The 101,965-nt window shown below is 38.6% G+C and overlaps 2 protein-coding genes and 1 non-coding gene across 8 annotated transcripts; 1 reads left to right on the forward strand and 2 right to left on the reverse strand.

Moving 5' to 3' along the window:
- Positions 1–7,523: 7,523 nt before the first annotated feature.
- On the reverse strand, positions 7,524–7,597 carry TRNAN-GUU (transfer RNA asparagine (anticodon GUU)). The gene has a single exon. It is a non-coding gene; the product is annotated as a tRNA-Asn (tRNA).
- Positions 7,598–16,923: 9,326 nt separating this feature from the next.
- Positions 16,924–47,532, forward strand: CASD1 (CAS1 domain sialic acid O acetyltransferase 1). Of its 3 annotated transcripts, none has more exons than XM_086742354.1 (18): positions 16,924–17,169; positions 23,987–24,083; positions 24,786–24,906; positions 26,290–26,334; positions 28,206–28,268; positions 29,699–29,743; positions 32,451–32,574; positions 34,283–34,497; positions 35,510–35,935; positions 36,354–36,443; positions 37,040–37,159; positions 38,115–38,271; positions 39,803–39,882; positions 40,734–40,835; positions 42,087–42,227; positions 42,852–42,929; positions 43,903–43,995; positions 45,068–47,532. In XM_086742354.1, exons 1-18 carry the CDS (start codon positions 17,037–17,039, stop codon positions 45,332–45,334), a joined length of 2,397 nt encoding a protein of 798 aa, XP_086598480.1. In that variant the 5' UTR covers positions 16,924–17,036; the 3' UTR covers positions 45,335–47,532. The 3 variants fall into 3 exon arrangements, with proteins under 3 accessions (XP_086598480.1, XP_086598482.1, XP_086598483.1); XM_086742356.1 differs by lacking the exon at positions 16,924–17,169 and adding an exon at positions 20,082–20,171; XM_086742357.1 differs by lacking the exon at positions 16,924–17,169 and adding an exon at positions 22,338–22,356.
- A 2,163-nt stretch (positions 47,533–49,695) lies between these two features.
- SGCE (sarcoglycan epsilon) lies at positions 49,696–82,513 on the reverse strand. Of its 4 annotated transcripts, XM_086742343.1 has the most exons (13): positions 82,361–82,513; positions 73,266–73,370; positions 69,873–69,995; positions 67,281–67,438; positions 64,026–64,098; positions 62,948–63,146; positions 60,928–61,090; positions 57,383–57,594; positions 56,602–56,628; positions 55,717–55,905; positions 54,070–54,113; positions 53,267–53,301; positions 49,696–51,557 (listed from the first exon to the last, which is right to left on the reverse strand). In XM_086742343.1, exons 1-13 carry the CDS (start codon positions 82,491–82,493, stop codon positions 51,507–51,509), a joined length of 1,512 nt encoding a protein of 503 aa, XP_086598469.1. In that variant the 5' UTR covers positions 82,494–82,513; the 3' UTR covers positions 49,696–51,506. The 4 variants fall into 4 exon arrangements, with proteins under 4 accessions (XP_086598469.1, XP_086598470.1, XP_086598471.1 ...); XM_086742344.1 differs by lacking the exon at positions 56,602–56,628; XM_086742345.1 differs by lacking the exon at positions 73,266–73,370 and having other exon boundaries at positions 82,361–82,512.
- Between the last annotated feature and the right edge of the window lie 19,452 nt (positions 82,514–101,965).

Consider the following 101,965-nt stretch of genomic DNA (forward strand, 5'->3'; position numbering starts at 1 on the left):
TCTTTTTTCCAAATGCTAAGCAGGATTAATGAGTGAAAGAAGGAAAATGAGGCTTCTGTCTTGCACTTGAAGACAGAAAGCTCCTTGATGATGGAGAGCGCTGTGCTGGCTGATGCTGTGCTGTAATCAGCAGAACTGTGCTGTGTGCTTTTGAAATGTGTGCAGAAGTCCATGCAAGGAATCCCTAAATTTAGTTGTCTTGTCAGGAAGATCACGGTTTGTTAGGCCCTTACAGTTCATTCAGTTCTATATGAGACAGAACTATCGGCTGTCACTAACCTCAATAATTTACTATCACAAAAAAATGCCATGAGAAGCAAAGGCTGTTCTTATCTGAGGCCTTTTAAGAGACTGCTGTCATAAAGTACTTTTCTGAAAACCCTAAAGAACTGCAATTCCAATAGCCATGTTTTTGGAATTGGGAAGGAGCTTGGGAGAACTCACAAAGGACCATGAGGACAAGAGCAAAAGCAGGTAAGGAGAAAGGTGAGACAGGCTTAGTCAGCAGGAACCCCCAAAAGGAAGCATGAAGAAAATACCAAGAAGAAGATTCCTGTAACCTGAAGAAAGCACCACTCCAAAGGTGAGTGGCTGAGAGTCTGATGGCAACTCCAAATGCTGCAAGAAGGAATAAGCACTAAAAACTGTTTCCAAAGAAAGTTTTTCATTCTCACTTGCAATGAATTGATTATGGAAAAAGGAATTAATTTAATTAAGGAAAGGCCCAAAGTGCAGCTGGTATGTGCTGAGGGCTGTGTGCTGAATTAACAGAAGGAAAATTGCCATGATAAAATATAGCCCATTGTTCGTTAAGTGAGTAAAACATACTGCAGGTAGATATCTGCATTTATTAATTGGACCATAATAATTCTTAAAAGTGCTAGTGTTTTAATCATTGTCTAAGTATTTCAAAATAAAATTTTTGTTGTCATTGTAAAAAGAAAATACTGAAATGCTTTAAAATGGTAAGAGTTTATTTTCTCACATTAGATTATCCACAAGTCAGGAAATTTCTACAAGGACTGAAAAGACAGAATTACATCTCTGTCTATGTAATCCACTAGAATGTATGCAAAGGTTACTGCTAGGACTGGGGGGTGGACTATTGCTGCTTGGGAAGGAAAAAGACCCACAATTAAAGTAACATTTATGGTTTAGAAAGGAAACTACAAAGGGTAAATGCTGTCTCTTTTATCATCTTCTGGTTTCTCCTTTGCTTTCTGTGCTCTATTCCACGGCTTGTCCTGCTAGGCAGAGAATGCTTCCTTTCTACCAGCCTACTGGTAACATCCAAATTCTGTTTTCACATCTTCGCTACAAAAGTAGACTAATTTGGAAATTAAACCAGAAAAAAACATATAGGACCCAGCTTACAACTTCTAGCCTCATTAGCACCGAGAAGACACTCAGTTTGGCCTGCAGGTTTTGAGCTCATCACAACTTACTGTGCAATCAAGTATTTTGCTTATGCTATGTACAATACTGAAAAAACTCTCTCTCCTCTCAAGAATTGTAGCTGAAAATAAGTAAGATGAACTGCAGACAGGGCAGGAAGCCTTCATATTGTCTAATTTCAGGAACATAAAATGTTGAGTAAACTTCTGGTGAAGTGAGCTTAATCGTCTTTGGGAATGATGTGCCTCCCTGTAAGGATTATCTCTGGAGAATTTAATTATAAGCAGGTATGCATCAGCAGTAATGCAACTACACTATTAGCATAAATTAGCTAAAACAATAGAGTTAAAATAGCTTAAAGTTTGCATTCAGCACAATAAAGAAACCTAGAAGGAAAGGAAAACAGCTGGAGTAACTACATGAAATAAAGTTTGCATCAAGCCCTGGCTGTACTGCATAGGAACAGAATTGCTGGAGAAGCTGTGTAAGGCTGGGGAGAGAGACTAAGGCGCCACTGACATGCACAGTGCTCAGTTCTGACACAACTGTGTGAATGAAAGTACTGCAGAACACGGATCATTTTCCTCCCTGGAATCTGTGGGACTGATCACCCACTTGTGTGGTCAATAAATGTGTCCTGTTCATCAGCTCCTCTTATGCATCTCCCCAGGAGATGAACAGAGATTAAAAGTCTCCTGTCAGTAGCTGCTTCAAATTGCATCTCAGCGGCAGCCTGAAGTCTCCAGTGGGAATATTCCTTACTGTATGCAGAAACCTTACTAGAAAGTCCTCCGAATTGTTTAAAGGCCCTCTGTGTGTACAAACGGGGCTTGCTGCTAGTCCTCTTGACACTTTAATTTTACTAGTTGCAACAGGCCTCTGCTCTTGGGGCTGGTTTTCACTTTTAAAAGCATGTATTTCCATGAGCACAACTCCCTCTCAGTCAGCCTGTGACCCAGTATGCAGGGAAATCATTAGGATAAATGGGAATCAAGCAAAACAGCAGTTGCTAGGGAGTGACGAATTCAGTCGCCCCTTTCCTTCCTCTTCCTGAGCGTAACTTGCTCTCCTCGGGCTGATGTGTGCTGTTTCCCATTTCAGCAGGCTCAGCTGGCAGCATCTTGGGCTCCCTGCAGCATGGGCTTTTGCATTAACATGGCCTAAGTAGGTAAAAAATAGGGGTGTTGAGAACATGGTGAATTCAACCAACATAGAGTGAAAAGAAACTCAAAATCTGGACAGCTGTTGGAGAATGGATGGTTGTAACTGTGCAGGCTGCTTCATTGGGAAGAGAATCATGAGCCACTGACAGGTATCTTAAGGATCTGTCTTTATCAGTTTAAAATATGAATACTGTGCTAAAGACTGCAAAGAAACAAATTCCCGTTAATACAAGTGACAAAACAACATTTCTGTTAACAGATCTACACTTCCGCCACACAGGTTTAAGCTGCAGTTTTTGACGTGACTTTTGGTGAGTTTTTCTGTTGTGCTTAATGATTTCAGACAGGATCTCCTAGAAGCTGTTTTCCCACCACTCACTCGATGCAGTGTTTCACAGTATTAGAATCATATACGCCAATTTCAAACAATGAGATAACAGCAAGTTCAAATAAAGCAATTCTTAGACATGCTACCAGAAGTAATCTCTAATTCCTCTAGCTTCACTCTAAGCTCATTAGAAAACTACTGATTTTCTGTATTGCTCCCCCATAAAGCTCAGATGCAAAGTGAATGCAATCTATGGTGCATCAGTGAAGATCTTCTGCAGAAATGACTGTATTTCCACATTCTTAGGCTGGAGTAAATTTGCCCTTTCCTAGAAAATAGGTCGTTGAATGAACATGAATGTTACATGAACAAAATTTCCTAAACATGAATCCATGCTTAAGTATACTCTCCAACTACTCATGAAATGATGGTTCTCATTTAACCAAATATAAGTATCAAAACAAATAAAACATTTGAATGCAATTTTGAACACAAGCAATTGAAATATATATAATTCATTCCAATAATTATTGTCAACATCATCTTAAAAAAATATATATTTTATTTTCTTACTCCTTTCGAGCTCCTGAAATTGGTTCTTTGGGTGAAATAAAACAAATTTTCCCAAATGTCAATTCTTAAGACCCTTAGTGAAGCAGCAAGAGCAGTTCTCTGCCATTTCCACACGCACAGCACACCACCTATTGACTTATACGGTAATTACCAGGCCCCGAGGAATATTTTTCTAAGGTGTTTTTTTTCCCTGAATTCACTGTCATGGTTACTATCCAAATCTTCTGAGCTGCCTGTGGCCAAGAATATCCCAAAGGCTATTTCTGCAAAATATCAGTATCACAACTCATCCTAAAAATATATTTATCAGAAGAACACCCATCCAAGCCAGGAAAGCTCCTCACAGCAAACTGCATTCTCACTCAGGGTAGAAAAGACTCAAGGCAATAATAATTCAGTCTTTTTGTTGTCGCGTTCTATGGATCCAAAACAGCAGATGCAAATTCATTTGACTAACAGCTCCCCAGTGAAGCAAATGGTTGTTAACATGCTGTGCGTAATTCACATATCAGTCTCCCACAACCAGTTCTGCGCAGATACGGCTGCTAAACGGCCGCCTGTCATGTTAGGTATGCAGTCCGTTTGGTAGTGATCTGGAACAGCTCAGAGCAAAAAGAATTTCATTTACAGAGGAACTGCAGAACTGGGTTCCCTCTGTTCCACAATGCTGCTATGAGGTTGCTAAGGACACAGGTGGCAGAAAGGGAATTCAAGATGGCATCTCACAGGCATCTCTTTCCTCCTCTCTGTCTTGCTAACAAACTGCTAAGTGCTTACTCATCTCCCACAGCCAGGGTCTCAGCCTTTGAGCATATCCTGTGTTTTCAGGCGAGAAAATTGATTGGGGAAGTAGATGATTTATGCCATCTCTCTTTCTAAGCAATCCATTTACACTGGAATCACTCTGGACTGTTTAATTTTATCTTAATCCAGGCCAGCGTTTCAACTTTTTCCTCCTGTTGTCTGCCTGCATTTCTGGAAAGGTTAAAAGTTATTTTTGCAAAATAGGCAAAGACAGCCTTGTCCTGAGGTGTAAGTGGAAGCCATCAACAACTGCTCCCATGCTTGAGTAAACTATTCACAGTCTGATAAATTACCCTCCAGATCTCACAGTGGGACTTGAGCATCAACAGTTATGCTTTACGTAAGCAGATATACAGGGTTAATATGAGGTTCATAATCGGGGAAAATGGTAGCAGACCAGTTGGAGGTAAGAATGGGTGTGGATGCCCTCTCATCACAGATGGACAGCACAAATTTCCTCCACAAATTGAAACAGTAGAAGTCAACTATCAGGATTATTTCAGAAATTCCAGTATTCCAAGACTTTTACCATGACAACACAACAGCTGTAGCTGTACTGGGTGTTTGATATGAACAACCTCTGCACCCAGTTCCTGAAGTATGAACTCCACAGCAGCAGTGTACCACGTCTTTCCCCCAGATTACAGAGTCGGAGTAGTGGAGAATCAGGCCCTGACTTACCATTTGCAAAGGCAGGCAATGGCACAGACCTCATATTTCTATCATCACGCATCTTTTTTTTTTCAAACAGAAGGTAGTTTTCACTTCAGAAAGCAAGAAAGGGATCTTTGATCCTGTATACTGAGGTTTAACTATTTTGTTAAAATTCAAACTATCCAGGAGAGCAGCATTTCCTCAGCCTACTCACAGTCTTTCTGAAAAAAAATCTAGATTACCTAAAAACTGACACATACAATAGAACGTCTGAGTAATTAAAGAATGTAGTAGTAATAACTGGATGTTATAATTATTGTAAATATTAATTATATTAATCAATTAACCATTTAACTACCCTTAATTAGAACATTATTTATTAATGCTGCTATTATACTACTAAATAGCAATAATTAAATAATTATTTAATGTGATAATCAGAAATTTCCCATTAAAAACCATCATTTGCTTTTGGTTTTCTGTTCCAGTGGTTCTACAATGCTCATGACTATTGGAGGAATATCTGTCCCTTTCTTCTTTCCACACCTTCATTCATCCTTAATGCCAGTATGGCAAACTGTCTCACCCTGGCAGCTCTACTTCTACACTTAGATTTTTTTTTAAGTGGATCCTTCCATTACCCCACCACTATTCCCAAATGCTTTTTGTACTCTTCCCACAAGCAATAAATATGGTCAGGTTCTCAGGCCTGGGAAAAATCATGCAACAGCCTAATTGCTGAAATGATCGTCGCTACTTAGTGGTCTAAAGGACAGCATTTTGTCTTCATGAAATCCTCCCTCCATAATGATCATAGATTTTTCCGGGCAATTTTGTCCGAAGGGGTTTACCACTTTTGGTTAAGGTATTTAGCATCTCAAGCTGTTAGCCTCTCCTCCTGACTCCCAGTAAATTCTCTACACTAGAATACGTGTCAAAAAGAGCCACCCACACAGAGCCTTCCTTAATTTAGGCAAAATGCTTTTCATGCATACAATTGTTTCTGGTTGATAGTCTTTCTTACCTTCTCCTTAATTTCTCAGTTCAAAAGAACACCCACGGCTATTATTGCTGTACCTATCTTTACACCACGTTTGGTTTGCCACAGTCATCTACAGTTTGAGTTCCTACAGAAGCTGCACATACCCGAAATAATTGGTTTCCCAGACTCTGCAATGAGATCCAAAGGATCTCTGTTTATCCTTCTACAAAGGAGCAAAGAGAGAAAACCACATCCATGCAGAGCACCTGTCTCACGGTATACAAAGAGCAGAATTAAAGTGTGTATCATCTTCATCCCTCTCAGCTACTTTCATTTGCAAATAGATACAAGAAGTCCTTCTAAAAAATAACAATTTCAAATTGGTTATCTGATATGATCTGGATCTAGTCTGTTGAACAGCTGGGATTTCTTTTCCATTATCAAGTTGCTTTGCACTCTTCTGCCACCTTGAGGGCACAGAGTCATCTTCTGATACCAGGAAGTCTTTTTAAGACTGGTGCCTTATTCGTAAAGTGGAAACAACTCTGTCAAAAGACAAGACCAAGAAGATCTCTTCTGGTTTTATTAGATGATCTTTTGCATCTAGATTAAGGCCAGCATTTTTTCTCACCTTTTCACCAGCTAATTGTCCACTTCCTGTTCCCAAACCAATAGCATGCTGGAGTTTTTGCCTTCAGCTTTGAAAACAGCATTTTGATTGCCTCTTTCCCAGTACTTAGATCCTCATGGTCCAGCACTATAGAAAGGAAGACATCTCAGAAAGATTAAATTCTTGCACGTAGCATGAACACAGGCGATGGACAGCGGAGAAAGAGTTTCTATCAGTTCTCCCTGTGAGAGAAGGGCTGACTCATAGAATGATAACAAGAAAGAGCTGCTGAAGGATATGGGCTTCAGTGGTTTCACTGTGTATGGATTTGTTCTGGTTTTAGGCTTTAGAGAAAGTCATATTCTGTTAGATAAGCCTCTCAGTAGAAGTGTTTTTAAATCATAAGCAAAAACATCACATCAAAGAATTAGATCCACATGCCTGTCATTACAGCAATTATTAAAGTGTGCCACGCCTAGGAGGTTTAAAGTTAGAAGCAAGCAATAACAGCTGTCCTGCAGATTCCAACTCACCAGGCTTTTACACAAAATTTCTGGAAATGGGACAACCACTCAGCCATCTGTTAATTCCTAAATGACAAATCTTTGCTAAGCCTGAGGTGCATAGTAGGCTATGTTAATATTTTGTACATATGTTTACATTTCAGCATCACAAAATTGCATAGACCCATTAGACCTCACAGCAATCCAACAGAGCACCATACAGACAAACAGAACAATGACAGAACAATGTGAACCCTAAGGAACACTCTATAATATTCTGCTTAAATTAAGCTATTTCTATGCAATTTCATCTTTCAATAATGAGAAATGGAAATACTTTAGTCTGTTAATCTGTTGTTGATGCTTTAGCAAACTTGTTTTAATAAGCCCGAGGCTAACAGCATTTGGTTTCAAAGTTTGATAGAATCATAAAATGGCTTGTGTTGGAAGGCACCTTAAAGGTCACCTGGTTCCAATCCCCCTGCCACCAGCAGAGGAAAGTGGAGAAACCCGTCCCTGGGTGGGCTTGAACCACCAACCTTTCGGTTAACAGCCGAACGCGCTAACCAATTGCGCCACAGAGACTCTTAGTTATTATTATCTCTGTAACAAAAAATAATTTTCCTTCCTAAAATAAAATAACCTTCCTAAAAATACTGATCCCAGGTAGCAGAGATACTCTGCATTAAATCCAACTTTCTCCTAGAATCTTCCAAGCTTAAAAAACCTTACAATGTTTCATTGTAGTAGATTATTTCATATAGGATCTAAACAATTCAGTGTTTAAATGCAAAAAAATACTCAACAGCAGCCTGCAAATTCCAGTAAGAAATTACAATGGACAATAAATAAGATTGCTCTTACTGGAGAAAATATATTGGCTGGCATATTTTCCCTGTTAGTAGTGAGAGAAGAGCTCTCCTCCAAAGGCTTGATCTCTCACTATCAAAACCAACACATAGGGATATTTTCCTCTCTGACCTCAGTCAAGCATGCTCAGCTCCACCAAATTTCAAACTCATTTAAAGAAACATGGGAAATTAGCATAACTCTAAAGATCCAGACTTATACCAAGTTCACTGAGAATTGACCTTTGGGACATACCTTTATAAAAACTGGCTTCTTCCACTTCTAGTACAGCTTGGTTTTCACTCCTAAAATAATATTACAGAATCAAGTGTATAAATATCAGTTGTTTGGAAAAATCAGAGCTGACAAGACATTTAGTAACTTCAAAAAAAGTGTGGTTTTGCACTGGTGTCCATTACAGTCAATCACAATTTTTTATTCACAAATAAAGCTTCTCATACTTTGACTTTTCCATTTTAGCTTTTGTCCCACAAACTAGTCGGGACTTCCCATTTTTATATTTGCTTTTAAGTTATAGATAACTTAGCTCGTTCACAGCTGGTTCCACAGTGAAATACGTGTCACTTTTATAATCACCCAGTTTCACTGCCTGAAATATTGCTGGATAAGCAGTATCAGCTGAGAACGTGAAGGGAAGGCTGCTGAATGAGGACAGTTCAAAGGTTGCTCTGCGGAGCTGCAGTATTGTCAGCAGCCAAACGAAAGATGCTGTGCAGCCTCCCTCCAGCAGCATTAAATAACCTAGTCAAGTATTTGCTGATTAACATAGATGTATTTAATATTTTACTTTCTATTTCAGAGAGGTTCTGAAACACTGAATTGCACAAAAGTAAAGGCAATCATACATGACTGGAAACAAGTCGGTTAGATTTGGGGTCTGAAACCCAGTGGAACATTCTTACAGTTTCTCATAGTCAGTAGGAGATGTCACTTCATTCATCATTAATACTTACATTAATATTTAATTTTTATTTAGTCAAATGTCCTTTGTCACACTGAAGTTTGCCTCTGTCCAGGCTCAAGGATCATAGGATTGAGTTTCCTATCCCCATGTTTTTTTATCCACTGGGATATTTTCCTGCCCCAGTGTTCCAGGCATTATTGCAGGCAATAATAGCTGCTTCACTTCTCACTTTCTTTTCCAGCACAAAAGCTTCAGTTCCTTGTTCCATCTTTTTACGTACCTTCAACTCTCAAAATGTCACTGCTTCTTTATACTGCTTTTAAGCTTGTGAACATTGTTTTGCCAGGAAATCCAGCTTGCATCTTCATCTAAGCCTCTTCATGTTGTTCTTTTGATCATTTTCTACATTTTGACTGTTTTCCTGTCAATCACACTGTTTTCCTTGCTGTGTTTTGCCCTATATTGATTGCTGACCCCATTACAGACTCCAGGCTTTGAAAACTGAACTGATTCTTTAAGAACTAAGGAAATAAAGAGAACTACTTCACAGACATGCTTTACCTTCAACCAGCATTCATATCAAGCGGAGCCTGACCTCTCTCTTACCCTTACCAAATATTTTTTCCTCAATTTGTATTGTTTCCTCAACTTCTGGAAGGTTGTACGCCATCTAACATATCCAACGGTCCTGTAACATGCAAATCTTTTCAGCAGTATCAATAGGCACAAGCCACAAACAAAGCTGTAAGAGCAGGTGCTGTGCAAGCACAGAGCAGAGAGATTCCTCCTAGAGCAGAAAGAGTTCATTTGCTGTATTCTCTAATTAGTATCTTCTGTAAAGTTCCTCCTGGAACTTCCTTGCCTCTCAGCTACACGTCAGGATAATCAATAAATGAAAACCAACTCTCACTCACACAAGTACCTGGTCTTTTTATCAGAGTACATCTACCCAATGTTGGTGACAAAGGTGACCACGTTATAGCCGCACACTATAAGTATACTACAAGTATAACCTGCCTGAGACTTTGATGTAGGATGTTTTGAACTCAAGGCTAAGTACTTTTTAATGGACCAGTATTAGCCAGACTACTAATGTGCTGCGCAGAATGTTTACGATGATTAGTGTTAATGATTTTTACTAGAGATTTTACTGATAGAAGTGGAAATTATGTTCTCTCTCTCTCTGTTTGAAAGAGAACATGGTGGCATCTGTATTGTCAGCAACCAGAAGAGAAGGCTTCTAGCACTCCGTGAACGTGACACAGCTTGGATAGTGGCTGTGTAGACTTCCAAAGACTGCCCCATAAATATAAAGAATTCTGAATTTTGAAGTGACACCTCTGGGAGCATAAAGGGAACTGAGGAAGAGGAACAATGTGAAAATTAAGTGTTGATGAGAAAAGAGTAACTCAGTTTGAGAAGGAACTAACAGTGACTGCCATCTTCTCTCAACCAGGAATCAAGAAAAGAGAGAGGGAAAATAGAAAAAAATAGAAAAAAAAATAGTACCTGCATACCAAGAAACTCATCCAAATTGAAAATCTGTAAAAGCAGCAATTTGTGATAGAATTTCAAAGATTTTACAGGTTTGGTGGCATATTTGTTGCAGTCTTTGGCTGAGACAGTACTCAAGGCACACTGCTTGATTGAACAAGTCCACTGACAAAAAAACTCTGTACTCTCTGTATTCCCTCTTCATTAACGTAGTCAAATATTTGCAATGGATGGCTACCAGGCATGCACACGCCACACGGAAACTTGATGCTTACAGAAAGACATTGCCATTATGAGACTGAAAACTCAACAATTAAAATGTCTGATGCCATCATTTGGCAAGTACACAAGAGCTGCTGAAGCAAAAGCTGCACTACTGAAAATATTACTCTGTCCAGGAGTCTCTTGGAGATACAGATTTATTTCTGGAATTACAATATGACCAGAGCAATCTGACAATGCTGCACAAATTAGATTAAGAATGTGATATGGTTTAGAGTATGGCAGATCCTACTGATTAATTGTTCAACACTTAACCTGTAAGACAATGCAGGGAATATTCCAATTAGCACTGTAGTAGTTCAGCCCTGATCAGGACCAGACTACACCATCACTCTCTCACTCCCCCACCCTCTGAGAGAAAAGGGGGAGATAATATAAGAAAAAAAAACAGCTCGAGGTTTGAGATAAGAATAGGGTGAGATCCTTAAAGTTACCATTACGGGCAAAAACAGACTCGACTTGGGGAAAACTATTCATTTATTACTAAAAACAAAGCAGGATAATGAGAAAGAGAACAAGATAACCTCCCCCCACCTCTTGATTGAACAAGTCCACTGACAAAAAAAACTCCGTACTCTCTGTATTCCCTCTTCATTAACGTAGTCAAATATTTGCAATGGATGGCTACCAGGCATGCACACGCCACTCTTCCCAGGCTTAACATTATCTCTACTACCTTCCCCCCACCCCGAGTGGCACAGGGGGGAAGAGGGAATGGGGGTTATGATCAGTTCATCACACGTCACTTTACGCTGCTGCTTGCTCATCGGGGGAAGAACTCCTCACATTCCTCCCCTGCTCTGTTGTGGGGTCCCACCCACGGGCTACAGTCCTTCGTGAAACTGCTCCGGCGTGGGTCATTTCTTCTATGGGGTCTAGTCCCTCCAGAATGGCTGCCCCAGCGGGCCCTCCACGGGTCACAGCCTCCTTCAGGCATCTGCCTGCCCCGATATGGGGTCTTCCATGGGCTGCAGGTGGATCTCTGCCCCTCCGTCGACCTCCATGGGCTGCAGGGGGACAATCTGCTCCACCATGGTCATCATCACAGGCTGGACGGGAATTCTGGCCAGAAGCCACATTACTCCTCCCCCTCCTTCTTCACTGACCTTGGCATCTGCAGCCGTTCCTCTCACAAGAAATTCTTCACAATAGGCAGGCAGATGCCTCTCAGGTTCTCTTCACACCTCATCTCCTCTCCACTTCGCGCAGCTGGGTCAGGCTGAGTCGGGCCCAGTCGGCTGCCCAGCAGGAGGCCAGAGGGTGAGGCTTGCAAGGCACACAAGGCTCTCGCCTCCCCCTCTCTGCCCCTGCTCAGCTTCTTCATATTTTTTTTCTGTTTTTCCCCTTCTTAAGTACATTATCACAGAGGCGTTATCACGGCACATTCTGCTACCAATTGGCTCGGCCTTGGCCAGCAGCGGGTCCGCCCTAGGCCCGGCCGAGTCCACTGAACAAAGGGGAGCGACTTGTAGCAGTTTCCTACAGAAGCTGCCACCTTAGGCCCCCCCTCACTAAACAAAACCAGAACAAGCACATAACAAGCAGTATGTTCCTGTCATGTTAAGGGCGGGGGGGAGGTTTGCCAACTAACCTTTCATATTTGCCCAATCTGTCAATATCCCAAGAAAGTCGAGACCGTTACACCCAACCAGTCTGTCCAAACCCACTGAAGAGCCCAGCATATCAGAGGGTGGTTTGACTAACCTATTCAGGGATCCACGCTGCCAGAGCCACTGACTCTAACCTCCTTACTTCAATTATTCATGGTCCCAGGAATTTGCATAAAGTGAATTTTATTATACAAAATATAGATTAATGACAGGATAAGGTTCAAAGATTGCTGGTGATAGTGCACTGACTGCAAGAATGATAGTAGTCACTTTATCTGTTCTTACATGCTTACAGTCTTTGGGATTGCCTTGTGCCTTTGACTGAGGACAGCAGCTCTAACTCCAGAAGACAGATGCGGCTGTAATGCTGTAAACAGGATGTGCTGGTCTTGGCTGGGATAGAGTTAATTTTCTTCATAGTATGGGGCTATGTTTTGGATTTGTGTTGAAAACAGTGGCGTTAACACAGGGATGTTTTAGTCACTGCTGAGCAGTGCTTACACAGAATCAAGGCCTCTTCTGCCTGTCACACCACCCCACCAGTGAGTAGGCTGGGGGAGCACAAGAAGTTTTGAGGGGACAGAGCCAGGACAGCTGAACTCAACTGACCAAAGGGATATCCCTCACCGTATGACCATATGAGGGATATCCCTCAGCATATAAAGCTGGGAGGAAGAAGGGAGTGGGGGGACATTCTTTGGCATTTGTCTTCCCAGGTAACTGTTACGCGTGATGGAGCCCTGCTTTCCAGGAGCTGGCTGAACACCTGCCTGCCGATGGGCAGTAATGAATGAATTCCTTGTTTTGCTTTGCTTGCTTGTGTTTTGCTTTACTTATTAAACTGTCTTTCTCAGCCCATGAGTTTTCTCACTTCTGATTCTCTCCTCCATCCCACCGGGGGGGGGGGGTTGTGAGCGAGCAGCTGTGTGGGGCTTTGTTGCTGGCTGGGCTTAAACCACCACACAGGAAAATCAAGAGAAGGTGATCTACTGTGAACTACGCTTATCAGCAAACTCGTATATGCATACCAGGTTTGATCCATAGCATAAAATCCTCCTTCTATTTACACAGAGTCTGCCAAGCAAAGTCAGGAAACAGTAAAGGAAGAATTATCTCACCTAAATTTATCTGAGTAAATTATATCTATCCAATTTAAACTTATTATCTAAATTCAACAGAGTCTCAGCATTCTTAATGATAAGTTATCCATCTTACTCTAACTTACGAGTAACCACCAGTTCTACACAGGGAGGTCAATGATCAGTTTAAAATAGATTGGTTCACTGTAAGTGGGTGGAGTTAGGTGAGATCAACCCCATCTTTCCTGAATGCGTTATTCTATTGACACATAGAGGAAACAGTGCAGCCAAAAGCCACAGTAATATTTTTAAGTTTCTGTCATTAGTGACCATACATAACACTGCAGTCTCTAATGAAAATAATGAATTCAGTTAAGCCAAGGCTACATCTGTAGAAAATAGAAATGTGAAATCCCTCCTTTGGCTTTACACTCTTAATATTCCTAGCCATTATCCCATGCATGTGGTAGTGTCTCATCTCCTCTGCCTCTCAAAGGAACTGCTGCTCTGTTTGCTGAGTCTTCTCTCTGTGGTTGCTCTAGGTGTTCCCCTCCCACTGATGTCCTTTGGTGCTTCTAGAAGAACAAGCAGAAAGTCAACATGAAGTTTTAGCATTGGTACACCAAAAGCTGAGGTTTGACTGATCAGAAGAGCTAGTGGACTTCTGGTTTACTTCTGGCACACATTTACGAGCAGAGAGGAAAATAAAGTTGGTATTAAAGGCTAGCTAATCAGAGTTCTTGTCTGGAGTTCGTTTCATGGGGTATTTAGCAATCCCTAATTAGCCTTTTTATATCAGGTCTTTTATATGTAGTGGTTTTGGTGTGAACTACTTATGTATGTGTAATAATGCCAAATTCAAATAGCTTGTGAAAAAAACTGTAAGAAGCAACACCACATGCATGCAAACCACTTCCTAACTCAAGTCAGCTTCTGACTGAAATGAGGGAGATCTCTCTTGTCGAACAGCTGAACAATGTCTCCAAATGAGCAATGAAGCAAAAGCAGATGTCTTGCTCACATCCACGTACATATTTAATGTACACAGGTGGATTGTCTCAATTAAGATATTTAACCTGCAATGGAATCAGTTTGCATTTGTACAGTTCTAAAGTAACAGAGATGTAATCCACATGTGGAGTGTTCAGGTGTCACTGAAGGCCAGTGTTAGTGTTTCAGGGCAAATGAGAACTGCCCAGGGACTCCCAGTGGCAGGCAGAAGATCTGAAACAGCCCTCCAAAGGCTGTGGGACAGAGTTGCTATTTCTGGATGTTGTAATTTTCTGAGGTATCTATAAACAAAAGTATGGTTGTTTTGATACCTTTTTAATTTCTGCTGTTCTTTCACAGGAAGAAGCTGATTTAACTGAAGATCAGTGAAATTCTCCAGAGAGACTATCTTGCAGTAGAAATCTGACTTCTTTTTTATTTTTGGGATAAAAAAAAAATAAATTTCACTGCTCAAGCATTGCAGCCATCCTAACTGAGAAGCTGAGTCAACACCCCAGGAGTTCCACTTGAATTCTGTGCTTTCTGCATCTACACCACTTAGAGTAGCAGCATTAACCAGGGTAAGTTTTGAGGAGCCACACTCAGACATAAATGCACCTTGTAGATTTGCAGCATAGCCAGAAAACTTAACACAGGTATACTGTAGAATGAGACAGGCTGAAGTAAATATGTTTTGGTTGGATGAAAAGTCTTGCCTGTTCATAAATAAATGTTACAAAAACAAATGAAGACGAGTATCTGTGGTCCTCAGTGACTGCTAGGAAGACACATTTCATAAGACTGTTAAGAATCATTCATGACCAACAATGCAAAAAGCTACAAAAAATATCCTAGTGAATACTTTCAGTTACAGAAGCTGTTAAAAAATGTTTAAGTTGCTTCCTAAAGTGCACAATGCTTGCAGCTGTTACTCGAACATATGTGAAATGAGGACAAAGCAAGCTAAACACTAACAGGAACATTTTAATACATAATAAGATATGTTCACTGTAAGAAGGCTTTGAAAATTCTTGGCTTTCTGAATGTTGCATTACCAAAAAATAATGCATGAATGGGAATTTTTCATTTATAGAGTAAAAGAATCCATGCTATGACCAGGCTTCGGGTATTTTGTTTGTTTTGGGGTTTTTGTTAGGTTGTTAAAGAAAAAAAAATAACCCAAGAACTACAAATCTGTACACTTGGGAGTTTACCTGGTTTACTATTTCTCCCTGAGAGAAAAAAAAACATCAGCAGTTTAAAATAGTAAACGGTTTTGATTATTAAACAAAAATGCTCAGAAACTGAATAAATTAACACTGAATTGAATAGAAAAAAATAGAGATTACAAGTTGGCAGATAGTAAAGACATTGGTTGGGTGGAAATGGCATATACATTGAATATATAGTAACTGCACATCAGAAGAATATTCAGATCTCAGATCTTGTATGTACATTATATTTGCATAATGCTTTAAATTTTTCTGGTTTTCAAATAAGATTAAAAAAAAAAAAACAACTTTGCATGCAGTGTGTAGAGTTCCTCGGTTTGTTTCAAACGTTTCACTTCTATTTTCTGCAATTATTTTTTCACATATTATTAAATGAATAATCAAATTCAATGGTCTGCAGAAGTTCCAGAATAGTGTTGTTTGGATAACAGGGAAATAGAAGGATAGTGAAATGAAAATCAGACTTCTTTTGTGTTCAAAATCCAGGTAATTCATGATTATTAGTTATCTGCTCAGTTAAAAAAAAAAAAGCAACAAACTTTTTCCATTCATTATTTTGTCCAGTCCTAACGAAGAGAGTTCTGCTGGATCTGAGAGAGAATTTCAAAATCTGCCAAGCGCACTAAGTGTGAACCCGAGGCTTGACTGCTCGCTGTTTATTTCCCATATTTATGGGAATGCATACTGAACACTTTTCCTGAGTTTTATGCTTGTTTATATGTGGTTTACATGGTTTATACACGGTCACTTTATTCTGTGGAAATGTGTTTCCTGTGACCGCCTGCACTGCTCGGGCCTGGCGCGTCCGGTGCCTCGGTGAGGGCCAGGTTTCCCCAGCCACAGCTCAAGGAACTGCCTGTGGAGGAGGGGGATTTCCCTTCAGCATTTCACTCGCAACATGCACCGATTTTCAAAATTTTTCTTCTGTAAATCCAGGTAAAGCTGTGAATGCGTTTCAGCTTCCCTGCACAGTGTTATCTGCGTTCAGAGGGAGTTAACCTCTCCCGGCCCAGGGCTGACCACTTCCATGTCCACTGAGGAGTGACTCTTTAAAAACCGCATCGCTTGGACAAAAGGCCAGCACTGCCCGGTGCCAGGTGTCGCGCAGCTGGTCGGGTACAGCACCTCGCCTGGGTGCTCCTTCACGGAGCGCAGCCCCAGCGACCCCCCGGCGAGGAGCAAGTCACCGGGGGCCGGCAGGATCCTCGCCTCGCCGCCGCCGCCGCCCCCTCAGCCGCGGGCCTCGGTGCACGCCAGGGTGGGCCCTGCCGCGGGCCTCGGAGCAAGCCCGGAGAGAACCCATCCACAGCACCCCCAGGCCCGCCGCGGGGCGGGGAGGCGAACGCTGGAGCCGCCCGCTGGCGGCGGAGGGGGAGCGGCGGCACTAGGCGGAGTGGCGGCGGCTCCGCCCCGGTAGCGGGGTGTTGGGCTGCTCTCTGCCGCGGCGGCGGGGACGGTGTCAGGCGGCAGCGCCGGGGTCTGCCTTCGCCGCCAGCGGGGACCCAGTGCTGCCCCGCTGCGCCCGCCCGCTCCATCGCACACTGTTGTCATGGAGGAGCCAAGATGGCGGCCCTGGCCTACACCTTGGGCAAGCGGGAGATCAACTACTACTTCAGCGTGAGGAGCGCCAAGGCGCTAGCGCTGGGCGCCGTCCTGCTCCTCACTGCCTGCCACGCCGCCTCCCGCCGCTACCGAGGTAAGGGGGCGGCCGCGGGCGCTCCGCGGGAGGCCGCGGCTGGCGGGTACTGGGAGGCGGAGCCCCGGCGGAGTCCGGGGACCGCGGCCGTGGGGGGAGAGCGGCGGTCCCCTCCCCCGCCCGGAGCAGTAGCGGCGGGGCCGAGGGGCGGCGGGGGGGACGCTCGTACCCCGGCCCCGGCGGGCTGTGGCGGGGAGGGCGGCGCGGCGGGTCGCTGCGGGAGGCGAGCCGAGCCCGGGGACAGTGGCGGCGGGGACCCGGCCCGCAGGGCCCTGCGGGGCCCGGCCCCGGTGTCGCCGCAGGCTTCCCGCCGGCCGGGCGAGGCCCCGCGGCTCGGGCGTGTGTGAGTCGCTGCGGTGTGCTTACTGTAGGCACAGCCCAGCTCTTGGGGCCTTGCCTGCGGTGTGAGTAGCGGCTGTACGGCTGCAGGTGAAGTGGCAGGGGTAGGGGGTGACTTCTTTCCTGTCACTTGTTCTCGTGCAGGATGGTTAAAAAGACCTTTACTTGGCTGTTAGCGATTAAAATCTTAATCGATGTAAGACTTGGTACACGTTCTTTTACTGTTTGAACAGTTGCCTCAAACATAACAAAATCCAGCCTCTTTGGTGGATGAAGCACCATAAAGGATCGTTTGGTTTCACGTGTTGTTAGCAGCTGTGGACAAGCCAGTAACCAAGATCCAGAACCCGTAGCGGGTGAACGTGATGGGGCTGTGCCCAGCAGTTCTAGAGGTGCCAGGAGCTTTGCTGATTCCTCTTCTTTCGAGTTGTTTTGGCCCTGAAGCTGTAAATCTTGGCATGATCTGTAAATGCTAATGAAACTGCTAAAGGAAATATTTTCTTGTTTCCAATTCACATTAAAAAGTGTAGTATGTTTTTGTAGGTAAATAAAAGTTGATCCAAAGAGAGATCACTGCAGCTCTGTTTATTGTAGGACAACTGGTGTCGTCATATTCTAACACTTGCTGCCAGGGTCTGCGGAAGACAAGGCTGAGGTGGTTTATTGTGGAAAAATGGAAAGGGGGTAGGGAGCCTTTAATATGGATACAGGTCTCTAGATTCATCCTCTGGCTGGCATGTCAGTCTGATAAACTGAATAATACTAAGTTGCAAGATACGGAAGTGTCTACTGAATTCTAGAGGAGCTCATACATGTAGTAATTGAACTTGCCTGTTGTGCTGTGTTCCTTAAGGCCCAAATCAGTCACAAAGCTAGATGGAAGGAGGGTGGGAAGGGTGATGGTTTTTTTAAAGAGGGATTGTGAGACTGGCCTAAGGAAACCAGGATTGCCATATCAAGCAGATTCCTAGGAAACTGGACTGTGCATAAATACAACATGTGATGGGAGAGTTAGTAAGGGAGTTGAGTCACAAATCACAAAACAATAAGAATCTATAGGCCTTTATGTAAGTTGATATGGTGTGTATGGATTTTCATAAAGCTTTCAGCAAGTTCCTTTGCCTAAGGCTTTTAGTTTCTTTAATCTGTTATTGGGTAAGAGAGAGGTTTTCCAGTAACTGTTTAAAAAGATAGGGCATAGAGTGAGAGTGAATACAGAGTTACCAGTTTGGGCTGCTTTGGACAAATAACATTCAAAAGATACAAATAATTTAGAAAAGGAGGGTGAGGCATTTATAGCAAATGCAAAAGTTTTCAGGATAGATAAAAGCAGAGGTGCTTGAAAGATCATTCTGCAGCCCTTCAGTATCTCAATCATCTGAAATTCAGCAAATGTTTAGGGTATTTTTGGCAATTAATGAAAACAAAACAGAAGATTTCACTGTCATATTGCACAACTAAAGCTAACCAGTATCTTACTTATTGTCAGTGGTGCTGGTCACCCCCTTTTAGGAGTGGTATCATAGAGCTTGGAAAATGTGTACGAAAGGGCGACACAAATGGCAGAAGAATTAAACAGCTTCTGCACAAGAAGTGGTGAAATAGATTAAAATTCTGTAGCCTGGACAGGAAGTTAGTAATCTGGTAACGGTCTCAAATATTACTAATTATTCAGGGAAGGTCAATTCATTGGCATAATACAAAAGGTATCAACTGAAAAATGTCCTTAGCAGGCAGTACATTTAAAACGATCAGAAGAAAGCACTTTTTTTTTTCCACACAAGACATTTTGAAGCACGTTGCCAAGATTTTATACCAAAAATACCCTGAAAAAGGTTATTCTGATTTGCAGAGGGTGGATGAGGTGGGCCTGCAAACATGCTGCATTCTTTAGACCCTCTGTCTCAAAGTGCTGGGCCATGAAAGCTGGGCCATGCCAGGGGAGGGATTGCTCTGTGTTTGTGTGCTTTTATACTTTTATCTCTGAGCAATCTGTCATTAGCTGCTGTTGAGAAGAGGAGAGCAGGCAAGACCAGCTCTTTCACGTGTATGTATGTTCTGCCACAGTGGGGGAAACAAGAATTTTACCAATTAATTAATGACCCATGTGGATACTGTTTCTCTTTCATAGATGTTCAGGAATATGGGGGAAATGAAAGAGAGCTGCATATGAGCAAAAAGTGGTGATATCTGTGGAAGGTGTGGCGTTTTTTTTCCTCCTTCCAAAAACTCCATCTTTGATCTCTGAAGAAACTGATAACCTAAAGTTTGCATTAGTTGAAATAGCAACTGCCTGAATAGTGGAGAAAATGAGACTGAAATTAGACATGTCATTCATGGCTTTAGACATGCCTGATGATACAAACAGGATCTTGGTGTGTAGGTATCCTTCAGGGTATATAAAGGATGGCAAAGAGCACAGTTGACTTTGAAGGAAAATTATGTGTTAAGTCAAAATACTTAGTTATTTCGTGTCCTCTGTTATTTACAAAATCAAACTTGTACCACAGGATCACATTGGCAATGTTGATCCCTGTAGCCTGTCCTACTTGGACAATTCAGCCAGAAGGAAAAAGCCACACATAATGTACATAACCAGACAGAGAATGCTACATATGAAGAAGTTTCATCAGTGAATTCTTCTTTCTGTGGGACAAGCATGGGTATAGAAAGACTCCTTGAGAGAGAGTAGTTATTTTTAAAACTTTTTTTTTTTAAGAAGTTGGCATTCTAAAAGAGATAAAGGCACATAAAGGCTGCTTCTTTCATACCTTTTCCTTTTTCTTACTATCCTTAGGTAGGAGTGAAGGTATTAATATATAGATATTCTGTGTTTACAGTGTGTGTGCTTATGAAGATTTCGAATGAGTGGCAATTGGATGCTTTAACTTTTCAGTAGTTAGCCTAGTTTATCTCGTTCAGTTTAGAAACTCATATTGTGCAGATTGCCATCTATTTTTCTTCTCCCATTTCAATATTGAAAAGCTCACAAGGCAGCAATTAAAGTTAAGAATATGCATAGGTTTTATAAAGCAATTGTTTTTGTCTTGGCTTCCTTTGGGAGCTTTTGGATGGTTGAGACTTTAGTTAGAACTCCTTTGTTTTGTCTGATTTTCTTTACATGTAATGGTTTCATCTAATTTTGGCCTCAGTCATGCAAATACTTATTATAGATAGGAGCAACCCACAGCACTTCCCAGTAAAACTTGCCTGTATGAACGTTAAGAAGAACTGAAACTATGGTCATTTTGAAGTCCGTGATTTCTACTAGAAAGATGTCTGTCCAGCAAATCTGAGCTATGCCAACATATTTAATGCCAACATATTTAAAAAATAGGTAAAGATTCAGCATTCCATGTCATCTGCTGTGTTCTGAACTACTTCTGCAGAAGATCTGGCAGCAGGATCAGCAGCTGTCTTGTAAGTAGCAGCAGTTGAAAGAGGAGCAGAAAAGCATTGATACACTGCTTCTGGAGGATCTTTTATTTAATCTGTTCAGAAATGGCACTGTACTGAATAATGAAAACAGGCACAAACTGGAAAAGGAAAAAAAAGAGATGATGTTCTTGACCTGGAGTGACCTGTACTGGTTGAAAAATAAGAGAGTTGCAGAGGCAACCTTTCTGGAAACCTCTTGATTTCAGCCTTCATCTCATAGTCTTAGCATACTTATGTGAGAGCTCCTTTAAATGTTCAGAAGCATGTGGCCCTCTGCGTCTGGCCATTTGCCGCATCCTATTCCTACTGTGCAGTAATTAATCAGTTTGACATGGATGGTGTATGTGCATTATGATTAGGAAGGAAGTGTCGATTTCATTTGTGGTATCTGGAGGATTTGCTTGAGAGATTACTGGTTGGTTTGAGGGAATTACTGAGTTACCCTCAGATGATTAATAGGCTCTTATTTACGATAAAAATAGGAGCTTATCACCATATGTACACATTTTTAAAAAAATTTTTAACACAGTTTTCTTCTGTGAGTCAAAATCTGCCTGACCAAGAGCTCCCAAAACTGAGAGATAGGAAGTAAAGAATGACAGTTTTAATAAAACCAGTTTATCTTGTGTTTTAAGGGTATATCATGGAGGTTGCTTATGAACCAACCCAAATCTAGACTCTGAGATGTTTATCTAGACCTTTTCCAAGACTGTTATAATTCTTAATTTTATTCCAGCTTTTCTAGTAGTCACGATGCAATAGCAGTGGTAAGTAATTGAAGTTCCAGGAGAGGAAAGAAGTCTAGTTGTTAGAGTTGCATCTTGAAATGAGGGAATCAGGAGCCTGAGATCATGGTAAATATTACTACTTGACTGTGTTACTACTGCTGGGTTTGGTTAAATAAATGAGCCAAGGCGTAACATAACACAGTCTGTTCTGCATTGCCTTTTTCAGATTTTCATGAAAACAGATACAAGGAGTTTCAGGGAGGAAGGTAGGGTTAGAAGATGTCTTCAGTTGCCGCTTCCTCTAAGCTAATTTTATGTTCTTTTTCAAGAAGCAGCATACATGAGCTGCATTGTCTGTGCCTCTATGTCTGAAATGTTCTTCATGCATCCTACGTAGGAGCGAGCTAGAGTTTTGAAGTGAGATAGAACTAAGAGTTTTGGGTGTCAACTATACTTTAAAAATATGTTTTGTTTAATGGTTGTTGTAATATTTTCCCAGCTTCAAAAATGAGACCTTACCTTTTGTTTTTCTGGGTGCATTGTGAAGGAGCAGGCAGCTGAGTAGCAGCTCACAAACTAGAGTAGCAACATCATTGCCAATGTCAATGCAAGAGTTATCTGGAAAGATCTGTGATCATGCAGGATTACAAAGGTCCTAGTTCCATATTTGTTGGAAATACAGGTATGTTTCCATCATCCAAGTCATTATTAATGTTTTCTGATGTTTATTACCCATAGATCTAAAATGTTTATAGAAAAATTATTTCAGTTTAGATACTATTGTAATTCTTTCTACTACTGGGAAATTACGTAGATAGTAATTTTCACGATTATCCTATATCCAACTCAAAAAAACCCTAAAACACCCCCCTCCCCCCACCCCCCAAAAAAAAGGGTTGATGAGAATATGAGGATTAGATAGATTTCACTGTGATCTTAGGACCATAACTTAGGATGTTTTCTTATCAGAATGTTACACATAAATTCTTTCTTTATCTGGTGTACATTTTTTTTTAATTGATTGGACTATAGTCTTGTGGAAGCCTTTATTTAAACACAAGGGAAGTGATACCATGGCTCTGTCTCTTTCCTGAAAGCTTTACTGTAGTACTGATGTTTGAGAACTGTGACCTTGGTCTCAGTAAACATCAACGGTACCTTGTAAATTCCCATTCCTACAGACCTCACATTACTTGCATCTCTTTCTGTTCACCTTCCCTAATTTGCAGTTCTAGATAAAGCTTCAGATTTGCTCATAATAATTGAAGCAGAAAGTCTGTCTCATAATGTGTGGCTCCCAGCGGCCTTGAAAAGAAGCAGTAGATAGAAAACGCCCAATCCTTTAGAATTAGTGCACGTTTTGGTGGAGTAAAAGAACAGTTCTCCCTAAGTTTAATGAAGCCAAGGTTTCACAGGAAGTATTGAGTATGGGTTGTAGTACATTGTTTCTTCACAAGCTAGCACAGGTTCCTGCCATTTCATTCACCTCTGTTTCCCTGTTTGTCAGTGCTCTGAAATGACAAGTATGACAAAAATGTTGGAAGGCAACTTCTGTTGCAGTGAACGGTGTTCAGTTGTGTTCAGTTATAAGGCGGCAGAATCTGACATGGAGTTTGCTGTAAGATAACAGTCACTGATTTAATAACTGAGGTATTTTGTTTATATGAACTTAAAGTGACCTGAAACAACACCTCCTATAAAGTGATTAATCTCAATTAGTGTAAAAATTCTTGACTGGAAAAGGTACCTGCAGTTCAGAATGATCATCAAATTCTCGTGTAAATGTTTTCTGTTTTGCATATTAACTCAGCATGCAATTTCACTTGTTCTAAGGTGACCACTGTGTCTTAAGCAAGGAGATATAACAGGCTTTCTTGAAAAATCTCGTGTTGAGATTCATGTTCTGTACAAGACACTGTGTATGGTGATTCTGTGGAGAAGATTATTATATTGAACTGTTGTATTCTTTAATTTCATATTAGTATATTCTGGCTGGTAGATAGCATAGTGGATTGACATCTTTGGGTGGAAACGCCATTCTAGGTTACAGCATCTTTCTGACAGCAGAAATAGAATCACTAACATTTTGTGGATAGAGGAGTGATTTCCAGAGAAGTGTGGTATAATATGTGAGAAGGCAATTTGCAGAAACTTGTGCAAGATGTTTTTACAATAAATTAAATTTGTTTACTGCTGTTGATTGTTTCAATTTGTGTTTTTCAAGTGCTGTCAAATTGTTTGTTTTAATAGCAATGAGGCTATATTTTAACTTTCCTGTGTCTGAATTCTAATGGTAATATAACATTTTAAAGGTGGTGATACATGTGAGTATCTTCTGTCCAGTGGGAGATTCCTTGGAGAAAAAGTATGGCAACCCCACAGTTGTATGATGCATAAGTATAAAAATAGGTAAGGAAACTCATGTCTTCTGTTTATCTGCCTGGAAAGAAGAGTTGTTATTTGACTGCAGCTGTAGTAATTGAAGTGTCTTTTATTTTTCACTTTATAGCTGATTCTCTAGGCTTTAAAAAAAATACGCAGTGTTTATCAGAAGGAAGTCTTCCTTGTACATTATCTGTATGTCTACAGTGCTTACCATAGTTGTATTTTTATATAAAGAATACAAATTAAATGTTTGTGATAATAGTAGGTATTATGGAGAGCTACAAGATACTCCAAGAAAGTGCATAGCTTCATATATCATTGTCAGATTGCTAAAAGGGAAAATGCTGACCTTATGTGTAGAATTGCAAGTAAAAAAAAAAAATCCAAATAAAATTATCAATCACTTTTTTTCACCTCTAGTAAGAGAACTTTATTTTTTAGACTTGTGCTGTGTATTACCATTTTGAAACTACCGTGTTTGTGGCACCACAGAATAGGAAATCCTACTTGATTGTTTGCCTAATCACATTAGCAGGAGAATTCATTTTCATTTCTCTGCAAATGACACTAAACTTTCTATTAAATCAGCATGTAAAAGATTTACCATTCCTTAGAGCTGGATATAATGCTTAGAATGATCTGTATTGCTCTGTAGATTTTTCTAAAGACGTTTTTTCCTAAAATATACATTTCCTGTGACATGAATGTTGCTGTTTTGTTTTACAGTGAAGCAAAAAATTGCCTCATAGACAAACATATTGTCTTTATAGGAGATTCTAGAATTAGACAGCTGTTCTATTCATTTATAAAACTCATAAATCCTCAAGTCAAAGAAGAAGGAAATAAGGTAAGATAGTTTATTTTGATTATGGTTTTGTTTCTTTCTTCCTTCCTAATTTACCTCATAACTCTTCTCTAAACTTCAGAAAAGCAAGAAATTACACCATTTGCTGGCCTAGTCATCAGGATGAAGAACCACAGAAAGATCTTTTGCAGAAGAACAAGATTAGACCAAGATAGTAGTTTGGGTACAGATGAGATGATTGGAAATCTGAAAGTGAACTAAAAGCTTAAGAGAGAGCTTGTGGCAGTCTGGGAATAAATTAATGAAGCTGACTTGTCCCATAGCAATTTGTGCTTCGTATTTGGTTTCTTGATGAGAAAATGATTGCTCCTTTGTGTGTTTTTAAATGGTAGTAATTCATGGCTTATAATTTGTCATTTTAAATGTCAGTTAAATTGCTGATCTAATCTGTTCATAAAAATCCTTGGGGCAATGACAGATTTCCAGGTCTAACTTGAAGCTGCAACTAAAAATAGCTTCTGGTCTTATCTTCCTTTTGATTGCTGCTGAAGAGCTGTCTGAATTTTATAAGGTGAAGAATGTAAACTGCAGTTTGCTGGGTGGAAGCAGTAAGAAAGGATTTAGTTGTATAATTTGTTGAACAGTATATTCATTTATTTTGCTTTATCATGCTTCCTAGGCATATCCCTTTATGGATTTGTGAGGGAAAATACACATTTCACTTTCAACTGTACATGACATTTGTAAATTATTTAGTAATTCTGTCATTTAGAACTGCAAGCTGGTGACTCGTCCAGCAGACAGCATGCAGTCCCTTTCACTTGTTAGAAGAGAAATACACTTATACTTTTGGACCAGGATTGAAACTAATATTGTATTCAGTAGTATTTTAAAGGAGGGTTGTCTATGCAGTATCTGACTGCTTCCTTTCTGATTTCTTAAAGTCTCACTGAGCATATTTAATAATGCATTCCAGACTTTATTTCTGCCTGAGATTATTTTCTTTTATTCTTTAATTATAACTGTGTCAGTTGTTTTGTGCAAAGAAGATGGGCAGATGAACAGGAAGGCTAGGGGAAAGGGAATGTAAGAAAAGAATGAGAAAAAAGTCTTCAGTTTTTCTCATTTTGGGAGGCTAAATTTAGGAAAATATTTTATACCTTTGTAACAGAGTGACCAGAAAGCATTTCGGACCTTGTTGAATAGATTTCTTCCAGGAAAAATAACCATCTATGCGAGTAGCTTGTTTTATCAAGAAAGTAACATCAACATTTTGCATTAGTATACTGACAGGTTTATACAAGAAAAATCCTTTCTACTGAAGATCAGCCTTTGGGTGAGAGCAAATTAACATGTGAACGTAAATATTTATTTTCATTCTGAAAGTTTGTCTTACTTTTTTTTTTATTTTGGGTTTTTTGACAGCATGGAAATATCCCATTTGAAGATAAATCTGCTTCAATTAAAGTGGTAAGTTTTTATCTAGCATTGAATTGCAAGCCATAATCATATTAGTATTTTATACAATGTAATCCAAATTGCAATCAGAGCTAGATTTTTCAAATTTCCGCAAGTGTTGTGAAAGTCAAAAGAAGCTTTAGACCATCAACATTCTTTATAAATTTTCCACAAAATGTATCAGAGTGTATCTTAACATATTATATTTTGAATAAGATTCTTTGAGAGACTTTGGCTTTGAGTACATGTGTTCCCTGTTAGCTTTGGGCATAACTCTGGAAGCATGTGTAATTTTTGTTTTTGTCAGATCTTATAATTTGGCCTTCCCAAGAGTAGCTTCTGCTGGGAAGATTACTCTTCCACTGCTGTAAGAATATGTATCTGGGGCTAAGTTATGTGGAGTGTTAATTGTCATAGTTGCCATTGATCTCTCTATGCTATCCCAACAAGTATTCCTTCCACTGTTTTTGCATGGAGAAATATCTACAATGTTGAATATAATGTGGATATTTAAAAAAAGAAAACAAACAAAGTACTTGAGCGTAGGTTTCATGAAGGACTCTGTTCTCCTCTGCCCTGGCAATGAAGATGGTGTCCTCAATAGCTTTCTTTGTTTCCCGTGACAGCTGTCAGCAGCGGTAGGATGCTGCTAGTCATGTGTTGATTTATGCCCTGGAGTGAACTCATTCTCTGCTCATGAAAACCAAAGCAGCAGTGTATTTGCCAAAGTTGTCTGCAAGTGAGCTTTCAGTACTTGTTTGTGTACGTCGTTAGGATTTAGGGTACAGAATAACATTTCAGGGTGTGAGCCCATGGCAATTTAAGGTGATGCTACCGCACTCTGTTGCCCTTCACAGTATATTCCTCTGTTAGTGCTGTAACTGGCCCTGGTAGAGCTGTGGAGTGGACTGTTTTAGGAGTTGATTCAGCCAGAAACTTACCTTGTAGGATTCCTCTTTGGTCAGGTCTGATGTGGCTTATCTGAGTTCTGGAAAAGAGGGGGCAAAACATAAGGCAGGACAAAGGGCCTGATGCAATGTGATTTATATTGGGGTAGGCTGATACAGAACTACATCTTCAAAACTCCATAAGCCTTGGTAGGTGTCTAACCACCAAGATTTGAGATGGCAGGTTTGGGCTTTTGGGAGATGTCTGGGTAGTTAAGAATATATTTCTAGTCTGCTGCTTCCTTGTGTCCTGGTTTTAACTGGAATGAAGGTAATTTTCTTCCCAGTAGCTGCTGTGTTTTGGATTTAGTATGGGATTTGGTATGTGAAGAATGTTGATAATACACTGATATTGTCAGTTGTTGCTAAAGAGAGCAAGGACTTTTTCCAGCTTCCCAGGTTTCACGAAAGTGCAGGTGCAAGAAGCTGGGAGCAGTACGGTCAGTACAGTTGACCCAAACTGGCCAAAGAGAGTATTCCATGCCATAAACACCGTGCTTAGTGTATAAGTGGGGGTTGGCCGGGCAGCAAGTCTCTCACTCCTTTGTTTGCTGCTTGGGATCGCTTTTTTGTTTTGTTTCCATGATCGCTGCTCAGGATGGGCTCTATTTGTCTTCAGATGGTGAGAAATTGTGCATCATTAGTTTTATATATTTTAGTATCCTATATTTTGTTATTATTGTAATTTTCCTTGACTATTCTAGTAAACTGTCTTCATCTCAACCCACATGTTTCCTTTCTTCCTGATTTTCTCTCCCATCCCGCTGGGGAGGGGGAGGGAGAGTGAGCAGCTATGTGATGCTCAGTTACTGACTGGGCTTAAACCACAACACTTTGTTTTGATGCCATGTTGCTGTTGACAATATTGGTGTCAGTATTTGATTAGTTTACTGCTTGTCTTTAAGCTTACAGGGTAAATACACATTTATTTTACAGGATTTCCTGTGGTATCCAGAAGTTAATGGCTCTATGAGGCAACGTATCAAATCTTGGACTGAGGTTTGTCTTAAAAAATTGTTTATTTTGGGAAAATACAGCAGCTGACTGAGGACTACTACCTTTCTTTTTTAATACACACAACTATAATTACTAAGAGTCCAGCAACTGCAGCATATTAAATATATTCAGTCAGTTATGTACTACAGATCTAAAATTTAACATCAGTATAGTGAAAAGGGGATGTTTACTGGTATATGTGTCTCTACGAATCTCCTGGTCTCTGAAGGATAGCTTCACTTGGGCCAAAAAAAACCCCAAACCAAAGCAGAAAAACCTTACTTCCTAGGAGCAGGTTTATTCATCCTGTTAAGAGCTGAAAGGGTTTTACTCTAATGTGGCGTTTTTCTTCCTTTGTGTCTGCGGTGGCTTTGCTTTTATGTGACCAAACATTTTTGGTTCTTACGGTCCTTTCCAAATTGAGATATTCCATGATTCTATGACTTTATATTTATATTAATTTGAGTGTTCTAAACTGAAGCACAAAGGCAATTTGGAAAGTCAGACATACCTGGATTATTTTTTTTTCAATATTTCCCTCAAATTACATAGTAATCATTTTTACATGTTTCCCTTAAATTACATATTAATTATTTTACATGTTTACATGTATCAGTTATGATACAGGTTGTCATTCAGCATAAAATTAGGTATGCAATTCTGATAACGAGTAATATGTTTACAGATTGGCAACTACATTTTTCTTATTTCTTCCTTTGTTGACCTTTAAGTAGCCTGGAGTTATTTAGTAATGGCCCCCAGTGATTCTTTTGCTATCCTGGTGGTCATTCTTGCACAACACCTTCCATCAAGAGAGCTGAAGTTGTTATTAATTTTTTCTTCTTCTGTGCTTACAGCAAAAAAAATTGAGAGCTGCTAAACCCTTGCTGTGGCAAGGCAAAACTCGTACTGAGGTGATCAGTACTGTTTGTTTCCTTGTACCCTTCTATTCAAGTACATATTCTGTTCCTTGTCCTAAACATTCAGACCTCTGGGGCAACGACTCTCTGTTCTGTTTTTGCAATGGATTTACAGTCACTTCAGTCAGTATAACAGCTCAAACAGGTGTTTGCCAATGCTGAGAGACACTGAGAGAAAAAGTGCTTCCATAGTATGATCTACAGTTTACTTGACCTTAGGAGAAGATGTTTTAGGTAGCTTTTAAAGAGAACTTATGCCACTAAATTGATAATGATTGTAAGTGCTTATTGATAATCCACACTTTTGCAGATTCTGTTGTGTGAAAATTCTGGTATATCGCAAGTTGATGTTTTCTGTAATATATCTGCAATCTGTTGTTTTGTAACCATTAAGTGATGGTCAAGTTGAGTCACAGTTAATTAAGATATGAGCCTTAATTAACCTGCTTAGTATAATAATAAGTATAATTTGTGAGTATTTTAAAACTAATTTCTTTTTATTTTGTGTCTTAGCATTCTGTGGCAAAACCTCATATAATTGTAGCAGGAGCTGCCACGGTAAGTTATACATATGTGGGGCATTTTAGTAAAGAAGGAAGTTCTAGTAGGATAACTTTTATGCTCTCAAGTTGGTAACATGATGAAGTTGTTAAACCCAATCTAATAAAAAATAGACTCTCAGTGACTTTGCCGTTCTAACAAGTAGTTCTAACTAACTAGTAGTTCTATCAGGTATATTTTATTGTAGCTGTGTGATGTACAGTACTTGCTTTTTGACACCAATACTGGTTAATAAGCAATGATTACTTGAACCTAGGTAATAAAGTAGTTTCTTTGTTAAAAACAGATTATTAATTTCAAAAGTTAAATAAAAGTACTTGCATACTAACTGACATGCATTTTTAATAAACTCTTTTCAGTCACAAGATACTGCTTTTGAGCATGGCCCAATCTAGAATGCTCTTTTTGAGTGGACATATTTCTTTTAGACTTTCATGGGAAAAAAAATGAATTTTACATGAATAATTCAACAACCAAAGAGATTGCACTTCCTGAATCTTGTTCCACTGGAAGTTTCCACCACTACTATGGGGTGCAGTGTCACAGAAAACAGGGCTTACAGCCACCTGAAGAGGTCTCCTAACCCATCAGTTTGCCACAAGAAAGGATCATTTATATCCATGTTGTGCTTGACAAGAGTCAGCTAATTCTTTCCAACTTACAAGGATGAAATTCAACAGCACCCCCAAGTGTCTATGCCAGTAATCAGCTGATACTGGGGGTCAAGAGTTGAACAACTGCTCACCTCATTTACTCCACATTTACTGTCCCTTACTTCTAAATATTTTGGAACTGGAACTTGAAAGGAATTAGCCATTATGATTTCATACCAGCTCAAATGTAGAGGGGTAAAAATGTGTTCCATTTTAAACAAGATTATTTGAAAACAGTTTGGTTTAGAGACAGTTCAGGCATACTGCCAGCCTGAAAGCTCGTGGGCATGCCAATTTAGGGTAGATTCCCCCGATTTTAGGGGAAGATCATATGGTATACAGACCTCCACACATTTCCTGAAGGATCAGAAATTCTCTGTTTTCTTACAGGTGAACCTCCTAAATTCTCTTCCTCTGTGGGATCCACATAAATATTTGAGCTTTAGAAACCTTAGTAAGCTTAGAATATCTGTGCTCACTCTGAGAAGCTAGCATGTCTTACTAGCTTGAGTCATTGTATTTCACACAGAAGATGCCATTATATATGGGTAGTGTTCTGCCATGCAGAAGGTCAGGTTGCAAAACTACAGGACTCTTAGCTAAATAATTCTTTTTTTACTCATACATATACATTAGCCATAGTCCGTTGTCCTTTGTGTGTGGCAGGAGATACAAACCAACAATACACGTGATGCTCGATTTTTTTTTTGTAACACCAATATATTTACACATAACATTAATAGTGATATGTAGAGTTGGCCAAAAATAATTATCCTCTATTTTAAGGGACTTGCAGAAACGTGCTTCAAAAATCTGACGCATCAGCAACATTACCATGGCTAGCACTAGTGTGGTAACCTGCTACTAGATTAAACTGGTGTGTGTCCTTGGACTTGTCAGCATTTTGAAACTTACTTGTATCTTTAAGTTAGCTCTCCATTTGGTCGTGCTGCTTTGGTCGGGGCTCCTCTGTCTTAAGATGTCAACTGCATAACACGTCACTTCTATTTATAAACTGTTATGAGCTGGGGAAGCTCCAGCTAGTACAAAACTCAGTTGTGTGCTTATGTTGGGAAAAGGAGATGCTCTGAGAATGTCACTACAGTGCTCTATTTTATACTTCCTGACTTCCTGTTGAATAGAATATGCTTCTTGAACTGCCTGTAGGTATTTCATGAGTAAAGATTTAGCTACTGGGATAAACAGCCTTTTTTTTTTTTTCCAGAGTATGAGTTCTCAGAGCAGTTGCACATTATTTGGTTTCATGAAGTATTCATCTATATTCGATGATATTCTCAGGAAGTGGATTAATTGGTGTACTTGACTTACATAAAAAAATTTTTGTAGATATTTAGAAATAACTGGAGAGTTCACTACATTCAGGCTAATTTTTTTTTTTTCAAATTTTGACTAAATCAGTATAGATACAGTAATAACTTTTTTAAAAAAAGCTAAATCTATTTTTCCTACAGTGTGGAAAATTCTTGGCTGGCTATAGCATTCTCCTAGTCACTGCATATAGAAGATTAAATCAGAAATTAAAATGGTTCTTTTTCTTTTCTTTTTTTTTTTTTTTTTTTTTTTCCTTTTTTCTTTGCGGATATCTGCAAAACAGATGGAGGTACTGGAACTCAATACCAGTGTCAGGTTTTGCTTGTACACATCTCTTGCTGTGTTTAGTTTTCCTAGAGTAAAATTGCCCAAATTGGCCCTGATTTTTATATACTGTCACTGGCTTTACTGCTTCATCGTTGTTCAAAGTCAAGAGGCTTTTATTTGAAACACCTTGCATCATTTAATTTATGAAAAATCAAATTTACATTAAGTTGAATATTATATACTCTGTATTTAAATGGTCTTTTTGAATGTTATTATCTGTCTAGATAGCTGCTTGGTCCAATGGAAATTTTTTATCACTTTAAAAGCAAAGACTAAAGAAATAATCTAGCTTCATAGAAATAATGAAAAATAGCCACTAACAGAACACTGGAATCAGTTAATTAAGTGTCCTTAGACATACAGGTTCTGAATCTCTTTCTTTATTTTTTCAGTGGTCTATCAAGATTCACAATGGCAGCAACGAAGCCCTCACACAATATAAAATCAATATTACTTCAATTGCACCTCTTTTGGAAAAATTAGCAAAAAGTAGTGATGTTTACTGGGTCTTACAAGGTAAAGTAGCGAACACTAGGTAACAATTTGTACTGTCACTGTCTACTGAATCATTATATTGTAGGATATAGAAAACAGTACATACTGCTTACTTACAGAGTAAAGAGGGTGTTGGTTGAATTCCAGTTTGGCCTTTCTTGCAGCCTTAACTAGTTGGTTACTAATTATGGAGATTTTAAAGCTCTTTCAGGAAAATCTTTTGCCTTTTGAACTCTTAATTCTTTGTTAGCTTACTTTCAGACTCAATATGCCAGGTCTATTCTACCTGTGCTGTGCTCCATACGTGCCTCCTGGGAGTCAAGAACACAAGTGCGTAAACAGCTGTGTTCTGTGTTTGTGTTCTGTTAAATTTTCAGATCACATAAATAGTAGGAGAGATTCAACAAATGCATTTTCTGTGTGTGTCTAGAATGAATAGACATGCTCTAGAGGATATAGAGAATTTAAATCTCTAGAGTGAAATTTTATTCTTTATACTGAACACTGATGAGTTAAGATTAGGAGCCAAAAATCACAGTTCATAATGACTCTGTGAGATTTTTATCACGGCACCAAGCTTACATTCTTTTGTTTTTCTTCAGTAAAATTAAAGTGTGTCCCTGACACTGAACACTTAGCTCACAGGTAGAATGTGCTCCTCATTTATCTGCCATAGAACATAGCATTTTAGATTATCACCTCAGTTAGAAACAAAAGCCGATTTTGAGCCCTGATAGGAGTATACCCAGCTGTACCCCTACAGTCACATCCATGTTCCTGTCAAAGATAGTTCTAGAGGTTAACCTGAATCAACAGATTAATCTTCTCACATTCCTTTCAAAATCGTGTTTATCTATAACAAAGGCAATTAGCTGTCAGACATGTCCCACCATTCTGTTGATAAAGATCCAGTCCATTTAAGTCATGTCTGAGCTTTTGATGGAACAAATAAGAGGAGAAGCAGTCCGTACTCATAGAGTTGTCTAGACATTGATTGTGCAAAAGTAGGCATAAGGTAGCTAAAGTAAATCAACTTACAGCTTGTAGAGTGTGTTTCACCAGAGTTATGAGCATCAGTAGCTTTTCATAGCAACTTACTGTTCTCCAGCTGACTTTTTGATCTAGAACTCCATATAGCTTTGTGTTAAGCTCTACGTAATTTCTGAAGCCTGCAGGCAATTAAGTGGTGTTCCATTCTTCTGAAAAACTCAGATTCTGCCATCAATTAAACTGGAATCAACAGAAGCAAGTGGAATGTGGTTATGGACTATGACTTAGAGAATGAGAAGCTGGTTTCTTCTGCAGTAACTGGAGGGTTTGAGATACTTTTTTTCCACATGTCTATTCTGCTGCCTGCCTTCTGTCCTTCTGGCTTTGGAGTCTTTCCGTGGGGAATTCCATTACTGAGAGAAGGCATAAGCAGCTCTGCACTCCAGCATTATATGCTTTTCATGGGGAAATTAAACAGACATTCATATCTGTCCAAAGCTTTCTAATCTATAAGTACATGTGCATGACTAGGGAATGGTGGTAAGAACATTTCATCATAAACAACTCTGGTTACTACTCTAGTTACTGTAACAATCACGCATTCCTCACTGTACATTTTTTCTGTACCATTAAACAGTTGTGGTTACGTAAGTGAAAGTAACCTGTGCAACTTGAGCTAAGCAATTCTGTTTGTCAAGTAGAAGATGAATTTGCTTATTCTTTGTCCTTTCCAATTCAGATCCTGTTTATGAAGATATGCTGAGTGAAAGTCGGAAAATGATCACTAATGAGAAAATAGATGCTTACAATGAAGCAGCTGTTCGCATTCTGAACAGCAGCTCCCGAAATTCCAAAGCTAAAGTTAAAGTGTTCAGTGTGTCAAAATTGATAGCACAAGAAACTATCATGAAGTCTGCAGATGGCCTGCATCTCCCTGAATCAAGCAGAGATACAGTAAGTGTTTTGATCACCGGTCAACATTAAAAAGGAGTAACAGTAAAACAACATTTTAAGTGAATGTTCTGAAGTGGCAGACAGTATGAATGTAATGAGGACCTGTGCAATCTTCAGGAAATTTTGTTCAGATTATCCAAACAGTGGGAGGGCAGACAGTAATTCAAGATGTTTAAAAAACATAATAGCAAACTCATTAGTTCATAGCTATTTTAAAATAGCTGTTAATCTGCTAGATCATTTAGATCCTGCGTTCAAACTTCATGCCTTCATCTGCACGAATGAGTTAGGGTGATAATGATTTGTAAAGCAATGCTAAGAAATAAGTCTTAAATTTTCCCCTGTATGCCCATATAATTTTCTTTAGTAAGAAGCATGAAAAGGATGAGAAACCACACAATATATACCTTCCTGGTTCCATGAGTGCCACTGACTTTATTTCTTATTTTATCTTTAACCTGCCAGTATATATATATATATGCATGCAGTGAGCCCCTCTGAGCTTTGACAGTCTGTCCTTCTTGTGAAAAAGCTCTCCTGCTGTGTCACTTATAGTTCTACTCCTTTGCAGGTTTCAGTTGCTTTTAAATTCTGGGTGAACTAAATATAATCTCACCACATGTTTCAGTCTCATTGTCATGTTTTACAGACTTTCATTACTGTGTCCCTTTAGGACCCAAGTTTGTGAGCTGTTTCTCATTTATAGTCCATTTAATTCTTTATAGATCCTTTTACAGCCAGCAGAGAGAATCCTTCTATTGCAAGGATTAGGATTAGGTTTTTTTGCTTCCCTCAAGAAGCATCTCTTCCTGTTTGGAAGAGATGATGGTTTGACTCTACTGTTGAATGCAACTGGGTATATGGGGGTACTGTGAAATTTTATCTATGTAATAATAAGGGAGAATTGCACATGTTTTATGTCAATGCATGATCTAGAAGAAAATTTCTTACGATGAGAGTGTTACCTGTTTTATTAGAGATTAATTGACAAAATTGCTTATTTCTTTAACAGAATGCAATGATTCTTATGAACGTCTACTGCAATAAGATAATGAAGCCCATTGATGGCTCCTGCTGCCAGCCTCAGCCTCCTCTCACTCTGATACAGAAGTTAGCTTTCTGTTTCTTTACTTTCTCCATTATTGGATATATAATTATCAATTTAATTCATCGGAATAATTACCGGAAAAGCAAATCATGCACTGATTTGGAAAGTGGAGAGGAGAGGAAACCTACCATCAGCACTCCTAATGTTTCTACTTTAGAGATGCTCTTACACTCCTTCTGCAAACTTGGTCTAATCATGACCTATTTTTATCTATGTGACAGAGCAAATCTTTTCATGAAGGAAAATAAATTTTATACGCATTCATCTTTCTTCATACCAATCGTCTATATCTTGGTTTTGGGGGTATTTTATACCGAAAATACCAAAGAGGTAATGATCATGTTGATGTCCAGCTTATAACATTAGAGTGTTAAGCAGTTTGAGTGTAATTAACTAATTGCTAAATATTGAAAGTTAAATTTTCAAAGTCAGTATAACTCTTTTGCAAAAATGCACTCACAATCAGTGTAATATTTGTGTGGAATTAGATGCAAAAGCTTTTTGAAAGTGTATGGGTATGAGCGCTTTTAGCCATTGCCATTCGGTCAAGTTGGAAGTGAGCATAGCTTGGATACAAGAGAGTGTAGATCAAGTTAAATTTGGTAGACTGTCCACTAGACAGAAGGCTTTTACAATTGAGACTTAATTAACCATAAAGTGGTTTATTGTTTTGAACTATTTCTCCTCGTTTTGTAGATGTTCATTATTGTTTTTGGAATAGCAACACTCTTGTTTTGTTTTGAATTAGACTAAAGTGTTAAATAGAGAACAGACTGATGAATGGAAGGGCTGGATGCAACTTGTTATTTTGATTTATCATATCTCTGGAGCAAGCACTGTAAGTGGTTTGAATTTCCTATGTTTTTTTAAGTGGGAATGCAATTTGGGTATGTTACTTCAGAAGAAAGGTGGTGCAACTGTGTATTAGAATTTAATAAAATTAATAACTAATGCTATTGTTCCTGAAGTTTTAAAATTGGTATTAGCAGAATTAGTTTTTCTCTCTATTTAAGTGTAGATTTCATTGATAAGAACATTTTATGCATTACTTAACCAGTGAAAAAAAATATACTTGTTTCCTCCATGCAGAATATTACGTTAGTTTATTTTTAATTGCTAGGAACACTTCTTTTTTATGTTCTGAACTTGAAACTGATGAAGGTAAGCTTTCAAAGAGCCCTTCCTAAGTCTCTCTTAACTGGTAATAGAACATGGAAAGTGTAGAGCAATAATCAGAATAAATTCATTTTGACATCAGAGAGGTTAGGGCATCAAAAGAGCTTATTAAGAAACAGGAAAATGTACATAATGTTTCTTCTCTTAGTTAAGCCTGATTTACCGCAGTGCAGAAGAAGCGTAAAATAGGGGGATAAAAAGAAAAGCCAAAAGTATTTACGTGGTCATTTATAAAAGGTACTTTATTTTTCTCAACAGTTTTTGCCTGTGTACATGCACATTCGAGTTCTGGTTGCTGCATATCTGTTCCAAACAGGTTATGGGCACTTCTCATATTTTTGGATAAAAGGGGACTTTGGTGTATACAGAGTGTGTCAGGTAAGAATGTCTACTTACCGTTTTTATAAATAAATTTGTTCAGCTAACAAAATGTCCATAATATATCTGTATTCCCAGAATAATGTAATACGAGATTACTTCACCAAGATTTGCACATTAAAAATGGCTGTTGTTTCTATGTAATCTGACCTGTTTCATCAGTAGTGTTTATCTAAAGAAACATATAGCATGTAAGTGGTACTTAAAATGTAAAAAAATTTAAGTGTGTAGGCTTTAAAATATTAAAACAAAGATTTTCCAATATATAGCAATGGATTTTTTGTTGCAGTAGCAGTTTATAATTTATAGCAATATATAAGTAATGATCCAGGCAGATTTCCAAAGACAATGTAGCCTACGTTTGTTAATAAAGAAAATGAATTTTTGCACCATAACAATACTGCAGAACATGCCTGGTTTTGTGGTTTCCCTCCCAAACTTTCCACTGTGTGCCGTAGCAGTTTAAAAAAAAATTAAAATGTATCTTTTATTGCTGTTAAGTGTTATATTGTCATGTAACTCATGTGCTTATTAAATGTGTGTCTACAGGCTAATTGCAGAACTGGTAATAACATTACTTTGTCTTTAACTGAGCTAGCCCAGGTAGCTATGGGAGTGAAAGCAGAGAGGCTGTAACAGCATCCCGCAACTGGAATACTTGGTTCCCAGCCTGGGGAACAGGCGGTTCTGGTGTACCTTATTTTCATTGCTGTCTCTACCCACGTAGGCCAGCGTAGGACAGGTCCAGTACTACATAATCAGCCTGCAGTCTTGTATTGCATTGTTGGTGTTCCCTGAGATACTTCTCCGTGTTTCAAGTGAAATAAAATCAGCACGTGAGATGTAGAGTACGTAGATATTTTCGTATAGTGCTAAAGAAACATGTCCCCCATCTCTCTCAGCTTTGCTTCCCTGTTCATATATCCTCTGTCTTCTCTGCTCTGACCCCCTCCAGGTTTTATTTCGTCTCAATTTCTTGGTTGTGGTACTGTGCATAGTGATGGACCGACCTTATCAGTTCTACTACTTTGTGCCGTTAGTCACCGTTTGGTTTATCATCATTTATGCCACCTTAGCTATGTGGCCTCAGATAGTCCAGAAGAAAGCAAATGGTAAGATTTTTTTTTTTCTTTCTAGTATAAAACATTTGCATGTTACTACAATGATAACCGTACAGAAAATGCTATTGTTAGTTGATCTCAGTCTAATTGTAACGTAGTCAAAATGTGTTAAACAGCTGTTCACAGAAATACAGTTTGTCATGCATAAATTTTATATATAATGAAAAATGTAACAGCTGATAACTAAACTCCGTTTCTGGTTACAGTCATATTAGAATAGTTTTTAATAGATTTTAACTATACAAGTGTGTTTTGGGAAGAGTTGTAATATTACTGAATGCAAACTAAAAACTAGGTTGAGTTCAGTGCTGTAGTGTACTAATGGGTACGGCATGAACAGTGAGCACTTAGACCTTCCCATTCTGCATTGCCGATATGTCTCATCCATCTTGAGCCCCCAATTCTGCCATATCCTGCCAAATAAGAACGTGAGGTTTGTTATCTTAGTATCTTAAATTAAGTGAACTATCAGAAATATGTCCTGTGATATGGATGTTTTAAATAAAAATTGAAGTGACATCTCAGTTTATTTTATGCATTGCAGTTCACTGAAAAGCTGTCATAATGTGGTAAATGCTTATTGTTTAAATCACCTTAATTAGAACTAAAACCTTAAGAGTCTTAGATCCTCCTTCCCTATTGATGGAATAATATTCAGATTTTATAGTCTGCAGATATGACAATGAAACACACTAAATGCATGCTAGGAATAGATGCTGCAAAAATATAATTAGTAGTTTTACACGGTATCTTGAAGGCAAATAGCTCCAATATTGCTATTCTTTTTCTACAAAGGCACTTCTGTTCCAGATACAGAGAAATTACTGTTGTATACTTTGGACCAATAGCGTACTGTGAAACTAGATAATCTTTCAGTGACAACTTTCACTTGTTTATGTCCCTGTTCACAGCTGCAAGTTTGTATGGCGAGAGAGGGAAATGATCTCTGTTGAGGCTTAAGTAGAGCTTAATATCAGTCGGCAGTTTTGAGGAGCAGCTTTTCAGGCTTCTCTTTACAAGATACTTGTCCTTAATGACCTGCAGTTGAGCTTTGGAATACAACTGGTACCTCAAAGTTTAGTAATATATGCTCTACTTATTTCACATAACAAAAGCTGTTGGGCATTTTGTTTTATTTATTTCTTTACATTCACCCAGAATAAGGACTGCCTGTGCAGAGTGTTTGGGAAAGCAGAGGCTTTAAAATAGTGTTTCTGTTCGAACACCTAGATTCCTCTTCTTTCTGTGTGTATGTTGTCCCTGTTTAAGGACAAGAGGCTTAATTTAAGATTAATAGGTTGTTAATTGCTGTGAATGTTTATTTTAATTGCGTAGAGTAAAATCTAATATGTAAATCTAGATAGTGATAAAATATTGCTGGTAGTATTTGAACATTAATTTATGAATGTATCTGTTTTAAGCATAGCTACACTAAATAATTGGCAATTATTATTTAATGTGTCCTGGGTTTTGCTATTGAAAAATTGATGACCGTATACTGATTAATTTATTTCTTCCTCAGGGAACTGCTTATGGCACTTTGGTTTACTGCTGAAACTGACTTGCTTACTTGCATGTATATATTTTCTGTCATATTCTCAGGTTTGTAAATTTTGATTATTTTTATCCTTAATGACCTAAGGGTATATTATGTATCTCTACTTTTTAATGTGCTCGTAACTTGTATATTTGCTCCTGTATCATAAATACAGAAGGAAAAAAAATGGAAACTTTCCCTTTCTTTTCATATTTGAATTGGTGTGGATGCTGGAAAAAACAGTTGTTTATCTTATTGATTTGTTTGTAATGCTTGCCATGTTTTCAGTATACTGCTACAAATGTAATAAATACAAAGGTCTATGCTTTGGTTTTGGGGTGGGGTTTTTTGGATGTGCTTAAAGTTACTGTTTTTTGTTAGCATATTGTGATACATATGGTGATACGGTGATATGAAGACCTGTGTCTCTCAGAGACCTGGTGTTGGCTTTGATACCTTATCAAAAGACTGGTTCTCGTGTTAGATTAGCGATTTACTGGATGCTGTTCAGTATAACTGACAGAAATAAGGGCAGAGTTTGTCACTCTAGGATTTTACAGGAGTGTTTGTGGGGTTTCAATCCCTTATTGGTTTTAAGCCTGTTGAACTGTAGTCTTCTGTGGAGTATGCATTCGTTTTCCTAACACATCAGTGGATCTCCTTTTAAGCCTGCGGTACAGAATGAAAGGCATGCCAATACCTTTATGGGAAGCAAAACTGAAACCCTCTCTCATCTGAAGAAGTATTTTTGTTTTGGTTTGGTTTGGTTTTTTAGGGGGGAGTGCCTTCTAAGGAAGCCTGTTATTTTGGAATGCCACGTAGCTAGTGATAATATTAAAGGACAGCATATTGATTTAAATTTAGTAAATCTGGTTGACATCAGTGCTAATGCTTTTGCCATGTTTATTTTTTACAGGGCGCATTTGAGAAGATATTTTCTTTTTGGCCACTGTCAAAGTGTTTTGAACTGAATGGGAATGTCTATGAATGGTGGTTTAGATGGAAGTTGGATCGCTATGTATGTAACATTTGCATAAATTTATACTGGTCTTTTAAATGTATTTTTTAATGTGGGGGGGAGGGAGGGTTATTTTTCTTTCCTCCAGAGAAAGCAGTAGTTTGTCCCAGTGGATTGTTTAATAGAAGACTAAGCTGCATCCACCTTACTTCTGTAAATGTCTGTCAAAGCCTTGCTTAAAAGATGGATGTTGATTTATTTGCTGCTGGATCCTGCTTAGTTTACTTTTAAAAATAAAGCCATAAAGTGATCTAGAATTGTCTTTTCTCAAAAAGTTTACTGCAAAAGTTTTAACACCTGTAGCACTTCAGGCTGTTGAAATACAAGGGAAATTATTGTGATGGCTTTCTTAATAATGTTTTTTGAAAGTTGTATCAATTAAGGATATATTTCTTTTAAGGTAATCTTTAAAACACTTTTAAAATCAAGGTCTTGATGCCCAGACTGAATTATTCTCTCACATATTTTTAAATGGTTTTCCAGTGGGAAAGTGCTTTCTTTCCAGCTATTGACCCTACAAAGGAGGAGAGTAGAACAGGGAAATACTGGTCTTTCTTTTGCCCCCTTGGTAAGGTGAATGGAGTTTTAAGATGGGAGCGTTTATCTGCTAACCTTATCCTTAACGGGATCACTTGCGCACTTCTACTGCGTTGCGACGTTTCAGACTTGGAGCTTTGTTGCTGGTGAACAGTGTGTATTCTGTGATGCCAATGTAGCGGAAGTCCCAAAATAAATACAGAAGGCAAGCACTGCATGGGCCTGAAACAATGTCGTGTTGCTAGCTGATGAGAACTTGGCGTAAGATCATAAAACACTTTGTTGAAGAACTGTGTCTGTGAGAGGGAAGCACTTGTAGTGCTTCTTGGATGTTTTCACCTGCCAACGTGGGAGGTGGCCAGGGACGCATGTTTTTTTTCCCTAGAGAAAGCCCTTTTCAATGCTGGCATAGATTGCAGAGAGGATAGTAGGTACTTGAAAGCTTTTGGAAATTTTCATTGCGATGTGTTTAATGCTCTGTGAAGCATTAGTAAGAGTACTTTATTGGTAGTTCTTCAGTTAAAAATGCAGCTTACGACAACCTAGCATAGAAGGTCTGGTTTTGTTTCTTCAGTAAATCTGGGAAAGGACCTTTTGACACCTAAGCTTTGATATTACAAATAGTTCATCCTGTAGCAATTCTATTAAGAGTTTATACCTGAATTACTTGTAAAAGCCATGAAATATTCATTGCATTCTGTTTATCTTTTACAGGTGGTTTTTCATGGGATGCTGTTTGCTTTTATTTATCTGGCATTGCAGAAACGTCAGATGATATCAGAAGGAAAGGGAGATCCTCTTTTCTCCAACAGAGTTTCAAATGTTTTATTATTTATTTCAATTGTATCTTTCTTGGTACGTACCTAGTATAACTAGTATAATCAGGCTCATAAATCTCTAAAGAATAAGTTTTCTGAAGTTCTTGTTTAGAAAATACGTTGATTTAAAAAATCCAATGTTGATCTGGAGATACTTCAGCTGTGGTTTTGTGGACAGCTTTAGCTACCTACTCACTAAAATATTTTTCCTTTCAGTCAACTGTAGATGAAACATCATCACTCTTTCAGTTCATTGCAAAGGTTACAAGCAAATGGATCATAAAAATAATACGGTAGATAATGCAACTTTTATGGAATCATAGAATGGTTAGGGTTGGAAGGGACCTTTAAAGGCCATATAGTCCAACCTCCCTGCAAGGAGCAGGGACATCTTCAACTAGATGAGGTTGTCTCCACTCTTGATTGTATGTCTATTTCTGATGAAAAAATACCAACAATATCCCTGTATCTTAGGGTGTGAATAAGTGTGGTATTCATCAGTTGCATAGAAGAATTTGAGAGAAACACAGAACTAAAGCACAATGTAGTTTTTTGTATTACTGTCCCACATCTTAGTGAACCAACTGCTGCTGAAGCAGTTCAAAATAGCTCTACCTCTTGTTTAATTTTTAAATGTTACACTGGTTTTTATATCTTTTAGACCTACTCTATTTGGGCTGGTAGTTGTAAAAACAAGACAGAGTGCAATGAACTACATCCTTCTGTTTCTGTGGTGCAGGTAATTATAATCCTTTTCCTTATAGTGATAGAATCTAGTCTGGCTTTGTTTGGGCTTTTTAAAAAACTAGTTTTAAATATATTTTTGCTTTAGCATGGAATGTCAGATGTTGAGCTTCATTCTCATGTCTGAAAGTGAAAAAATGTTTAACTACATGCTCACTGTTTTTCATTGCATTTAAGCACTGACATCGCATACTGTGATTATGCTTTTGATTAACCTTGGTGTCCTTAGTGTAGGTTTCATATGCGCTGTTCAAGTACAAAGCCAACTTTTGGCTAATTGCATAGCAGTGGAAAAGAAGAAAGCCGTAGGGAAGCAGAAGCGTTTGGGAGGTAGTAGTGTAGGAAGCGACTTATTGGGACCCTGTAGTCACTTTTAGGCAGAGAAGGACAGGGCCACAGGGGCATGCATGTGGTTTTCTTAAATTTTTAGTTTCCTCTTACTATGTCCCCTGCCTCACTATACCCCAGCTGTCTGATTCTGTTCCCCCTCTGTTTCCGTTTTTTTTTTTTTTTAATAGTTTGTCCTGCTCTCTTGAGGAGCAGCATGAGTGACTTATTTTTTTAATACTAATTTGTCCATCTTAACACCTTATTTTTAAAAATCGAGGGTTAACTTGGATTTCTGGCCATCTTCATTTTAGGCTGGCATGGTATAACATGTTTTGTGACCATGCCTAGTAAGTGTGTAGTAGTATTTATCAACATCAAGGCCATGATGCTACTGAAGATGTAAATGTGACTTGCTGTGTTGTAATAACGTGTGTAAGAGATTTGCAATTTCAAGACCTACTTTTTAGGTATAAATTGCATGGATTTTTGTTTGGTTTATATATTTATTAGATTTTAAAGAAAATTTAATGCATAATGCACTGTCACTTCAGACAGTGAAAATGAATAAACCTTTTTTGTGTGTGTGTAATCTGCTTGTCATCCACAGACACTTTTTATTTAAACTTTTTTTTTTTAAGATTTTAGCTTTCATCCTCATCAGGAACATTCCTGGGTATATCCGATCTGTGTATAGCTCGTTCTTTGCCTGGTTTGGCAAAATTTCTCTAGAGGTAAGTAGAGTGTTCCGAAGTACAGTGAATTGAAATTTAGAAATGTGCCATATTCGATCCTTTAGTAATATTTGCATTTAAAGATGGTTTTAATAACTAAATTGTAGTGTAAGACACAAATAGTGAAAACAGTTAGTAGTTTATTTAATACCATGCTGTTTGTTTGACCTCTTTTAGCCTTGTAGCTTCCATCTACACTTAAAAATCGTAGCTAAAATAGCAGTCTCACAGTAGCAAACTTACTTCTTATGCTGGTTTTGGAGGGGAGTTTAGGGTTGTGAGAGTGGAGGTTTAATGCTGGAGTAAGCTGTGGTGTGTATGCAGTTGGAAGATAAAAATTTAAGCCAGTTGAAGAATCAGCATGAATTATACTGAGCAGTATAACTATGCTTACAAACAGTGTAGTTTGCCCTAGAAGGCTTTCCTGCATTAATAAACAAATGCAACTTTACAAACAAAACCCTTCTTCATGCAACTGTTATCTTGTTCCATGAGTGTATATTTTGAAACAGTAGGAATTATCTTGCTTTCCATTTTATTTGCTGCTTAGTAATAGTAAATGTTTAATTTTGTTGTATTACTAAAATATATTTTTAAAAGGGAAAAGAACTTAGGGGAGAAACTCATTGTAATACAATGTATCTGTAGTACATTATTTTAAATTTATTTTAAAAGGTCACATTTTTACTGCTCTGATTCCTGGTAAACTTTAAGGTGCTGATTGACTCTAGGGACATTTGCATTCATCAGCAGTTGAAGTATTATCTTTTATTTGCAGTCCCTCACCAGAGACACAGTAGCTGAGCAGAGGTGTATTCCTCCTCCGTTCTGACACAGTGTAAACGATGCTCCCCTGAGCCATATTTGGCAAACCCATTTTACTGTGCACTGTAGCAGACTAATCGTTTTGTCTTACAGCAAAGACATGTGGAAAGCAGCTTATTTTATCATAAATGTCTGACTTAAGCAGAAGTTGATGTCAGTTGATACAATAGTAATAATTTTATGTTTTTATAAAAATAGAAATATTTTTATGTAAGTATTATTAAACACACTCTTTTTTTTCCTTTAGCTTTTCATTTGCCAATACCATATTTGGCTGGCAGCAGACACGAAGGGGATCTTGGTGCTTATTCCTGGATATCCGATGTTTAACGTTCTTGTCAGCACTTTCATATTTGTGTGTGTGGCACATGAAATTTCTCAGATCACTAATGATCTAGCACAGATTGTGGTTCCAAAAGATAACTCAACTCTGCTGAAAAGGTTGCTATGCGTAGCTGGATTTTTTTCTGGACTGCTCCTCTTCTCAGCAGTGCAAGATCAGTCAAGGCATTAACTTGAAAAGATTTGTGGAAACTTTCTTCAGGTTTACTTGGTATCTCCCTGAACAAAAATTCTCAGCTGGAGGTGCAAGAAGACATTTAAATGAAGAGTGTGGAAAATGTATATAGTGCAAATGTACATATTTTGTGTGGAAATAGCCTTCTCAAAGAACCTGAGAAACGAGAATGCACTGTACAGAACTGCATGTGAAAATGAGTCTTTTCTACTGGATATATGTTTCTGTTTACATATCTGTTTAAACGTGACACGAAGAAGTGAAGTTAAATGGCTTAGCAATATCATGTGTGTATCACGGAATTAACGTTACCTTGGGTCAGACGAATGAAGAGTGGATGTTACTCGGTACCGCCTATACAGAACACGTGCTGTAATCATTCTCATCAAGGAAGAGAAAAGAGCAAACTTGTGACCCTTCATTGATGGTCACCTTTAGCTGATGTGAAACATGAAATTACTGGTAAACCAGGGCATTTTTCTGAACAAAATAGTAGTTTTTTTTTTCTTAGAAATCAGTATTTTGAGTTGAGATAATGTATGTTATATGAAACCCTTTATATATGGAAATAAAAGGTCATCACCAATTCAGTGATTTAAGATTATATACAAATTTACATAATATTTTATGTGAGTTTTTTAGAAATTTAAGATGTTTTCAGGAAATATGTGAATTCTGAGGTGAAATTTTTGTTATACAGAAAATTTGATTTTTTTTTCCATAAAATTGTTAACTTTTTCATAAGTTTTCCACTTATTTATTTAACTATGTGCAGTTCTCTGTACAGTCCCAGTGAACAAACAGATTAATAATTTTCAGAGACTCAATTCAAGACGGAGAATTTTTGGAAGGAGTCCAGCCTTTTCCAGTCAGATGAAATCCCACCATATTGACTCCGTCAGATATTAAGGAAACGGGAGAACAGGGGAATGGTGATCTTTGAACCTCTCTCTGAGTTTGTAGGTGACCTTGAACTAGGTCTCATTAGCGAACTGGTGCCATATTCTGTCCTGTAGTAATATTTGCATTTAAAAGGATTTGAGTCAAGGATGCAAGTCAATGTGTTGATGTCACAAAGAGGAGGTCATCTTGTTGCAGGCAGATGGTCAAGTCTCAGAATTAGAAATGAGATTGGAGCTGTTTGGAGGACCCTTTTTTTCCCCATCCTTTTCAGCAGTGCCCAGCTTTCTCATTAACTGTTTCCTTTAGTAAAACTAAAATTTAGTTAAATTTAATACAATTTACTTAATTAAATTCAAATAATATTGAAAGAGCCCTTCAGTGTGGCAATGACAAGCTGTAATTTATGTACCACTTACTCAGTGAAGTTATGGTCATTTCTTTGCTATTTATGGATTTGGTTCAAATGATAGTTTGACCTCTACTTATTCATTTTATTCTTCTACTAATGACTTGTTAGCAGTCAAAACCATGAGCACAATATTGCTTTCCAAGCATATGTGCAATTATGTATGATGATAAACAATGTGAATCATAATTTGTACCATATGTACCGTCACATACATGTTTTTGATCTTATCCCAGTTAAAAAAATTGAATTCAAACTTGCAGCCACCATGAGTGCAAAAAAAAAAAATTGTGAAAAGATTGGCTTAATTTTTTTTTTTGGTGGAGGACGGTTTCTTTTAAAGAATGACCTGTCCTTCATCATAAAAGAGAAAAAAATAAATCATTCACTTTCCCTAAATTCAGCAGTTTTACTAACTGTGCCAGGTATTTTGAAGCTGTTGGAAAGATACCCAGCTCTTTGTTCTTTGTGTGCATTACTTCCAATGATTGACAGCTTTCCTCCTTGATCAGTACATTCAAATGGCTGCAAGAAGTGGTGTAGGTGAGCACTGCAGCGGGGACAGGATGCGTAGCCTTCATCTATGCCAGTATTAGGAGCAATGGGGAACTGTGAGATTGAGCGATAATTTTTGTTTTGTTCTTCACAACTTAAGTATTGTAGATACAATTTTATTTATCTGTTGTACAGACTTGGTTAAAAGATTTATTTTTAATGTTTGAAATAATGCACTTGTTTACTATTACTGTATGTGGGATAAATATATTTTCTTTTCAGGTTATGTAAAAATATGATGTAATTTAAACATTAAATAAATGTGCCGTGGATGCTTATTTTTGTAATGGGAGCAGCATCAATTAAGTAAAAACTTTTTATTGCTTGACTCTAGCTGGGCTACAGTTCACTCTTACGCCTTCTTTAAATTACAGATCAGTACAGTAGTTTCTCCAAAGCAATATTCTGGATACTGTTACTTCAGATGAAGGGCATTTTTGTGGTTCAGCCCTGGTCACCACACAGTTTCTTGCTCTCCCTCCCCAGTGGGCTGGGGGAAAGAATTGGGAAGAAGGGAAAACTCATGGGTTGAGATGAAGACAGTTTACTAGAATAGCACAGGAAAACTACAATAATAACAGAATATAAGGATACTAAAATATCTCACAATTTCTCACCACTCAACGTCCCAGTGACCAATACAGCCCATCCTGAGCAGCGATCATGGAAAGAAAACTGAGCAGCAAGCAAAGGAGCGAGAGATCCATGCCCCAGGGAACCCCCACTTTTATACTGAGTCTATGGCACGGACTACGCTCTTTGGCCAGTTTGGGTCAGCTGTTCTGGCTGTATCCTTCCCAGCTTCCTGCACAGTGGCAAGACCTGGAAAGCCAGACAGTGTCCTTGGTCTCATTGGCAACAACCCATAACATCAGGGTGTTTATCAACATTCTTCACATCCGAAATCCAAAATACACCAGCTACTGACAGGAAGATTAACTCCAGCCCTGCTGCCACCAGCAGAGACAGTCACGTGCATCATAAATGATTTCAAATGCAATGCAGGGAGGAAAGATTCTTCTGCACTGAATTGCACTGGCTCAGGTCTCGTGAAATTACAGCTCCAGCAGCCAAAGCCACCCCTGGAGCTTGGGGGACATCAGCAGGACTCCGCAGCGGAAGTATCAAATGCTTTCTCCCTTGGGTTACAAGCTAGAAACTCGGTGGTAGAGCTCTGCATGAAAGCGGAGGAACTGATTTGGCTTTTCTTTGGTCTGGCAACATCAAGAAACCCATCCTTAAGATTTATTTGGGTTAAGGAATTTAGCTTTTAATTTAGCTACTTAAGTACCACACTAAAGAGAAGAAGGGGCTCCTAAAGCAAAGGATTCAGAGTGTTAGTTCCTATCTCCAAAGCTCCTTGTGTAATCAGGGAGATACTATCTAACGTGGGCACCTGAACTAAGCAGTGCAAATACTCTCCATCGTGTCCAGTTACGCCCCCTATTTGGGCATGGCCCGCAGCTGAACGGGAACCTTGCACAATTGGCTCCACGTCAGTTCTTAGGCGCTTACCACCCAGTATCACTGTCCATAATGTTAACAACGCTAACAAAAAGTTGTTCAGGCATCATTACGTAAAATAACCAGGCAACAACATCGCTACTTCATGTTTTCCTGTTTATTAGATTTTACATTTCATACACTTACAAAGACAACTGTAGTGCTTGCTATTTAATTTGGTTCCAACTGTCCTTGGTACAGTATCAGTTCACACAGTCATCGTACATCGCTAAAAGAGGCTGTGAATTTACTGGTTTAACTATCAGCACTTCTAACTAGTACTAATTCGTCAGCCATTAAGTGTTTTTAGCCAGCTTTGTAAATCTATGCTTCCATAGTGATTGTTTCATAAGTAAAAATAAATAATTTTTTTTTTATTAAACTTACCTCAAATAAATGAAGCTTTCAATCATAAAATAGTTCAGGTGCACTTAATACCCAAGTCACCTACATCACTAGATTCTTTTCAGAATAGGTGGAGCACCCACCATAAAAATTTAAGAAATTTCCTTAAATATATTGGCACTGTTACATATTAATACAAAGAAGATGGGAGCAGCTCTACTGGTAGTTAATTGATTGTCATGTCATCCTCAAGTTGCCAGAAATCGTTATGATCCAAAACCAATACTATTTACAAAGTTTAGCCTTACGTTGCATTAAAAATCATTATTTAAAATCCATTCCATTCATTTCTGTTTCAAAGCACTGAGAGCTCATACAGTTGAGAACAGAAACTAGTAGAAACCAAATGCTGACTGTACTCAAATTTTTCACAGCTTGGATAAATAGGTGAATTTTTAATTTAGTGTAAATGTCAGCGTGCAGTTTTCTAATTCACTTTTCACAAAAAACCATCCAAGCTGTTGGAAAAAAGAAGGGGGTCTCTTAGGAAGTCAATTGACTGATGAAATCTCTTCCCTGGTACCTTTCGGATGAGGTAGGTGTGACGCATGCCACTTTGAAAGCGAGTAGGAATGGCCCTCTATCCCAACTTCTGTGACTACAGCTTGAGCACCCTCTTGTCGTGAAACGACCACCAGCACTATTCCTGTGCCTAGGTGCATTTGTTAATGTATTCTGGGGGTTGTGCGTAGCATTTAGGGCAGCCTTGCAAACTGACGTTTAAGGCTTGACGATATACCAGTACGCACAAGGTACTGAGCACTGATGATACACTGCTGCAATTGTTACCGTACTTGCACAAAATGCGCCTAAAAAGCAGCTCAGGACTTGTTTTAACTATCTGCCCAAGCGTGGCATTAAGGTCAAAGCCTATAAACACTTCATTATGTTCATTTTTAAGCAAACAAAATAAGGTTTTGTGTTTTGAAGGAACAGTGTCATAACTAAAAAAAAAAAAAAAGGCCAGTGACTTCTTTGGTCTTTCTACAAACCCTAATAACCTTGTTTTACAGTTTCTTTTTAGCCTTCAGAGTAATTCCCAAATTACTCCGAATTTCTCTTAGCAGAGACCTCAGAAACTTCAGCTAACGAAACGTAGCCAGCAGTTAGCAATTTTAAAGCAGAGGCAGTTTTCTGCTTACCATGCAATGTCCCAATGAACATACAGCTTCTGAAAGATAAAAAGTATTACAGAAAAAAGGACAAAGCTTAAAACAGCATGATGCTTTGAAGTAAAACCTCAAGAACTGCTGGAGTGAGCTGTTACAGCTGGAGACCCTGAAGTCCTGTGTTATGCTGCATTTGAGGATTTAAAGAAGCATCAGAAATGTCCATTTAAAATATGCAAAACAATGGCAGGAGATGATACATTACAACCACTTACTGAAAAATAAGGAAACCTCAGTTCAGTCCCTTTTAACAAAGTTCTTATTATTAAGCTTTCAGCTGCACAGACAAATGCCTCTCAAAGCAGCCACCTCCCAGGAAAGTATGTATTTAATCAACTTCTTTTTAAGATGCTAAAAAGTAATCCCTGGTTTACCAGATAGCTAGTTCTCCCACAACCCTTTTGCTCCAAATAGAACAAAGAATGTGGAGGATATAAAAAATAAACTGCATCGGGGCATCAGGAATATCACAAAAAAAAATTTAAGGAGTTAAAATTCATGTATACCATAATAAAGTTTTACCCTTGTTTACATGCAGACATTAATTTCTGCCTACAGTAGTTTGTAATCTTCTAACATAACCAGATGAATGAATGGACAGATTTTAAATGTTTTATTGCTTACAAGTTGTCAAATAGGTCAAATACCTGGTAAAGGAACAGAAATTCAGTTTTCAACTGGAATAATTTTAGTTTTTTGTTGTGGGGTTTTTTGGTTTTTTTTTCAAAAATAACTTTGCTCGTTACATTTTGATAATATCTACAAAATTAATGCCTGATAAATCTAGAATACTTTTTCTGAGCCTCGTTATATTGCACGAGTTTTCATGCTGATACACTACTGCTTTTCATGTGCAGATGTAAGGCGATTATATCATCCCGTGGAAAAGAGTCTGAAATCCTTTGAACCTGGTGCTTATTTTGAAGTTTTGATTTCCCTGTTAAAACTTACAGGAGAGATCACAAGACAGAATAAAGTTTGATATTTATTAATACATATATTTAAAAGATTATTTTCTAGATGTAACAAATATAAAAAGTTATCAGTGTTTACAAATTGTCAAAAATGTCCGAAGTACAAAAAGATACAGTACATTAGTTATATGGAAGTGATTGTACTCTGGCACCAAAATCATCTTAATACTGTGGGCATGCACAATATACATCAGAAAAACTCATGCATCAATCAGAACAAATAAGGAAATAAGACAATTTGCTGCTTTCTCTGGTTACAAGTTCATTGCTTCTGTTAGTTTTCTTTCCTCAGGAATACCATTTACCTGCAAAGAGATGAGAATTTGTATAATCCATCAGCGGCAGATGATGCTTCAACAATATTGAACTGTCAACTGGTAGCACAGCACATCAATAGTATTTATTAGTCCTTTATCTACAACCACATTGGAGAAATACAAGCACAACTTGGACCAAAAGACGACATATACGTTAAAAAGCTCCGCTGGCTTTCTTCTAGGAAAGGAGAAATCTGGGAAAAGATTGCTTGACTGGGAATTTCTTTATTTGTGATCTAACAGACCTCACAGGGATACTGTGAAGCTCAAAATGGAAAATGCAGTATACAGTGTACATGTGCTCTTTAGTCTTTTGCATTATAGGAATATCCTATAAACTTTTTTTCATCTAAGCACCTTAAACTAGTCCTCATGAATTCTGTCAATCAACAGAGAAACAATTAAAAAACTTAATATGCCTTTTCATATTGGAGAATATGAATGCAATGTTCAGCAGCGTAACATAAACATTAGATGTGAGTTGTCACCTTTCACACAATTCTTTCCCAATTATGTTTCAACTCCATGAAATACTTGAGCATTATGTCAGCTATTAAGTCTGCATTTTTATATAAGGTTAAAAAAAATATGTTTCTTATTGGGGATTCACAGATAGTTCCTGAAGAGGAGAGTGGTTATTAGACATGGTCCGCTCTTCAAATTACTCGTATGGTCTACTGAAGCGTTACAATAGAAATACCTTCTTAGTCATGGTGGTGACTGACAGTATGTTAATAATCCTGAGTATATTATTGGGAATTCTCTGTAGCAAAGGAAGAAAATTAAACAATGAAAGTCCAATTCTATAGGTTTTTTGGCCTGTAGTATTTTAGTTCTGTAAATTTCTTATTTGAACAGATCAATAAAATTGATTGCTAAGTTTGGACTGATGCTAGTAAAAATCTTAGGAGCGCCTGAATTTTATTTTAAATCATAACATTCTAAAAATCTAACCTTCTGACAACACAAGTGATAGGTATCTTCTGGAAGATAAACTGCAAGAGGCACATGCCATCACGTCATGGAAGTGCTTGCAGTGCCACCCGCACATCTGAGTTACAAAGGAAGCTGTCATTGTAAAGTAAGAGAAGAGGAGGAAACATTGCCCCAAAAATACATTTTCTTTCCTCTCAATTTCTGAGACCTTCTGACAGGCAGTGCCTGTGATGAGCATGAAAGAACAGGTGTATTCTACCAGAGTAACGTACTACTGAAAATACAGTCACAGGAGGCTTTTTAAGATCTATTTTCATGGCAGCTCCTCAGTGCGACTTGCAAGCGACAAACGCGTGCTAGCTTCTCTTTCGTACCTTTCTAAAAATTTCTCACTGCTGTCAACGTAGAGTACTACCAGGTGATTTTCCATCTTTTTTACTGCAAGACAGGCTGGAATTCTTGTAACAAAACAGTCATCACAGAAGAGCTGAACTGTTTGGCATTTTTATTCTGCCATCTAAATGCCTGCAGCGGGGAGTGCTAAGAGCTATGCTAAATGGCAATCCAAAGCGGTGCTGGAGGCTCTGGATGGACACTGCCAGGGTCATCCGCCATTTCCAGCAAATGTACAATAAAGCACACAAACAGCAAAGCTAGCAGAACTGCAGTCAGGTTTGGTTTGTTTTTAATGAATGTTTTTTTAATTTCCAGATAACAAAAAAAAAACCACACATGGGCAAAAGCATCTATTATATACTTGCCTCAAATCTTTGAAATGTTGTCATACGAAATTCTCCTTTAATCCCCGAAAGCAGTAATGAAGAAGAAGGATTTTGAATGCAAAGAAAGAGTTGCTTATGTAACTCCTATGTTAAAACAGATCTTCCTCTTGGAGCTGTCGTTCTCATAATATGTTCAATATATCTATACCTGGAATTCTGCCTAAATACTCTTTGAATATTCATAAATTATGCTCTGGCCTCTACATTTTCCTTGCATGATCCTCACCCCCTTTCCTACAAGGCCATGGCCACAGCTTTTTGTCAGACCTGAAACACTAACTAGAAAGAACAATCAGCCTCAGTCAGTACTCTGATAGGATCATTCACAACCTCAGTCAGTACATTGTGATTTGTGAAAATGATGTAACTAAGCGGTAACTAAGACACAGGAAACCAGCAGCGTGGATATTTGCCTCACTACAGATTCCTCACTATCGATTCTATGTTTAGTAACCGCAATAAAGAGCTCCTTCTTCAGAGCTTAATTAGTATTGGCAGGAATTAGGAATTCTGTAATAGGAAATTATTTATATGACAAGGTTTCCAACTTAGCTGTACCAGACTCCAGTGTCTCACGCTGAGTCCTAATGTAGCATTTCTCCTACTTGTTCAATCAATCTCACTGCAAATTTTTCACTGATGTATCAAAAAAACCGAAATCTGGAATGACACTGCTGTAATAGTTTACTATATTTGAAAATGGTTTGCACTGTCCATAGATGGTATGCATTTTGACCTCTGCACTGTTCACTTAATAGTTACAATATTTGCTCAGTACTGACCTGCAGTCTGCTGCTGTGGAATCTGAGTCTGATGTGGCAGGTTCCTACAAAACACAATTTCATATCCTTAATGCTTACATACAAAGTCTGAAGTATATTATGCCTGAAAGTTCAGTATTTAAACTCCACTTTTTTGCCTATGAAGCAATAATCCATTTTCACTGTGCAAATACAGCTGTCAAAAGATTAGCCAAGTCAATGAAAGAACGAAAATCGGTGTTATGGGGTAGTTCCTACTATTTCACTTGTCAACCAGGTTCCAGGGCCTGTCAGACTTGGTGAAATGCCAGAGGTAACAAGAGTCCCTGCAGGCTTCTGATGTTATACAAAGTGGATACAGAAAAGGTGACAGTACTAACAACTTAATTATTGACTGGAATGAATGAATGGTCAGCTAGTTTTACACATCAGACCAGTTCACTTATCAAGGCAAAGCTGTATTTTTGTGTCCTGCTCAAGTGTGTGTTTTAACAGCTACCGGATATTAAGGCTGTTTTTACAGAAAGGAATTAGGGGTTGGAATGTAGGTGAAGTGGATAAATACTCTACACACAACTCAAGAAAGACTTTGGTACAGGCTTTGGCACCCCAGTCATAAAAAAGTGCTATTCTGAACAGAGAAGAAACTGTCAAAGACAGTGTAGAGGACTTCGCAGCAGTTGTAAAAAGTGGTAATTTATACAGCTGTACTTTCTGGAGAATTTAGCTTTGGGACAGAGAGAATAAACCACTCTTCTAGCACATATCTGCATTATGAAGGCAATTCAGGGCAAGCATATGTAAATTAGGGTCATAACTTGGCACTGGACCAGTATCATGGGGGCCACGCAGGCCTGCTAGCTGAGGAGCTAGCGACTGGAGCCCATGTCAGAGCATGGCACTGAAAACCAACACCAGCCACTTCGGAGACCACTGCCTCAGATCTGCTCAACTCCAGACACCTCAACCAAACCCTTCTAGAAATGCCTTTTTCTATAGCACTACTGACTTCTCTGAACTGGAACATGTGCAAAGCACTAGATAGATCTGTCTTGACAGTTTAATTAAGTTACTGATAAACTAACTTTAAGGACTAGAAATAAATATTTTTCTGGTTTCTGTCTTGGAGAGAGGCTGGCAACAATGGAAACGGCTGAGAGCTCTGCTCTTTTCTTTGGCAAGTCTGTATTTAGTATCTGTGTAAGGAATATGCTCTTCTGTTCAATGTTAACGTTTCAAACACAAACCATGTGTGACAGGCACATGACTAACTACTTACCAAGTTCGGATTTTCTGATATGAAACTACCACCAACCCAGTAGTTTTACACCAGAACTCCAAAGACATGGGTTAAGAGGCAGGGTGTCTAAAATAGAACAGTTTTAATTGATTCCTCTGTCAAAAGTAGTTTTTCTCCAAAATATGCAGAAATGTAACTGTTCCACACAAAGCTTCTTGCCAAGTCTGTAGACTGAAACCCAGCCATTTAATTTTATAACAGAAGGCCTTTCTTTTTGCTTGAAATGCAAACATCAGAGCAATCTTGAACTACAGAGTCATTACTGAAATCTCCGCAATAAACATATTTCAGATTACAAGCATGGAATCCATAGTTAAATCGTGCAACATAGTGAGTATTTAAAAATAAAATAAAATCTAAATACTTACTGCTGTGTTTGCATCAGTGGCATGCTGGTATTATCGTAGCTGTCTGTGTGAAGCGGTGGTACAATCTCACCAGTAACTGGGTGAAACACAGGAAGCGTTGAAAGAGGCCATGCTATCTCTCTATTTTTAGACATGTCACGAAGCTCTTTGGTTGATTTCTGTATAGCACTGTGGTGGACCAACTGGATGCTATGTCAAAAGGAAATAAAATAGTAAATACATATTTTAAGTGCTCTATCAAAATGGACAGACTTTTACAATTATTATTTTTCTTAAAAATACAAGGACTTTGATGCATGCTACAGACTCTATAGTGCAGCAAACCTTTACATAGTTCATTTAATGAATACTGGATTTATTTAATTTTTAAGGCAGTATTTATTCCATTAGATTTTGCAGTCCAGATAAGTATTTTTCATAGGATCCAAGGCTGTGCAATTTATGGCTAATGTTCCATTTATTTGCTGCAGTTAAAATAAAAGTTTTGGTTAACTCCTGATTCTTGTGATACATTCATAAATTAATTTTAACACCCTCCACAGTATAGGCACTGGATACCTTCCAGGACATTTGTTCTCCTGTCCACTGCCTTTAAGATACAGGCTGGGAAGTCCAATAACCAGGAGTATAAATTACGTATTAAGATATTTATTCTAACAGCACTATTTTTTTTTTAAATTAACAGTCATTAATTTCAAACCCTTTTTATTCTAGTCTTCTATCCTTGCCAAGACTCTGATTTAAAAGCAGCTTTCACATTTATGACTTAAACCACGGATTAGAGAGAATGAAAGAAGATTATGACACACATGTATGAAGCATGACAAGCTACTGTGAATGAAAATTAAATGGTAAAAGAAAAATAACAGGAAAGAAGACACTTACTCTGGTGTTTGCATGTTTCTCTTTTCCCTAAAAACAAAACAAAATTTATGAATTAAATAATAGCATTGATAGTTGGAACATTAAATCTATCTGATGATGAAAATAGTACATGATGTAGAAATGCTGACAAGGTTATTGCTAAACGCAACTTGGCAGCATTTGTAACTGGGTTTATGATGGGGCCCTAATGAACGCACGTATAGAGATGTGATACTGATGACAGACACACACACACAGACATACACACAGAGAAATGAAAATGCAAGTTAAAGAACAAGCTTCTGGCTAAAATAAATTCTGTGAGAAAATGAAATTGTAGTTTGTGTAAGAAATGGCAGAAATTACGTTACTTGCTGCTTTCCTTTTTTATATTTTCTTTTATAGTATGTCTAAATTCAGCTCATCTCCTCAACCAGATTTATTTTATAAAAGTTAGCATTTTAGAAATTACTTAATATTGTCCTGAACCAATGATCCTTTATTAGCATTTTATTGGTTTGGGGCATTTTGGTGAGTTGTGTGCATGTGGAGATTTTGTGGAGTTTTGCATGTAAGTTGAGATTTTTAACCCTTTCAACTAGAACAACTAAAGGCCCTACATCCATTCTCTTGGAAATTACCGTATGTGTTTAGATGAGAAATAGTTCAGTATTTCAAGCAGATATCTTTTGGCCTGTTTTAAATGTTTTTAATGAACTGAATGGAATTATTCTAACAAATAGTCCTACGCGATATAATCTTAGAAAAATCTAGTTACTTATTAGCATGTTAAAGTACTCACACTCCTTCCCGTCGGCAGCACATGATATAGGCAAGTATTAGAAAAAGCACCAGTGCTATTGCCGAGGGCACTGCCAGTGTGATTAGGAAATCCGAGTAATAGTCTCTGCTTTTCAGTGTATCAGAAGGTGGCTTGTATTCTCCACCATCAGGTAATATCCCCTCTCCACGAATCACTTCCTGAAAGGTGGAAACTTGTTTTGTATTGTCAACCTGATACCCAGAAAAAAAAAAGAAGAAAAAAAAAAAAGACAATTACATAACAAAGTAACAGAATGTAAAATCAAGCAGTACTTAACCAGCAAAAACATATAAAAGAATTTGTATTACATATTTGACAAATTCTATACAATTTCATCCAATTACTTTTTTAAACAACAAAACCTTACATTCTGTTGAAAGCTTCTGATCAATGTGATAAGTAATATTATAATACTGCTTTATTTTTGTCTACCAGAGATACTACGGTTTTTACAGATTAATTTTAGAGATATCTCACACAAATAGTATTTGAGTAAAAAATCAGCCAACATGTTTATTGCAAACTAATTATTTGATTTCTTTTTGATTAATTAATCTAGTTCTTACTAGTCTTCCTAAATAACAATACTGCCCTCTCTTGTATGAAAGCGGTAGAGATGAAGAGTGGAGTACCTACGATTTTCTTCCTCCTTCTTCCTGTTGAGCTTCACATCCAGTGCTCAGAAAAGCAAAAGGCATGAACTGAGCTGCTGAGGACGGAGCAGCTCTATTGCCTCCCCCACCTATGTGATGCAGGAAGCACCACGATATGAGACGTGCATTTAGTTGATCAGAGCCAGAGCTGCAAGATTTTTTCTACCTCCTAATTCAAGTAACCTCCAGAAGGCTACATTCCTAGTCACAAGTAATTTTTTTTTTAATGTCTGTATCTAATGTTTCTACAACCTTTTTTTGCTACTGACTTTCATACTGCATTTAGTTGATTGCCCTTCCCACATGATTTTTTTATTTTCTGCCTTCATTTTCTTGATATCTTCAGTTATATATTACTTTTAAATTTTACCAGTGTTTGTTTTAAAACTCTCTCCAAATCATTAATGGAAATAAATTATATTTGCCTACGTTGCTGAATTTTTGCCTGACACTGTTCATTGAGAAATCTTGCAACTGATGGTCATTTCTTTATAACTTACATTTAAGTCATAAAATGGTGTAGTAACATTTATGCAATGGATGAACAGGTTTTCGTGGAATGCTAGAAATAATGTCTTGTTGAGCTTCAAATGCATATACATATATAAGTGCAAGACAGTTTGACAAAAATTAATTTACGTCTTCTCATTATTTCCGCAGTACCTTTCATGTTAGGTACACCAAGTTCCACCTGGCTGCTTAGCTGAATCCCAAGCCCTAAGCTACGCGCAAAAAATATTTATGCACTTATTGGTGTGATTGATAGAAGCCCACACACAGTGCGAGAACAAGCTATCAGAAAGCAGTGTTAAGAGCAAGCATGTATTACATTGCCCCTCTTTTCAGAATTTGGGACGCACAAACTGAAATCTGCTCTTTGATTTAGGTGCTAATCGCCAACATCACCTCATAAAAAGTGGAAAGCAGAGGAGACGACAGTGGTATTTTCACTCACTGATCTATGTTGTGGTTATGGGAAACGGAGCTCAAGCCCCTCCTAGCCCATGGATCTTGGGGGACTTCCCGCCCCTTGGCGTGCCTTCTGAAAAGCAGACTGTGATTAGACAGAGGGAAGCTTGGATCCCTTTTCCTGGTGTGATGCACCAGGTTACAGCACGCAGCAGCAATGCTGTTGGCAACAGTAAACACCGTAAGACTGTCTAAATTCAGTTATTGTGGCATGCTGCCAAAACAAGTGCTGAGTTCAAGAAGGCTGTGTTACAGGCTGCTGCAGAAATCTACGCTTCTCTGACAGCCTGTTCCTGTTACACATACCAGGGTGATTTCTGCTTTTCTCCAAACAGCACGACAATGCTGCTTCATGATTAGTTTATGAGTCACTGTTACTATCAGACCTTTTTTTCTGGAAATGTACTCTATCTATAGAAACCAGCTGCTCTTTATTCTGCATGGGTACTCCTCTGCTGCTTCTTTTGAAATTTACCCTGTTTCCAAAGGCTGTTTCTCCAATTTCTCAAAACCTTTCTGAATTCTATCCTGTCCTTCAATGCGCATGCAGTTCCCTTTTGTTTCATGGAGACTGCAAATTTAATTTAATAAGCACATTCCATCATCCAGCTTATTAATGAAGAATGGCACAGAATTATTAATAATTCTGCTATGACTATGGCTATCCAACCAGTTCTCACTAGGTCCTAGCACCATCTCGGCCATGTTCCTGAGCTTGCTTATGAGACGGTATCAAAAAAACCTTACCACAAAGAAACGACATCTGCTGCTGTACCTCTATTCTACTTCTTTCTTGTATAAGGCAATCACAGACCTGACACAGTTTGTTCATGACAAAGGCTGACTGCCTTACACTGTTTTTCAGGTGCTGGTAAGTATTGCTGTGTACACATGTACCTTTTTGCAATTTCTCAACAGAAAGCCAATAAACAGTAAATAATCTGGATATTCCTTTGAAAGCATTTTCTAGCTTTCTAACAGCTTTCCTAATTTATAGTGCATAGAAAGAAAGTGTTGGAAGTTACCTAATCAATTTTGTGTATAAATACCTTTTCTCATACTCAATACATTTTCTACATTGTACAAAAGCCTTGCATCTCTTTCTTTCAGTTTCCTCTTGGGTAACATCTGAAGCAGCTCAACAATCACCTAAGTTTACGTACCTTCACTATCTTTGTTCAAACTTATCTGCAACGTTCTTTTCCAGTACTGTATAATTTCTTGATTTTCCTTACCAGAACTAAACAAAAATAACCTTAAAAAGCCTCTTTGGGAATTATATTCCTTCCGTGGCAAATAGTCTAGTGTTCGGTTATAATTTTTCTTGTATTCGACTGAGAATAATGTTCTCATTTATCTTGATTTCATTAATTAACACTATTTTCTTTTCTTTTTCTATTTCATTTTTAACATGAAATACATTTTAGACAATTTTCAGACAGACTTTTTTAATAGCATAGAAATACTATTTAACTGGTCAGTGCTGCAGACTCACTATTTGAGAAAACATACATACACACACAAACATTTTAGGAAAGCAAATATAACTAGCAACATTAGCATGCTGAATTAATGAACTACATCCACCTAAATAATTCTCTCATTACTTTTAGCTCTGTAAGCCCTAGAGTTCTCTGGCCATTTATGTAAATCACTGCTACTAAAAAGGAAGATGGTGGTTTCACTGGTGCTCAACTCTAGGAGAATTCAACCCACACAGTAAATTCTTTCACAATCTTAAAGAGTGTCTGCTAGATGGAAAACAATGTGCAGCAGTCAGGAAAAAGTGGAATGTGACAGAGCTGTCTGGCAAGGCTGGCAAAACTCTTACCTAAATCATGTCTGGCATAAAGTATTGTACTTCTACAAGCATTGTTTTTATGCAATAATAAAATAACTCACCAGAGAGATTTTACACCAGTCAATATGGAATTGAGTACGAAATTTTTTATCACAGGTTATTACAGGCTCCATTTCTTGACTGCATCTCAGCTGATTTTGTGGGTTTTCCACTTCTCGTAAGCACGAAGAGAATGGAACATCTGCCCCAACCATAACATACACACTGCAGAAAAAGATGAGTGACAGATTGTCAGGATACCTCTCACAAATCCCCAAAGGACAATGACATACTCTTCCAAACATTACTGTTGTTCACAGTAACATTCAGCAGTGTTTTAAAGGCTAAAATCCTTTTTAAATTTTTCTGGATAGTATACTTTACCTAAGCATATTAATAACGACAAATTGAAATCAAAAGGATTTTTCTAGCTACTTATTAAAACTTATTCTGTTTTGCTGCACAATGTAAATGTTTGCTCACCGTTAGAGTTGTAAATTTCTATGAAGTTAGAGAGCTCCAAGTTTAAGTTCCTGATGTAAGTAAATCTATACTGCCTTTGAAAATCACATTAAAAGAGTATAATTTTATCTTAAGGAAATCTTTGGTCTCGCTCAGCATAATATTTTAAATAAGTGCTCCCCACGTTTTTAAATAAAATTCACAAGGACTAGTTATTTTTAAACCTAATACTAATATGAAGCTGCCAAAGTCCCTGGCTTCTCCTAAAAGATTCCATACTGTAGCTATGCACTGCCAACAGAACTTGCAGAATACTGAAAGCTAAATGTTAAACGTAATACTTCATTCAGCATTACAGTACCCAAAATAAGAGCTACTGGGCTAATTGTATTATTCAGTTTCATATTTAAATACATAGAATGCTGCTGGAAAATAGAGTCTGCTGTATCAATGGATCTTGAAATAGAAATTAGGTCCTGGATGCCATTTGGCATTATCTAACTAAATGTTTAAAAATGTAGCTGCTTGTGTTAAGCAGTTCTGCTATTACTCTGGCTAGCAGCAAAGTCGCTTTCTTTCTTTAGAATCATAGAATGGTTTGGGTTGGAAGGGACATTTAAAGGCCATCTAGTCCAACCCCCCTGCAAGGAGCAGGGACATCTCCAACCAGATCAGGTTGCTCAGAACCCCATCCAGCCTGACCTTGAATGTTTCTAGGGATGGGGCATCTGCCACCTCTCTGGGCAACCTGTTCCAGTGTTCCACCACCCTTAGATGTGCTCAGAAAGTCCAGATGCACAAAAAGGCTCTGAAATAACAATCTTTTCTGTACACATATCGGATTTTTAACCCTCAGCCCCTTCCTAGATAATAATTGACACAAAATATCTAAAAATAACTAGGCATCTTTATTTTTGCGAGGGAAAAGCACTACTACAACCATATCTTGAAAAGACTGAATCCTTATAGTTTCTAATTGAAGTATCATATTTCAGAATAGAATTTATGGTTATAAATCACAACTGGAAACAGTGCATTCCTGCAGTTTACACTCAGTTTACACTCAGTAACCTAAATTCTCCAGATACCTCAGGTTATGACTTTCAGATGGAAGTCCACACTGCTCCTAAAGCACATAACTAAATTTCACTAAGTAAAAGTACAGCTACAAATGATATTGTTACATGCTAAATGCTCTTAGGAATCTGTCTTTGTAACCTATGCCCTATCACACCTTGTTTCAAAATTTTCAGTTTTGTGAATTGGAAACTATTGAATACTCGAAAAGTATGCCAAATGACTGCTCAGAAGTAAGACTGGAATTACAGTAAACATATTGAATATCAACTGGTTTATAATTAATGGGATTTATCAGTATTCCTTGGATTGTAAAATCAATATATAGGAACTTTTGACTGTTGAAATGGTATCTAACACGATAAACTCATGGTATAAGAGGGGCTTGGAACATCAGTAAACTTTTCATATCTAATACCAATCTGCATTTCCAAAATATAAAACAGAAACGGCAAAGTTTCTAGAAAACCAGAAAAAATACTAAGCTTTTCAATAAGAAAAAATAGAGCAAAGCAAAAACATTACAGAGACACATGTCCTTACCCCTCTTTCATGTCATTAATAGGAAGTGGAACTCTCCCTCCCCTGTCAAGGGCTGAAGTAATGTTTATAGCATTCAAGCGTTCGGGCTGCCACACGTTTTTCACTGCTCCGAGAAAGTCACCAAGAACTTCACTTGCCAACATTTCTTCTACGTTCATATTCCTTATGAAGAATTCCGCTTGATATGGTAAAGGAAAATCTAGTTGTGGTGAAAAAGGAAGAGTTTTGCTTTAAACAAAGGCTCCATAACAAAGAATTTGAAGCAATTATTTCACATAATGTCACTTTAAGATTGATACATCTTTCCAAAAATCTTGTATTTGAACGAGTTAATTTTGAACCTAACATGATTATTAATGTGATTATTGTGAACCTAATGTGATTACATTTAATTAAATAGTTAGTACTATTAGCTGTTATTTAAGCTGAAAACCCATGGCTATTCATAAAGAAACTGGGAGATGAAGGAGTGGACAAGAGGAAAAGAGTCTCAGCTGGTAAATCTTTATCAAACAGATAAAATTACACTCATGCTAATTTTGGGGTTAAAACTGATCTGCAGTGACAATGCATTCCAACCTGCACTACTCCAGACAATAAATAAAAAAATATGATTAAGAGAACTAATTTTAAGGACAGAAACTAATCAATTCATTTTTTTTTAATTAAAAAATCCATATATGCCATAATATGTTTTCAGAATCTGCCTATGTGATTGTTCTCTGCATAAAGAACGTGCAGAACTAAGCTAACTAAACAACATGCAGAAAGAGAGTAAAATCCTTCATGTAAGGTCCATCTGAAAAGACAGGGAAAAAATTGAAATTAATTATAAAAAAGCAAACACACTTTTTTTAATGAATGAGGAAAAATAGTCTTACCTGACAGAAATAATTTTGATAAAAATAACAAACTGAATCAAAATAGGGAAAACTCTTACTTCCCCTTTGTGCCCCCACATTTGGCTTGAACACCAGACAACTATTTTACATTAATTTTTTAATCTTAAAAGAATAGGAGCTCGTAGATGTTTTTGCTTATTCAGTTCAAAACACAGCAAGCTATTTTCTGTACATACCTTCTGCTGACATTATATTAATGATCAAATTATGTCTTGCTGTCTCAAAGGTACGCCTGTTATACGCAGTGATCTAGAGTAAAACAAAAAAAAAAGATATTGCAAAACAACAATGCAAATATGAAAATCAGGTAAATGGAACATCAATGAAAATTAAATTGATAATTTAGAAATACTTATCACCTTCTAAACGCTTTGCCTCCTTATTTTGAAATGTATGAACATTCATTTATTAATATAAAATTTGAAAGGTTAAGATCAATTTATTTGATGCAGTACTACCTTAAAGTCAGGACACTGGAATTTTCTTAACGAGTCTATAGCCAAATACAATTACCCAAGGGTTATACGTGAACGTAATACATTTCGGTCCAGATAGAAGTATTCTGCCATACATGCGTATTCTTTCTTTCCTGCTATCTTTGATTTAAGAACAAGCAGAAGCAAAGACTTGTTTCTCCATTTCCCTTTCCACCCTCCACTCCCCTTCACCAACACCCCAAGATTTACAATCACTGACAGTTCCCCTAGGCAACTAAATTAGATGGAGATATTTAAATGCAAGAATGTTGGGATCTTTGGGATTGGGACTGGGGTTTAGTTTTAGCTCTAGCCCCACTGAAGTCATAATCCGTGAATGGATTCACAAGCATTGTTCCAACACAACTAGTTTTTAAAAAAAAAAAAATCACAGAATCTGTAACTGTAGGGAAACTGAAAACTTGTAGCTAGATGCAACATTCATGACTCTTAAAAATTTCAGAAGCTTATGCCAGGGTTATCAAGCATTGGAACAGGCTGCCCAAGGAAGAGGTTGAGTCACCATCCCTGGAGGTATTTAAAAGACATGCAGATGTGGTGCGTAGAGACATGCTTTAGCAGTGGACTTGGCAGTGTTAGGTTAAAAGTTGGACTTGAAGATCTTAAAGGTCTTTTCCAACCTAAACAATTCTGTGATTAATGATCAAACTATGTAAGGATAACAATCTTAGAGTTTAAATGTATAGGACGCCTGAAATGCTCACAAGTGGTTACTCTTCAGCGGTGACTGTACTCTGAAGTTGTGCTATGACTAAGTGCTCATCATAAGAAATACAGAATGAGGCTGGATATCCGTATAATTAGGTATTATTTTCTCTATTTTTTTTCCCTGAAAGGTGATAAATCTTTCATGAAACAAATTGAGAAAGACTAACCTTCTTTCTAATTTTAGACTTTAGTTCATTCGTTTCAGGGACAAAGGAGAGGTAGAGGAGTGGTAACAGTGACAGAACTGCTGCTTCTCAGCTAACAGCTACAAAGCATTGTGACGTTGATTATAAAACAAAAGGAATGCATGTTGCACCTCTTTTAAGGGAATTGCTCTGGAATATGTTCTTGCACGTTCATTTAAGCGTAGAAAGAAAAGCTTACCTGATACAATTACATCTTATGTAATGTAACAATTTCATTATAAAATTAATAGAAAATAAAATCCTGAGATTTTTTCAATACTTGATTCTGTAAATTCCTCAAAAGGTTGTTTCAACAGCAGTTTAAACATTAATACTTAGAAAACCTAACTCTCTGGTTGTACAAGCTCTATACAGGAACACTGCAGTACCCATTCTGAGTCTGCGCTCCAGCAGTGAGAGTTGCCAGTGCAGACCATAGTACCGAGCAATAGTGACCATGGCAGAGATTGCCTTTGTACCGAATATTCACTCAAACCCAAATTGTCTTTGCACAGCTTTCAAAGGGGCTTGAGCTAACGAAAGCAGTCCGCTCTACTGCAGTGCTATGTATAATGGTTAACAGTTGATGCTAGTGGTACGCATAGCGGTTGATGCTATGCTCTTCTAATTATGAGGTCTTCTCCAATTAATTGACCTACTCATGACATCACCTCAGGAACTACCACACGATGAAAGTTATATTCAGGCAAGGAATATGCAACCGCTCCTCTCAGATGGCACGAGGAAGTGGGTGCAATGCAATCTGCCTTCCTCAGGTACTACAGAATTAATTCAAAAGCCACATCTGAGAGTGGGACTGCAAGGAATTAATTTGTATGCTAGGCAAGATTTAGGTCAAATACAGGCTTGGGGTCATGCTTAGAATGGAGGTCTTGATATAGATCCTAGAATCTAAAAGCACATGCCATTTAAAAAAAGACAATTTTAAATAATGGTTTCCTCTACAGAAAGCTAAGTGGAGTCCGCACGTAGTTCTGCACGATTAATTTTACAGATGTGATTAGTCCTACTGAAATCAAAACTGAATCATGTATACAAAATTAAGCATGGGTGAAATTATCTGCAGCATAACTTAACATTCAGAGATTACATTCTTGAGGAAGAACAACTATATCAAATGTAATTTAGAAAAAAAAAAATCTCATCAAGGGTTTCAGACGAATGTACTGCTGAAGCAGCAAAATGGCTGGAGCAAGTTAATGAGCTGATTTCTCCTTAACACTATGAATCACACAGTGTCTGATTCAGTCTGCTGTCCATGATACATATGGCAGAAAATATAGTCCTTCTACCTTTTCAATTGCTACTCAATGAATAATTAGTGCTTTTAAACATTTGGATAGCTAATTGTCAAAAATAGTAGTGGATTTTGTCATTGTTACACTTATAAGAATAGAATTAAATATATGTAAGTGCTAATTAAAATAAAATCTATCAATAAACACGAATAACGAACCATGGAATATTTGATGAAAAATAATTTGATTTTTTTTTTTTAAAAAACAGCAAAAACCCAAAAACCTGTTTATTGACTGAACACTGTATTTTCCAGTGGGGAAAAGTCTGGCCCATATTTAGCACTGAAAGTTACAAAGTTCAAAATTCAGTTATTCTTCAAGTACAGTTGTTTACAAAGTTATTTTCCCCCTGTATTTTAAATAAAACTTTAACATATTCATAATTTACCAAAATTAAATGCCTCAGAAAGATGAAGGGCAAGAATCAAAAGGTATTGCACCTAGGAACATTAAGCTTGAGTGATTATTGCTATTAACTGGTTAATATACCTTAAAAGTAAAACATGAACTGCCATTCAACAACTTGCCTTTCTCTCTGAAGAGGATATAATGGTACCCAAAAGAAAATGTTAATATCACAAGCTGCTGTCCCTGCCTTACAATCATAATCTTTCTTTAATTATTGTAATTAACTTTTCAAAAAGAAGACAATACTTGTTGACAGTTCTCAATCTTATACTCTAAATCAAAACACGTATTTTTTAAATTTTCAAAGAAAATACCTCAATGATGGTTGGTTTGCCCACATTTTCTACAGTTGGTGAGCCATACAGCACTCCATCGCTGTACGGTGTCCTTTGTATATAGCGTAGCCATCCAGGTCTGTCAGGGTAACCCATTAAATTGGTATTAAATGTTATAGGATCATTACTTATTTCACCTAGATAAGAAAAATTACATTAGAATATGCACAAGAAAAAGCTATATGCTTTGATCTTGATGTTTCCACTAGAAAGTCTTAGATCTGACTTTCAGTATGTTTTCTAAACCTTTCCAAAAAGAAAAAAAAAAAAAACCAACCTGCTAATCTTTACCACATCAGAAATACATGAACTCCTACTTAGCACTTTTAAGTACTAAGAATCCATATCTGAAAAGTGTAACCAACTGCAGAGATGAATCTACTGGTACTTCCTAGAGTCCTGGCTAACTGAGTATTCATGCTCATTAACTAGCAAGTCTTATTTTCAGAGCTTGGTTCCACCTAGAACTGAAGCATCTAACCTCCTTACCGACAAAAGTACAAAAGGTCTCAGTCCTTTAATTCCCCAAAAAATTATTTTATTTATGTTTTTAGATGGCTCCAGAGACCCAATGTACCTGGTAGGACTTACTGTAAAGAGCAGCTGTGTAATCATCAATGCCTGAAAGCTTCTGTTAGCATCAGGATATACATACAGGTCTTCAGCACCAACATCCTGGCAGCAGTTTTTCTTTAGAGAATAAATTAATTCAAAAAAGGACCAGACATTCCTGAAAAATTGATCCACTGATGGCTACTAAATACAAGGGTCCAGATGGAATCTCTAAAAACCCCTCAAGTCAAACCAGTAAAACAGTTCTTGTGGTTCTTATTGATACTCTTAAAAATGTCTGGTTTGGCTTGTTTTAGCTTTTGTAAGAGAAGTCAGGCATGCCTAAGCACTACCAGATCCCCACTGCTGAGGCATGAGCACCATCCAGCTGAGGCACAGAAATCCTCTAGCTGTGGCAAACCCGCTGTGAGCCTGTGCAGACACCTCTGCACTGTGCTCCTCCAACTCGGCTTTGAAAGGGCAGTGGCAGCCATTGTAGGACAAGTGACAAGAGAAGGTAACAGGAAGACTGGCACAGAAGGCACTGAGCCCAGTGAAGAAAGAACAGCTGTCACGTCCTCCAGAGAGGAACAAAGACTGAGACCTGTTGCCAAAGGGTTACTAGTTTTCAGGTACCCACGTACACATCTGGCTATGGGTTAAAGGGACCAGAACCACACCAAACCAGCACCACGGTGTAACGCAACTTTCCTCACAATTCTCTCAGGACATCCCAGTAATCTAATCGATTGTATTTGTAATAAAATTCCCAACACCATAAATGATTTGGGGAAAATTCTGAAAGCTCCCTGTGATACATTTTGGTTTGCCCTTCATCAAGGTAGACCATGCTAATGATCTAGCACAGCAGACAAATAAAAGGACCATGGTAACATCTGGTCTTACAGTGAATTTCTGATATGACCACAATAGTTTACGCGTACAGCAAACTCAGCAGTATCTGAAATCAGGTTGACACTGCCTCTGAATCACACAAATGACGAGACAGGCTGGGGCTGTAAGGATTAGAAAGGAAATCCATCATCAGTAAAATTTCCAGGTTCCTTCCATCTATGTGCCAAAACTGAGAGAAAACTAGGACAGAGTCAAACTTTACTCTGCCAGTCACTGTTACATGAAATGAAGACTCAGGTACACACGTCAGGAAAAACATCAATTTTTCAAGGAGAGGAAATTTTTAAAACATTTGATTTTATTCATGATAAAATTTAACCAATGCTAACAGAAGCTTATTTTTTTTTCTTTCAAGTTGAGTTTTGAAAATAGTACTTTCAAATCAATTCTAAAGCTTATTAATGAAACAAGTTTTGATTATGTGTGCACTTTACATGTACTATAGGCTTTTCCTATTTTTACAGGAAAATAGGATAGTTATATAAATAGGATATATTTATACATCATACTTAGAAAATCACAGCTCTTTCTCTAAAACAAACCTGCTTACTAACATTATACTGTTCCTAAAAATACGAAGAAGACTGAATCCAAATAAGTATTTGTTTTAAATGAAAGAAAACATCACTACATAGTCTCATATTTTATTTAATCTTCTATTTGGTCTCAAGTTTACTATATGCTTTTGAAGTGCTCCTTCATATAGCCCCATACATACCATGTCTAAAGTAGTGACCAGATTAATAATCTGTTAAAAATACCATTTAACTTCCACAATTTTTGTATTTAATCCAAAAGTGAAGAAAAGGTATACTTCCTGATCTCAGATATATAATGTGTTACTAGGCCTCCCCAAATTATTAAGTACATTTTTCACAATACACAATTATACGCATCTTTTCACAAATGATGCTCACAAAGCAGAACATTATAAACTTGTAGGACCACGTACTTTATTTCATTTGAAGATACTTCAAAAGAAACTAAAAACTGTCCTTTGTATGTTACATGTTGAACCATAAGGTATGCTAAATAGATCTGAATTTTTAAAAACATTTTTTTTCTACATTTGTATATAACATGGAAGATCTTAGCATCTCATACCAGGCTTTGGGTAAGGAGGAAATTCCCCCTTAAAGTACTCTCTCTCCAAAACATGAACAAAAAGAACTCCAGCAGAAGGGTATACATTCCGATCAGAGTGCACCTTAGACAGAATCGTGTACACTGAAAAGCAGAAGGAAAGATAAGAGACAGAAAAAAAGCAAAAATGAGACATGCTCTAGGTAATACAACATGCATTTCAACAGCAATGTGGGCATCTGGGAGAAGGAAAGCAACAAATATTAGATACCTGTTAATACATTTTTTAGAAGGTTGCATAGATTTAAGAATGGAACACAGCGCAAATACTCTCTTTGCCCAACAGGATCCCTTCCAACATTGCCAATAAATAAAACTAGCTACGTTAGGATTTCAGAAGTTGTACGAGCTCTTTATTTTTATTGCAATAAAAGAAACTGAGGAAGGCTACTGTCATTTTACAGTTGGTTTATTTGTAATATTACATGAATAAAACTACATTTAATGAATCACACAATCATGTTTTCTTGATATTTTACATAAAAATAAGGAATGTAAAGAACACAGAGGAACTTTACCAATCAATGGTACTGATTACTCCCTGAATGGAAATGGCAGATTTTTCAGTTCTTGTGCAGAAAAGAACAAAGCAATTCACTTCAGCTGAGGATTTATATGAGTTCTTAGACCAGCAGGTTCAGATAAAACCTCTCTCTCTAACCTAAAAATTAGCTCATTACTGAAGACGTTGTGCTTGTACTGAAGGACAGAACAGAAGGACATGGGTAATTATAGGCCCATCAGGTGTCACTGACTCCAAACAAAAAAAATGAAGCCATATTTTACAGGGTTCAGAATTAAAAACCTAAAGGAAACTTTATTGACAACAAACAGCATATATAAAAACAATATGCTATTTTTTATGTAGTTACAAATTTAGCTGATAAAGGCAAATCTTATTTAAGTATAACACATTTGACGCAGTACTATATACACATTTTAATCAATGAGAAGAATAAAAAATCATTATGATACATTAAATAGGTACGAAACCATTTTACCGACAAGTTTCAAAATTTAAGTCTAAATGGAGAATACTGACCTAATAGATGTTTTTCACAATGTCTTAACAGGACTGATTGTAGTTTATATTACATATTACCATTGAATTTTAAATCAATGCCCTGAAAGAATCAATCATTGCTGATAAATTTTGTCAATGATATGAAGATTACACAAGTGGTAAGTAAAGATAAATCACAGATCAAGAGACAGCTACCTGCCTTGCTTGCTAAACAGAAAGAAACTTTATGTGAAGTCACATCTCCGAAGAAAGATTATAGGTCATACAGGATGGGAGTACTGCCATAGGGAAGAGAGACTCCGGAAGAGACTTCAGAGTCATTGTAATAAACGCATAGGAACAAAGTCATACCTCCTAGAAGACAAAAGGGCTCATTTCAACACTTGGATCAATAAGCAAGATACATTTCAAAAGTGGATCAAGCTCATGTAATTTTTTAATCCTGGTACAATTTCTACAGTCTTATCATTGTACCAATTTTCTTACTTGATATCTACTTAAAAAGCCATTGCTAATTAGGCATTAATCACAGACATTCCATCCCTCGCACCACGTACTTCGTGTGGAATCTATCTCACCTAATTTTAGATGCCTACAGAAACAACATCCACCACTGAGTCAGTCAGGCTCCTTTTATAGCCAGTGGAGAAGAAACAGACGTTTCTAGGGGTTGATTAATTTGATTTCTCCTGTGAAATGAGATGAATCATGTCCTAGATTCCTGACTACAGAGGCTAGATCTCCACTGACTGCAGAGGCAGCTGAGAGGAGATACAGACATCTGTAATGTAGACTTCTACATTTAGTTCCATACTTCCCACTCTTCAAGCCTGGTATTGCAGAATTAATAGTCCCAAGCTCTGGATATACTATTTATCAAATTCCATAGCAGTTGCTTTTTCCCACTTTTGCAAACCACTTTTAACACAATACTAACAGAATATCTTTCTAATAATTTTACCTTAAACAAAAAACTTAAATGGATCCCGAAATTTAAATTTCACCAAATTTAACCACAATTTTGTGTGGTTAATAAACCAGTTACTGTAATTTTAATTATGTAGATTTAAGTAGAGTAACATAGCTATTTGATCATGCAACAAAATTTTGCACTCACTTCTGTGAATAAACTGTAAATAGAGCAAGAAAATGAATTAATTTCCTTTAAAATATTTTCAAGACTGCCTGTGACTGGAGATGAATATGTAATCATCTTAGGTGATCTAGGGATGAAACTGGATATACTTACCAACTTCTAGATTCTAATCTAATGCAGAAGACTGCCAGATGTGAATTGTCTGGGCAAATTCCATGTAGTAGATATAAATCTCGGGGACTGTGAAAGGCTTCTGTAAAACTAACCATGGGAAATTAAAAAATCTTCACTACACAGGATCATAACAGATCCCTATTAGGAAAAAAGACAGTATCAGCTACCTCGACAGCACTGTCCTTTCTTGTTTCCAGATCCCCTGGAGGACTTTCTGTAGACCCCAAGATATATCTGTGCAGAAAGGTTAGAGATTCTGGAGATTGGGAGAGAAGTAGATTAACTAGGAATTGAAGGCTGGAAAACATGCATCACTGTTTTTGAAATATGTGCAGAAATTGTTCCAGTTGTTCTTCTTACAGCCAGGAATTCAGCTAGGATTATAACAGGCTCTGGGCTGGAGGCTGATATCAGATACAGATGACTCATCTCCAGAAATTTCAGAACATTTACCATGTTGGTTGAAGTCTGTATGTTGATGATCTTCAGAAAAAAATCCACCTGGAAATTTTTTTCTGGGAATTTCAATGGGTCCTCTCCCCACTGATCTTCAGCAGATGAAGCACAATCCCAGAAAGAATTTGATTTGGGGGCCAATTCAGATTGCCTGCCTGTATGGGCAATCAGTGCAAGGTCTTTTAGCTAGCGTACACTAGCTACAATATCTATGTGTACTTGCATAAATGACTGTAAAACAGGCTTTTTACATATGTATATGAATTTTTAAAAAAAAAATTGTTACAGACAAGTTATTGTATTAAACAAACTGCAGAGGTATCTCCAAGCAGCCAGCCATGATAAGAAAATGTGCAATATTAGGTATACACACAGCCATTATTTCAAGCAAAGCTACAGGAACAGGAAAAGCTGGGGAAGACTCACAAAGACACGCAAGTCTGTGAATGTTTAAAAGATTGAAGAAATGTAAAATTTTCTAAATTACTTACCTTGAAATAGCACCTTATTCCTAAACAAAGGACATGACTGAAAAAGCAAGAGTAATATTAAAAGCAGACTTGACTGAACCAACATGGGATTTACATTTACAACCTAAACTCACCATTCTTTTCAACAGCCTTTATTCTGCTGATAATATAACTGTGGGCTTGCTTAGTCGTCCAGTTAACTGTTCCATTACTGCCATCAGCAGAGCTTAACAAAAAAGCTTTTCAGAATAAAATAAATGCAAAAAAAAAGTTAGTCAGATAAACAGACTCCCACAAACCAAGTATCAGACCAGACCAGATGCCTTCTAAACCCGGTTTTGTTTTTTTTTAGTCAGAGTTTAGGAACCTCAGGTTAAAGAAAATGGTAGTGTTTGATTTGAATATATAAATAGATAATAATCTTTCGACAGTCACCTTTTCAACACTCATTTTTCCAAATAAACTAAGTTCACACTAAATGCTTAAATCTCTGCAGACACTTCTGCTCATGTAATTATAATAAAGCTAATGAAGAGCATTCTCTGATAAATATATTTGCACTGGCAAAACCTCATATACAGGCAAAGACATATCTAAAGTTACTTTCACTGGCATAGTATATTTTGGCCGAAGTACGGAAAGTAATATATCCAAGAGCTCAGCTTTGCTTATATAAAGATGTTTTGCCTATATAAAGACACATGTGGTACATCACGTTGCCTTGCAGGCATAACCAATAAACAATTTTGAAAAAAGAACCAGTAAAAACTGTTGTCTTCATCCCACACAGCCAGAACACAGCTTGAAAACAGGTGGATCACTGTAGCTGAAGGTGTAAGAAGGTTTAAATGTGGTGAGGACCAAACGATTGCAGGAGACACAAAGCAGCTGTGGAGCTGACAGAAAGACTCCATTTCACCAGTAGCAGAACTGCCTGAGAATGTTCCCTCCTCACCTCCCGCTTTTTGTTCCCTTTCTTCTGTGATGAATAATAGATGTGTCAGCTGTTTGTAAAGTATACATGCCAAGTGAAAGTGCAGAGGGGAAGGAATTGCAGTCAGATGCGAGGAAGGGGAAAGTGGCCATAGTCTCTCTTTTGAAATAGTCCAGGAGTGAAAACTCAGGTTAAAACCCAGTTAAAAAATGTTAATGGATTATCATCTTCCTTGTAAAAATAGCCGTATCAGAAATAAACAGGGAGCAGTACTTGGGTTCAGATACACCGGTTTGCAAGAAGAAAGAACACTTATTGGCAAACACTCAAAGTATACAAATACAATTTACACTGGAAGTTTAAACACCTCTGGAAACTTCTGCTAACGTAGTTACATCGGCCAGCTATTACGTTGGTGATATCGCATTCTCCGAACAGCATTCAGGAGGCTGAATAGATCTGGCTTAAGCAATCATCACCATACACAAATACTAAACCTACGCATGTGAGTGAGGAATTTATAAATGATCATTTACTCAAAATACCTAAAATTGCATAGAGGATAAAATGTAACCAAAAAAAATTATGTGCTTAAATTTCCATACCAACAAAATAACATTTCTAAATTATAAATTTCTAGTACGTTTCTTTACATTTTAAATATACACTAAGGATCTGATGGAACCAAAAGGTACTATTCACATCCACTGTTTTACATCTGTCTTGCAAGATGGACAACTTTCTCCCTACTGAATTGATCTGCATACATTGCAAGTCTTAATAGTCATAGTACCATCCTAGGGATTATCCAACTCAGTACTTCATATGACCTTTAGCGTAAAGTTGATATAATTCTTGGAACATTCAAGAAGTTCCAGAAAAGGCAAAATAAACTTGCTCCAATATTTCAACACGATGAGCTGGGCAATCAGAGGCTTGTCAGCTACAAATCAGCACCAAGCAAAACAATTAATACAAGATTTGACTACTGAATTATTAAACGAAGAAGAGTATTATACTTATCACAGTCAAAAAGGATTTAATGCATTTTTTTCAGATACTTTTGATGAGCCCACAAGTTTTTTTCTGATAAAGACCGCAATAATGACTTGTTACCCTTAGATATACAGTGTATCACCCAGCACTTTGATTGAGAAACTAGATACAAAATAATTCTAGTATATTTAAATGTAATTTAAAAAAAAGATAGACAGATTCCAAGATGCATTTTTTAATATAAATGTCAGTAAGTGCCTTTGATTTGGGTTCACAAGTTGTGCCAAGTTTAGCTGTGGGGATTAAAGAGGTTACCCATCCACCTCTCCACCCTACATTGCCTTTCACAGGGGAACTGGAAAAGCAAACACTGTGCCCATTTTCAGATCCTAGAGCTTACAGTATATATATATATCACCATCTATTCAATTCCAAATGACAGGTGTGAAATGAAACAATTCAGGAGCACACAGCCCATTCAACAGCTTTCATCACAGGAATGGCAGTCTCAAGCAAGAGAATAGGGCTACCAGATAGTTAATGTGTTATACGAGATTTCTAGTGGGCCTCACAAGTTTCTGGCAATTTGCCTTTATATATACACACACAAAAATAAATTATCTGGATGTAAAATATATACTGATAAAATCTGCAGGTAAAACAAAGGCTAGGAGATTGACAAATACTGGAGATGACGTGCTACTAACACTGAACAGTCTATGTTGTTTGGTAAAAAGGTGATCAGTGATCTGCACTTCAGTAGAACAAAATGTAAATGCATACCCAGGAACAAAGGCAGCACGCCATATGCACACTACAGAGCACGCACTTCAGAGATGCTGAACTTTGATAAAAAAAAACTAGGCACATATGCCAGGTAATAACTGATCGAACAGGAGCTTTCAGCAGAAGAGTGGTTAGAACAGCTGATATGTAAACAGCAACATCAAAGCGGAGCGGGGAGATTATATTTTTATACTTGACACAAATATGATCACTGTTCAATGCTGTGTCTAGTACTTACACAGAGCCTTCAAGAGGCACAGTGACAACATGAAGAAAGCTCAGGGAAGATCTGTGAATATGATTAAAGGATGACAAAAGAAGCCTTATACTACAGAATGCAGGGATTCAAACTATGCATTTTATCAAAGAGACAGTTTAGAATTAATTTGATTAGCCTTGTACTCATGCTGAAAAAAATGTTAAGTGTCAGGCTCTTCACTTTGTTACACACATTGCCACAGCTGCTGGAGCACCCACCAGTGCTTCTAACAGCAGGAGCAACTCACAGCTCTGTGCCTGGGACTTGAACATGCCCAGGTGAAGTACATCTACAGTGTTTTATTTTTTCTTTTCTTAATTATATTTCTTTTTAATTAATAATTTAATTTTATTTTCCTTCATATTTTTCTTTTTCTTTTCTATTTTTCTGTAGTTATATTTGTATTATTTGATAAATACAAATTATATTTCTATTATCTCATACTATTTTTCCATTTCTTTAATTATATTTGCAAAGGCTTTACATAAAGGTTTTAAGTATTAATATTTAATAGCAGAATATTTAACAAAGAAGATGCTCACAACAATTTCTGCCCACCTCACAATCAAAAAAGGACCTAATTATCATGGACCAACGTCACCTTCCCCATTCCTTTACTGCACTCTAAAAATCCACACACCATCCTGCATGCTTACCTATGCTCCTTATTGCTTCTTTGAAGTAGGTTCTCAAGCCCATCTCTCTCACTACTAAAGGAGCACACAGCTCCAGCTCTCAAAACCCAGCATTTCCCCTCTCTCCCACACCTCCACCTTCACCTGGGACCCGACCTAAACCATGTGCTTGTTACTTTCATGCCACAGACCAGGACCTTGGGCCGTGCCTCCACTACTCCTTACTCTTACAGCACAACCTTGGTCCAAAAAACTACTCTTGCACTCCTCTACCGCACATCCCATCTGGCTCAGAGTCCCTCCTGCATCTAAGCAGAAAGTACAGGTCCCTAGATGGCACAGATCTCTGACGGGCTGCTAAGAACCACAGAGCAGAACAGTTAGAAACTGATACCACCAAGTTGAAACAAACCATCTATCAAGAGGAAACCATCTGCATCCAGGCCCTTAGCCCAGTTACTGAGGATCCACTGCTGTCCACACAGAGATACATGCCCAATCGGTCACATCATCCACTAGAGGAGGCAGGAGGTGCACCACCACCTACCCTCCCCTCCTCTTCCAGCCTCCACATCCCTTTCCTTTGCAGCACATAAGCAAACATCAATGTAGAAACTGACTATGAATCAAAGCAGATTATCTCAGTGGAAATTCACATTGAGATTGAATATTTTCTAACAGATAAGATCCTCTTCAGTGACAGCTACTACATAAGAAATAAGAATTAATTCACGTTAGTTCTCCATTGTGGATTGCTCAGGTGTCTGCACTCCACTAAAATCAAACCCAGAAATGTTTTAAAGCTCCATGCTTATTCACCTTTGTTCAGGAGGTAATGGTTTTCTACCTGTTTCTGTGCTACCCATTGATTACTGTAACATCTGAGTATTTCTCCAAGATCATTCGGGAAAAGTAACTGAGTAAGACATTTTGTCAAACTCACTGTGATAACTTCAGCATTTGCATTCTTGGGAACACTGCTAATTAAGTAGTGGGAGAATAAAAACCTCATGCTTTATTAATAGTAACATTTACCCACCACCATTCTCTCTCCTACTGCACCCCTGACAAGAAAAACAAGTTAGATTAGCTTTTCCTTGAAGGAAAAAAGGAGGAACACATGCTAGTTCCTGCAGTCCAGCCCCAAGCCCACGGTGCAACCAAGAGGTATAGCCAGGTCACCCTGTCAATCTGCTATTCCAGGATGCCCCTTACATTTCTATAATCTTTTGATGTGAATTATCAAAAGTATCCCTGCAATAGCATTCCAAATTACTGAGGTGTCAATTGATTTAAAAGACTAACGGAATTCAGAAAAATAGATTTCAAGATGCTGAGATTTCTGTCTGATCACTAGATTGTTCTTTCTAACTCCTCATCTTCATGGCTTGGACTGCCACTAAAAATAATCTACATTTAAAAGGCATTTTGGTGGTTTGTGTGGCAATTGTAACAACCTTTAGACACACTATGTTTACATAAACAATTTTTTTATTACATAATGAGCACCATAACTATGCTGTTGACAAAACAATGTATATTTTTGACCTATGTAACATGTTCATGCTAATTCCAACACAGCAATACTTATCAGTGAATGCTGGAATCCGTACCTTCAGCTCTCCACCTATAGCACCCTGTTTTGCATTGAAAAAACTTCAGGAAGATAGTAATGCAAAAACTCTTCTCAGGTTAGAGCTGAGAGTAGAACTTCTTGGCTGTACTGCTTCTTGCTACTACTTGCTTGACAAGCAGTTGAACTGATTAAGAGGGAAATGAATACGTGTACTCTGCTTTCTTGGCTCTTCTACTTCTTTCAAATTCCTGTGGAAGTAATCAAAACTAGCAACTCCCTATTTTCCTCTAGAGCTCTGCCAAAATAACACACTCTACACTGATAGCATCTGCTGTAAATTTATCAATGTCTATTCAAGAAGAGCCCAAAAGCTGTACCAAAATAGATATTCTTGTCTAGGTTTGAAGTTCTTCTTGGTTTGATTGGAAACAATCTTTCCTCTAAAGAAAGGGTTTTACTTTGGTGACTGTAACTCCTGAAGTACTTTAATGAACTTCTAACCAAATTTAAAAACATTAAGGAGCAAAAAAATAAGCCGCTCTTCACCCACTAAAAGTTGTGTACAGATTAATTCCTGCTATAAAGCTGACTTCTTATTGCCTGGCTTTAGGAGCTCTAAGATGTCTCCATGTGAGCTATACTACCTATAAGTAATGTGCTCCTGTAATGAAAAGCATACTAATGGAATGGCTAACTTTTTCCTCCTATAATTACTTATTCAAGCAAGTACTCATTGACAATAGATTTTATTTATTGATCTGGGTCAGATTAGACAAAGACTTAACAGGCAACATCTTCACAGGCACAGATTCAGAGCCATATATGAAGAAAACTTCTTTCTTTGCTCTTATAGTTGCACCCACAAACAAAAAAAAAAAGGGTAGGTATGCTACGGTATTAGTTTGAAAACACTGGATCATCCGTTCTGCCTCCCTCTGCGGGGTGTGGCTGAGCAGCCGAGTGTTGCCAATGCCAGTTCTGCTCTGAACACTGGGATGAGTGCAGGGATTTAGTTCAATCTCCTCAATACCCATCCTAGCCCGTGACTTCACTGTTGTTTTAAACTAGCATTATGTTTGCAGCCCTGCTGAAAGGGGCTCACCACGTTCCTCACCACCTAGCAAATACCAGTGTAAATGATCCTGTACCAGTCCTGGTCAGTAAGTTGATTTCAGTGAACAATTTTTGCTTGTGAGTGGACTAGTTTTCAGCCAGATGACCCAATTCACAGTATCACTGTGCAAGTTATTCAGTGCCCACAAGGGAAGCAGTGAAAAATGCCTAGCTATGGAAGGGCACGAGAATGTTTTCTGGCAGCAGTGCAGCTTTATGACAAATAAATGTGACCACGTAATCACAGCTTCTGAAGTGAGAACTAACGAGCTCCTTCCCTATTTTGAGCCCTTTATAGGGAAGAGGGAGTATGACTGCATTGCTCTACAACTCCCTACTCCTCGGATAAAGCATGGGTTCCAGGGACAACACGGGCACTGACAACTTATTCTTTAAGTCTAAAAATGTAGGACAACAACCATAAAATGGCCACAATCATTCAAATAAAAGCTTGATGATCACTCTCTCTGTGGAAGTAGAACATGGGGGCAATTCATTGCTCTGCCAAACTAGTATTGCAGACACCTCTACTAGTTTAATCCAGTAAACTTCTACCATGTCTGTTACGGTGAAGCTAGAGTCAAAGAACAACTACCTCATTTGTATTAGAAATGCTTAACCCTGAAGGTCACTTCTCAGAACAATGTCCCATTTTTTCTAGCAGTGGAGAAAATGATCATCACTTAGTGTTTAAGAGCCAGTACCTTCAATTTGAGTATTATATTTGCCCTCAAGAAACAAATGTTGGACTTCTGAAATCACTCTTCCACCCTTTAAACTCTTAAATCTCTTGAAATCCCTCGATTTTGAGTTAATGTTTTGACACAGGGAGGGTAGGAAGGAATGGGAGTGGGACAATCTGTACTCCTCACAGCAGGCAGTCCTTTCCAAAAAGCTTTTAAGTATACGTTTCATACATCTTTAAGAAGTGCAAAAAGCATAAATCAAGTTTATTCTGTAGATGAAGTGCTACAACAAAAATGGGAAAAACTAATCTCTATTAGTAGAGGAGAACTCAAAGAAATCTATTTACAGATTTTGTGCTACTTCTCATGTTCCATTTTGTCTATAAGACATCTTTTTGGCTGGTTAAGTAATGCTTCAGTACTGTAGAGTCTACTTAAGAGCAAGATTCAAAAGAAAGGATTTTCATGCAGGGCTATGGCTCATCTGAAAGCCAGCAGACAAGGTTGGAAGTTCTTTCACGTGCTCATAGTTGAGATGTCAAGCTCTCGGAAAGTAGGAAGACGCTACCATTAAAACAATGGGTTTTGGTTTGGGGTGGTTTAGGCGTTTTTACTTTTGCTTAAGGGGGGGCTCAAGTGAGCTCCTGGGACAGTTTGCACCATTCAACTTCTACAAGCTGTCTTGTATCTGAATTCAGACCAGGAACACCTGGTTTTCACCTTGATGAAGAATAAATTTTATTTAGATATCTCTTAAAATAACTTAACTGAACTTAGGTTCATGCTTCCTTTTTTACACTGGTCTCAAACCATGTATTCTGTTGTTTTAACTAATGAAATCCAACTGAACCAAGCTTGAAAAGGTCTGAATTTGAAGTGGAAAAGTTAAGATTAAGAAAATCTTAAGATCTCTTCCCTCACCATGCAGCCTGTAAGAGACTTGTGGATTAAAAGCTCACAACTCACATTCTAGAAGCTCATTTCAGTTGAACTTTTTTAAACTTAATATCTTAGTTGATACTGAAAGCTTACCCTACGACTTTGCTAGTTCTTTCTTGGTTGCTGTCCCACAACTGGTCTTGGGAGAGAGACACAGAAGAGGCAGGAATAATTTCCACATAAGGAGAAAGCAGTATCTTGCATGTAATATGCAAAGTTTTATCCTCACATCGAACAACTTCACATTTAGGTGCTAACTGCATCTTTAATTTAGTCAACATCTCGTAACTTCTGCTGTCAGCATACTATGACAAGTATGGCCATATACTTAAAGAAGTATTAGAACTGTACCTAGGTATTATTTGAGAAGATATTGAGTGGACTGTTAGCTTTCAGGTGACACACTACTGACCTCTCAGACTACAAAATAATCTAAGGAAACAGATTTCTTGCTGTTAACTTGCTCTTGGGGTAGCAACGGTCTCACAAAGGCACTGGGCTGCTGTTAAGTGTTACCTGTTTGAAGTATTTCACTGCAAAGAACCTTTTGGGTGCTGAACCTGCCTACTGCATGACAGCTATTATTTACACGCATTAGGGAGCAGGATTAAGACATTTTCTGTAGTCTTAATTCTGACACAGTTGTATCAAGCAGGGAAATAATTTTTGGGGGAATACGAAAGATATGCCTGTAATTAAAACAGCCCAGCCCTCGGGGACAGGCACCAGCCCTATCGGGTCCAGGGAGCGGAGGCGAGCAACGGGCGCCGCAGCCCGGCCCGGCCCTGTCCCCGGGAGCGGAGCCGCTCCCGCCAGGCCTCGCTCCCGCGCCCTGCGGGCAAACCCGCTCCCACACCGCGAGGCCTCGGTCCCCGCCGCGGCCCGGCCGCCCCCGCCACAACCGGGCTCCCTCATCTCGGAGCCCTGCCGGACCCGGGGCGCTCCCCCCCGAGGCGTCGCGCCGGGAGGGCCGGGCTACGACGGTCCGCTCCGCGGGGGGAGAGGGGAGGGGCAGGCAGGCCGCCATCCCTGCGCCGCGTCCGGAGTGCCCTCCGCCCCGGCGGGAAGCCGCTGGAGCCGCGGCGGCGGTGGGGGGGATGGCGGGGCAGCTCGGACCCCGCGCCGACGAGGGGCATGGAGTGGGGGGAAAAAGGGGCGGATAGCGAGCCGCACCCGGAGAGCAACGCGGGGAGGGAGCAACGCCGCCGGGAGGAGACACGGGAGAGGGGGGCACCGCGGCGCAGGCCGGCGGCTACCGGCGGGGCCCGTGCCCGCTTGCCGCGGTGAAACGCCGCCGTAACCGACCTGTCAGCAGGAGGGTGGTGAGGGCAGCCCCGCTGTGCGGCCAGGGCCCCGCCGCGCAGCACCGCATCGCTCCCCGCTCCTCCGCCTGCTGCTGCTGCTGCTGCTGCTGCCGCCACCACCGCCGCCGCCGCATCCTCCGCGCCGTGCCCCGCCGCCGCCGCCTCGCCCCGCGGCGGCCGCAGCATCCTCCCCGCCCCGCCCCGCCCCGCCGGCGGTCTCCAGGCAGCGCGGCTGCCCCGCGGGGCATGCCGGGAGGAGCCGCCCGCCGCACCCCGGCCGCGGACGGCCATGTTAGGAGAGGAGCGGAGTGGAGGGGGCGTGGGGGCTGGCTGCTGGCGGCTTCTTGCGAAGCGCAGTGTACAGGACTCGTTTCCCCTAAAAGTGGGGGTAGGGTGGCTTGTGGGACCCTGGTAGCGTGGGATGGCTGCCCTGCCCTGCCCTGCCCTGCCCTGCCCTGCCCTGCTCTGCCTTGCCGAGGTTCGGCGCTGCCTCAGCGGAGAGGCGGGCGGAGCCTGCAGCGGGGCTCGGCCGCTCCCGCCTCAGGCCAGCGGGGCAAATGTGGCGGGAGCGCAGCCGTGGTGAGGCGAGGCCCTGTTGCTGCGCCCGGCGGGGAAGGGAAGGCAGCGGTCTGTGGTACCTGGCTGCCTGCCTTTTGCCGCCCCACTCCCTCCGTTGTAGCCAGGACCCAAGCAGCAGGGCAGGACACCTGGGAAGCTTGCCTGGTGCACACCAGTGTGGCGTGCTTTTGGAGGATATCATGGCCAAAGTCCTTGCAACATCAGCTTTCTGAATATTTTGCCCCTTTTTAAGCCTGTATCCCTATTGTACTTGTAAATCCAGGCTCCCGGCTCCTGTGTGTGTGTGGAGACATGTCATTGCTTTTGCATTGTTGTCTTGCAGCTTTGTGGCCTTCACTAAAGGTTGGACTGGATTTCTTAAGTCAGGTCTGATCATTCTGTGCTGTCTCATTTCATGCTGGCTGCATTATGCTTTCTGGACTAATTACTGACTTTTGGCTGCCATTTAATGTCTCTGGCATAGCCCAAAAGCTATGACTGTATTTGCTCTGCTATGGAAGCAAACCTCCCTGTGTAGAAAGGAAGAATATAATCAAATACAGTTCTTGGCAGTGATGATGTATTTTGTCGGTAGGTGTATATATGTGTCATATATAGCCACTTAAGATGGTGCTATGGAAATACAGCATTTTCTTTTAGGGAGCTACACTCTCTCAGCTTTCTGTATGGTATATATAAGAGTAGTCCCGGTGCTAGAACTATGTACAGAACATCTAGAGCCATGCCTGCTTTTATGTATTATTTAATAGGTCTGATTAACTTATTATTTAAACTTGCAATATCTTAGGGCAATTATGCACTGGAGGGTAGATTTTTTGACAAATACTTCATAAATGTTTTGCTGTATAGACTAGTATAGAAGTACATTTAAACAGGGGCAAGACTTGGATGGAGAGTTTCTGTTAAATGCTTGGAATTGCATAGAATGCAGTTGAAGATTTCTTTGTGCCTTCTACAACTAAAGCCTCAGCTCAACAAATAGATCTGTTTCTACTTTTATTTTCTCCTCCTAGTGGATTTTCACATTTGATATTTGCAAATTGCAGTAAGTCTTCCATTATCCATGTAAATAACCTTCCTTCCTTTGTTCTGCATACAGAATTTTGATTTCTCATGAAACTTCATAAGCATTTCCAGTCTTCCGAGCCAAATACATTTGCAAAAAATAATAGTATGCTTTTGAGGTTTGGAAGTAAGAAATATAATCTGGCTTACTCAAATTGTATTGACCCTGTTGAACTCTTCTTAAGCAAGGGAAAAAAAGACAACTGTAGAAGACTTTACCCTATCTGCCTTTAGTCTTCTTACAGCTCTAAATTTCCATTAATCCCTCTCATGAAGGGGAACTTTATATAGTAAGAGGCTCTTCAGTATAGAAGTTCTGCCTGGCATTAAGGTGCAAAATACTGTGGTGTGTTAGTCAGGCAGCTCATTATCCCAGATAAAGGATTTTTATTCTCTTTCCACTGAGACTTTCTTTCAGAATATATTGACATTTTTGATTTGACTACATAGATATTTAAGAGCAGAAAACACACTCCTTCATTTACCTCTCTATATAAGTACTCTTCTATTTGGTGGCACTTTATAATTTTGAGTAGGCCTGCTTCCACTCTGAAGTTATATGTGATTTTTTGATTCATTGCTTTATGGAGCGTACAAAGCTGTGCCACAACAATCTCGGATAGCTAGCTCATCCTGTGATGGTAATGTTTAGACTAACGAGTGAGAATATTGGTAGCGTTCCAACAATAATTTTTATGCTAGCAAAGTGTCTGATTTTTGTAAACATCTATACTGTCATCAGCTTATTAATTACCATTTTCTTTCCAAGTAATATCACGTTGAGATGTTTTTCCTATAGACACTATAAAACTGTCAACGTGAATTTTTTTTTTTTTTTTTAATGTAGTAGCAGCAGTGTAGTAGTGTTCAGTGCTCTGCCACCTCTGGATAGAAAAAAAAGGCTACGTTTATCTAAAACGTGTTTGAGAGAGACACTGCCTGAGATGAAATGGTTATGTGTCGTTGATACATAAAGAAGTGCTGCAAGGGCCTGCCTTGTCCCACTGCTTCCTTCATAGCAGCCCTTGCGTGTGGGTGAGTATCTCTGTCTTTTTCTTGGTAGTCGTACCTTGAGGCTGGGATTCCAAAGCATACAGCACTGACCCAGCCCTGCAAGACAGACTTTGACTTGCCTGAGAAACTTTGGGTAATGCTGTGCGCTTCTTAAGAATTCTACCCTTACGTTCATAAAATGAAGTGATATGGAGAAAACAACTTGTTTAAATCAGCCACCAATGACTTGATATTGGATAGAAATACTGCCTCTGTAAGTATTTCTTTCTCCTTGTCCTGTAATTCAACAGACTATCTGCAGGAGAAATGAATGGAAAGGGATGCATGATGAGACATTTTTACAGAAATTTTTCTGTACTCCATATATAGTGCATTTGCTTTGGCAAATTGAAGAGCTGGCTTCTAACACTTACTACAGTAGTTTTTAACTAAAACTTCTAAATTCCAGACTATAAACCCCTCATTTTTTAGGGATGCAATAGTGACAATTACTGTTTCCCCATGCATTCTGCAGACTTCGTTCAAAGGTTTATTTTGTTCCTCAGACATGTTTGGAAGTCAACTTAATGCAGAAGGAATACAACCTAATCCATTTGCCTCTTTGCCTGTTAGAGCACAGGTGCTTCCAGCTTGATCTTTACAGATACTGAATGCTTGCAAGCGTTCAGTGCTTCTGAAGATCAGCCCACCTAAAGAAAAGAAGGAAGCGTAGTCTGGGGGGTTTTCTTGCCCTTCTTTTTTTTGTTTTTTCTTTAGGCACTCTTGTGAGGAAAATATTTGTGTATCTATATATAGTTTTTAGTAAGGTTAGGAACTCATATGCCAAGTAATGGAAGACATAAAAATAACAACTCCAATTGTTGTTCGGGTTTGCAAGTCCTCAGGCGTTTATACCACCACCTTTCATTACATTCCAAGGATTCTTGTTTCTTTTGTACTTCTGTCTTTATAATATTTACTGGAAGCCTTTTGGGCTGTTAATGTGGTAATTTGTGACTACAGCATACTACTAGTTTTTATGCAGTGTTTAAGTACGTTTCATATGCAGCAGTGTTACAGGACACTATATACAACAAAAATTGTTCAAAAATTAGTGTTTTAAGAATTTTAATATTATGTGAAATGCACCCAACAGATGCTTATTGAAACAAAACACATTATTTAAAATTAACTTCTTGAGTTGAACAGAAGTAGATTTTTATGAGCTGTGTTTTTAACTGATTTAGCCCATGTATTTTATCTTTCCCTGGAATTTTAAATGGTTAAGAGGCGCTCAAAAGATTGAATTATGTAATGTAGTAGTTTTCTCTAGAATTTGGCATGTATGTTGGAAAATACCATGTGTTTGGAGAAAGAAGGTTATATATGTCCAAATATGGAAGTGATAAACAAGAACACATGAAAAAAAAGAACTTGGAAGAACTAAGAAGTGCGCTGTAAGTTAAAAGAGCCCACAGGCGACTTCAGTTTGTTGAATCAGCACTTTTATAGCCAGTAGCCCTGTATGTCAGTGACTTTGGCCTTCCTATAGAGGTTCCATTTCACATGTCTGAGTAGTTCTTGTGGTTTTTCAGATGCGCACCTGAAATACAGGTTCTTGTAAACATTATAGGAGAGCTTTCACTCTCTTTATATGTACAAATGGCCCATGTTTGCCCCTCTTTCGGGCACCGTTGGGCAGCAGTGAGTGAAACAATATTGAGGTGTGCTTTTCTTTTATGAGAGACTTCCATTTCAAACATAGTTGCTGCTGGGTGCTCACCAATGGCTCCTACCTTAGTTTAAAAGAAAAAAGTATTGACTGTGATTTCTGTCACGGAATTTTTCCTGCAGTCAAATCTTTTAGGGAACATGTTGGTTCAAAGAATTAATATTTCTATCTGTGTTTCTAACTGCTATTCTAGAAAGCCATAAAAATAGCTAGACAGTGGTAAGTTTGATTTTTCTCTTCTTGCTCTGTATTGGGAAAGGCTGCATCTTGTAGAATGACACAGAGAATAAATACTGTACATACACTGATTTATCATGGGAGGGAAAATAGTACCAGAACCATTATCTGAATCTCTTAAAATGTCTGCCTGTAGTACTCAGATTAGAAGGCTATTTAGTCCAGTATAAGTATCACTAATATTTCCTCCATCTTTCTGTGGGCTCTGCCATTCCTAAATCTCTGGGTTTTAATTTGGCTTAATTTGTTGTAAATTCTGCATAGATTAGTTAGTCTGATGACTAAATTAGTTAAAAATTCTGAACTAATTCTTGTGTCTTCATTTTTCAGCAATTCTTATCTACAAAAATTCCTCATTTCAGCCTTTTTTTAAATCCACATCAAGGCAATCCTCCCCCACTTGGGAAGGTAAGAGTGGGTGTCTGTTCAAAAGCATTTGTGAAATAAAATTATCAGGGTTAATGGCTGAAAAACGAGAACTTCTAAATTCTGCTACACATGTGACTGTCCAAAGCTATGCACCTTTTGTGGATAATGTAACGAAGTAAGGTCCTCTGTACTTCAGAGCAAACAAGAAAATATTTATACTTTGAATTAACTTTTTTTCTTCTTCTTTTTAGCAGAGTATAGGCCCTGGAGTGCAGCTGCGTGATCATACGCTCCCTGGATTCACAGAAGTAGCTTAAAATGAATTATTAGATTTAGATTTAGTTTAGGTATTAGAAAAAAATTTTTTACACTGAGGGTGGTAGAACACTGGAACAGGTTGCCCAGAGAGATGGTGGAGGCCCCATCCCTGGAAACGTTCAAGGCCAGGTTGGATGAGGCTCTGAGCAACCTGATCTAGTAGGGGATGTCCCTGCTCCTTGCAGGGGGGTTGGACTAGATGACCTTCGAAGGTCCCTTCGAACCCTAACCATTCTATGATTCGATGATTAGGGAAAACAACGGGCTAGATGAGCACATTGGCAAATGCAAGCTGAGTGAGCAAATCCTTATCTCTGGCAATAAGATTTTTTCTTTTTTCCTTGTGTGCATTAATGTCCATCTCTTCTCCCTTAACCAACTAATTTATTACAAAATTTGCTAGGAAGGGCTGACAGCATCCTAGAAGCAAGATTTATAGTAAATGTAACTTAGCACATGTGAAATGTGATCTAAACTGAACATTGCATATTCTGTTTAGGGGTTTCATGTGCATTGTCATAGATAGATGAGACTGCGTATATCCGTGAACTTAAATCCTTTATTATCTTTGATGCAATAAATGGAGAAGTAGTTTCCATGTCAAAATGGAGTCTATGAATAAATTGGGGGATGGAACACACCTAGAAGGAGCTCTTGCAGGTGCCAAACCTTGGATGTCAGTATCATGTTGGCCAGGTTATGCAACACACATATCCGTCTTCATTATGAATTCTTAGCACAAAGAAGCGGAAACACGGGCAAACGCTGAACAAGGTGTAGTTCCTCATATGGGGATAATCAACACCCAGAGCTTAAGGCAACAACTTTGAAAAAAGCAAGTTAATCGTACATCCTAGATGAAGAATAAAGGAAGGTGTTGGATTTGAACCTGAAGTAAGTTCTTGCCAGGAGTGTGGGAGTTGCAGAAATACCTCAAAGGAGCAGAGCAAAAGCTTGTGACAGATGAGTGTTATATGCAGATTTAAGAAAATGGTTTGATGAAAAATTGAAAGTTTTCAGCCTGAAGGCATGAAATTTGAAAGTGATGCTAGGAAGATGGGTCAAGGTTTTTATGGAACAAAGAACAAGTTTTCTTTCTGCTCCAGAACAAGCTTTGCTTGGAGGAACAGTGAAAAACTTGTATATTTTCTTTTAAATAAGTATCGTGTTCTCTTCAGTGCTTTGTGTGAGGTATTACCTTAAATGCAGAGAGACAGGTCGAAAGTGACTGTTTAAGGGCAGCAGTTAAGAAAGATTAAAAAAATAAAGAGCATGCCACAGAGTGCAATAATCAGGTTTGCAGCAAGGAGGACATGGAGACTGGAAGGGTGGAATGCAGCTGTAATTTCAGGATTGTTGAATGTGGTTCTGTCTAAACTGAAATACAAAGGCGTGCCTTATCTAAACATATCCAAACTAGTTTTGAGTAGAGTTCATATCCAGGATCTTAGACTAGTTTTGTGTCTTGTATAGATGTGGTTTTGTGAGATGTATATTGAGTGAGAGCAGTAAACATTAACATTTGTTCCCCAGAGAATAAGTGTCAAATGAGCCAGGTGTATTTAGTTTTCAGGAGAAATGCCACATATAAACAAGGTTGTGCTCAGGTGACCCTGTTCTTTAACTGCCGTATCTTCACACAGGGAGTGCTTATGTCTTTTGGCAAGTAAGCTATATTTTGTTTAGGAGAAGCTGATCCTGTATCACTGTATTGTGGTGTTGTCTGACTGGCAAAGTAAATAACTAGCAAACTGCCAAACGCCTCAGCTTATGAAATATAAGGCGATAATGAGGGGGAAAATGTAGCATAAAGAGTTATTGAAATGCAGGGTTTCATCTGGAGAGGTGGAGGACCAGCCAGCTATAGGCAGGTGATCAGACAATCTAGAAATGAATCTGGGAGGGAACAGCCTGCTCAGGGTCTTGTCCTTTACTACTCTCATTGACTTCAGTAGGAATTGAGAATTTAGCACCCTGGAAAATTAGATGATTTAAAATCTGAGGGCCCAAAAAGTTTATGCATTGGTCTTTTTCTGATGTCATTCGTGTTTCAGGATTTTCACTTACCAATCTCGGACAGGTTGTCTGCTTTCTCTGGGTAAGGTGTTCATATCTCATGATAGTAAATCATGTGAATACTAAAGTATCCAAGGTAGATGGAGGATATATTTACTGCAGTAGATTTCAAATAGTGCTTTTGTCTAGTGAATGAAGGTGAGCATGGCCACTGTGAACTTGGAATGCTTTAAATCTAGGCCTGTAATAACAGGGAGGAGGAGAAGGAAGGAGTGATATGGAAGTCAGAAGTCCTGTGATCCTCACATTCAGAAGGGTTTTGGGCAGGACTGAAAATTTGGCAAAGCTTTTCTTAAAGCCAGGTTTCTTGATCTAGTCTTTCCATACATGCTGCTGGCATGTTCTGCTTTAGATCTGTAGGACTCAAAATTCATCTGTTCAGCTTCTTCTGCAATAGGAGAAGGAAGGCGTTTTCTGACTTTTCTAGGTTTGGTCCTATAATTGTCTTATGGAAATAAGCTACAGCTTCCTGGCAGCCCACTGTTTTTGCCTTCATACACATGCAAAAGTTTTGGATTCTGCAAGCCCATATTATTATACATCCCCTTTCTGGATTTTTTAATGCAAGTAGCTGAGTATTGTAAATTCTTACAACAACATCAGGCTAATAAGTCTGACCACTGAACATCATTAGTACCTGACAGTCCTACTTTCACAAGTGTTGTCATGTAGTAGTTCCAAATAAGATCTATAATGGATTCCTCAGGTTTTTATAAGAATTCTTTCAAGCATGTTCATATTGTTTTCCAATAGACCCTAGCTGTCTTTTGTTTTGAAGTAATTTGCAAGAGACTGAACTTAAGCACAGCATTATTACAGATTTTTAAGTCAGATTGTAGTTGTGATCTGTCATTTCCATAGTTTTTTGCATTGTTAGCAAATATGGATTTTAGATGAGGTTGAGATTCATTGCTGTGAAGTGTTGTTCTGCACAGTGAAAATCGATCTGTGCCGTTTCCTCCTGCAAAACAAATTCTATGCCAAACACAGACCATAGATATAGTTTCTTGATTTAATATTATAGGTTGTTTTTCCTGACATTCTGAATGTTTTGCATGTTTTAACCATAGAGTAAGACCTCAATTTCCCACAGCAACTCTGAATTATTTTGGAGATTTGTTTTAAATCTTATTTCAGCACGTGTATCTTCCTCTCCTATTTGATTAGAACTTTTACCTTTAAATGTCTCGGTTGCTTCTCTTCAAATATTTAAAACTCAACATTAATTTGTGCATAAAATTTTGAAAAATAATGTTTCAGTTTATAATTATGGGTTCCTTGTCAATCTCTTCCTTCTTTTAACTCTGCAAGATAGTGTATGTACTGTATTTCCTTAAATGTATTCAATATGCCCTTTAACATGTTCCTGCAGAAATGGTTTTGCTCTTTTGTGTACAGATTTGCAAAAAGTGCAGAGCAATATTCAGACTTCTCTGCTTTTCTGTGTGCAATCTCTCATGTTCTTTCTTGCCAATACTCTGCTTTCATTTTAAATAAATATCTTTGCTTTTGTCTGTGTTTCTCTGATTTGTGGTATGGTAATGCTGTCCACTGGAGGGAAATCAACACAGTGCTATAAAACTTAATCCATTCTAGCTACATTCTACCATGTGGTGAATTCTTACAGTGTTTCTGAGTTTAAATCTTGCTTCTGTGTTACTGACTGAGTACCCAGCCTAGGGCAGGCAATGCAACCAGAGTGTATAATAAGCACTTCAGCATAGAGTCCTCTGGGCTGGGCCATGCTGACCATCTTCAATACACCTTACAGGTCAGTGTTACAGACATGCATGTGCCTGGTAGTGTTTGCTCCTTCGCAGTTACTTGGTCTTAGTCAGGACATGATTCGAGGTGTCTCTTCACCATGCTTCAGAGGCCAGCTCAGATGACTTTTGAACTGGCAATAGCATACCTGCCTCTGGTTTGCAAAAATTCAAAGGCAGAGGAGAGAATCAGGAGCTGCTTTTATTCCTCTCTAAAATGTTTCCCAGACCACAGTCTGACGCCACAGCCTGCCTTTCCTATCTGTGAATGACCATTCCTTCCAGGCTGCTTTTAAAAGCTTGGGATTTGTTTGGGGTTTTTTTCTTTGCTCTTGGTCCTCCTCTCCCTTCCTCCTTCTCTTAGAGGTAGCCAAACTTGTCAAGATTTCACAGCAAGATTAGTGTCTCTCAGGCTTGTCATTGTGCTGTCATCTTGAGGAGACACCTTTTGTCAGCACTGTGCTAGCTCTGACCTTTTAATGAATGCCTGCAGCATGTAGGCAATTGCTAGAAGATTCTGGCAAGCAATGCAACAGGCTGGTTCTTTGCAGGATCTGTGTTGCAGATAAATGGGATGCTGTTCAGACTAGAAGAGCTGTGTCAGGAAAGTTAGAGTTGCCATCTCTGCAAGTGGAGGATGTGATGTGTGAAGTATGTCCAGATCTGCAACGTGAACTCTCAAGGGGTGCTTAGCATTTGTGTTTAAAGGGCGATAGCGCCTCTGAACAGCTTTTCTCTACCTTACAGGAGTCTGTCTAGATATAGTAGGAATTTACTCTGCTTTACTGGAAATGTTCTACTTGATAGTTCATCACCAAAAATTAGAGGATGTCCTCTATTTTTCTTCAGTGACTACTGATGCATATAAAATGGTAGTGCCTGACAGCATCTGCTGTGTGACAGAAAGTACGTATCCTGAGTTGTGTATTTCTTGACACTCAGAAAAGCTATATATTGTTTTAGAAGTGATATATTGTAGAAGGAACTGAATATTGCATATACCTGTTCTTCGGATTAGATTGTGCCCTTTTAATATTGCGTAGACAAAAGGGGAGGACACCTGAGGTGAGACAAGTTATGACTATTTAGCATATGAGGAAGGACTGAAGTTGTGAGAATGCCAGCTGGAAGCAGTACATGCTAGCTAGGGGAAGGCAGGTGGGAATGCATAGAGGGGAGAAGATAAAAAAAATGGCTGAGGAAAAGTGACTATATTACAAAATTCAGCTTTTAAACTTCTGAAGAAGAACAGTATTTCCATAAGTATATTAGCTTTGTTACTATGCACAGGGCAACCTTTTTTGGGTAGGGGCACTCTTTTAAGATAATGTCGTTTAACTGCTGGGAAGAGGGAATTGTACGCTCAGAATGATGGCAGGAGGGATCAGTGCCCAAGTTTTGAGGGTTGACTCATTTGTATTTTTCGTCCTTTCTATGATACATTCCCTTTCTGTATATTTTTGTGAATACACACTGTCACTCTCATTATTTAGGCCTAAAGGAGTGAACTAAGTGAAGAGAAGTCTCAGGCATACACATACCTTGTGTATGCCAAGACAAAAGGGTTTATGTACAATACTGAAGGTAACAGTTCTGTTTATCTTTAGGCTGAGGTTTTAACCAGCAACTAGATAATAACTTTGCCAATAAGATAATGAGCTGTACACAATCTGTGGAATATTCTGGAACACAAGGAAACTCATTGATTGCAAAACTGTTTTCTTCAGTTGTGTTTTAGAAGTTAGTAAATGGAATCCTAAAAATAAGTGTAAAGAAAGTAGATATTCTGAAGCAGATCAGTCATCTCTGCAAAGCCCAGGATTTTGCTCCCTATTGTTGTAGTGACCACGTATGTTAAAAACTACAGAGAAGAGTCCACACACAGTATACGAAGATGGCGCAGAGAGGTATTCAATGATGTGACTTGTATGAAGTGGCAGTACATTTTAAGGGTCTAGACAGAAAGTAGAACTGAAGTATTTTAAACTTCAGTCCATTTACAAAGAAGTTACTTTGTACACTGAAGTTTTTTGTTTTTTCTTTTTTTTGCCATAGTGCAGAGGAACACTCCTGCCCTCCTTGTTTTTTAAAGTTGTTGGGTCCTTGCCAGCCTTCCCCATCATGAGTTTTGTCATACACAAAGATTTTTGATGTTTTTTTTATCTTTGTTTGAAACTACAACCTTAGTTAGAATGTAAGAAGATAAATTTATATTTTATTGTGAATACACAATTTTATAAAGGCTAGACCACTTCAAATTGTCCATTTGAAGAAGAAATTGGAATGCTTTCCCTGTAAAAGTAACATTTCATTTTAAGCATGTACTGTCCCCTGAGTTGTAAAATTATTGCCATCAGGCAAGCTAACGATTCAAGTCCTTTAGTTTGATTAGAGGTTTGTTGATTGGCTTTTTTGAGGGGGGGAGAGGGAGGATAGTTTGTATTCTTGGAAGGAAGGGAAAGGCAGGGAGTTATTTTGCTTTTACAAGGAATAAATGTCCTATATTATACGAACTAAAGACATACATGTTCTCAGCAAAGTGTCAGAACAAAGACAAAATCTCTGCATGAGAGAGCTTGCTGTGTAGGAGGACCTTTATGTAGCAGATCAGCTGCATTAAGCTAGAAATTACAGTATTTAATTCACTGTGAAGTTCTAATGTGAGCCTGTCGCACAGGCTGTGTAGAAAGCTGTGTGCAGAAGTTCTTGTTGTTTGGTTTAGGAATACGCAAACCCAACTTTTCTTGGGAAAAAAAAAAGTTCCTGGAAGGATGTATGTAGAATAATGATATGTGTGGTAGTGATACGTGTTTGGGAGGAGACAGTGGAAGTTTGCTGCAGGGGTTAGGAAGTGACTGCATTACCAGTGCCAGAGTGGAGTCTGACTGGAAGCACCAATACAATTGAATATAGGATCGAAAGAAAAATTGGAAATATCAGAAAGAACAGGATAAGCAAAACTGGAAATATTTGGAGGAATGGAGGAAGCTAGTGAGGTGATTCATGGTTTGTAAGAGGGAATGCTTTTGTGGACAGGGTTTGTAGCAAGTGTGGGAGTACCAAGTGGGAATCAGAAAAAGGAACAGAGGAGGTAGCAGTAGCTTAGGAACTTCAGAAGAAAGACGATCAGGGCTCAGACAAAGGTTTCAACCACAGGGAGCGAGAGAAAGGACTTGCTTATTTTTCAAGGATATATTGTAAAGGGGGAATCAACAGGACTTGGCAAAATACTCAGAGTGGTAGGAGAGAAGAATGACTACAAAATGATAGATGTGGTGTTCTGACAAACAGGAGGATGTTGGAGCTGTAAAAGCACAGGAAAGTGCTTTTGAATGGGGACAACTGCTGTGAGATTATGAACATAGTCAAGTGGTAAGTATAGTTGAAGAGAGCTGAATATTCCAAATGGAATTGCCAGACTGAAGATCCTGATATTTAAGGAGGTGTGACATGGCAAATTATGGCTCTTAATTGGCATTTCTTTGCCTTTCTCTCTTATTTATGCATTGGAGTTTGGTACAAAGAACCTTTAATAATCATGTAACAAAAGTGTTTGGCTTGTATAGGCCAAGTGCATAGTTTTTGTGCAAGCAGAAAGTACAGCAAGTTTACATAAGTCTCACAAGACAGGCTCTAGCTTGCAGTAGAAGCTCACATGATCAAATTACTATTCAGTAATAGTAACACCTGTTGGTAGTGTGACTGCTATAGTATGGCTGGGCTTTGTTTTAAAGCTTTAAATACTGGGATGCAATCGTTCACAGAATACAGTGGATTCTCTCTAAGAGATCTCACTGATTTACAGACTTCTATAATCACTGAAGAAACAAAACCAAGGAAGTTATATTTGTTTTTGCTTCAACTGCCTACTTTGACTTCAACTAGCCATTATTCATGAGAATATTTAGTATTTTTGCCAGAGATGAAAGACTCTGTATCACCACCTCCTTTTTAATGTCTGTAACTTGAACTCCATCTTGAAACAATTTAGCAAAGCTTTGGCTTTATGAGTTCATATAAAGAAAAAAAGCCCATGAATTATATTCCAAAATGAGAAATTTTTTTTAGAGTAATCTTGAGCAGTGTGCTGCCAGCAAAGTTGTCCTTTGATTTTAAGATGCCACTAAATCTTGAATGGATTTTTATGTTTAAAAGCCTGTTTGTTGGATTTTTTTCCCCCCTCTACATTTATTTATGAGGAATTATACTCTTTTGTAACTACTTAAATGTGAGGATCACAAAGATTATTTAGTGAGTAAAATCATGCTTAGATATGACTTAAAGCTGCTGAAACTGAATCTAAATCCTGCCTGCCCCTTTTCCCCTCCTCCACCCATTCAAAAAATAATGAAGAGGTCTAATCTTTGTCGATGGTGCAGTTACATTATTATAAACGTACAAAGTGTAGCAAGCTCCAAAATTAATTCTGTCTCCTCTGAGTAGCCCTGGAGTTGACCTCTGTATATCCACAAAGGGGTTTTTGCGCTGTTCCTACTGAAATTCAAATGCAACTTAAAATATTTCCAGCCCTTGACCAAGATTTTGCACATCATTAAGTGAGCAAGCAAATCCTTCTTGGCAGTCACCACAGATGCTTCTTTTTTCTGAAAGAATAGTAAACACTTGTTCTCTCTCTGCATGACCGAATTTCACAACAAAGAAACAAAAAGTTCTCTCTCTCAATCTCTTTTACTCAATATTAGCTGCTAGCTGTGTAGGACACTACACAGGGAAAAAAACTCATTTTTAGGGAAAAAACTCATTTTAGTTAGGGAAAAAAATCATTTTTCTCACTGTCAGTGTGTAACTTAATTTATATTGAAAAGGTAGGATATTAATTGCACGTCTGTGTAAGTTGTTAACATCTGACTGTTGGAGTTGAGTATTTTCTGTATCACAACAGTCATCCATTATTACTTCTAATAGGCCATTTCCTCACCCAAACAGAAATGTCAGAATACTGAATGCCATTTAGAGGAGCACTTCATTACCAGAAATATTGGAATTACTGTAGCAGTACTTTTGGAGTCCTCAATAGAATTTTAGGTTATTGGTGCCACTCCAATATTGTCTAAGTTACAAAGCATTTAAGTAACTTGCACAACAGCAAGTAGATGCACACTGGAATCTCCTTTCAGCTTCTGTCAAGAAAGACTGCAAGTAGTAAAGCATCGTCTTGTAACTAAATTGCATGAATGATTTTTTATGAGAGATTATAAGATTTATATTTCTCCCTGCTATTCTTTGGGGAAAGAGAAAAGATGGGATTTTGTCCAGGCCATCTAAATAAAAAAATTCAAAGCTAGATGCTTACTGATGAGTATGTAGTTTCATGTCTAGTCAAAAGCTTGTCTTTTTGCATAATCTCAGCTGGTTAAATTTTGTATCTTTGTGCTCCTTTTCTAATAAATGGCAAGAGGCAGATCATACCAGGCTGAGATAAGTCTCTTGAGATAAGTGAGATGAATGCTTTCCTGACGATGCTTCTCTGTCTTGCCATGAGGTCTCTGGCAGTTAAATGGCTAAGCGTAAGTGAAATGAATGTCTTCCATCATGAAAACCTTCTTGAACAAGGATCTAAAAATAAAAGTGATAGCTAATGTACTTTCTTGAATTACATCAACAGATCAGTTTTACTACTGTTTGCTTTTACCATAGTATCTAGGAGCTCTAGGTATGCATAAAGTGTTTGAGGCTGTATAATCATAGAACAAAAAGCCAGTCCTAACTCCAAGAGTTTACACCCTAAGTATAAAACAAGATGACAGAAGAATGCAAAAACATAGAAGGATTAAAAGGGGCAGTGAGAGTGCCTGGGTCAGTAGTAGTCACAACCCATCAACAACCCAATAATTGTGATCCAGTTTTGCAGACATCACAGCAAAATAGGTTTACAGCGTGAATTGGAGGTTTGATAGGTTATAACTTTGAGGATGTTTCAGAGGAGTGCCTCTGAGGTGAAAGAGGCATGGAGACATATGTTTGGAAAGCAAATACGTGGCTACTTTGAATTGATGGGAAGTTTAGACCCTGGTTTAGAGCAGGGTCACCCAGAGCAGGATGCTTAGGCTGTGTCCAGTTCTGTTTCAAGTATCTGAAACAATGGAGACTTGAGCCTCTGTGGCCAACCTGTTCCAGTGTTTGGCCACCCTCACAGTCAAAAAGTGTTTTCTTATGTTTAAGTGCAATTTCTTGTATTTTAATTTGTGGCCGTTGCCTTTTATCCTTTTACTGGGTACCCCTGAAAAGAGCCTGGCTCCATCTTCTTTACATCCATCTCTCCCATCCAGTACAAACTACCAAGATCCCCCTGGGCTTTCTATTCTCCTGGCTGATTAGCCTCAGCTCTCCCAACTTCTCCTCATACAACAGCTGCTCCAATCCCTCAGTCATTTTTGTGGCCCTTCACTGGAATTGCTCCAGTTTGTCCATGTTAATCTTGCACTGGGGAGCCCAGAACTTGACTCAGCACTCCAGATGTGTCTCACCAGTGATGAGTAGAGGGGAAGGATCACCTCTCTCAGCCTGCTGGCAATGACCTTCTTAATTCAGCCGAGAAGGATGTTGGCCATCTTTGCTAACAGCTTACAAAGTTTGGCCTGACAGGAGCCAGAGAACTGAAATAAAGTATGAACATAGTGAACTTTGGATGGTATTGTCCCCATGCCATTCTTAATCCGATTTTCTCAGTCACTAGCAGTACCAGGCATACCCACTATGAGGTGTTAGTAAGAGAAGTTGCTTTATACAGATATTATTTCCATCACTAGGGTAGTATATATGACTTTTGTATAGTATCTCCAAATGAAAATTTCATTAGGCTCAGGAGCAACTCCTGTGACGTTGAGGAGCAGAATTTAATCTCGTGATTCTGGAAAACAGTGTAGTTATTCTTCTGACAGTTTGTGGATCCTGAGCTGGAAAGACAGCTTCTTGGCCACGAGAGGAAAACAGGCTGCCTGTTGTCTCATCTGCTGCACACTGGATGAGGGAGAGTGAAGATGGACCTTTTGTGAAAGCAACACAGGTTGCATAACTAGCAGAGGCTGGAGTGCAGGGTGGGACATGCAAGGAAGGGAGTAAGGGTGGTAGCAGAAATCCCATACCAGGAGGGAGATGGGAAAGTTCCTGAGTAAGCACTGGGCCAGCTTGCCTCCAGGATGAGTAGGAGGAGACTTTAAAGGAGCATGGAGACAAGATGGGGGAACTGGGTGGAGGTTAAAATGGAAAGCCTTTCCACATGCTCCCTTCAAAAAGTAGATGATGTAGCATTTCCATGTAAGGCACAGGCTGATTTGGGGTCCCTCACACTGACCTGTAGAACCATTATTGAACTTACCTAGGTGATGTAAGTACTGATGACAGGAAAAGCATGGAAATTTCTTCTGAAGTTGGATGCTGCTACTGATTAAAACACTTTGAGGTACAGACTTTTTAGCAGTATATGCGATTTGTCTGATCTGAAATTTCGTTCACTAAGGTACTGCTGTTTCCTGACCTCATGAAATGGCACTGCGTGGGAGCTACACACTTCACATACAATTCCAAAAGATGGCAACCTTAGGCTTCCAAACTGGGGCCTCTGCTGAACAACTCTGCAGCTCTTAACAGTTCACAGTGGAGAATGTTAGAAAATTCTGGCTTCTCCCAGACTGAGAGCTTATTTTTATCCATCTATCCTGTTTTCCGTATTTTTCTACATATAAACCAGAATTTATGTGACTCAGTTAAAAAATGGGCAACTTCCCAAATGTATTTCTGTGCCTGAAGGAAGAAGAGGATAGGAAACCTTAGATCTACTATCTCTGAGTTTCAGTGTGTGACTTCTGTTACCTACAAGAGTGAGGCTCTGCTATCAATCTGTGCTGAAATGATGCTCCTTTGGCACAGTAATAAAGCAGAGACAATTCAGCAAAAACATGAGAGAGGAACTATTTAATTTGATGAACTGTAGTGTATTTGCTCTTGTCTTACTGAATTATTAAGGCTTTATACAAACAGTCCACTAGTTTTGTCCATATCACTGTACTTCAAATGGCAATCACTGCCATATGGGAACCGTGTATAACTCTGGATAGATACAGTCTTTCACTTCAGACAAGATAATGTGCATGGCCTCTTCATACTACATTCATTCTCATGTCTGCAAAAATCCATCTTTTTTTTTTCCTGATTTGATCTTTGTGTCCAGTTCCTGCTTTTTTTTTGTGGTTTTGTTTTCATCATGAATTCTACTTGTCAGTAGGTAAAGACAAACTTCACAGACCATTTCATCAAAAAAATGCAATTATTTTAGAATGTTTAATCAAATCATGTAGATTTGACTGAAGTTGTATTGACGAAGTAGAAAATTCTGATGCTAAAGACTAAATTCAGTGTTTTTATACAAATGCTGCTTTTGTATTACAGGATCATTACTTGATGGAAAATCAAGCATCTTGCTTATTATCCAAAAGCCATGTTTGGAAACCATTAGCTCGGAAAATTTCATCTTGGTTTGGCTTAAAGCCAGATTTTGAAATCTCCGTTTTCATGAAGCAGAAATGTCTTTCTCCAGGCAGCCCTAGCAGCAGGGTCAAAGTCTGAGCCCTACTCTGTTTTATGCCAAAGCTTTTCACTTCTGCAATTGTTCATCTGCTTCTTCCTCTCCTCAATCCAGGGATAAAAATTTGTATCTTATTTTGGTTGTGCCAATTCCTTATAATTTCCGCTTCCTTACCTGTGCAGCACTGCTGTGGAGGGATAAGTCCTGGCCTGGGCTGTTACTGCCTTTCCTTCAATGTCAGCAGCAGAACTGGGAGAGAATTTTGAGGGTGGTTTTGCTGCTTTTTGCTTTTGTGCAGAAAGCTTGTGATTTTAGCGTAGCCTTTACGGATATTTTCTTCCCACAATGTTGTTTGGTCAGTCTTTTTTAATCAACTTAATATTCTAATCATTTTGTATCACTTTGTATTAGTCTTCTCAGTTAGGTTTATTGCCTGTACAGGTAAGATTTCAGACAGGGATCTTACCTCTATGAGGTTTATCCTGTGCTACAGCCCTCATTACTGTAGTGTCTGAGCATCACAATGTTCAGTACATTTATCCTTGTGGCCCCTGTGGAATAGAAAGCTTATTTTCTATCTGCTTTTAACAGATGGAAAACAGTGGTCCGTAGAGGCTGAAGGCTAGATGAAACAGAGTGAAGAAATGGAAACTGGGCTCCTGTGCATAACTTTCAGGTGTTTGGCACACTAATTACCTCTGTTAAATAGCTGGGCTGTTGGATGTTGCTTATGGGGAAGGGTGATCTGAAAGAGTCGGCATTCTCAGCAGGAAGCCAGTCATCCTGCCTCATTCAGCAGCTTTGGCATTTAGCTTTCTTTGGGCAACAGGCAGCTCCTTCCCTTGGCACACCGCCTCTCCTCCCATTGCACGCAAGGCTTCTTCTCTGACCTCTGGTCCATGCTTTTATCTTTCTATGTCTTTTATTTAAAAAACAAAAAAAAAAAACACAGACACAAAAAAAAATAACAAATCCATGACGGTTTCCCTCTTCCTCACACCCCTTTTATGTGAATGAGTAGTTTAAGCATTAACCTGAAGAGTTTATGAGGGCTTGCTGCTCACTCGAGCATCTTGAAGTTGCATCTCCCAGGTCCTGGGGGAGTGCCCAACTGAGCCGGCTGCCCGGAAGGCTGGAGCTGGGGAGGGAGCCGTGCTGCCAAGGCTACATGAGTAGGCTGGGAGGAATGCGGGAGTCCTGGGGCCAGGAGGAGAATGGCTCCCGGCCTGGCTCTCCTGGCAGGGAGTGGTAACTTCTAGACTCCACTCCCAGCTTCCAGACTTGTTTGTGCATTTTAAACGCAATTCCAAAACTAGTTCAAGGGGTGCAATCTGGATTTTTGTCATTCAGGTGGCAGCCCTAACTACTCAGGGGTAAACATACTCTCCTTCGTGTCTTCTGTCCCTCTCCCCCTGCTCAATCTATCTTCCAGCCTGGTATTTAAGCATGTTTTTGAGGCAGGAGACAGAGAGGAGGGAGGAAAGGAACCTCCTCTTGCTGAGGAGACCTTTAACCCAGGTGTCTCCTGTTTTTTTCCAGTGAGTGCTCTAACCAGCAGGATACTGTGTGAAAATGAACACTTGCAACAATTTCTTCCTCTCTGGCTGTATTTTAAAAGAAAATGTTCACCTTTTCATTTTGTGAAGTGCTTTGGGTTCCCGGTGTAGGCTGGGTATGTTCTGAGTACAGGTATTGGGCTCCTCGGGGGCCAGAGTGACACCTGGGGTTTTGGGGTCTTTGATTAGAATAGGCAAGTGATACAGCTGCCAAGATGCTTCATTTCTTGCTTGCACAGAAGCAGAATTTTTAGAAAAAATGAGGTTTAAGTGGGAGGTGCCCCTTGGAGTAGGCACTTGCAGCTGCCTGGTTTATGATTTTGGAATTGCTATACAATTATGTTGGTGTTTAAGTTCTCTGTTGAATGTAGCC

The sequence above is a fragment of the Chlamydotis macqueenii genome, chromosome 2 (genome assembly GCF_036417535.1).
Source record: "Chlamydotis macqueenii isolate bChlMac1 chromosome 2, bChlMac1.mat, whole genome shotgun sequence".
NCBI lineage: Eukaryota > Metazoa > Chordata > Aves > Otidiformes > Otididae > Chlamydotis > Chlamydotis macqueenii.

What these genes read in the sequence shown, in the direction of transcription:
- CASD1 (XM_086742354.1), top strand. Translation starts at nt 17,037, where the DNA reads ATGGCGGCCCTGGCCTACACCTTGGGCAAGCGGGAGATCAACTACTAC. An exon ending in AGTCCAGAAGAAAGCAAATG is followed by an intron (nt 38,272 to 39,802) that starts GTAAGATTTTTT and finishes TTTCTTCCTCAG; the next exon opens with GGAACTGCTTATGGCACTTT. An exon ending in CTTCTGTTTCTGTGGTGCAG is followed by an intron (nt 42,930 to 43,902) that starts GTAATTATAATC and finishes TTTTTTTTTAAG; the next exon opens with ATTTTAGCTTTCATCCTCAT.
- SGCE (XM_086742343.1), bottom strand. Translation starts at nt 82,493, where the DNA reads ATGCGGCGGCGGCGGTGGTGGCGGCAGCAGCAGCAGCAGCAGCAGCAG. An exon ending in TCCTCCTTACCCAAAGCCTG is followed by an intron (nt 67,439 to 69,872) that starts GTATGAGATGCT and finishes TTTCTTATCTAG; the next exon opens with GTGAAATAAGTAATGATCCT. An exon ending in TGCTGCCGACGGGAAGGAGT is followed by an intron (nt 56,629 to 57,382) that starts GTGAGTACTTTA and finishes TTTTGTTTTTAG; the next exon opens with GGAAAAGAGAAACATGCAAA.